Below are 144,179 nucleotides of genomic sequence, written 5' to 3'. Positions count from 1 at the left end.
GCATTGAACTATAACACAGTTCTTGTTAGTAACACAATGCTTGAAAAGGGCTCACACAGCCCTTTTAAAATTATAATCTCATTAGAAAATGAACTTATAATACTCAGATTTTTAGTAGTGAATTAAAAATATAAATACATTGACGACCTTTAAGGGAACAATTAAAGAAACAACTAAGAGGAGAAGTCAGCAAAGGTAATACAATGGAAAAAGAGAAAAAAGTAAAAGTAGTTCAATTTGTCTATTGCTTCCACCTCCACCTACTCTCCATTTTCTTCCTACCTCTATTTCTCCCTCTTCACTTGATCACTGAAAGTAAAGGCAGTTTGCTGTTGGTGCCTCTGACATACCAGCTGAGAAATAAATGACAGTTTGAACTGAGAGAAACAAACTATCAGCTCACCTAAATGTACTATATGTTCATTAAATTTTTTTGCTTATCTCAGAATAATTATTGGATGATTCAAGTTTAGCCACTAGGGAAAAGAAGAAAGAAAAGAACTAGCAGCCTGTTTAAAAGACCCAGCATTACAACCATTCCTGCTAGTAACCTTACAAAAGGTATTGAACAGAATTAGATGTAATTAAGGATTGTACAGTGATTTTTATTTGGTAAGATCTTAAGATAATTTTAAACATTAACACATATATGAAAGTCTTAGACTTCCAGAGATTTTAGGCACTTACAAATCAAAGTACTAGAAAACAAAATTCTGTCACACCAGAATATTGCAGATACTTTCAGGCTTGATGGATATATTAGTCATTTTTGATATGGTTAATTTTGGGGAACTGCTTTCTCTTTCCCTTCCTGCTTCTTCTCTTTCCTTTGTATGCTTTATTATGAGATATGGTTTTCTGGCCAAGGGATGAAAGAATGAAGGTGATGAAAAAATAAAACATATTGATAAAACTTTTGAAAGATGTTATCATATGATACTAATGGGAAAAATGGGAAATATATTGGAGATACTAGTTGAAGTTGGTGTTATGAAGAGATAAAGCATTATTATACTTGTTATAGAATAATTATAATTATAGTATAGTTATAGGAATTACTAAGTTTTAAGCTTTTTAGTTGAGGAAGAAAGAGAAAGCTATTGATTTAGGTGCACATTCCTGAAGCTCACAGGCCATTACTTGGTTGGAGAAGAAGCCACTAACTTGTTTGGATTTCTTAATGAAAAGGTATGACCTTTTGTATTGTCTCTCTTTCTTTTTTTAAAGATAAGTAAATATACTTTTCTACCATAAAGTAAATATAGTCACAAAAGAAACTTTTACATTCCAAGACAAATAATCAGTGAATAAAGTCATGGAATTTACATTCTAATGTTAGGGTTGTATATAAAATTGAATTTTGACTTTAGGTACGGTTAAGGTAAGCAAAAGAGAACTGATTCAATCAGTTTAAATATTTTATAGCAAACAAAATCTCCTCTTTAAGATATTGCAATATATAAAAAAGAAAAAAAAATTGATGTTATTTGGGAGGAAAAAAAAGTTGTTTTAAACCCCAGCTTCTCAAACTGTTGTTCTCATAGCTGAATTTAGGAGTGGCAAAATTATCATTTCTTATCATTAAATGTTTGATATGTATATCTATTTTATATACCTATATACCTGGGGTCATGTAAGATTTCTTGGGTGAAAAGTGGTCACAAATGGAAAAAGTTTAAGAAGCCTTAGGCCACATTTAAGAGTACTTCCAAGTTTAAAATTCTATCAATGGAGAAGATGATGAGAATACAGATTTATAGAAACCCCCAACATTTTTCTTGGTGATTGTGATTTGTCTCACATTCTCTATTTCATTTTTATGATAACATCATGAAATCACATCCTCTTGCTTTGGAGGTAAGCTAAAATCTTTCAAGAAAGCTCAGAAGTAGATGAGACATCATTAGATTAGGAGATCTACAATGAAATAAATATATGATATATATATATATATGTATATAATATATACCATAATTTGTTAGGGTATTTTTAGGCATAGATTAGGTCTTTATCCTTGGAAAAGCAGGAAAAATGGTGGTTTGCCAAAGACCATTAACTCTTTTAGGTATCTTGAGGAGGAAATAACTATTCAGCAGCCAAAGCTTTGTAGGTAAGAGAGATTAGGCTGCCTCTAGATCAAAATCTCTCCCTCTCCTTCTCTCTCCAGCTTCCCCCTTGCATTCATACTTATGAAGACCAAGACTGATAAGAAGACATTGTAGGTGGTCAAATGAAATCAAGATATTTACTTTACCTAAAGCAGCTAAGCCTCTTGAGATGGTGAAACATTGTGACAATATAGAGTTAGGAAGATGGGTTCACCTAGTAAATGTGTGGCCATGGGCAAATCATTTAACCCCTCCAAGCTTTAATTTACTCAGCTGTAAAATGGGGATAGAAACCTAGCCATGATGATGTAGACAGAAAGCTGGCCTTGGAATGGGAATAACCAGGGTTCATCTGTTTAGTGTTCCCTGGCAGTTTTTTGAGATCATAAAGTTTTAGAATCAGTGAAGATAAAAGTTTTAGAATCAGTGAAGATTTGTATTGGGAGAGGGAGTTTCCTTGTGGGAGTTCCATATATCAATGAAATCAGATGTCTGGTCCGAAAAGAAGAGAAAATGGGGATGATGTTAGAATTAAATGAATCAATATTTGTTTATTTATAAATCTCAAACCAAAGTGTAAATAATGCTATTATTATTATTATTATTATTATTATTGTTTACATAGTCCAGTAAAATCCAGATTTTAGGTAGTATCATGTACCATGTAGTGTTCATTCAGTTGAAATATCTGTCTATGTATATTTCCTAGTTAGAATATAATGAGAGTATGTAATGAAATGTAGAATGTAAATGAGAGCATAAATTTGTCTTGATTTAAAATTATATTTGTTTTGATTATCATAAAGGCAAAATTTTTTTAATTTAAAAAATATTGATTAAACAAACATTTTCATAACATATAATAAAAAAGATTATGAAACTGCAAACTTAATGTTTACAAGTTGCTATTTCTTTTAAATATCAAGCAAAATTATTGTGCAATTTTTTTTCTTCCTCTCAATTCACTCGAGATGGCTACTATTAAACACAAGGTGGTATACACATAAATAATATAGCTATATCTATATCTAACAGTACTATATATCTATTTATCATTTCTTTCTCATTGCAGATAGCAAGACAGGTATCTATTAAAGATGATGTATTGAATTTGTCTTTATTTAAAGATTCTTACAGTGTTTTCTTAGAGAATCCTGTGATTTAGGTATCAGTTATCTGAATCTTGAGATTACTAAAACAATGTTAGTGTTTAGATCTGGAAATTAGTATTAAGTAATAAATTAAGATTAACTAGTCTTAGTACCCCAGAAATAGATCTTTAATAATATGTAGGACTTTTGTAGACTTAACCCCAGAAATAGAGTCACAGACTATTAGAGCTGGAAGGGACTTAGAGGAAGTACAATCAAAAACTCTCATTCTATATATGGGAAAGCTGAGATCCAAGCCAATGAAAACTAGAACTCTGAAAGAATTTCAGACATCCAAGTCTGGTACTGTTGAGGCCCACAAAAATTTAGATAACTTAGTGAGAAGAACTTCTAAATGGGATCTAAATGTCTCCAAAGAATTAAGCATGATTGCAGATCTGAAGTAAACAATACTCATTGGAGAACATGGACTATGGTATCATGAAAGGGTCATTAGTACAATATATTGTGACACTGCACTAGATTTCAGTATGTGTAAAGCTTGAGAACCATTAAAACAAAGTTCATTGTCTCTTTCTCTTCCTGCCATATAACTAACTGAAGAGCTAACTATTCAGGAAGGCATTAAACATTTTAGCTTTAGTATGGCAACTACATACACTCAACAAAATCAAACCCAGTGTTATTTAGTGTGGATGACATTTTCTAGGGTCAAATATGGATTTGACAAGGATGCTTTTGTCTCTTTCCTATATTATTTATTTATCTATGAAGATAAAAGATTGTCACTTTATTGGGATTCTCATCACAGGGTAGGGGATATGGGGAAACCTTCCTATAATTACAGAAGCAACATAGAGAAAGGAACAATGGGTTTAGAGCCTGATTTGTTCTTCTCTATTTTACCTGTGTAAGGTAGAGCAAGTCTTTGATTCTTAGTTTTCTCATCTGTAAAGACAGAAGGTTGGATCCTTTAAAGCCATGATTCTATGATTGAATTACAAATGACATATTCTATGTGCATTTTCCCTTCTCCATCCCCCAATTCTTTGAGTATAATACAGTACAGACTTGTCATAACTCTACACATGGCAGAAATCCTAGGGAACCACAGAAGGAAGGTGATGGATATGAGCATATTTAGGGGTTCTGGTCAGGAGAATGTTAGAATTTAAACTTAAATTACTGTTCCATCCATGTTCGAGAAACAACTGCAGTTAATTTGTGTGTGTGTCAGAAGGAAAGTGATTATAGTTTGTATATGTTGGGATGATAGGTATGTTTGTGTGATTGTAGATACTATTGGAGGTGACAGCAGGGTGTTCCTATGTGGTGGTTGACTATAGCTTGTGTGTATGCATGTGTGTGTATGTGTATGTCTACACACTTTTTTTTAAATAGCTTTTTATTTTTAAAATATATGCAAAGATAATCAACATTCACCCTTGCAAAACCTTGTGTTGCAAATTTTTCTCCCTTGCTTTTCCCCACCTCCTCCACTAGATAGAAAGTAATTCAATATATGTTAAACATGTCATTTTTTTTTAAATGAAAAAGCCAGATGACTTTCTCTTTCTAAGAGTGGGAAAAAGCTATAATATTAAAAAAATGAGTAGTTGGATGATATCAATTGTGTAATTGGTTATTCTGAATATTCTGAATCCTTTCCCTGCTGTTGCTCAAAACTGTGCATATTTGCTTGCCAAAGATTATGTCTAAGTGTATGTGAGTGTGTGTGGTAGGAGGAGGCCAGGTGGTAGAAAAAGGACCTGTAAATCCTCTGGCATCTGAATACTCCTCAGAGATTCTATTGTAATCTCCTGTTTATATTACCTCCTTAGGTATTGACAGGTACAATCCATGCTCCATGATGCAGAGAAAAACCACCTTCCTAAGAAAAGGCAGTGAAAATGAATTTAAAAGAATCAGAATTTAACTCTTGTTTAATTCTTGTCTTCCTGTTTTGGATGTACAAAAATAGCATAATAGCAACAAGTACAAAATTGGTCATGAGGTTTAAATTCAATTTTAAGAGAGCAGAAATACTTTTTCGTCCTGCCTTTTTTATATAAAAAAGCCAACATTTTTATGGCTCCTTAAGAACTACAAAACATTTTCCTTACAACACTCCTGTGGGGTAGGTAGTGTTATGTTGGTTTTTACAGAAAAAAAAAAGCCTTCATTAAAACAAAGCCAGTCAATAGGTGTTAATGAGGATACTCATAGAATGTTTGAATAGAAAGGGCCCCCAGAAGTATAGCAACAACACAACTTAATTTTTCTCAGACACTCTGAATCAAGAAAAGAAAGTCTATTTTTAATGAGGCTTTATGGGAGAAAAATATTTTTTCAGACTGGATCTAACCCAGGTTTTGGTTTGGAAAATGTGGTTACATCCTTAAAGGTCTGTCGGTGCACTGCATCTAATAACTATGTTTGGCAAGTTGTCAAAACTTAAGACTGCCCTAAGATTTTTGGGACATATTGCATAAGAAGGTAATATGTATTTCATATCTTTGAGGAATGTACAATCTATGTGGAAAACCAGGGCATATACACTTGAAATTGTTTAAGACAATGTAAAGTGCAAAATATTCAAAAAAGTTTTTAAAATGTCTCTGACTTCCCATAAAATGCTATTTGCATTATCTCTCTCCCTACCAACTAATACTCTTTTTTATAAAATAAAAGTTTTATAGGCAAAGAAAATACATTTTGAGACCAAGAAATAACAAAACAGATTACAAAGAATGAGAAAATAGAACAGAATGTGAAACATCTTATAAGAAATACTACAGATCTGGAGAACAGATCAAGAAGAGAAAATATAAGAATAATTAAACTGTTAGAAAGTTGTGATCAAAAAAGAACCTTGACTCAATAATGCAGGAAATAATCCAAGAAAATTGTCCTGGAATGATAAAACATGAGGGGAAAGTAGAAATAGAAAAAAATCCACCAATCATCACCTCAAAGAGATCCTTTGTGGAAAACACACAGGAATATTAATGCCAAATTTGAAACAGCCAGATCAAAGTGAAAATTTTGCAAGAAATAAGAAAAAAACAATTCAAATACTCTGGAGCTACAATTAGAATTGTACATGACTTATCAGCAGCCAATAAAAGGACCATAGGTCCTGGAATCATAGCTACCAACAGTCAAAAGAACTAGCAAAAATTATCATATCCTAAAAAATTATCTATAATTTTTGAATGAGAAAAAATGGATGTTCAACAAACTTGCAGATTTTCAGGACTTTCTATCAAGCAAATCTGAACTTAATAGAAAATTTAACATATAGGAGCCAATATCAAAGATTAATTTTAAGGAACTCAACATGGACAAGCTGTTTAAATATGGACAAATTATTTATTTATTTATTTTTACATATGTTTACTATATGTTTGAGATTCACATCAACAATAGGGCAGCTCAAAAGAAAGAGTGGCAAAGTTTTTTTTTTAATTTTTATTTTTTATTTAATGATTACTTTATAGTGACAACATTATTCCTTGCACTCCTTTCTTTTCCGATTTTTCCCCCCCTCCCTCCCTCCACCCCCTCCCCTAGATGGCAAGCAGTCCTTTATATGTTGGATATGTTGCAGTATATCCTAGATACAATATATGTTTGCAGAACCGAACAGTTCTCTTGTTGCATAGGGAGAATTGGATTCAGAAGGTATAAATAACCCGGGAAGAAAAACTAAAATGCAGATAGTTCACATTCAAGAGTGGCAAAGTTAAGGTAGAAATAGTAATGTTATACAAATGAGTGCAGAGGAAGGATAGACACAGAAGCATTCAAAGGAAGAGGAGAGTTCGTAGTTCTGAAAACCTACTCACATCAGGAATGGATTAAAAAGGCAACACTACATATATGCCATGAATGTGTAGCACCCTCCAAAATTTATAAAGTAATAAGGGGGGAGGAATGGGCAGTTGGAGCAACAAAGGATGAGGGAAGAAGACAAGGGAGGGATCCTTGGATGGGGGGAGGTTAAGTAATAGCAAGGCAAGTTATAGAGCAGAATTTAAAGAGGCAGCAGGGATAGGGAAGACATGTGTTTATGTGTGGTGTAGGTGTGTGTGAGTGAATGTATGTATGTATCTACATATGTATACATAAATATATTTTTTCTTACCTGTAGCTTGCTTTGAGGTGATGATGGGGGATCAGAGGGGAAAAAAGAATAAAATAAATAAGGTGCAAATTAGAGAACCAAAGAACAATATACAAAGAAGTAAAGAAAAAATGTACACTCATGAATATAAGTTCTCCTATTTATATATAAATAAATAAATAAAACATATTCATTCTCATATATAAATATATGAATAGGAGAACTTATATTCATGAGTGTACATGCTTTCTTGATCTGGTAATATGTTATATATTTTGAATCTTCCCTCATGTTCTGCTGAACACATGACAATGTTCTCTATCATTTTGTTTTATTTTGTTTTGTATTCCTTTTCTGTTTCTGCACTTGTTCACCAATTCTCTACAAAGAGAAGCATGGTGTAGTGATGCAATTTCTGAAATTCATTGGTCATCACATTGATCTGAGTTCTGATGTTTTGGTGTATTCTTCCTTCACATCCCATTGGTCATTGTATAAAACTTGCCTTGATTCTGCCTCAAACCTTCAATTGGTCAAGAAACATTAAGTGCCTGCAGTGTGCTAGAGGGAAGACACTGAAAGGTTTTTCTAATAATGTAATACAATTCCATTTCATTCTTATGAGACAATTTGTTTAGCCATTTTACAATCAGTGGACACTCACTTTATTCTTAGTTTTTTGTTATCACAAAAGTGCTGCTATATATATTTTGATCTCTCTTAAGAATTCTGATCAACACAATGATCAATCATGATTTCATACTTATTTCTCTTTTTTTACATAAAGTTTTTTATTTTCAAAACATATGCATAGATAATTTTCAACATTCACCCTTGAAAAATCTTGTGTTACAATTTTTTCCCTCCCTTCCCTACCTCCTCCACTAGATGACAAGCAATCCAAGATATGTTAAACATGTACAATTCTTCTATACATATTTATACAATTATCATATTGCACAAGAAAAGTCAGATTAAAAAGGAAAAAAATGAGAAAGAAAACAAAACACAAGCAAATAACAATAAAAAAAGTGAAAATGCTATGTTGTGATCCATATTCAATTACCACTGTCCTCTCTTTGGATGTAGATGGCTTCTCTCCATCACAAAATAATTGGAACTGATCTGAATCACCTCGCTGTTGAGAAGAGCCATGTCTATCAGAATTGATCATCATATAATCTGTTGCTGCATACAATGATCTCCTGGTTCTGAAGTCACTAAGTGAAGTCACTTAGCATCGGTTCATGGAAGTCTCTCCAGGCCTCTCTGAAATCATCCTGCTGATCATTTCTTCTAGAACAATAATATTTCATCACATTCATATACCATAACTTATTCAGCCATTCTCTAATTAACAGGCATCCACTCACTTTCCAGTTCCTTGCCACTACAAAAAAGGCTGCTACAAACATTTTTTGCACATACAAGTGATCTCTTTTTTATGATATAGACCCAGTAGAAACACTGCTGTATCAAAGGGTATGTACAGTTTGATAACCCTTTGGACGTAGTTCCAAATTGCTCTACAGAATGATTGGATCAGTTCACCAGTCCACCAACAATGTATCAGTGTCTCATTTTTCCCACATCTCCTTTAATATTTATTACTAACTTTTCCTGTCATCTTAGCCAAACTAAGAAGTGTTATAGTGGTATCTCAGTTATATTTAACTTGCATTTCTCTGACCAATAATGATTTAGAACATTTTTTCCAAATAACTAGAAATAGTTTTAATTTGTTTATCTGAAAATTATCTGTTCAAATCCTTTGACAATTTATCATTTGGAGAATAACTTGTCATACTTATTTCTTGACAGAAAGATGATGAACTAACATGTAGAACAAGACACATCTTTTGGGCAATTGTCAATATAGGAATTTGTTTTCTTTGATATATTTATTACTGGGGTTTTGTTTTTCTCCTTCCCTCTCCTCTTCCCCCATGTGTGTGTGGTGGGAGGAAAAAAAATTGACAGTTGAAAAAATAATTGAGAAGTGTATACATATATGTACATATATGTATACGTTTCCATATTATTTTGATTGGTACTAAACTGTTTAATAGAGCTTGGTATTCTCCAAGGAAATATGATGGCAATATGAGGTACAATAAGAGACTTATCTAAATAAATTCATCATCAATAAATAAAAACTTATTACGCCTTCATGAAGTTCACAATCTAATGGGATTGAATGTGTTCAAAGTAGTAGGAAATAAAATAGGGAAAAAGGTTCAGGGCTTCAGGGATTGGTAGGATATAAAGAAGCTTAATATTCCACCAGTCTTTCTTTTCATTAGCAGTAAGCTAAAGTTTGATGAACTACACTATCATAGGACATTTCAATTTGTAGAAATAAGGAAGACACTCTTCTTCCAACAATATGACTTAAAAATTGACTCTCAGATAGATCATTAATTTTTGTGTAATAGTGCTTAGATGATATCCTACCAGTGTATCAGGTACCTTTCCAATACTTCTATGAAGACTTATTTATTTTTGGACTTGGGATTTCATTGAACTACCCTCTCTCCTTACCATAAATGCCTAGTTCAGTACATCCTGGATACATTAAATGAATACCAGGTAGCATTTGCTGTTGCTATAAATTGGTATCGAATGCTAGAAAACAACCTACAATTTGAATATTCCTGGAAAGTATATTGCCAAGATAAATGAACTCATCACAGTATTCAAAATTTCCCCATGTGCTATAACTGATGGTTTTATACATGGATGGTGTGGTACTGTCTGATGACGTACCTGGGTTTTCTTGATATTAATTGTCAGATCAAAATTAGCACAAACTGCAGATAATCTATCCACACTTTGTTGCTGGAGGCTGCATTGAGTGTACAAACATCTCCAAACAAAAAATCATGCACCAAAACTCTCTTCCACTTTAATTTTGGATTGTAGCCTTTGCTTTTTATGAGATATCTTTATCCCAGCCTTACCAATTGTTAAACTCTCTGCTTACTTCTGACCTGTCCTATTCCTGATCCATTCTAAAAAGAGAGACTGTGAAGTATATAGAGTACAGTTTTGACTTCAAGGACTTGTAGAATTGTGAGCTGGTACTTTAGTGATAGTTTATATTTTTTAGCACCTGGTTTCATGTAGGCTTTGCTGATTTTCTTTTGGATCTTAGTAAACAAAAAATATACATTTATAAGTTATGTCCTTTCATTTAACAAGCCGCCATTACCAGAAAGGTCAATTTCTGACCTAATATTGTCGTATGAACTTCACTTTTCTGTACCTCAGGCACGTCTGTAAGACTGTTAATCATAGAGGAGGTACTGGTGTGGACCTGCAAGATTGGCCACCCTGATATTGTTTTGTGCCATTGTCATGTTTCATATCTTTGTGTACCATCTAACCTGGAAATATTTGTCTTGTTGGTTGTGCAATTGTATACACAATGCTACAACCTTTGGGGAAATGGGACTATGTGAAGTATCAGATTGTAGGATGATGGTGCTATTTTTTTTCAATAAGCAATGAATCTTTAAAAGTTTATCTGACTCTTATCTTTATAGCAATATAATTAGTCTTTGGAGAGTCATTGGTCTTTTTTTTCTTTTTTCTTTTCTTTTCTTTTCTTTTTGGAATACTCCATCCATTCTTTTAAAAAAAAGTTATTTTATTAAAAAACAGAATTAAAGAAAGAAAAACAGAAAAGGAAAATGAAACTGAAACAAAAAGGAACATTGTCATGTGCCTACTAGAACAGCAGGGAGGGTTCAAAATATATAACAATAAATTACTAGTTCAAGAAAAGATATATAATAGAAGAAATTATATTCATGAGTGTCCATCTTTATTTCCTTATTTTTTTTCTTCTCTGCTGTGCACTTTCCCCCCCCCTTTCAGATATATTTATGTATACATATGCATATACACACACACTCCCTGTATCTTCACACATATATTCATCTTTCTTATCCCTTGGAACACTTTGCTTTAATTCTGCTTCTTAACTTGCCTTGCTATTACTTAATCTCCCTCCATCCATGAATCCCTCCTTTATTTTCTCCCACCTGTTGCTTCGCCCTGTAACCATCCCTCCCTCTATTTCTTTATAGATTTTGGAGATGGATTTTTTCTAATAGAAGACAAATATAATTGTATTTCAAAATAATTTGAAATTTACCATTGAACTAAATGCTATATAGAATCAAGCCAATGAGTTTATGCATTAACATATTTGATAAATTTATACTTTAAAGTATTTTAAAAGAACTTTAATGCAGACAGCTAAACTGTATGTTTTACAGAAAAAAATCCACATTTCTGTATTTCCTCAGGTAACTACATAGTTCCACTACCTCATAGGTGGACTTTAATATAACTAATGTTTCTTTGATTGAAAGGAGATTGGGAGTCAAGATTTATAAATCTTCATCCAAATTATGTTTATCTTTATATTTAAATGTTTTCTATTCTATTTATTAAACATGAAATTTAGATAGAAAGTACTAAAATATTTGAATATCAGATTGGTTTGGAATTTTAGTTTATTTTGATAAATTCTCATCCTGAAAAAATTGTGGAAAATTATTTTGTTTGTACTATCTTATTTAATTTCTTCATATACAAACTTATGTTTAAAGAATGGGATAAAGTTTGAATACATTCAAACTTAAAATATGTGCAAAGCATTGGTGTAAATGGGTATCCCAATAACTTAATTGAGCATAAGGAAAGCAGTTTTTCAGTTGAAGAGTTAGAGTTGGAGGACAATAGACACTGCAACCACTAAGCCTTTAACATCTTTTGTGTAATAAAAGAAACACTTGAAATAATCCCAGTAGAGAGAAATGAGATTATAGATCTTTTTGACTTTCATTTGGAAGTTTAAATTTCTTATGTTTTGTGTTGCTGTGCAATTTTTGTACTCTTGGTGGCTAGTTTTTTGTCAAAATCTTTTTGAAAGATTGTTTAATTTTTGATTTTACAATAATGAAGCTTTTATTCAGTGTTTTGCCGCTTGTAATAAAAGCAAAAGAAAAAGCTCACAAAAAAAGAAAAATATCACTCTTTTTACACAACAGCAATGTAATTTCTTCAAATATGATACAATGGCTACCTCAGGATGTGATGAACAGGTTCCTCAAGTCCTCTCCATCCTTGACTCTAAATGACCAGCACCAAAAGGGAATTGAATTCATTAAAACAGGCAAAGCTTTTGATTAAATATAATCCAATTCTACCACCTAAGAAACTCTCAACTAACAAATAACTATGCCACTGGGGTTGGAATGTAACACTCTTCTCATCAAGAGAAAAATAGTTGCCAAATGAGATTTTTTACAATTTAGGACTTGGAGTGTTGCCAAGTCTGTTTACTACATGTCACAGTAAAAAAAAAAAATGAAAAGTGGGTGCATTTATAAAACTTAAACATGCTTATTTCAATAATAGATCTAATGCAATGCCTTATGAAGGTGAGGCTAATCTAGAATTATGAAATGGTATTGCCTTCTAGCACTCATTATAGTACAAATAAAATGGCTGATAAAATCCTTGCTCAAATATTTTTCAATCCTTCCAATCCATCTGATGCCTCCTTGGTGACATAGAAGTGACCATGGGCTCCAAAAGATGATTCAATAAAAAAGTGAACAAGCTCTGTCAGGTCCTATCAAGCTGAAAGAGCTCCAACTACATCCTGATGATGAAATAAGGTTTGGTGATTAACCTACCTTAGTTCAGAGAAATTCATTTGGACATTGGCTATAAACTGGTAAAGGAAGAATTCATAGCTGTGAAATTACAAAGGGAAAACTTAGAATAGACTATATTTATTTATTTAAATAAAGAGAACTGCCTACAAAGAAAATGTCTGATTGTTAGAAGATGCCTAAATTTCTTCAGAAAACTAACTTCATTAAAATATCATAGGATCATAGGTTTAGAATGATAGGGATTTTTGAGGGCATCTAGTCCAACTTTCTACCTTTACATTTGAAGAAACTGAGGACTCAGTTAAGTGACATAATTCCTTTGGATTAGTGAGTCCTTGGTCAATGATTTTGGCTGTTAAGAAAAGATGAAAAAAAGACAGAATAGCTATGGAAAAGGCAGCATGATTATGGAAAGTTATGAAAAACATAATGGAGGGATATTAATATAAATCATTTTGCTTGTGATCTGTAAAAGGAGGGGGAACATTTCAAAATTGCTTTCTGGTTCTAAAGTTCTCTGAGCATTTATTTACATTGCCTATTCTCCAAGGTTTTCTGATTTTTGTGACAATATATTTGCAGACCACCTTTTCTCACACACCCACTTATCTTCATTTGTCTGTCTCTTTTGTCTGTCTTGTCCAAATTTTTCTCCTTCCCTTCCCCTCTTCTGAAGAAGGTAGGCAGTTTGATATAATTTATGTATATGCTACAGAGATAGTCTTTTGCCTTTCTTCATATCTTCAATTTTTAGCACAATGCCTCATGCAAAATAGGTTCTTAATAAATACACATTGACTGACATAGTATATAAGTATTGAAACCAAACTCTGGTCTTTGGCTTATGGAAAATTTATATTCCAAGGAATTACAAATAAATATTTCATTCAACATAAATTCAAATTATCTTTCGTGTGGGTATTTGGTCATATTAGGTCAAACACTGGAGTAAGTCATTGCCTTTTTAATTCCTGGAAATGAAGTGTTTAGAAACAAAGTTTTGCCAATAGGAAAATAGAGGCTTTGCTTGCCAATAGAAAACATGAGCAAGTACAAATTAATGTTGTTCTTTTCTTCCTTGCTCTTCTTCCTTTTCTTGTTTCTTTGCTGCTATAAAGCCTAAATGGTGAATAGAATCATAATCCAGGTTGATGTCATTTCCATTTCTTCCTTTTATCTTAGACTTGACAAACAAGATATAGAAATAAACATAAATTGTCAATAGACAATTGAATTAAAGGATTAAGGAAATTTGAGATCTTGGAAAGATAAGGAAAACTGGTGAATTAAATGTTTGATTCATGACCAAAGGAAGGGATACAGCCTGATTCAGAGAAGAAGTTATTTTAATTATATGGAATAACTTGGGCCAAATGTAAATAGGTAGATTGATTAGAGTGGAAAGAGGTGAAATGAGAAAAGCTAACACTCATGTAAGGTGACTTCATGTGTAGGGAATTGTAATCATAGTTGTTTGTCCTTCATTTTCTAAGAGAACTATGACTTCAGAGAAGGGATGCTATGACATACAAGTGAATTGGAGGGCTGTGCAAGGTCACTTGTCTCACTTTCCCCTCTAGAGTGATCTCGGTCCATTAGCAAGATATAGATCAAGATGACTGGAGATGGCCTTGGATGAAATGGGAGACCTTGGACTTTTTAAGTCAAGATCTTCAAAAGGTCTCATTTTGACTAAAGCTGTACGCATTAGGTGATTAATGCTAGGTAGCAATTGAGTCAAAGAACCTCCTCTTTCACCTAGTCCAAAAAAACTAAGTAAGTAAATAAATAAATGAATGAATGAATCTGGGAGGGAAAGACCCTCAGAGTTTCTGGTCAAAGCAGAAATGACTGTTATTTACATTCAATTTGAGTCAATCAGAAACCAAAAATTGGTCTAGGACCTATTGGTGGCCAATTAGAATCAGATAGGTTCTGGTCCTTAAGAAAGAAATCTAGTCAGTAAATCCCAAGAGATCTTGGGAGGGTTCAGAGGTGCAAAAGAGAAAAAAGAATGTTTTTAAGATCATCTGTAGGTAAGAGTATGATACTCCATGTAGACAGAGGGAGGGAGCACCATTGCTGCTACTTGGTCTCCCTTTCCCCAACTGGAAAAATGTCACGTTTTTCCTACCTATCGCTTCAGTACCTGAGAAGAGTGGGCTAACATGTAAATGGAAATTTATGTAGCAAGTTCATATAGCACTTAATATGTGTCAGGGGCTGTGCTAAGGACTTTACAATTATTACCTCATTTGGATCTTACAACCACCTTGAGCAGGCACTATAAGAATTCCCATTTTACATATGAAGAAACTGAGATAAACAGTTAAGGGAACTGCTTAGGGTCACAGAGATATTGTGTCTGAGATAAAATTTGAACTCAGATCTTCTTGACTCCAGGTTTTGTTCTCTATCCATGGTGCTATCTTTTCACAACTACCAAACAGAATGGAAGCCAATTACAGAATTGTTTATATGTGCTCCTAATTGGGGAGCAGGTCCCTTGTTTTATCTCTGTTATCACACTTTTCCAGAAACAGGTTTTCCAGGCTCTTCTACTGAGGCAGAAACAAGCAGAACTTCTGTGCTTTCTCTGAGAATGGCGCTTCCTTGACTAGACCCCCATTACACAAATGTTTATTGAAGATCTATTATGCATTCAGCCTTGTTCTAATGCTGGCAACAATACTAATGTACTATAGAACTGCAAAGGACGAGATCGTGCAGTCTAATTCTTTAGGTTTCTGATAGGTGAGGAAATTAGAGCTCAGAGAAATTGTGACTTTCCACTAGTATTTGAATTTGGAATACTTAAAAAAAAAACAAATCCAGATTATTTTCACAGGAATCACTGTCTAGTCAGTTTCCTTTTGATCTGTGCAATTGACTCTTTAAATTAAAGGTCAGTTTCATGCTTGGGTTAAAAAAAAAAAATCAGCCTCTAACCTGAGAAGTGTTAATTAGTGGAGAGAGTAACAAAGTTAAGTGAGTGAGAAATAAAATATAGGAAGCTTTAGTGGAAGAATTCTGGTGAAATAAGGGGGGTAATTTAGAAGTTTAGTAGTTAGGAGGATTCAAACTAGAAGAACCTGAAGAGACAATTTCTTCTCTCCCAATTTCTCTAATTCCATTCCACCTCTTATATACATTGAGGTAATGATCTTGATTAATGAGAAAAGTCCCATAGCAATGGAGTTAAGGTTTGGATCACATTTATATTTTTTGAATTGCCTGCAATCACATTTCCTTTTAGATATTTAGATATCCTTTAGATAGTGACAGCAATGTGGAAGACCAGATTCTAATCTTGCCTATGACCTGTGTTGTCTCTAATTTGTGGAAAAGGAAGCTTTTGTCAAAGTGACATTTTATATCTTCAGTTCATGAAACATGTAATGTCTGTTTGAAATTAAAGCAGACAGTCAACAGGCTCTTTCCCTTTTTTTCCTCTAGATTCTGAGGGGAATATATTAATAGTTGTGTGTGTATTGATGGCGATGTTTGACATTTCAATTTATTAAGAACTGGGAACTAAGTTCTGCTCTGGAATTATTTTTACTTTTTTAAGAATTCTGCCTACTTAAAATTTCTACTTGGAAACTTGGTCACTATAATGATTTTTTTTCCTGTGTTAATTGAAAGAAGGGGACAGATGTGAGAGGTGTAGATAAACAGATGGTAATATTTGGCAACTGTGTGGTAAGGAAAAGTGAGGAGTCGAAGAAAATATTGAGGTTATAGACATAGGTCACTAGAAGATGGTGGTGCCTTCAGCAGAAATAGAGAAGCTTGGAAATGGGGAGGAATCAGAAGGGATTCTGTTTTGAACATGTTGAATATGAGACAATTTTTGGAATAACCTGTTGGAAATTTCCATTAGCCAGTTGGGACTAAAACGGAGGAGAGCAGGCGCTTGTCAAAAAAAGCCTAAGAATGACAGCATCTGGGATAGTGTGACTAACCATGTCAAATATAGAAGAATGAAAACTGAGAAAAGAGTATCAAATTTGACAACTAAGAAATCATTAAATAACTTTGGAAAGAACAGTTATAGTTAAGTAATGATATTAGAAGCCAGATAGCAAAGGGTTGATTGGTGAATGAGGAGAAAAAAGAGGCACCAAGTATAAATGTAATTTTTTTTCTAAGAGTTGAGGTGAGATTATGAGGAGATCCATATGCTTGAGCATGTAGGCAGTAACGATAGCATGTAGAGAGTAAATTTTAATAAGATAGATCATTTAATTATTTTTATTACAATTGCTAATAATATCTTATTCTTGTGTTTTTCAGTAGAGTTCAGTTGGACATGTTCTAGACCCAAGTCATTGTTTTGCTACTCTTTAATGTTGGATATTCTGAAGACTATTGTATAGACAAACTAACTCTTTTTTTTGGATTAAAAAAAATCTTATCCAAACCTTTTATTTGGATAAAAATATTAAGATGTAAAGTTAACTGTTGTGGAATCACTGAAAGGATCCTCAGTACAGGACCATTAATGGACAGGATGATGGAAAATCATTTTTTCACATCCTTGTCTTACATGATTTTGATTTGATTCAGGTTTGTATAATTACATTTTTTCTCTCTCTTGTAACTTAGAGATGATAATTATTGATACTGTGGAATCTATTTAAAATATTGTTTGTAAGTTTCAATTGCTAAATGTTATGTTTGAGTGATAATGAAAAGCAAGGTCTTTTTTAAATTGTCATGTATCATTTAGCTTATTGGTTATCTAGTATATTTAGAGATCTGTGTAGGATTGAAATTTGTTGATGGTCAAGTCATGAAATGCAGTGAATTTCTGTAATAGAGGTCTAGCCACCTGGTTGTGTCTTAATAGCCCTTAGATAAGTGCTAAACATTGACAGTCTGCAGTGATGCATTATATGGTCTCCACTGATCTTGTATTATCTACATCAGTCACTGAGTTTAACAATAAGGGGCCCCTCTGCTCTGGACTCAGGGCATGCAGGTGGGCTGGGTTCACACTCTGAGGATCATGGGCTTCAATGACAGTTTTTAGGCTTCTTTTTCTTGTCTCTAACTTTTTACATCCTGACTCCAGAGTGCGAAGTTAAATCTAGGGTTTTGGCTTATATCTAGAAAGGGACTTTGTATACAACATCCACACATAACTAAATATATGAAAAAAGTATATATATTAAACATATTACACATAATATGTATATATACAATATACTAAGAAATATATTCATAACACTATTTATTGTTATTTTAATATTAATACAAGTATTATTAAATATTATCAATATTATATTAATATTTAAGATACTAGACAGCTATTTATTTCTTCTATACTAAAGAAATGCTTAGCCCACAAAAGGGCCTACAAGTGTGTTTCACAAAACTTGAACAAGCAGTATCAATAATCTAATTATATTTTTATCCTCTCCAAGGATGTTGATATATAAAACATCAAGACTCAATGCAATGTGTGAGATAACTGAATAGATACATTATTTCTTTATTTCTTTTTTTGGATATATTATTTATTTCATCTCAGCTCTGTTCTGTCCACACTATTACCTCCAGGTCCATATCTTCTGAATAGTCCGTCAATGCTTGGACTCATCTTTCCATCACAGGTCAAGAAATGCCATGGTGGATGTTTTGATGACTATATTTCAATATAATTGGCTTCTTTTGTAATCCTGTGTATTTGATAATAGCATTATTCTAAGAGGGAGTTCATAAACTTTAGTAGATGGTCAAAGGGGTCTATGATGCAAAAACAGTTAAGAACATCCTATTTAATGGTTTATTCCCTAAGGGCCTATGGGCTTCAACTTTTGCTACGATATTATTATTGTTGTTATACAGTGGAGGAGAGCACTGGGAATGATGGTGGAGCTATGACAAAATTGAGAAAAGATGTTGTACCCTTTCTCTTTTAGGTATAAATTCATTCATACTTTGTAAAATACCTTTTCAAATTTTGCTTGTTTTATCAATAAAATTATAAGTTATATATTTGCATCCTGGAAAGTAGCTATAACATGTGAGCCTTTTTAATTTGGTTGAGGGTGCAATGCAAAATTTAAAAGAATTCCTGAGTTAATACCTTTATTTTTTCCCCTAGAAATCTGTAAGCATCACATAGGAAACACTTAATATTGTAAATATGCTCTGTCACAGCTAGTTAGCAGAAGTAGCTCCTAAAGAGCAAATTGAAATGGAATGACTTTCAACAGAAATACCTAGACACTGAAGCTCAGCTGCAGAATGATTTTGAAGGTCTGTGAACAGCAGGGAAACAACAGAAGTAGGCAGTCCAATTTGGCACTCAAAACAGCAAAAATAGCTTATTATTTTTTATTTATTTGGTTTTTTTGAAGAGGAATAGCATAAAAAATCTTAAGGAACTAAAGCAAAAAGGCAAAGCCGCAAATAGCAGCTCTGAAAAATGGACTTAATAAAAGAGTAATCTTTTACATATTTCAGTGTAAAAGGGGTAGATTTAGTATTTCAATTATAAACATGGATAGCTTCATTGGAAATAGGATTTTCTTTCTTTTAAAAATGAACATTTCTTCTTATATAATATTTTGGATATCTTAGATTTTTAGAACACCATAATTTCTAGATAGCACCCTTTCTTCTTAATGAACTCTTTCTTGGAGTTGGTACCTGAGGTTGAATACAGACCAATTCTTAGTTTGATTGGAAGTGACTGTCAACCATTTAATCTCTCTATTTTTTAGCATTACCGGAGAAAATGATGTTAGAGGTATTCTTTGTGTTTTAAATTTAAGTTCTTACAATTTCTTTCTTTCTTTCATTTTTAATATCACAGTCATTTTCAGACATCTCTCTACCTACCCAATGAATAACAGAATATCAGGTAAGCAGATTTTGGTATGGTGCCATATGTGACAGTATATTCAGCATTCCATACTATAGTTTTCCTCCTCTCCAAGGAAAGGAAAAGAAAAGAATACATTGCACATCTATTTTTTCACTATTGTAAATGAGGATGCAATAATTCTAATTGCTTTTCTCTCTGTACTATTATTGACATTGGTGCTATTTCATACTGTACCCACTGATAAGAGAGTATTTTTATGTCTCTATTTGTCTAATAATGAGCTTTCTATTGGTTATTTTCCATCTTCATTTGGTGTTAAATGCTACATCTCAGGGCTTCAGTGTAATACTCCAATAAATCTTATCTTTACAGCTTTTTTGTTTTTTGATAAAAAGCATAAAATATAATTATCACCATTGATTCTAAAAACCTACTTCAAAGCCTAATCATGGCATGGAGGTTATCTTAGGTTCTTAAAGCGTGTTTCAGTGGAGTAACAGTTCTGGTAGGTTCCACAAGGGTATCAAAGACAAGCTAAAAATGTATGATGTATTTTTTCTCTCTAGTTAAAGTTGATAAATTCAGAGACTGATCAACAAGAGGATGTTTATGAGGTGATTAATTTTTCAGCTATAACAACTCTTGAAATCAGTACACAAGGTTAGAGGTATTATAAAATGGATTGTAGGAAATGGTACTATCCTGATAAAATCATGACATATTTATGTGAGTAACCCTTGTTTTAAATGGAGAGTAGAACACATCAATGTATAGACGAAACATCAAAATAAAGAACTCTTAAGTTGAAGAAAAACAGAAATTTCCACTGAAAATAAGAAAAGCAGCATGGCATAGTTGATATATGTTTAGCTTTGGAGTCAGAAAGGCCCCAGTTCCAGTCCTGTTCCTGACATGTACTGGCTGCTCAATTGTGGGTTTCTCAAGTAACCTCCCATTACCTCAGTGCTCCATTTTGTTTATTTCTCCTCTAATTTTCAAGATTTCATCTTTTTGCTTAATTTAGGTATATGTATTCAGTGATTCTCTAATTTAAAAAATTACATATTAAATTTATTAATCTTTTCTTCTTTAAAAAATAAAATTTTTCCTTTGAGAAATGTTTTAGATGCTTCTTAGAAGTATTGATTTTTTGTCTCATCATCATAATATGAAGCACCTAATTCCCTTTCATACAGTTGTTAATTTTTCCTAAGTTATGCTTTTTTGATCCATTTATTACTTAGAATATCATTATTAATGTCTCCTTTTTAGTGTTGTATTTTTTGCTTGTGTTTCATTTATTACTTAGTTACTTTTATTCATAATCTCTTGATTCCCAGACAACTTTCTAAAACTACATTTCAGATGTGTTGTGGATCCACGGAGGAAGTTTCCATATCAGTAGTACTCTGCTATGGAAGTCACAGATCTAAACACCAATCCAATTTTTCCTAACAAAACAAAGGCAAAGATCTTTGAGAGTTCAGGATTAAAAATTTCAAGAAACCATTCTTAGTTTCTCCCAATAATTCCTCCTTTTATTAAAATATTGTATACCCAAAAATCAAACAAACAAGCAATTCCCCCCCCCCCCAAAAAAAACACAAAAAACTAAAAAATAAATCCCACCACATTTCATAGTGATATAAAAGAACACTGGATTTAAAAGTCTGGATTGAGATCCCATCTCTGCTTATTTGTGTGACTCTGGGTAACTGATTTTTACCTTTCTGCATCTCAGTTGTCTTCTCTGGAAAATGGGAATGATCATAAATATCTATAGTACCTAAATCACAAGGTAATTGTGAGGTACAAATAAAATAATTTGTACTTTGTAAACTTTAAAGCTCAATATCTAAGACTTTTGGACACCCTGCATAACTGTCAGCTGTTGCTATTATTATTGTTATCCCACCTTTCAAAGCTCTTCTTTTCTGCAATACTATTTTATCCCTCTGTACTTAAGTCATTATGCTTTCAAAGAAGCAATATAACCATCTCTCATTGCCACCTAAACCAATTAGTGTGAAGCCAAGCTTGATTATTGTTTGAAACATTCCTTTAGACAGATCACAAATTACTATTTAACAGCCCCCAAACAATCCACAAGTTAAGCTTATATTGAGCTCAACAGATGCCTCAAAACAGTAATTGCAAAATCACTAAGGATAGATTTAGAACTTCGCCAGATGTACATTCCAAGACCTTTTACCTCTTCTTGAAGAGAGACACTAAAACAATGATAGGTTTATCTAACCACTTCCCCTGATCATTACCTAACAGAGACAGGCACACAGCGATAAGACTTCAGAAGATCTCTTACTAACTTATCTTAACTGGGGGGGGGGGAACCCTCCAAACCAACCCCCTAAACTCACATCTTCCATTCTTGGTGGTTAGGCTAGAAGAAGAAGGAAAGAACACACCTTTTTCTTTATATTCATGCACACCTGTCTTTCAAGGCTCTGGTTAATTGTAGGCTACGCTTCTTCAAATATACCCTCAATTGAAGAGGTCATAGAGTGTTAACTCTGTTTCCTAATGAGGGCCAATTTATCCAAGGAAGGGGAGGGCAGGGAGAGAAAGACACACAAAGAGACACACACACACACACATACACACACAGGGAGACAGAGAGACAGGAAGACAGAGGAAGAAAGCGATAGAGACAGAGAGAAAGAAACAGACACACAGAGCTAGAGATGGAGACAGATACACAGAGAGAGAGAGAGAGAGAGAGAGAGAGAGACAGAGGAAAACAGGCAGAGACACAGAGAGAGACACAGAGAAAGAAACAGAAAGATATAGCTAGAGATGGAGACAGAGAGAGAGACAGAAAGAACCAGAGACACATAGAGCTAGAGAGAGAGAGATACACACATAAAGAGAGACAGAGGAAGACAGGCAGAGACACAGAGAGACAAAGAAACAGAAAGACAGAGCTAGAGATGGAGACAGAGAGAGAGACACAGTGAAAGAAACAAACACATAGAGCTAGAGAGAGAGAGCTACACACACACACACACACAAGGAGACAGAGAGACAGGAAGACAGGAAGAGACAGAGAGAAAGAAACACACACAGGGCTAGAGATGGAGACAGAGAGATACACACACAGATAGAGAGAGACAGAGGAAGACAGGCAGAGACACTCAGAGAGACACACAGAGAAAAAACCAGAAAGAGCTAGAGATGGAAACAGAGAGAGATATACAGAGCAAAAACAGAGACACACAGCTAGAGACATAGAGAGAGATACACACACACAAGGAGACAGAGAGACAGGAAGACAGGAAGAGACAGAGAGACAGAGAGAAAGAAACACACACAGTGCTAGAGACACAGAGATACACAGATAGAGAGAAACAGAGGAAGACAAGCAGAAACACAGAGAGACATAGAAAAAGAGACAGAGACACACAGAGCTAGAGACATAGAGAGAGTTACACACACACACAGGAAGAGACAGAGAGACACACACAGAGAGAAAGAAACAGACACAGAGCTAGAGACAGAGAGATACACACACAGAGACAGAGGAAAATAGGCAGAAAGAGCTGTAGAGACAAAGAGATACATATACACACTTATTCACCACCCAGAAAGAGTCAGAAAAACAGAGGGATGCAGAGATTTTTTTGGGGGGAAAAGATTGGTCTCAGATAAATTTGAAAAAGTTGACTAGCTCATTATCCCCATTTTGTGAATCCAGGAAATCAAGCTGTTTGACTTCTCCCCTGAGGCTTTCACTTTGTCAGCATTTCCAATTCCAACTAACATTAAAAAGTGCAAGATTTTTTTCAGGTATATAACAAGATGGAAAAACTGGCCCTAGGTTCCCTCTTTAATTTTTATCTCAACCCTCTTCTTTGCCTCCAAGGACAGAACCAATATGATTGCTTTGAATTTAGCCGTTATTTCACATCTGCTTTGTATAGAACACTATCTTAGAAATAGTATATAGTTACTTGTAATTTCAGCACTGAATGAAATATATCTTGGGGCTGATATTCAAGCAGGTTCTGGGCTATTGACTAATATAGTTGTTGACAGGTCAATTACCACCCGTCTGAGTGATGGAGGCGATGTCCTGCTGAATGTTGTAATAGATTCTCATTCCAGGTCTAAGTAGTCGGGAGCCTGGAATCAGGGTCCCCTCCTCCTTTCTCCCTTAAATATCTTTTTCACTTTTTTGCATTGGTTTTCCTTAAACATACATGATTCCAAACTGAGGCCATTTAATCATATTTTTGTTAAGTATTCAGAGAAAAATTAGCTCTTAGTTTACCAGGGAAGACAGCAAGATATGATAGAAAAGTCATTGTCTCTGGTGTTAGAGGGCCTGAGTTCAAACTTCACCTTTGATCTTCTTTTCTTTTTTATTACCTCAGTCAACTTCACTATGTCTCAGTTTCCCTATATTTAAGACAAAGGGATTGGACTAGATGACCTTTACAATCTCCTACTGTTTCAGATTTAGGTTCAGGGCCAGCTCTCCATCCACTAGGTGGGGGTGTCAAACTCAAAAATAGAGCCACTACTGCATACTGAAAGAAAGAAACTCTGCTGGCTACATGTTGACTTAATTTTGAAATGTAATGTTATCTATGTTTTATTGTCATCTGTATTTATTTTGTGAAATATTTCTCAATTATATTTAAATCTGGTTTGGGTAAATGCACTGGGAAATGGTTGGGCTAGCTTGTAGAGTCAGATGTTATACTTGTGTTTCTCTGTGTGTTTGTGAGCCTACAGTGATTATCAACGTATTATGATTTCAACAAGCAACAGCAAATTAAAAAAATAAAATCAACAGATAATCAAATGTTACAAGTAGAAAATAAAAATATATTGAGTTATCATTGAAAACTTAAAAATTCTAATTTTGAGTAATAGGCTAAAAGACAGTACTGAAGAATCAAAATACAGTTTTGTAAAATGATGATGACTATTTAAAAAGGGAAAGAGAGAAGGAAGAAGCAATAGTTTAATTAAGGGTCTCCTTTCATGAGATAGCACACATGAACCCTATATGCGCTCAGATATCCAAAATAAATATTTATATATATTTACCATATTAGAAATAAAATTTCTAAGGATTTCTAAGGATAAGGAGGGCCTGAATTCCAATGTGATCTCAGAGACTTAACACTTCCTAGTTATGTTCTCTATCTACTGATTCTTTCCACTCCATTGCTTTTTAATTTCTTATGCCAACTCAGACTATTGAAATCCAGATGGGGAAAGTTACGATGTGAAGACATAACTGTAATTTACTTAATTAATACAAAATTTCTGGGTGATTTCAGTCCAACAAATCTTTAAAGCACTTGTCAGGTACTTCTAGGTGGGTGGGTGGGAATATAAAGATATCTAAGACATTGCCTTTAAGTAGTTGTTAGAGTTACTATTTATGGAAGAGACTTAATCCTTTAATTGAGCTGAGAAAAACTCAATCTATCCCACTATGTCAAGCTTCCCCGTTAAAAAAATAGATACAAATATACAGAAATGCTCTAGTTAAAGCATTAATTTTTTCCACTGAATTTCAGAGTACTTCTCATATCATTGAGTAAGGAATAGCACAAGAGACTGAAAACAGATTAATTTGAGTCTGTGATTTCACTGGGGTAGAAAACTCTCATTAGGAAATTCATTCCAATGCATCAAATGACTTTGCTTTGCAATCAGACATAGTTGTCTAAGGCACTGGGAGGGTTAGACTAGTCTCTGGTCACATAGCCAGTGTGTTTAAGGCCAGCCTTTCTCTCTCTCTCTCTCTCTCTTCTCTCTCTCTCTCTCTCTCTCTCTCTCTCTCTCTCTCCTATCTATCCATCCATCTATCATCTATGTATCTCTCATCTCTTTCCTATCATCATCTTTCTCCTCTCACTTTCCTATTTATCATCTCTTTCCCCTATCATCTAATCATCATCTCCTTCCTCCCTCCCTCCTTCTATCTCTCCCTTCTTTCCTCCCTCCCTTTTTCCTCCTTTTCTTCTTCCTCCCTCCCTTCTTCCCTTCCTCCTTTCTTCCTCCCTCCTTTCCTCCCTCCCTCCTTCCTTTTTTTTCTTTCTTCCTCCCTCCCTCCTTCCTTTTTTTTCTTTCTTCTCTTTCTTCTTCCTCCCTCCCTCCCTTCTTCCCTTCCTCCTTTCTTCCTCCCTCCTTCCTTTTTTTTCTTTCTTTTTTCTTTCTTCTCTTTCTCTCCCTCCTTCCCTTTTTCTTCTCTTTCTCTCCCTCCTTCCCTTTTTCTTCTCTTTCTTCTCTTTCTCTCCCTCCTTCCCTCCCTTCCTTCCCCCCCCCCCCCCCCCCCCCCCCATCTTGCTGTCTCTGTCTCATTGTCTTTGTCTCTTTCTATCTTTGTCCTTCTGTTTCCGTCTTTCTATCTCTCTGTCTCTTTGTCTCTTGTCTCTTTCAGATGAAATTCTTGGCTTATCTCCTATCTACTGGATACTCTAGTCACCTTTTTCTACTGCATTAGGATTCATTCTAATCAGGACATAATGGAATCTAACAAAGAAACTTGGTTTAAATGAATACTTAGCCTTTTCTTATAGCCTTAGAAGCAAAAGGCAAACACCATGCCTTATAGACCAACTGCCATCTGAGTTTCATGTCTGTAGGTCCTTTCAGACCCAGGGAGTCCCAAGCTAGTCTAAAAGCCTTTCTCATACTCAGGTGATCCCAAATATCATCCAGGACTCCATGTCAGCAGCTCTTCTTATCAAGAGCTAGTGATAACCCCATATACTTTTCTCCCATAGCTTAAGCATTCTTCACCTAATTTATTTCTTTAAAAAATTTAATTTTTTTAGATCTTTAATTTTTTTCTGAACTTAACATACTGAAAATGGATATATAGAAATTAGAAAACAGGATTATATGTGATGCTACGAATTTCTCTAATTTGAAAGTATATGATAAATTCAGCATGCTATTTTCAAAGTCTAAAAAAATGCTTCAGCTATCCTCTTTTTTCTTTTTTGTAATAGCATCAGCTCCCCTCTCATTCATCTAATAAAAACATTGTAACAAATTTTTAGTCAAATCAAATAAATATATATTTACCATATCATTGTCATAATTATGAAATTATTACATTCCTCCTTTGAACCTGTCCTTACTTTGAACCTTACCTGAACCTGAACATTACTCTAAATGTAGTCAAAGAAGAAAATTCAACACATTGATAATGCGTGAAAATAGATAACTTATTCTATATCTGTAATATAGGATCTCTTAGTTTAGAGGGATTCTGAAGTTATGATTGGATAATACATGAATCAGAAGTCAAAAATTTTTTGATAGAATTTTCCTTTACATGATAATGGTCATCATATAAATTGTTCTCCTAGTTCTGAAAATTCTACTTTGTATCAATTTATATAAGTTTATTAAATTTCTCTGAATTTGTCAATTTATTTCTTAAGGCAGAAGTGTCAAATTCTGCTTTCATTGCTCCAAATCCCTTCTAAAACTCCTGAAAGCAGCCTGAACCAGATTGAAATGTAATTGTGAATTAGTTTTTGAAAATAAATGAAAATATATAACGCATATGTTAATTTGTGCTTTCTTAGTTTAATATGGCTGCAGAGATTTATTTCTAAGTATGATACCATAATCTTAAAGCATCATAATATTTTATTTTCATGTACCACAAATTGTCTACCCATTCCTCGATCATTGGGCACTTTCTTTTGTTTCTACTTCTCCGTTACCACAAAAAGTCTCCTATAAATATCTTTGTTCATATGGGAACTCTACTTTTGTTTGGACTTTTCCTGGCTTAGTAGCCCCATCATCAAGGCCTAGAAAACATTCAGTTGAGTGACTTTTCCTGTGTAATTCTTATGTATTTTCTTGGAATAGTTGAGATCATTCATAGTTCTACCAACAGTTTTGTAGTAACTTTGTGTTCTGCTAACTCCTCCAATATTTGCTGTTTTCATATTTTTTTTCCCCTTATAGGCTGGGTGTGGGCTTGTTTTACTTTTTTCTCTTAATGTGGATGATTTGGAATGTTCTTTCATATGGCTCTTGATACTTGTCTTTCATCTTTTGAAAACTTCCTTTTCATCCTTTTTCTATAACTTAAACCTTACTTATGGGGCCTATAAGATTTTTCAGTCACAAATTCCCACACAGTTCAAGTCTAGTCCATTGGATAACTTGGAAGCCCAGGTCAGATTTCTATGCACTGTTTTTGTCACGGCTATTCTGTCGCTGTCTAGGACTATCCATCTTGCCCTTAACTACTTCTCAGAATATTTACTCATGTACCAGGAAGGTTTCATGGAGGTCTCTGAAATGAAATCAGGGTCAGATCCAATCTGACCCAGAAGACAGATTTCTCTGGCTGTTTTTTCTCTTTAGCCCATTGCTCAAATGTTCACCTAATTTCATCTGACACTTTCTGTGCAAACACAATATTCTCCTTGTATATTGACTAGGCTTTATAGGTAGCCTCTATAGTTCATAAACTACTAAGGAGGCTCTTCTTTACTGATTGGAATTTCCTGATTTCATTTTAGGAAGGACTCTAACCATATTTCACTACACTCAGTCCTGGACTCATTTTTGATACTCCTCCACTTCTTTTTTCTCACCTCTTTCCTTACCTTTGAGAGTACCTTTCACTTCGCATCCTAGCTCAATTTCCACTTCATTTTTAGTTCCATTAGAATATAAATTCCTTGAAGATGGGGACTGTTTTGTTTGCTGTTATTTGCATTTTTAGCTTCTGGCACATAGCAAGTATCTGATAAATGCCTTATTTATATGTAAGCTGGCCATAGATATAATCTCTGTAACTTGCCTGTTGTATAATAAAGAAAAAAATGGCTGTGAAATAGCTTCAAAGAGGAATCCTCTTTCTGTTAGGCTTCTAGGAACAAGATTCTCTCATTTGTCCCACAGCTTTCAAACAGTATCTTGCTTTATTTCTGTGAACAATGCTGGTAGTAAACGTTAGTCTTATGGAAGCAAGACAAATAGGAATCTTTCATGGAAATAGCTACTTCTTCGATCACTCAGCATTTAATTACATGCTTTGGATGCATTTGCTTAATACAGAATTGGCATTTAAAAAAAACCTTAGTAACTTCATTATCCTTTGTCAGTTTGGGCCATATACTGTCAGCTTTGTGAAGTGCTGATTGTTAAATAGTAAATGTCTTTGTAGTTTTGTCGTCTTTGGGGGAAAATACATTATTGAATGTAAGGAAAAAAAAGAGTTTAGTTTGTAGTAAATTAAAGAAAGGTTGGAACAAACAGATCAGAAAAGGCTACAAGTTCAACTTTGAAACGGGGGTAAATTGACAAATTGAAAAAATCCATAGTGGTCCTTGCAGAAGAATGAAAACTTGGGGAAGCTTCCCAGGGAACAGTCAATCTACTGATCTGCTTATCCCTGTTCATAGCAGAAGTTCTACTTTTCTTTTGTATAATTTCCCTAGGTTTTTTTTTTTTATGTTTATTTAAAAAATTTCTCTAGTTTTGAAAGAAGCAGAAAGTTTCATTGCTCAACAAATATTGTACCATCAATTTTGGGTGTTTGAACAATAATAATACTCGATGTTTATATACTCTTGTTCTCCTTTTAGGTACTACAGGTATCATTACTCCCGTGGAATCCTCTTGGCTTGTAGGAATCTCTCCTAATGCATAGAATGCCAGCTTCAGAGATTGGGAAGACCTACATTCAATGTCTACTTCTGATATCTACTATCTGTATAATCCCAGTGGGCAAGTTAACTTCTTGGTGCTTTAGGCAAGATAACAAATTACAAAAGAATAAGATGATACAAAAAAAGACAATAAATTATAGATGCTTTAATTTGGTAGATGGAGTCCTTCATATCTATGGAAGCCTAAGTCTAGATCTAAGGTTCATAAACTGGGGTTCATGGACTCAAAAAATCATGAATAAGTTTCAGATCTGTGAACTTGGATGGGAAAAAGATATCCACAATTCTAAGCTGCTGCTTCATATTAGCCTGGAAGAGACCCTGAGTTGTTGAAGATTATGCCAAGAAGAAGGCAAAATATAATAGGTCTGATGGAACTGAAAAGCCTTTTAGTATTCTTTCTTTCTTTTTTGTTGTCAATAGTGTTTTATTTTTCCAGATATATGTAAAGATAATTTTCCACATTCATTTTTGGAAAACTTTATGTTCCAAAATTTTCTCCCTCCCTCACCTTCCTCCTTTCAAGAATAGCAAGCAATCTTATATAGGTTAAGTATGTGAATTCTTTTAAATATATTTCCATATTTGTCATTTTGTGTAAGAAAAATCAAACCAAAAGGGGAAAAAAACCATTAGAAACAAACAAATAAAACAAAAAAGGTGAAAATACAATGTTTCAATCCACATTCAATCTCCTTAGTTCTCTCTCTGGATGTGGATAGCACTTTCTATCTTAAGTTTATTGAAATTGCCTTGAATCACAGCATTGTTGAGAACAGCTAAGTCCATCACAGTTGATCATCACATAATCTTGCTATTATTGTATCCAATGCTCTCTTTATTCTGCTTACTTAATTTAGCATCAATACATGTAAATCTTACAAGGCTTTTCTGAAATCAGCCTACTCATTATTTCTTATAGGAAAATAATATTCCATAACATTCATATACCATAACTTATTCAGGCATTCTCCAATTGATGGGTGTATACACCCAGTTTTCTGTTCCTTGCCACTATATAAAGGGTTACTACAAACATTTTTGCATATGTGTGTCCTTTTCCCTCTTTTAAATCTCTTTGGATTAGTACTATTTCTGTAAGTGATTTTACACCTATTGTCTGACCATCAGCCTGGCTAAGTTTGGAGGAGCACATCACCAGGGTGTAAATGAAGAAGAGATTAATTTCTTCAGCTAGAGGAACACATGAATTCATATGAACATGACTAAACATACACATTTAAACAAATAAAATGGATGCAGGGTACTTGGGAAGGAGGGAGATTAGCAACTGGAAGAATCAAGAAAAGCTTAATACTGAACTCTTTGTGGAAGGACATCAGAAATTCCAAGAAGTAAAGTGAGGGGATGCTCATTCAGCCAAAGAGTGAAGAGATGAATGGGGGCAAAATTATTTAAGTGCATGGAATGAATAATAAGTAGCCCAATTGTTGTTTGTCCATCCTGATGGGGTTAAAGAGTATGTGTACAGGAATAATGTGAAAGATGACTAGAGAAGTAGGAAGAAGCTTAATTATAAAGAGATTTTTAAATCTCTTTTGGGTCCTATGTTGGTGGACAGTATATCTACACCAATTAATTCATGGATCTTTGACTTGGAATTGAGGTAGTTGAATGTATTGAAAGAAACTCTGGATTGGAATAAAGGGAATTGGGTTTGAATCATAGCTCTGCTTCCTATTTCTACTATGATCCCCTGGTCATTTTAGTATTCTTGGACTTAAATTCTTTATCTGTAAAATGAAATTCCATTAGATAAGGATTTCTTAACATTTTCTTTATCATGAACCCCTTTGAGAGTCTGGAGGTATTGGCTCCTCACAATAATGCTTTTAATTGCGTATAATAAAATGCATAGGTTTATAGAAACCAATTATTTTGAAACACAGTCATCAAAGTAAGAAAAAAAAATCATGGACCTTAAGTAGATAATCTCTATAGTTCCTGCTAGTCCATGATCCAGTCAGTGTTTCCAGGCAATATAGATAGTGATTTGTTGCTCTTTATTTTCTCTACCCATTTGATTTATTTTTGCTTTTGGTCCTTAAGGCAAGAATGACCCCACTTAGATGGATGAATTGAAGAGTAGCATCTTGAACCCAGCTGCTCACCTCATCTCTAGCCATAACCCATGTTAGCAGAAAGGTTTTTATTAGGAAGAGTGACCTCAGATTCCTCTCTTTGGCCTTTCTTCCTAGTCAGACCAAAAGGAAAATAAAGCACTTCAGACTTTAATCAGTGTGCTGATAGTTGGAAAAATAACAAACATTGGATTCCTTCCTTGCCCATTGTGAAGCAAAGCAAGATGTTTACCTGTTGGGAATACTATACCTTTGAGACTCTCCCCCTCCTCTTCTGTCTTTCCTTCTTATTTTCCTTGATGGAATCCTTGTCTTATCTGAGCAAACATTGTTCTTTGTTTGAATCCCATCCTCTGGGTAGACATGAAGGGAGCCTCTTAACCTCATCATGAGCACTGACAGCTAGAGGAGAAATTCTCATTCATTGTGTGCTTCCCATTTCTCCTCGTTTTTGTTTCCCTTTCCTAAATGGAAAACCTGTTTCAACTCAAGAGAAAAAAACAGTCACAGTATTTAATGCATGGAGAAAAGAAACTAAAAGAAATGGCAGGTATTCTCCTTTAAAAAATAGCTGCCATTAAATGGAGAGACATATTATCATCAGCTCTGATCATTGCTCAAAGAAAATGTCCTATTTCTAACACTCCTGTAAGGGCAAGTGCACAAAGTGTGTATATATTTAGCAACTTTCAGAATACAAACATCTGTTTAAACCTGTATTAATTACACACATCAAAGACAGACAGGATGTATTAGTGATGGGTGAACTTCAAAAGGTATAGTGGTTGGAACAGACTCTCTAAACTTCAGATACTCATCCAAACATCCTTGATCAAGAAATTAGGATGGGAATCTCATGAGAACAGGATTTCTTGGGCAGCTTCCAATACCTCCCAGTCTCAAGCTACAGAGAAAACTTGAGTCTCATTTCTCCATGCTTATAGTAGCTTCAAATCAGAAATGACAGAAACCCCTAAGATTCATGAGTGATGAAAAAGTACCTTAAAATATTGAAAAAAAATTTCATGCTTGATGTTGATGGAGAGTAAGATCTGATGTTTTTCTAAGCAGGTCTGTCCATTCCAAATATGGATATAATGATTTCATTGTGGTAGGGAACCTACCAATGAGGAAACTCACTTTTCCAATGCAAGTTTATTCCTTCTTTGCAACTTTTAGTCTTAGTAAATTCTGGGATAAGGGAGTGGAGGAAACTGAAGGGTTAAGTGATTTGACCAAGGTCATAGAGCCAGTTTATATCAAAGGTTGAGTTTAAAGCAAGTGTTTCTGGCTCTAAGAACAACTCTCAATTTACTACAACATGATGCTCCTTATTTTTAATCTTGTCTATAGATAAAAAATTGAGATTTATAGTTAATATCCTGCTACTTTTGTATAAAACAGGAAACTCCAGTGGCATAGATGTTTGAAAGGATGATGGTAAATTTAGTAGCTGGATTGCACTCTACATAACATAAGGATACATTGTTTCTCCATATATATGTTTTTATATATGACTTGTATGGGAATATATATATATATATATATATATATATATATATATATATATACACACACACCATGTTTCCCCGATAATAAGACACTGTCTTATTAATTTTTTGGACAGAAAAACACCAGAGGGCTTATTTTCAGGGGAGGGCTTATTTTAATGAACATTGACAGCAATTTTAATAAACAGGTAAATGTGAACAAAAAAAAGTACCTTTATTCAATAATGATCATGTCATCTTCTTCAACAACATTGTCATAAGTGTCCATATCTTGCGCCTCTATTTCCTTCAGAAGAAGTGGACCCAATCTGTCATGTCCAGCAATATAGCTCTCTTTAAATGAACATGTCTTGTCCAGGTAACCTGCTCATAGTGCCTTGGCGACACAGCTGTCAGTAATTTTATCCCATGACTTCTTCACCCAAGTCACGACTTCTTGCAGACAGGGTTTCACAAAGTTTCCACGCTGATTTCTTTCCATTCTATTTTCAATGTAGTCATTGACTTCCATGCGCAAATGGTCCTTGAATGGCTTGTTTATTGCAATATCAAGGGTCTAGAGATAGGCAGTCATTCCTGCAGGAATCATTACTTGATCTATTCTCCTCTCTTCAAGGAAGTTCTTTATTTCTTTAGCGCGGTGAGTGCTGGCTGAGTTCTTCTTTTATCCTCCATCGTGCCCCCTGAGTTCTTCTTTTATCCTCCATCATGCTCCCTGAGTTCTTCTTTTATCCTCCATCATGCCCCTTTTATCCTCCATCATGCCCCCTCACTCCCGCTTACATACCGGGTTTTTATGTTGTCCTGCCTCAGCTCTCCTCCGCGGCACTGCTCTCAATGGTGCCAGCAAGCAAATCACTGGGGAAGAACAGGATGATGCGCTCACTGCTGCAGCTCTGATTGGATGCAGCTCGGAGCACGGTGTGCGTTTCACCTGGCGGGGGAGGAACGGGGGGAGGGGATGATGCATACAGAGGGTACTGTAATGTAGCGTGTAGTGCAGGGGATCACCTTCATTACAGTAGCAATCTCAATAGGGCTTATTTTCGGGGGAGGGCTTATTTTAGAGGAATCTTAGACAGTAAGGGGAGGGCTTATTTTCGGGATAGGTCTTATTATCGGGGAAACACGGTAAAGAAAACACATATATGTGTGTGTGTATGTGTGTGTGAGATAGAGATATGGGGAAAACATTGTATTCTTATGTTCCTTAATTTTTGTTTTCCTTCTTAATTCTATCTTTAGTTCATGTTTGTGTATGTGTATGTGTGTATTTAGGATTTCCAGAGGTTTTATAGATTTCTCCTGTTTTTCTCAAAAAATCTGTGAAGTGCAGGTATTTCATGCTCTTTTTATAGATAAAGAAACTGAATCTAAGAGAATTTAAGTAACTTGCCTAGGCTTATACAACTAGGAAATATTTAAGGAGGATTCAAACTCAGGTCTTTAAGACTCCAAGTCCAGAACTCTCTGACTAAGCCTCAGAACTTCCTCAGGAAAGAAAGTTTTCACAAGTGTTTGACTTATTAACAGTGTAATGATTCGAGGCAATTCCAATAGACTTGAAATGGAAAATGCCATCTATATCCAGAGAGAGAACTATGGAGACTGAATGTGGATTGAAGCATAGAGTGTTCACCTTTTTTTCTTGTTTGCTTGTTTTTTTCTTGTGTTTTTCCTCCTTTGATCTGATTTTTCTTGTATAACATGACAAATATAGAAACATATTTAAAAGAATTGCACATATTTTAACCTATATCAAGTTGCTTGCTGTGTTGGAGAGGAGAGAGGTAAAGGAGGGGGAAAGAAAATTTGGATCACACAGTATTACAAAAATGTTGAAAACTATCTTTAGATGTTTTTGGAAAAATAAAATACTATTAAAAAGTTTTCACAAGATTTGCATATGTTAATTGCTAAAATATTGAAAAACAATTGAATGTTTGATGTTGATGAAAATTAAGACTTGGTATTTGTCTGTAGGAAAAAACCAAATCATTGAATATTGGGACTGGTAATTTTCACCTTCTTTACTTTCTGGTATCTTGGGAGGTTCAAATGAGGCAACTGATGTAAAACATTTTATAACTCCAAAGTTCTATAGTAAAAATATAAGCTATTTTTGGATTTCTTATTGTTTTAGATTAAGGATTTTAACCTAGGAAACATCTGTGGGAGTTTCTAGACCTATATGGGGAAAAGACTATATCCTTATGTTCCTTAACTTTTGTTTTCCTTTATAATTCTCTGTGTTCATTTTATGCATTTAAAATATTCTGAGAAGAGGATCATAAGACTTCATTCACATGACCACCAAAAGGGTCTATGACACAGAAAAGGTTACAAATCTTTGGTTCTATAGGAAAACTTTTTGCTGGTTTGGGCAAATTTTTTCTAGAAGATTGATGAGAGGGTATGCATGAGAATCACAAAGAAAAAGATATCAATGTTGATAGCTAAGAGGAAACAAAATAAATTCCCATCAATTTGAGGATGGCTAAAGACATTGTGGTACATGAATATAATGGAATATTATTTTGTTGTAAGAAATGATGTGTGATATAAGATATAAGGATGTAAGATCTAAGGATATATGAAATATGGAAGGATTTATTTGAACTGATGCTGAGTAAAGTAGAGGCAAGAAAATAATACATGTAATAACTACAATAATATAAATGGAAAGAATAATATAACCAAAAGAAATAAAAAAATAAGAATAAAATAATAAACATAAAGCAGCTTGAATGAAGAGGTATGAGAATTCACTCCTAACTTACTTTATAGTATTGAGAGGTCTACAGGTGTTACACATTGCATATGTTTTAGGACTTTTAAAATATATCAATCAGTTGTGATAACTTTTTTTTTTTTCTTTAAAAAAGACTGTGATATGAGATGGTTTTCTGAGAGGGAGATCATTGCATGGACTAACTATGGTGATATAAGGAACAGAAAATATCAATTAAAGGTTTATTTAAAAATGAAAAATAGAAGGTATGAAGTTGTATCCATAAATGGATCTATGTTTCACGAATGTGGGTCAGTGCATAGTATTTTCACCTTTTGTTCTTTTTTGTTTGCTTTTTTCTCTCTTTTTCCCCTTTGATCTGATTTTTATTGTGCAGCATGACAAATGTGGAAATATGTCTAGAAGACACACATATTTAAGCTATATTGGATTACTTTGGATATATTGGAAGGGAGGGGGAAAATTTGAAACACAAGGTTTTACAAAGATGAATGCTGAAAACTATCTTTGCTTGTATTTCAAAAGTAAAACGTTATTAATCATGTGATTACATGATTAAAAATAAACATTTATATATTGCCTACTATATACTTGTTTGCACTTCTCAGTGAGATAAAACCAAGGGGACCCAATCATTGTCCAAAAGAATGTTTTTGTTCTTTACCACATACTAAATTGTTAAGGCTTTCACTTGTCAGCCCTTTATATTTATGTACTTATTCACATATGTGTGTAGGTAGGTAGGTTTGATTGAGACATCCCTAATTAGTTTGATCAGTTTTTCTAATAAAACTGTTGATGAGGGCATTGTCTTTAGGGAGACATCTGAGGGACACTTCACAGTGGAATGAAGGTTTTTTCTGAGAAGACGCAGATTCCTTGGTTAGTTAGTTGACTTAGATCCAGCAGCATAGACCTTTGTCATACCCCTTTTTTAACCTGTAAAAATGGGGTGACAGACCATCACATTCTCTTGAAAAGATTCTCACTGAAAAGACAGACCAGCACACAAAAGTGTGCATCTCTTTTTGAGGGGAGAGAACAGATGAGAAACCTCTATCTACACATTTTTTTCCCTACCAATCAATTGGAATGGCATATACAAGTTAGTTATGTTTTTCAGAGTTTCTGAGGTCAGGTCAAAAGCCAGAGTCTCTGAAAGTGAAATTTCCTAGCTATTTAGGTGACAGGCTCTCAGCTCAAGAAATGGTAATTGAGAAATTTTCTGTAGAAACCCACAGCAAAGAATAGATTTCTTTGTGTCCATTTCCCCTTTCAACAGAAGGCACTAATACCTGCGGGGACTGGTAAAGACCTTTAGAAAGTAGCATATAAACTTAAAGAAAGCAGGAGATTTTAAGAAGCACAGGTGAGAAGGGAGTTCCTTCCAGGCATGGAGAACAACCAGTATAAAGATGTGACAGGATGTGAAAAAGCAAAAGAAACAAGTGGGGAAGTATTTCTGGATTATAGAATGCTTGGAAGGAGAATATGGAGGGAATAAGCATTTATATATTGCCTACTATATGCCGGGCACTCTGCTAAATCCTTTACATATAATATCTCCTTTGATCCTCAGGGTTATTTGATTTTTGCAACATTGCTGCAAGGTTTACTGTTGTTCAGCCATTTCAGTTGTGTCCCACTCTTCAGGATCCATTTTGGGTTTTCTTGGTAAAGATACTGAAGTGATTTGCCATTTCCTATTCCAACTCATTTTACTGATGAGGAAGCAAATAGGATTAAGTGACTTGTCAGAATCACACAGCTAGTAAGTGTCTGAGGCTAAATTTGAACTCAATAATTGAGTTACACTAGTTGTTCTGAGTAAATGTAGGCAGACTTAAAGGGGTCAGGTTAAGAAGAAATTTATTTTTTATGTGGGGATCGTGATTTATTGTATGGAAAATAAGTGAAAAATAAAATAGAATGCTCTTCTATGGTGACAACATCACTATATCTTTCATTACACTCCTTCCTTCCTTCCCACTTCTTCCCTTCAGTTTTCTCCCAAATCTTCTATCCAGAAAGGGAATCCTTAAACTCTGACTTATTTAAAAAATGGAATAGAGGTGGAGTGGGTCATTCACACTCCTGTCTCAAGATTGTGAATAAAGAAATGCAGGGAGATGAGGTTTATCCTTAGTTCACTTGCTCATGAGGGAAGATTGAAAGTATAATAGAATTCTTATCAAATTCTTCAAAGCCCTACTGTATCCTTTTATTCATTAAAAAAAAAATTTAAGTGTGAATCAATGAATATCTATCTTCTCTCCCTCCTATCCCCCTCCTTGAGAAAGAAGGGAAAGCAAAATTCTTGTTATAAATATATATTGCCAGTCAAATAAAAGCCCACATTGATCACATTCAAGATAATATCTCATTCTGCATTGAGTCCATCAACTGTTTATCAGAAGGGGAGTAGAATGTTTCATCATGAGCCCTTTAAAATCATTCTGGTCAGTGCAGTTATCAGAATTTCTGTATCTTTCAAAATTGTCTTTATAATATTTTTGTCATTGCATAAATTGTCCTCTTGCATAAAAAGCATAAAAAGTCTGCTCACACTTTGCAATAGTATGTACAAATCTTCCTTCAGCATTTTTTACAGCACATTTACAGCAGTGACTAACATTGAGCCATAAACGAAAGTTTGACTAAATCATAATAAAAAGGGTTGGTAAATCTCGTGCCAGCCATTACAGTCATATAATTAACCCAAATTAACAGAAGAATGGCATAAAGTGTGTTTAAGCAAAACATTCACCCAATAGTATTCCATCACATTAATATTCATAACTTGTTTAGTCATTTCTAAAAGATAAGTGCTCACTTTGATTTCAATTTCTTTGCCCCACAGAAAGAGTTGCTATAATAATTTTTACATATCCTTAGAGTTTGTTTTGTTTAGAATTAATCCCTGCTTTATCCCACCTCTTTTGAGTATCTCCCTTTTCTCCTTTTCCCTTCTGTTCCCTAATAATTGAAAGATCTACCTATACCTGTGTGTATTTGTGTGTGTGTGTGTGTGTGTGTGTGTGGTATGTTTTTATGACACGAAGAGCTTCAAATACCCTTAAGATGACTTAATTTTTTGATCCTAGTGGCAACAGAGCATATTAGAGTTTATAAAATAAAGGAAAAGTGGTCAGACCTACACTTTAGGAAAATCGCTTTGATAGCTGAGTGGAGGATGGAATGGAATCAAGAAGATGTTGAGGTAGGGAAACCAAGTAGCTACAACTGTAATTGTTCAGATGAGAACTGATGAGAGTTCATACTAACAAACATTTGTGGGAAAGGAGAAGAGACCTGTGCAGGAAATGTGAAGATAGAAACGTCAATATTTGGCAACTGATAGGTGTGTTGAGGGAGAGTGAGGAGTCTGGCTGATTGAAAGTTGGTATAGCCCTTGATAGGAACAAGGAAGTCTGAAAGAGGAGAGAGTTTTTAGGGAAAGATAATGAGGCTTATTTTGGGCTTGTTGAGTTTGACATGCTTTTAAAAAAATTTCTGAGAGACAATTGGTGATGCTGGATTGGATCTCAGGAGAGAGACTAGGGTTAGATGTATGCAATAGAGACATCTAGTATATAATATTACATATATATCAGTTAGATATATAAGATGTATGTTATGTAGAACACAAATGTATAGTTATAAAGATGGGAGTTGAGATCACCAAATGAGTATAGTAGAAAAAAAAGAGGGTCTCAAGCAAAACCTTGGAGCATATGTCCAGTTAGTGGCTATGCCATTAATATAGTTAAAGCAAAGGAGATTGAGAAGCAGTCAGACATGGGAGGAGAACTGAGAGAAGCATGATGAAAACTCAGAGATGAGAATCCAGGAGAAGAGGTTGATTGGCAATGTCAAAAGCTTAAGAAGGATTGGGAACGAGGAAAGAACATTAGATTTTTAAATTAAGAGATCACTGGTCACTTTGGAGAAAATAATTTCAGTAAAAAAGACAGTGAAATGAGAGGAAGTGGAGACATCAAATATAGTAGTCAGCACCTTCCAAAGTATGTTTAACTTTTTTGGGGAAGGGAGTATAAAATTGTCACTTATGACAATGACAAAATGACCCCACAGGTTATAGGGAGAATGTGTAAACCTCTGTAGGAAAGAGGAGTTCTCTGGAATGTTGAAAAGTTGCTTTGATAGCAACCCCAGATCAGTTCCCTTTCAGAAGGTGATGAGTTATGTAAGTCCTTTGTATGTTTCTATGATTGTTTTAAGCTCTTTTGAGTCCTTTGAATATTCTATATTTGATGTAAAATATTGTCCCAGAGCTGACTTGCTTGTGTTACCTTTAATGATCATAGAGGAGTTCAGAATTCCAATTACCCACATTTTTGGGAAAACTAGACATAAATTATATCAGATACATGCACACACACATATTTGTACATACATTTGTATGTATGGTACATCTTTGTGTGCATAAATATATAATTTGGTTTATTTCTATTTCTATTAGAATTTTTTAGTTTTCAAATTTACTTTTATAAGATTTTGATTTCCATTTTTTTCTTCTTCCCTCTCCATCCCCCCCAAGACAGCAAGCAATTTGACATAGTATATACATGTACAATCATATTAAGCATATTTCCATTAGTTGTAAAGAAAAATTAGAACAAAAAGGAAAAAAAGCACGAGAAAGAAAAAAGTATCAAAAAAATGAAAATAGTATGCTTTGATCTATATTCAGATTCCATAGTTCTTTTTCTGGATGTAGATAAAATTTTTTCATCATGGGTCCTTTGGAATTGTCTTAGATCATTATATTATTGAGAAGAGCAAAGTCTATCAAAGTGGATCATCATACAGGGCTGCTATTATATACAATGTTTTCCTAATTCTCTGAGATATATATATATATGTATATATCTTGTTCCAAATATTTTTCTCCCTGCCTCCCTAGATAGCCCCCTTTCTCCTAGATATCAAGTAATCCAATACATGTTAAAAATGTGCAATTCTTCTATATATATTTCCACAGTTATCATGCTGCACAAGAAAACTCAGACCAAAAAGGAAAAAAAAATAACAAAATGCAAGCAAGCAACAACAAAAAATAAAAATACCATGTTGTGATCCACACTCAGTCCTTACAATATCTCTCTAGGTATAGATGAGAGCTATATTTTTAGTATCTCCTAATATAATTCCAGGTAAGGGCAATTAGAGATAATGGTGTTCTAGGGGAATGCCTTCTATGATTGTATCTGATTTGTGTAAGTTTAGCTTGTTAGGTGAGTCTGCACCATCGATAACATTTTTATTTTATTAGAACTACCTTCATTAAATTTGCCTTGATTCTTTTTATGGTGACAAAGAATTGGAAATCAAGAGTATGACCACCGATGGAATTACTGGGGTTAAGTAACTTCCCCAGGGTCACACAGCTAGTAAGTGTTAAGTGTCTGAAGTTGGATTTGAACTCAGGTTCTGCTGAATTCAGGTATCCGCTGTGCCATCTAGCTGCCCCTACTATATATTTTCACTTTTTTTTTTGGGGGGGGTGTCATTTTTTCTTTCTTTTTTTCTGCTGCTTCTTTCAGAACATGACTAATGTGGAAATATGTTTAATATGATTGTACATGTATAACCTATTTCAGATTGCTTGATGTATGAAGAGGGAGAATAGGGCAGAAAAATTGAAATGATTAAACAAATTATGTTATATGACTCTAATGGAATACAATGGACCATAAGAAATGATGAGCAGATAGATTTCATGAAAACATGGAAATATTTACATGCACTGATGCAAAATGAAGTGAGCAGCACCAGGAAAACATTGTATACAGTATCAGCAATGTTGTGTGATGATCAGTTATAAATGATTTAGCTCTTCTCTGCAATATGATAAGCTGAAACAAGTCCAAAAAACTCATGATAGAAACTACTATTCACATTCAGATAAAGAATTGGGAGTCTGAATGCAGCCTGAATCATATTATTTTTACTTTCTTTGCTTTTTTCTTTTTTTTTTTTCTATTGCTTCTTTTCAACAAGACTAATATGGAATATTTTACATAAGGTCACATATATAATTGTTTACTGTCTTGGGGGGAGTGAGAAAATTTAGAACTCAAAATTTCATATTAAAAAATGTTAAAATTGTCTTCACATGGAAATTGGAAAAAAGTAAAATAGTATTAAAAAACTAACTTGATGGTTAAGTAAGTATAGTGTGGGGATGATGTAGGCAATAAAACATATATCAGGTTAGCACTCAGTGGATGGATCTTTCCTTGTGCCTTATCTTACTATTTTGGGCCACTTCTTTCAGATCCTTAAATACCCTTCAGTTAGAAGCAAAAAGAAGTCTGAAAATCATGTGAATTAAGTACTTATAATTTATCAAGTTGAGATCATGTTATGTCTACGGAATTGTATTAGAGAAGTTACATTAAATTTTCTTTCCAGAGGCCAGGACTAGGAATAATGAGTGAAAGTTACAAGGGGCCAATTTTGACTTGATATCAGGAAAAAAGCCTCTTAATCTTAGGACTGGCTGAAAGTAGAATGGGCTTCCTTCAGAAATAGTGGGTAGCCTTCATTGGAGGTCTTTAAATAGAGTCTTGGATAACTACTTGTTAAATCTGTAATGGTAGGAATTCCTTTTGGATACTGGCTGCTGATAGCTTTTTTGAGAAAGAGGCGGGGGGAGGACACAATATGATACACTTTTCTGATTGCTTATATAATGCTGATTAATAGTCATAGCACAGATAGAGATCAACATTTTCACTGTGATTTTTCACTATGTAACTAAATTTATCAAATCATTTTATCAATTTTTATATAATTTTGATCTTTTAAGCCATCTGACATCAGAGAGTGAAAAGTTCAGATTCCCCATCTCACTCATATATAATAACATTGAAATTTTGTGATTTCTGAGTTTGATGGTAGATGTCTGCAATCCTAGTTATTACTAGGTAGGGCTGAACCTAGTGGATCCCTTGAGGATTTCTAAGTTGTAGTAGGTCTAAATTCACAAAAATTTCAGTAGCAATATAGTGAAACTCTCCTTCCTTCCACTTAGTAAGTGATTGAGCAAGGTTTTCTAAGGATAGGCAAATCAGTGCCCAGAATAGAAATAGAGCAAGTCAAGGCTTCTGTGTCAACCAGTAGTGGGATCAGGCCCATGAATTTTCATATAACTATAATACCTCAACAGCCAATACTCAAAAAGAAATTCCTACCATAATGGATCTAAATAGTAACTATTCAGTCTCCATTTAAAGGCCTCCTAATGAAAGCTGTCTACTTACTCATAAGGCAGTCCATTCTACTTTCAGACAACCTAATATTAGGAAACTTTTTTCTTAACATCAAGTCAAGATGGACAGATAATTCTTAAAAAAGGAAATATCATGATTTAATGGTCACAATTCCTTCTTCAAAGTTCATTTTAATTGAATTATAAAGTTCCACTAAATAAATTGAATTCATTTTTTTCATTTCCTTTTCAGATGTTAAACAAATAAGCCATCATTTCCTTTAGTCCTTAATGAAATTGATAAGGAAAATCAAATGAAAAAAAAAAGTGAATGAAGATTTTCCTTTCTCTATTCTTTGAAAATGGCAATTCATGTGATTTGGATCCTTTATTTCTGGTCATAATCTTATTACTATGAATACTACCATTTTTCAGACTATAAAATGGAATAATCAAAAAGGTGCCATGATCACTTCCAGGATGCAGTTTGTTAATGGTTATTATAGATATTTCTGATTCAGTGTATAGCTTCTTCCATCCTCATGGATATCCCTTCATTTTTCTGACTCCAGATGGAAACTTTGGAGTCCATCCTCCCTAGAATGGAGAATATTTCCATCTTTAAGATCTTAGGACAGAAAGTTTAATTCTAAATTTCTTCAATGAATCTCTGACCTTCTGGACTGCTTTTCTTTTTCTTGGACTTCTTATGTCTTCTTTTTTCCTCCCATTGACATTCTTTCTCTGCAACAAGGTTGTAGAAGAGGGAACAGAAATTAGCAATAAGAAAAAGCAAATACCAATTTTGGCTATAAATGGGGAATGGGTCCTGAAGCAGTTCTTCCTGTTTGGAAAGCTTTTATGGCTTAATAAAGGAATGATATTACATGGAAAGAAGGCAGGGTAAAGAGAAGCAGAGAGCTAAGTTTTGTGGACATAAAGTGGTTGAAAGTTTACTGCTTCCAAGGTAATGTTTTTATTCGATGCCACAAAGCCTAATGACATCCTTTATAACAGATCAGCTGCCTCTGAACTTTACAAGCTCTTTGCTTGATGTTAAAATTAACAATGTGTGAGAAACATGTCATCTCTGAAAGTAAAAGGAAAGTAACTGTAGGGAGCTGAATGGATAGAAGGAGAGGTAATAATAGATCTCTGAGAATGGCACTAAGATGACTCTTGGTCAATAGTAACAAAATCATTAGTGTTGCTTGGAAATCTGAGATAGGGTCTACAAGTTGCAGTGTATAGACCTCCAAAGAACTTATCACTTTAGGCATAAATGGGTGCTTCCTGAGGAAGGTTCAGCTATGGGACTAATAACTACTAGCTCATTAAATATGATAGGAATTATGGTATAGTAGATAGAAAGCTTACCTCTAAGTCAAGAAAATCTACTTTTGACAGTGTGGCTTTTTAACCTTCAGCAAGAGACAGTTTTCAGATTTCCAAGCAATTTTCTAAGACTATAAGTTGCCAAGAAGGTATCAACCTGATTTATTTAATAGATGGAGTTTCTTTGCCTGGGAATTCTTTATAGCAATGAAATCACAAGTCCCTATCATTCTGATGTACTCTTCATCACAGAGTTTGATGTTGAGTGGAAGTATTTTTAGTACAAAGGATGTAGCTTGACATAATACTGGTACAGTAATGAAGAGTATTGAATTGGGAGGTAGGAGGAACTAGCTAGCTTTTAGTTAAAGTTTAGTTTGTGTGATGTTGGCTAAATCACTTTCTCTAGGTGGGCTTCATATTTTTCATATATAATTTTTGAGATTTGGCTAGATAATTGCTAGACTCCCTTTCTGGTCTTAACATTTTATAATCATATGAAATTGCAGATTTCTGATAGGGACAATTGTTCAATCAATTGTAAATGCTCCTGACTAAATTATCATTCTACATCTCTCCATTTTGTCCATAAGGATGTCATAAGTGACATGAAGAAGTGATATTACTGAAATTACATATGCATGTGTTTTTCATTTCTTAATTTATCATTCTAATTTTTGGTTTGGACCTGCAATTTCATCAGTGTAGGTAGGGTAAGGACTCCTGTTAAGGAATCTCCTACCAATGAATATTGTCAATATTGCATTTTGGAGTCTTGAGAGTTGCCTGGAATACTGAAAATTTAATACCTTGCCTAGAATGATAGAGTTAGAATGTCAGAGGTAAGATTTGAATCCAAATACTTTTTATTTTTTATTCTTTTTGGGGCCAATCAGAGTTAAGTGGCTTACCCAAAGTCACACAGCTAGTGACTGTCTTGTGATGGTTGTCTAGGGCTCTGAAATGTTAAGGGACTTGCCCTATGTCCATTAGCTATTCTGTATTGGACCTGGAACTTGACTCTAGGTCTTCCTGACTTCTAATTTAATTATATCCTCATGATGCCTTGTTCCTTTTTCCATGGCCCAGGGATTGAGGCAATAATTTATCTCAACACACACACACATACACATACACGTGTGTGTGTGTGTGTGTGTGTGTATAAAACTCAGTGCCCAAAATGATGAATTCTTTTTTTTTTTTTAACAAATCTGTAACTTTTTAATTTAACATCATTGAACATTTTAATGTCACAAAAGTATTTGTCTATTTAATATAATAGGATGGTTTGGAAGTAGGGCATTAGAAGTCAACATTAAAAGTAAAAATGTATAAATCAAATGTGGGAAGTGAATCATTTATAAGATTAAGATAATAATATATAGGGTTTATGATATTTGCTCATTTTACAAGGTCATGTGTTGATGTGACTTTCTTTAACTCGTTATGGTATTTTGTGGGTTGCTGGGATCTTATTATATTTTATCTTCCAGAAGTCAAACTGACAATATTTTTTTTCCCTCACAGTAAAATATAAATGAATGAAATATCATCTGAGTAAAAACAACTTAAAATTTATCTAATCTTAATTCTTCTCTTGCACAGTAAAATTTGGGAATAAGAGTAGCTCAGAGATATATAAGGCTAAAAAAATGAACGTTTTCTAAGGTAAAAACATTTGTTACTTGACTTAATAGGCTTAAGATTTCAATCAAAAATATTCTAAGTATTTGGGAAAGGAGTGAGGAGAAAGATATTTAAAAGGCATCAATGTGAAAAGGAATAAGAAAAATAGATAAAGATTCATCACTCCCAAGTTCTATTATCTAGCATAGTGCCTATCATACACTAAGCACTTCATAAATCCATATTGTTTGGTTGTTATTTTAAGATTTTTCCCTCTATCTTTCCATCATTTCATATCATGTGTCTTTCTATCTAATATATCAGGCTAGCAAGGTCTCTGGGCTTGGTCTGGCTACTTTGTGTTGATCCCTAAAACTTCTGTCATCAAATGTCTTCATTTCTTTAAATTTTATTATTAGATTATTCCAGTCCAGACATAAGATTCCCAGGATAGACACCTCCTCCACTGATGCAGGTGGCAATTCATTGTGGTTTATAGTCTTAGAAATGAGAAGTTAAATAACCTGCTCTGTCATATGAGTCCTTTGTGTTAGAGCAGGACCAGAACCTGGCCCCCAAGAACATCCATCTTTTTACTTTGGCAAAACTATAAAGGACAACCTTTTGGTAAATAGGTAATGATACTCTTAACTAAATATGGGCAATGCGAACGGATCCTGGGAGGGTATGGGGTTAGGAAGGAATTTAGAAGTCAATTAAGTCCAAACTCCTCATTTTACAGATGAGAAAACAGACCTCTCCAGAGAAGTCAATTGACTGTGCAAACTGTTATGAAGCATGGTTCAGACTAAGCTATTCGTGACCTCAGTGCTCTCTCCATTGTAACTTTCTGCTTCTGAGAAAAATTGGGATGGTTGCCCACACGAATAGGGTGATCCATCATCTTTGTGCATGCTTTCATCATGGACCGCCCTTCATAACCCCCATGAATTTGTCTGTTACTGGTCCAAGAGAGAATTTAGATATTTTACCCGTCCACAGTAGGAGATGTTATAGCTTTGTTGATAGGACAGCTGACCTTGGCATTTAGGTTCAAGGATGTCAATGTTTCAGTGCTCAAGCAAATTCTACAAGATTACAAATTACAGATGAATTTAACCCATTTCAGTGGGAAAAATGCTTTTGGACTTTCTTAAAATTTCCTAAAATTATTGGTCCAGAGAAGAATATTCTGTAATATGTTTTGAGTGGTCAAATACTGCTCTTTGCTCCTAAACCCGATAACATGTTTGCCTCTATATACAGCTAGTTTTACTCCCTCTTCCCTTCATTAATGTGTGAAGGTTATTTACAATCACATTTGCCCTATTCCTTACACTTGGAATGTCTTCCTTCTCCAGTTTTTTGATTTGTTGAAATCTATCACAATAGATATCACCTCCTACTTTACTTTATCCCTGCAGTTAGTTAGGAATGATCTCTTTCCTTTGGTGGACCTCATGCAGTACTATTTCTGTACTAATCATGTTGTGTTTTAATTATAATTATTTGTGTATTTTATCTTTCTAGTAGCTCTGTGAGGTTAGGTGCCATGTCTTTTTTTTTTTTTAATGGCCTCAATAATTTTATGGTTAATGAGAAAACTTCTGGATATTCTAAAAGAATTCAATAGATAATACTAATAATATAAAAATAATAATTATAAGGCTGAGATATAGATAATAAGACATGGCATGTTATCTACAATTAAAAGTTTACAAAACACTTCACAAACATATATATCACTCATTTATGCCTTAAAACAACCCTTTGACACTAGTACTATAGATATCATGATCCTTATATTGCAGATAAGGAAATTGAGGCTCAATGTCCTTGAATAATAACTTGAACCATGGTCACTAAGTTAATAAGTGTCAGAAGTGTTATTGAAACTCTGTCTTCCTTTCTCCCTTCCTCCCTTTTCCCCTTTCTTTTTCCCTCCCTCTCTCCCTTCCTCCTTTCATTCCTCCTTTCTTCCATCTTTCTTTTCTTCCTTCTATATTTTTATTCTAAATTTAATAAATTCCATATAAAGTCCATTTCCATATATATGTAGTAGAATAGAAAACGAAGATTGTTTATGCACATCTTTATTATGTATAGTTTGCTTTTCTTAGATACATAGTAAGGTCAGCCTATAGCTTTTCAAGGTGTCCTGCTTGTTTATGCTTCTTTCTGGCCTCCCATTTGTTCTCTTATCCTCTAAAAAATAAAGATACCTTTTTATGATATTTCTCCAAGGAATATTGTACTAAATTTCAGAATTATTTGGATCAAGATAAAAATATTGCAAGCATCCAGAAAGAAACAATTCAAATATCGAGGAACAACAATCAGGATTACCCAGGACCTAGTAGCTTTCACCTTAAAGGATAGAAGGACCTGGAATCTGATATTCTGAAAGGCAAAGGAACTTAGATTGCAGCCAAGAATCAACTCTCTAGCTAAACTGAGCATTATCTTTCAGGGAAGAAGAAGGACTTTCAATGATACAGATGAATTTCACTTATTTCTGGTGAAAAGACCAGAGCTGAACAAAAAAAACTGATCTTCAAATAGAGAACTCAAGAGAAGCATAAAAGGTAAAAAGGAAGATACTTTTGAGAACTAGATCTCTGTTATGATCATACTTAGAGAGTGCAGGCATAATTTGATTTTACTGTGATAATATAAAAAAGAAACTAGAGGTGGAAAGGGGATTGTGCTGGAAAAAGAAGAAATTGGAGGTAAAATGAAGGACATTACATGGCACAAAGATGCAAAGAAAACCTATTATAATTGAGGGAAAGAAGGGAGGAGCATGAACATTGTGAGAATCTTACTGTCATCAGATTTGGCTCAAAGAGAGAATATCAAACATATTTGACTTCATGGAGAAACTTGTCTCACCATATAGGAAAGTGGGAGGGGAAAGGGTAAAGAAAAATGAGAAGCTGATAGAAGGGAAAACAGAAGTAGTAGGGGAAAGGTGTAAGAAAGGGGAAGGGGCTCTAAAAGAGGAGGGCTATTTGAGAGAGGTGGTGGCAGAAGCAAAATACTGGGGAAGAGGAAAAGGGAAAAGGAAAGAGAAAAGTATAACTTGCAGTAAATAAGATGGCAGGAAATACAGAATTAATCATTTTAATTGTGAATGTGAATGAGATTAAAAGCCAGAATTCTACAATATGTTATTTACAACACATTTAAAGAAGAATGATAAGAGAATAAAGGTAAAAAGGCTGGAAGGCTGGAGCATAATGTATTATACTTCAGGTGAAGTAAAAAAAACAAAACAAAACAAAACAGGGGTAGCGATCCTGATCTCAGATCAAGCAAAAGCAAAAATAGATTAAAAGAGATAAGGAAACTATATCTTGCTAAAAGGTACTATAGATAATGAAGCAATATCAGTATTAAACATATATGCACCAAGTATAGCATCCAAATTTCTAGAGGAGAAATTAAGAGACTGGAAGAAGAAATAGACAGCAAAACTATAGTAGTGGGGGATCTCAACCTTGCTCTCTCAGTATTAGATAAATTGAATCACAAAGTAAATAAGAAAGATGTTAAGAAGGTAAATAGACTTTTAAATATGATAGATTTTTGGAGAAAATTGAATGGAGACAGAAAGGAGTATACTTTTTTTCTTAGTGGTTCATGGAATCTATAAAAAAATTGACCATAAATTAGGGAATAAAAACTTCAAAATCAAATTCAAAAAGGCAGAAATAGTAAATGCATCCCTTTCAAATCATGATTCAATAAGAATCACATTAAAAAAAAAAAGATCCAGGGAAAAAATAGACCAAAAATTGGACACTAAATAATCTGATCCTAAAGAATGAGTAGGTGAAACAAGAAATCATAGACATAGGTGATAACATACAAAAATTTATGGGATGCAGCCAAAACAGTTCTTAGGAGAAGTTTTATATCTTTAGATTTTACTTGCAAAAAATAGAGAAAGAGAAGATCAATGAAGTGGGCATCCAACTAAAAAAACCCCTTTCCCCAAGTAAATACCAAATTTGAAATTCTGAAAATAAAAGGGGAGATTAATAAAATTGAAAGTAAAAAAAAAAACAACTATTGAACTAATAAAGACAACTAAGAGCTGGTTTTGTGAAAAAAAAAAAAAAGATAAACCTTGTAATTAATTCAATCAAAAAAAGGAAAGAAAGTCAAATTGTTAGTCTCTAAAATGAAAAGGTTACATTTTCTATCAATGAAAAGGAAATTGATGCAATAATTAAGAATTATTTTGCCTAACTGTATGCCAATAAATATGATAATCTAAGTGAAATGGATGAATATTTACAAAAATATTGATTGCCCAGATTAACACAGGCGGAAACAAATTACTTAAGTAGTCCCATTTTAGAAAAAGAAATTGAACCAGCTATTAATCAACTCCTTAAAAAAAATCTCCAGGGCCACATAGATGGATTTACATGTGAATTCTACCAAACATTTAAAGAACAATTCCAATATTATGCAAACTCTTTAGAAAAATAGGGAAAGAAGGAATCCTACCAAATTCTTTTTATGACACAGACATGGCACTGATACCTAAACCATGTAGGGTCAAAACAGAGAAAGAAAATTACAGACCAATTTCCCTAATTAATATTGATGCAAAAATCCAATCAAAATAGTAGCAAAGATTACAGTAAGTTATCCCCAGGATAATTATATCTTGCAAAAAAGGGTACTATAGATAATGAATCAATAGTATTAAACATATATGTAGTACCAAGTGGTATAGCATCCAAATTCCTAGAGGAGAAATTAAGAAACTGGAAGAAGAAATAGATAGCAAAACTATAGTAGAGGGGGATCTCAACCTCAAAAATATAGAAGATAAATATAGACACCATGACCAAATAGGATTATACCAGGAATGCAGAATTGGTTTGAGATTAGGAAAACCATTAGCATAATTGACTGTATCAATAACCAAACTAACAAAAATCATATGATTATCTCCACACATGCGGAAAAAGTATTTGATAAAATCTAATACCCATTTATATTAAAACCACTAGAGAGTATAAGACTAAACAGTGTTTTCCTTAAAATTATCCATAGCATCTGTTTAAAGCCATCTGTAAGCATATTATATAATGGGGATAAACTAGAATCATTCCCAGTAATATCAGGAGTGAAATAAGTTTGTCCACTATCACCATTACTATTCAAAATTGTATTAGAAATGTTAGCTTTGGCAATAAGAGAAGAAAAACAAATTAAAGGAATTAGAATAGGTAAGAAGGAAACCAAATTATCACTCTTTGCAGATGAGATGAAAAAACTATTAGAAACAATTAACAACTTTCTGAATTAATCTACTTATTCAGTGCCATACCAAACAAACTACCAAGAAATTACTTCTCAGAGCTAGAAAAAAAAAATAAAATTCATCTGGAAGAAAAAGTCAAGAATTTCAAGGGAACTAATGAAAAAAAATGCAAATGAAGGTGGCTTAGTCCTGCCAGACCTAAAACTGTATTATAAAGCAATGGTCATCAAAACCATTTGGTAATGGCTAAGAAATAAAGTAGTCAATCAGTGGAATAGGTTAGGTTCACAGGACAAAATAGTCATTCTAGTGTTTGACAAACCCAAAGACCCCAGTTTTTGGGATAAGAACTCACTATTCGACAAAAACTGCTGGGAAAATTGGAAATTAGTGGAACAGAAACTATCCCCATCTAACACCCTCTACCAAGATAAGATCAAAATAGGTTCATAATTTAGCCATAAAGAGTGATATTATAAGCAAAGGATAGTTTACCTCTCAGATCTGTGGAGAAAGAAGGAATTTGTGTCCAAAGAAGAACTTGAGTTCTGAATATTACTGAATGCAAAATGGATAATTTTGATAATATTAAGTTAGAAAGGTTTTATGCTAACAAAACTAATGAAGACAAAATTAGAAAAGAAGCAATTAAACTGGGGAAAAAATTTTGCATTCAAGAATTCTGATAAAGGCCTCATTTCTAAAATTTATAGACAATTGATTCAAATTTATAAGAATTCAAGCCATTCTCAATTGATAAATGGTCGCAGGATATGAACAAGTACCTTTCAGATGAAGAAATTTTCAGATGAAGCCCATCAGTTGGAGAATGGCTGAATAAGTTATGGTATATGAATGTTATGGGATATTATTGTTCTATAAGAAATGATCAGCAGAACGATTTCAGAGAGACCTAGAGAGGCTTATACAAACTGATGCTTAGAGAAATGAGCAGGACCAGGAGATGATTATACTCAACAATAGCAAGATTATATGATGATCAATTCTGATGGACATGGCTGTCATCAACAATGATATGATTCAGACAAGTTCCAATGATCTTGTGATGAAGAAAGCCATCTGTCCCCAGAAAGAGGACAGTGGGAACCAAATGTGGACCACAATATAGTATTTTCACTCTTTTTGTTATTGTTTGCATGCATTTTATTTTCTTTCTCATTTTTGCCCTTTTTGATCTTATTTATTTAGTTATTTGTGCAGCATGATAAGTATGTATAGAGGAATTGCCCATATTTAACAAGTATTGAATCAATTGCCAACTGGGGTAAGGAGTTGGGGGGAAGAGGGAAAAAATTAAGACACAGTTTATTTTATTCCCGCTGAGGCAGTTGGGATTAAGTGCCCAGGGTCACACAGCTAGGAAGAGTTAAATGTCTGAGGACAACTAGATTTGAACTCAGGTCCTCCTGACTTCAGGGCTGGTGCTCTATCCACTGAGCTACCTAGCTAGCCACCTAGCAAGCCCCAAACACAGGTTTTTGTAGGGGTGAATGTTGAAAATTTTCCATGTATATATTTTGAAAATAAAAAAACTTTAATTAAAAAAAAGGTACCTTGATGACTCTTGGTACTCCATCCATATGAATTCCCATGGGAGGCAAAAAGCTAAAAGCTCTTGTAACAAATATTCATAGTTATAGTAAATATCTGTATTGAATGGATCCAAAAATATTTTACATCTTGAATGTTAGAGAGGAAGTAATTAATATGCTCTATCATGAGTCCTCTGAAATTACATTGATTGATCTTCTCAAGTCTTTCAAAGATTTTTTTATTTATAGTTTTTTTTTTAAATAATGTCATGAATATTTCTCCTGGTTCTGCTCACTTTACTCAATATTAGTTCATACAAATCTTTCCTAGTTTCTTTGAAACTGGGTTATTCATCAATTCTTATGGCACAACAATATTCCAGTGTATTGATATGCCATATTTTCTTTAGCCATTATTCATGGAACTGGAATTTTTCTGAATTCAAAGCTTTCTTTGCTAGGTCATGCTATCTCTCCTGTACTTTTTAGGTGCCCAGGTAATGTTGACGGAAATGAATGACAGACATGCTATCTATACTGTATTATTACAAACAAGAATAATCTCATGTGTATTTTATTTTGTAAGACCTTATTTATGTGCTTTCATGTCATTTAAAGTGAAACACTTCTCTGCTGGAATTTATTGTAGTTCAACATTGGGAAATATGACTGTTCTATGTAATGGGCAAAGGATTCAGTTTATAATGATTGTGTTAAAGCTTTGGAAAATTATCCTTCCATTTGGAAGCATTCTTTGATAGGTTTCTCAGAAGAACGAGTGACTCTGTGTGGGAGTTAGTGCTTCCAGGTTTATTTATCTAATTCCACTTCAAGTACTTTGTGAAGTTGCTAAGCTTGAGATGATAGTTTAAGCAGAGAATTCTATTTTGTCCTGAGATTAACACAAGACTAATGCTTGCTGCATTCTCTTGCCATTGTTAGGGGGAGTTCTTTGGTAGAAGGAGTGCTTATGTATGATCCATGAGCTTGTGTGCTAGTGGTTTAGATTGTGGTGATTGTTAGGGTCTTAACTCAGCAACCATGAAGTTGACTTAAATTGATTTGTGTTAATTTTTAAAAGAGTACTTTCCTTGCTTAGCCAAGTGTGGTTAGAGCCTCTGCTATAGGTAGGATGTAGAGACACTGGGGAGCAGTGTTTGACTGAATCTTTTTTTCTTGTAATAGATACATTTACATCTTGTTCAGCCTCAGAATAATGCTTACAAAGAGTTTAGATTTAGACTCTAGATGAATAAATATTCAGGCTTGTCAGTCAAGTTCTCTTCTCTGGCTAAGTTTTACTAGAAAGCCCTTCCCTATTTCCTGTGACAATTCCATGCCATGCTGCCTATTTTCCCACCTTTGATCCTGTCTGGAATTGTAGGTCTCAATGATGACCTTGGTCTCTAGAGAGAATTGCCCTTATCTTATTTTGTCTTAGGCCCACCATACAGAAGAGGGGACCCCAAAACTCTGAAAATCCTTGAAAGAGAAAATCTCCTTCAACTCTGCCTCAGTGAGGGACTTTGCCCCAGGGACAAACAGTTTTCTTGTTATCTGGGTGGGGTGGGCTCAGTACTGAGATGAAAGGGAAATTCTAAGGAAAAAATCCAGAATCGTGTTGATTGTTTTATCCTCTTGTTTAAGTTGCTCTGCTTTGACTCCAAGTGAGGAAGATGAGTTGTAGCTGGACATTTATTCTCTGGTAGTATCCATGGAGTAAAATTTTCTCTGCTTTCATTCATTGAAAGTTAATGTTTCCAAATACGTGTGTGTGTGTGTGTGTGTGTGTATGTGCCTGCAGCTCTCATCCACATGTAAAAGACCTTGAGACTTTTGCTGATATTCTGACCATTTTCATAACTGATACTGAAAGTCCAAGAAGAAAGGGAGTGAATAAAATGAACCTGTTAAGTCACCCAATTTTGCCATGATTTCTCAACTTCTTAAGCAACATTCCAACCATTAACATGATCTTGCTTTATTAAAACACTATTAAAACTAGGCTACATGTTTAGTTATAAACAAACCTTGGCTCCACTTTAATTGCTCCTTGTGACACAAGGCTGTGATTTCCAGGAAAGAAAATATTAGTGCGGCTCTTTTTTGGAGAGGACCGGATTTGGAGTCAGAAAACTAAAGTTGGAACTCTGCCTTTTCTACTCACTAGTCGACTAGTCTGACATAGGGGAAGATGAGAGATCCTTCCAGTTTTTATGGTGTTTGATTGATTCTGGTGCTTGTTCATGGTTCATCTAGTATTTTTTTTTTTTTTGCAATTAAAAATTATTTATACAAGCATTTATTATCTCTTCCTTTCACTGCCTCTCATTAAACCACTTAAAAAAAACAAAAGAAAAATAAAATCCTTATAAAATATTCATAATTCAGCAAAACAAATGTCCACATTGTCCCTGTCCAAAAATATGTGTTTTATTCCTCATTTGAAGCCTCTCACCTCTTTGGCAGAAGGTGGAATGTATATTTCATCTTCATTTGTCTGGACTTGAGGTTTGTCACAGAATTCATGTGAATTCTAAGGTGTTTCAAGACTTTTTCTAGATAAGGGTCTTGTGATGGTATAAATTATCCTTATAATTCTTCTCACTCTGTACTTAGAGAATTTCCTAGTTTTCTTTATCTATTTTGTCATTTCTTATCACACAATAACATTGAATTATTATATTCATGTTCCATAATTTTTAGCAATTTTCCTAATAGGTGGCTATCCTTTTATTTTTCAGTTTTTGGACAAAACAAAAATATAAGTATTTTTGTACATATAGGATCTTTTCTTCATTCACTGATATCTTTGGAATATAGACATGGCTCATTGGCTTTTATCCAAGCATATCTAGCACCTCACTTGAACTTTGGCATAACTATGTTTATGGAACACTGGTTTAGCTATGAGGTAAGCCATCAAGGTTGTTCTGAATATCTTCAATGAGCAACTGCATTCGTTTCTCCACCTTCCTTCCTTTTCTCTTTTGGCTGATTGGATCGAGCAGTTTAGTGCCTGTTATTTTAAATGTTTGACTCTCCTGTCTTTGGTACCTGAAAATACTTTAAGGACAGATACGAAATAATCAGAAAACTTCTAACATTCCCGTATCTTTGCTTAGAAAACCCCAAATGGGGTCATGAAGAGGTGGACATAACAGAAATGATTGAACAATAATCAATTAGAATTGAAAATGCAAACGAACTCAATTAACTAGATTAACTTTTCTAAGAATTAAAGTACTTGAAAATTACCAGCAATGCAATGGAGAGGTGGCAACACATTATGAAAAATGAATTCTAAGGGATCAATAAACTGTGTGATCATCTGTATCCTTGCTGAAAAATAAAGCAAAAGGAAAGTCACTAGCATATTGTGCCTCCTCCTACAAAAAATTAATTGGATGACATGGATGAGAATTACAGGGGATGGTTTCCTGCTTCATCACTGGAGGGAATTCTCATAGCAATCAAAACCATGACTCCATTGGAATAGTTTCCTAAGATGATTATTACAAGATGACCACTTTCTATGTTTTTATTTTTACTTTTGTGGTATGGACATTCTAATATGATTTGTGGCTCACCCAGCTCTGATAGTGCTTTGGGATGTGGTGAAAGTTTTTATGTGAGAATAAAACATTTTAAAGGAAAAGGAATCATTTATAATAGACACAAAGAAAGCCCACAAGTGAATAATCATGTTAAGCCCTCAAATGGCTTGTAGTAAGTTTAAATATCTAGTAGAAATGGAGAAATCTGCCAATCAGCTCGAAGGCTATCCATTCTGGGAATTCATTATGGTTGTATTTCTTCTCAAAAGAACAGAGAACTGAACAGATGGAGGATCTCCTTCTCAAATGTATTTCTGTAATCGTAGGTAGTTCAAACAACTTCAGAGTGTGGCTGATGGGCTGAGATTTTTTGAAGAACTAGGAGTTGAACAATTGAAGGCAGTAAGATACTTAGAACAGTACTGGCATAGAAACTACAGAGACTTGAAAACTGACATTAATATATGCCCTGAGGTGGTTTCACTAAGGTTGCATAAGAGTATTGCCATAGTTCTTAGAGCAAGTATATATCTCAGCCAGAGAACTTGGTGTTAAGTTCAAAGACTTAATTTTAAAAGACTGACTTTGTACCTGGTGAGACGATCTCTAACTACCAGTGATAGGATAAAGAACAGACTTACATCTTTCTGATAATGTACATATGTTTATATACAATAGTTGTTGTTTTTTTTTTTTTTTTTTTAAGGTATAGGGATTTTGAAGGTCATTTGGAGTAGCAGGATTAAGAGATCTGGAATTTCTATTTTCTAAGCATAGTGATTTCTGTTCAGTGACTTCAGAGATAACATTGTCAAGGGAAAAATAGCTCAGGGAATGTTGAGGGCAAATACCAGAGTGACCCCATTCAATAGTCATAGTTGGAAGGAGTCCAGAACTCATTTTTCTCTATGTAACTAACAAACAAAACCTGCTCAGAATCATGTCTTTAACATATTGCATACATTCTTGAAAATTATTCAAGTACTGTTTTCAAAATCTTTTTTTAAATGTTTAAGAAAATTTCAAGTTTTGTTGTTGATCAAATTATTATCTTTTTAGTGAATAAAAAAGGAATTTACTAAGCTTACTATAGTCCAAGCTCTCACTGAAGAACTTTGGAATTGATTGTATGACACTGTCAGCATGGTATGTCTGAATCAAAGAAAGTACTATGTTGTGGAAGTAAAGCAGAATTACAGTAGCTCAAAAGAAATGTGAGATGTCCCAATTCAGATGTCCCATCTTCACCCACAGATGTTTATATAGATATTTTGTACCTAACCTATAGAGCATTCCAAGCTCATATTGAGTTGATCAGCCCCAGTCAGACCCAACTGTAACTTGACTCTAACATAGTGATGTCATTTGGCATCCAATACGCTTGGGGTTCATGTAGAAAAAGGAGATGGTTCCTCATCTCAGGAACCCCCTTCTATTTAGGGGAAACAACACATTTGTAGGAAAGTTCTCCTACAATGCTTGTGGGAAGGCCTGGATGACCTGCTTAAGGTACCCCATTTCCTTTATTCTAAAACTTTGGATTTCTATACCATAAAGAGTCTTTGGTCACTGCCTAGGAATAACATGTATACTTGGAAAAAAGAATGAATGTTGTTGTTATGCATTTTAATGCGATTTTGAGATTACAGTAAATATTTACCCACTTTATGCTTGTTTTTGTTCTACTGGAAATTTTAAGACAATTTTCTGAATATCCACAATTTTTACAAATTCAAACTTCTAAAAAGAGGCTGTTCACTGGTGGGACTGTTCCTTGGACCCAGATGCTTTTTTTCTTAGCATTCATCTAGAGTTAACAGCTCGATGGCACAGTGGATGGAGTGTCTGGATTATCAACAAGAAGACCTAAATTCAAATGGTGTTTCAGATACTAGCTGTGTGACTCTGGACAGGTGACTTAATCCTATTTGTCTCAGTTTCCTCATCTGTAAAATGAGTTGGAATAGGAAATAGAAAATCGCTCCAGTATCTTTTCTAAGAAAACATTCAAAAGGGGTCACAAAGAGTTGGACATGATTAACAAAAAGGATGTTAGGCCTGGTGTCAGAAAGCAAGGGAACTTATTTGAAGACAATGTTTTCTTTAAGACTAGAAGGTCCAAGCGTGTCACTTGACATAAAAATATTATGTTTTACTTGGAAAGAAAACATTTCATCCTACTATCTCTATTTTCTTTTCCTTGGGAATAGAAATAAAAATGCATTGTATCAATTGTCACAACTCATTCCTTTTAGTTATCCTTAAATTTCAGTCTTAGTATTAAGTCTGTTATAAAAAAAAGTCAAAATAAAGCTGTGTTCTTCTTACAATTAAGGAAAAAATGAGAAGTAAATGTATGAAATCTTGGATGATGAAAACTCTGACAGTTATACTTGTCCTTTCTCCTCTAGAGCAAGGTCAGTTGTCAAGATTTTGGGGAGTATATTTCAGTTTGAATCTTTTTTTTAAAGCACACTAAAGGCCTGGAGGATGTGCCAGGGCCATGAACAACCAGAATATTAATTAGACTATAGAAAGCACTTGAAAGTTCAAGTCAATAAGAAATTACTTTCAGCTGTAGAATCATTGAAAACATTGTAGAGGAAGTGAAGAATGAAAAACTTCCAAAAAAGTATAAGTATAATAAGCAGGAACTGGGAGGGAGTGCATTTTATTTTAATGATACTTTTTACTGAAGTACCTTAAGGTTTTTTAAATACTTACAAATATTTCATTTTATCCTCACACCAATTCTGAGAAGTCAGTGCTATCATTATTCCTGTTTTACAGATGAGTAAACTGAAATAAGTGATTTGCCCAGTGTTAAACAGCTAGTTGATGTGTAAATCTGTATTTAAACTCAGGTCTTCTTGATTTCTAGTTCAACATGAGCAAAGACAGGGAGAGAGGAAAAGAGCAAGATAAGTCTTGGGAATAGTAAGTTAGTTGGATTTAAGTGGACCAAAGTACTTGGAGAGGAATAGTAAGAGATAAGCCTGGAAAAGGTAGTTTGGAAGAACTTGAATTGTCAAGTTAAGGAGTTTGGATTTCTGATAGGATTTTGATAGACCTCAATAGTGTACCTCTCACAAAATGGGCACTTAAATCCTATTTGTTTTAAAGTGATGGATGATACTACCAAAGCAGTTTATTAGGAAAATTACTTTGGCAGCACTGTGAAAGTTTCAGGTTTTGTAAAAAAAAAAAATGATATGTGTTTTCCCCAAGGTTGCCAAGTTAGTAAATAGTGAAGCAGGTTATTTTGAATTCTAGTCTAGAGCTTTGAAGGATAAAGAGAAATATTAATTAAATGATTGATAAGGAAAATTATTTTGCTGCAATATACCTCAGTTCTCTCATCTGCAAAATTAGAGAATTGTTAATGAGGAGGTAAACTAAATAAAATTCAAATTTAAATATCACTTTAAAGTAAGAGTCAGTGTGGCATAATGTATAGAATTAGGTTTGGAAGCAGGAAGTAATTGTTCAGTTGTTCAGTTATATCTGATTCTACATGACCCCATTTGGAATTTCCTTGGTGAAGATGAAGTGGTTTACTATATTCTCTTTTACAGCTCATTTTACAGATGAGGAAACTGAGATAAACAGGGTTAAATGACTTGCTCACATAGCTAGTAAGTGTCTAAGGCTAAATTTGAATGTCTGATTCCAGGTTTGGCACTCTTTCTATTGCATCACCTAACTGAATTAAAAGCAGAAAAAGCTGGTTTAAATTCTGCTTCTCATGTATACAGCACTGGTTATGTGACCAAAGGCAAATTTCTTAACTTCTTAACTTCTCAGTGTTGTGGTTTATTTCATATTTAAAAGAAATAGGAAGTTGTACTTAATAATTTTGCAGTTTTATGTGTAATCATCTTTTAAAAATTATACTCTATTATGGAAATGCTTGTTTTATTCCATAAATTAAAAAAAGAAGAAAGGTATATAAAATGGGATGAACTCCTATCTTGTTGTGTTATTGACAAAAAGCAGCCACCTGGTGAAACCTGTCTTTATGAGAAGACTCTTAGTTTAAATTTGTAGTTTTAGGTGACTTTTAAGACTATAAGTTGCAAAGATATAGCTGACCTGCATTGAGAGAAGGGGTTTTCTCTTCTGGGAGTTTCTATACCATGAAATCACAGGTTAAATTCCTAGTCCTTCGAGGCATATACAAAATGCTTTCTTTATAGAATACTTGGGAAGTAGATAACACAAATATTATCCTCATTAAATATGAGAAAACATATGTAGAGAAATTAAGGGGTGTGGTCATGATCACCAGTTTATTTAATTGTAGCCAGTACTAGATCTTAACTCAAGCCTCCTAAATTCTGAATCTCTTGAGCTTTCCATCATTCCATCCTTATTAGAGGGTCATTAAGCTTTAAAATCATGTATTCCCAGGCCTAGACAATCTCCATGATCATTTGCAGTTCTCAGTTCTTACATGTTAAAAATTCCTTATAGAATATTCCTTGAGAGTTATTTTAACTGATGTTATTTCCAGGAAATTTTGCTTTCCTCATTCAGACTTAGGGACCATTTGGATTTCAGTCAGTGTCTTAGGGCTGCTGGAAATGAACAAGGAACATTGGATTTTTGTATCATTAACATCCTCCCCTTGTATAAACCAACAGCTAATTTCATATGTAACTACAACACTTTCTCTCATAGTCCATCTCCCTAACTTCCCTTTCCTTTTAACCAATCTATGAATGTCTAACTGCAGTGCATCCATTTTAGCTGCTACCCTCCGTGTGATTTGGATGACTCCCAGCTCCATGAAGAGAACGCCTTTAGATTGAAGAAGCCTTCCTTAATTTTCATTCAGGTCTCATGGAAGTGAACTTTGGTAACTCTTACTCTTTGTAAACTTTTTTCTTCCCTTTAATATAAGCAAACAGAATCAAAGGGACTTGGGACAATGAAGGGCACAACGGATGAAGTTCTGGACTTGAAATCAAGAAAATTTCATTTCAAATCCCACCTCAGAGATATTTAATACTTGTGAATTATTATTCACCCTGGACAAATACATACTTTCTCTCAACCACAGTTTCCTCATCTGTAAAATAGGGATAATAATAGCACCTACTACAAAAATATTGTTGTGAGGATCTAAGGAAAGAACATATAGAAAACATTTTGCAAATCTTAAAGTGCCTTTTGTATGTTAGCTATGAAAAGAACCATGCTTTAGTTGAATTGTTTATTGCTGGATTTTCATTTATATAAATCCATAAGTAGAATAAAATTTTTCTGTGGGTGAATGTTTTAAAATTCTAATAGAATCCTTTCCTAGTAGAATAAAATTTTTCTGTGAGTGAATGTTTTATAATTCTAATAGAATACTTTCTATTAATGCTTTCTGCATAAAAATAAAACTACCTAGAAAAATTGCATTGCCAAGAAACAAACAAAAAAAGTGTATTAAGAAATATCTTATTTGCCAGCTACAAATTCTTAAAGTCTAGTTTGCTATTCGGTTCTGGAAGGGAGCCATCCTAGCTTGGGTTATTAGTCTATAACTCAAGCAGTTCAAGGAGCTCAGTTTGGAATGTCTTTTGTCCTAATCATATATTTTATATCTCTCTAGGGGGTGGTGAGAAAATCTTGATGCTCAGTTTTAACTCCCACACTGTTAAGCTGAACCTTCTATTGTGCTTTCCCCCTTCCATAAACCTTCCACTATATTCATAGAGAGTTGTACTTTTTAAAGAACACTCATCTTTACTTTGGTTGTCACTAAAAGGAGCAAAGGTGCTTGAAATGATCTGTTGAGAAGGAATGATAGTTGGAAGTTGAGTGGTTTCTAGGATTATGAAACTAGAAATTTTGATATCTATTTTTCCTCCCTTTTCTGAACTAGAGAGGCAATGAAGTGGACCGAGGGCTGGTCTTGAAATCAGGAAAATAGACCTATACCTGGTTGATTATGGCAAGATTCCTCACAATCACACAATTAATTGACTGAGAGATAGATGGTGGATACCGGTTCTCATTTTGCTTTTTACCTGTTGACTGTTAAAAAGCATTAATTCTATTTCCCCCTCTATTATATTGACCTGAATTTATGTTTTCTTGACTTCCAGGATCACATTAGGATGCTGTATTAGATTGATCAGCTCTCAATCTAATTTTCCTCCCAAGTCAGAAAAAAAGTAGTGAAAAATTTAAACAGAATTAGTTGATTTGATAGAGCAAAATCCTACCTAAAAGTTTCTTCCTTCCTATGTTATCATAAATTATGTCTTTGAAAAGTGCATTACCAGAGAGAACTTTGATGGCACTCTAGTTATTATTATCAGGTAAGTTATAAGACAAGTAGAACATAAGTTTCTTAAAGCCATTGACATGGAATTTTTAAGCCCTAAGTCCTGATGGAAAAAATCCATTGACCACTATCTTTAAGATATTCCTTTTGTGGATGACATTGTGCTATTACATTGAACCCATGAATGTCACAGGGTCTCTAAAATTAGGTTTATATTCACTCTAAAGGATTTTGCTACACATAGAGGAAAACCAATTGATAAAAAATTTATTTTTTCAGACCATGTTATCAAAACCAATAGGCAAAAAAATTCCTTTGTCCAGACTATGTTATCAATTTAGGACAGGGCAAAAAGCTTGTTTACCTGTGTTGATCTCTTTCTATCTGTTGGGAGATATGAGTTCAAGAAGGAATGTGGCACCTCTGAATGTGAAGGCTTACCAAGCCTTTTTCAGGACTGTTTATTCACTTTTGGTATTCACTTATAACTTAGCTTTCACCTGAAGCTATAGCATGTGCAGCTGCCACACACCTTGGAGGGGCTAAAACAGGTTGAAAAAAAAACGGACAAACTTCAAAACCCATAGGTGAGTTAGAGGGATGTCTACTCCAAGTCTGTAAAGACTTTCCCCTAGTGGAATGGGCAGATGAGAGCAGTATGTTTCAAAACTATAAAGGCGACTGAAGTTGGTTCTATGGAGTTCTTAGATTTTGCATATATGTTGAAGGAACTAAGGTCATCCACTGCGTCTCAGATAATTGCCAATAATTCTGACTTTTGTCCTGCCATTAGACTTTGATGACTCAAGAGTGAGTCTTTGTTCAACTCTGCTTCATTTAAATCCAATTTATGCACAAGTCAAGTTCTTACCCCAGTCCATCCTCCTCCACTCAGCTATCAAAAACTGGTCTTCCTAAAGGGAAGATCTGATTATGTGACATTCTATTCAGGAAACTTCTTTTGTCTCCCAATCATCTGTGGTATCAAATGTGAAATCCTTTGTTTGGCAATTAAAGCCCTTTGCAACCAGGGCCTCTCCTTTCTTTTCAATCTTCTTACCACATAATCTTTGATCCAATGATATAGGCTACTTTGCTCATCCTCCCACTAGACATTTTATTTCAGACTGGGGATCTTCACTGGTTATTCCCTGTGCTTAGAATTTTTCCCCTCCTCATCTCCATATCCTGGCTTTTTTTTATTCCTTCAAATCCCAGCCAGAACTTTTTTTTTTTTTTACAAGAAATCTTTCCCAGTCCTGTAATATTAGTACCTTTTCTTTAGGATTATCTCCAAGTTGAATCATATATTTTTTTCTATATATATCCTTGTGAACAAGGACTATTTTTTTTTTTTTTTTTTTGCTGAGGTATATGGGGTTCAGTGACTTGCCCAGGGTCACACAGCTAGGAAATGCCATTTGAACTCAAGTCCTCCTACTTCAGGGCTGGTACTCTATCCACTATACCAACTAGCTGCCCCCAGGGACTATTTTTTAATCAAGATGCTTATAATCACATGGGGAAGGGGAGACCAAATGAAGATAGCCATGTATATAAATATATAAAGGATAATTTGGAGTTGACCAACAGAAAGAAGACACTAGAATATGGATCAGGAAATATTTCTCCTGGAAGACAGAATTTTAGTTCATCTATGTTAATGTTGGTCCTGAACAGTTGCCTTGCTTAATACCATTCAAGTAAGACACCATCATTTGGCTCTATATTACTGTTATGCCAGTCCTTGACATTGTGAAAGGTGTTTGTGTTTGTGTATGTTTAGTCTTAGTAATCAGCCATGAGACACGTAATGCATCTTGAAAGTAGGGAAGTAGTTGGGTACATTCAGGGGTCAGGACAGACATCCAATCAAAAAAAAAAAACCTCATGGGGTATTTTTGACAATTTAGTTCCTTCAGTGGATTTCGAGCAAAGGGCATTTGTCAGGAGGTGTGAAATTAGAACAGGAGAAAAAAAAGTTTATTCTGGGAGCTGATCCTATGGTGAGAACAACATGAGTCTTGGACTCAAATGAGGGTAACAGAGATTTCTCTCCAAGGTCCTTAGCCATTTGATTTCCAGAAAAAAATTTATTTGGATATCTGTTTAGGACAATTAAGTATTAAGAGACAATGTCACCATCAGAGGAAGTCTCATCGTAGACCTTAGAAGTGTCCTTGGAGATAGGTCATTAATTACCTGCCCAGGTGCCCAGGCTCTGGACTTCTAGACTGAAGCTATAGTTACAGAAAGAAGCAGATTAATGGCTTCCTCGACTTACAATAGAAAGAAGCCTAGAACTGAACCAACAACTAGTTCAGGGAAGAATAAGTGATGACTCCAGACGAAGGATGGGAAAACATTTCAGAAAGAGTGTACAAGGGAACTTAAAAAAAAAAAAACAAAAGAAAACCTTAATTCCCCCTTGCATTATGTTACAGGACTAGAATAAGTTAGCAAGATTTTTTTTTACACTTGAAGAATTTACATTTTGTTTATTTTAAGTTAGGTGGTAGGAACTTCCCTAGAGCAGGGAAGGTAGTGACAAAGAGAAACCAAGAGGGGGGCCCTAATGAACTCTTTCTCTCAGCTTGCTGATTACAGAAAATAGTATTTACTGGAAACCATATTATATTTCTTAATTTTTAGATTTGAAGAAGTTCAATATTGGTTTTCACTAGTGTTCACTAAAGGACAAACTAATATTTTCTGTTTGTAGTTATGGTACCATTCAAATCACAAGCCATTGTTCCAAATCATAGAGTTTGAGGAAACAGCAGTTATAGGAGTAAAGTGAGTTGGCTAAGGTGATGAAGGTAACAACAGAGCTAGGATTAAAATCTAAATTCAGTACATTTTCCTGTTTCACATGACTTTTTTAAAAAAAATTTTAATAGCTTTTTATTTACAAGTTATATGCATGGGTAATTTTACAGCATTGACAATTGCCAAACCTTTTGTTCCAATTTTTCCCCTCCTTCCTCCCACCCTCTCCCCTTGATGGCAGGATGATCAATACATGTTAAATATCACATGACTTTTTACAGTATTTTCTTGTAAATACTAAAAAATTTTAATTAGTAAATAGTAAAAAAATAAATTGTTTAGATTATTATAGAAAGGTTAAAAAAAAAATGAAATTTTGAGTTCTTTTGTATTCTAAATGCAGCATAGCACAATGGAAGAATGTCTGACTTTGAGCTTAAAGTTCAAATCTTAACTTTGCAACTTCCTGTCTTGGGTAACACTGGGTAAGTAACTTCTCTTATTTTGATTTCCTTGGTAAAATGGAGGAATTGGACTAGGTAATCTGAGCTCTCTTCTGCTACAAATCTTTTTTTTTTTTTTTAAACATATGTGAACATTCTGTTTTTAATTTTCCTTTTAGAATTTTTTTGGATTTTTTGAAATTCCAAAAGTAGTAATTCAATTTAACTTTTTAATAATGACTAGCAGAAATTTAAGTGAATTTAGTTGTCTCAGATCACATGAATATTTTATGCCATAGTGCCTAATCCTTTAAAGGAAGAATTGGTCTAAATAGCTGCTCCAAGTCATTTAATCTTGACTCCTTAACTAAAATTTTGGGTTTCAATGAAAAATTACTGTGATATTCCTTGTTAAACTAATGTGCATTTATAAGTAAATGTCCATGTAAGCTCTTTGCTGGATCAAATTAATTGTTCCTTACAAGTTTTACTTAAGTTGAATTTGTGTTTCCTTGGTAGTTCTTTGTGTGTGAAGCATTGCCCTCTACTGGATAACTGCTGCAATCTATAAGACTTTGAAGGAAGAGTCTTTGTTTAATGTGCTTTTTATTCAGTTCAATTTCTCTAAATTTGTTAAGAATGGACTACTTGCAAACTGATTTGCTAAGTTATGGGGATAAAAAGATACGATATAGTCCCTGCTTTCAAAGATCTTGAAGGATCATCTACTTAGAACTGGAACAGATTTTAGAGATTTTAAAATCCAATCTCTTAATTTTATCTAGTGAGGAAACCAGATATGCATAGAAGTTCAAGGGCATTGTTTAGGATTACAAAGGTGGTATTCACCTATTTTCCTGACTGCAAGTCCAGAACTGTATATTTTATACCCCAGTACATCTTAAGATATTATACTTTCTGTATCCTCAAAATTCTTTTTTTCTTTTTTTCTTTATCCAAGGTGTAAGTGGTTATGTGGGAAAGTATAAATTCCCCACTCCATTTATTCTTTCACTTTCTCTAAAGGAGTTCTATCCATGGGGAGAGTGTAGTGGAAGTTGGAAGTGACTTCATTGTAGTGATATCTTCCTAATTAGAATGCTGCTTTGGTAGTGATATATATGCTTGGATCTGGAGAGCCAAGAGTTAAAATTTTAATGCAAGCATTTACTTGGAAATGGCAGACACTATAAATCAGGGTTTGACTTATTGTTTTGTTGTTTATTTAGTCTTAGCAAAGTGATGGAGATGTTAATAATGCAAATAATACTTTAATATGTATGGAAAGCTATTTGTTAAAATTTGCCACAACATTCCCTAGTAGTCTCCAGACACATAGAATAGTTTGAAGCAGTAATTGACTCTATTGCTTTTTTGGGTGAGGAGCCTTTCCCTCTGTATCCTGGGAATTAAGAACCCGAGTTCCTTTGATCTTAAGATCAGACTTAGAGAAGGAAGATACTTCTGAGGTCTCGGAGTTCAACATCTTTATTTTACATAGAAGGAAATCAAAGCCGAAGAGGTCAAGTTAAGTTATTTATCTTGCTTCTCATAGCTAATAAACGATAGGGCCAGGATTTAAATCCAGATCTTCTGATTCCAAATTCATGATTTTTCTACTCTATTGCTTTCCTTTAAGGGGAAAGCTTCTCTATGTATGAATAACTGATTTATGAAGAAAAAAATGGTTCTTTTTCCTTAAAGGGGAGCTATCAAGAAGATGTAAAAACTAGATGAACTCTGGAGCCCCAAAATAGAAAAACCACAAATAATAGTCAACTGGTTTCAAGTCATCTCATAGTAATAGGGAAATTTCTCTTCTCTTAGTTGGAACCTCTGCTTCGAGACTTTTGTATTTTGGTATTTTATTCCCACAGTATTGCTGGGAAGCTTGGTGCCTGTGGCCTTTGGGTACCCACTTAACTATGAGGCATAATATCAGTTCACTCTGACCATGAACCAACCCACACAGCAGAGAAATAGTCTATTGTGCCCTCAAATGAAATTCAAGATTTACTGGAGAATGGGAAATGAATGCCGGTGTTCTTCACATGGCTTATAGCCACCCTAGATTAATCATGGACATTCTGACACTGTATTCCTCTAAAAAAAGAAATAGATATTTAAATTATATTCCCAAATGGAATCACTAAAGCAAGATTTTGAAGAAAGCTCAAGGAGTCCCTTTAAGGAAAATGAAGCACTGGGCCTTTCTCATCACTGTCTACTTTAGAGTTTTCTCTAGGGTACAGAACCAATTCTTGCTCCCATGAAACCCACTGACATTTGTTACATGTAATCTTTTATCCCTCCAGGGAGTTTTCAGTGGGGCAAGTTATTATTATTTCAAAGGTGACTAGGTTTAGACCTCGGAAATTAGAGTTGGAAAAAGTTTGGGATGGAAGGGGCATGAGAATGAATTCTCCCTGATTTTTTTTCTCTTTCCTTGTTTAATATTTATTTTATTTTTATACTGTCTCACCTCTTCCCAATCTCTGGTTTGCTAGAAGAAGTTATAATGCTTTTTAAATCAGTCTCAGTAAGTCCACGGTCATTTACCAGTCTTGTACTAAGAAAGCAGTGTGATATAACAGATAGAGAGCTAGCCTTGAGGAATCTGAGTTCAAGATCTGCCTCCAAAATATCCTAGTTATGTTTCCCTCGGGCAAGTCACTTAATTTCTTAGAAAATGTGCCCTAATGGGCGTTGGTAGAGAAAGTTTTTTTTTTTTTTTTTACTGGTTTCCTACAATGAAGAAATCATAGATCATGTCCAAGACCACAAAAGTATTGAAGTTAACCTGTATTTTACTCTCAAAAAAGAACAAGTCAGAGTCTTTGTTGCCTCTAAGGAGACTCCAAATGTGGATATTCTGGGATCTTTGAATGATCTCTGGTCCTGAATTATGAAGCTCCTTTACTTTGAAAAAGACTTAAGTGGAATAAAATATTGGCTTTAGAGCAAAGAATAGGGTGTGTACGGCCTTTCTGATTCAGTCCTATTGAGCTTTCATAGGTCTATGTTAGGTTATGTTCCAATTAAATTCTTTTCTTGGATTTATTTTTGATTCCATCGCCAAAATCCAAAAATTTTCACCTGGGAAAAATATTTTAGGAGGGTATGTCATGGGTACAGTTGTGTCCAGTGTTATAGACCAAAGGGCAGGACATTCAAGACAAAAGTGCTTTGGCTATGGGACTGAGTTGGCTATATTTGAAGGGGTATCTGGGGAGATAGGGACTGTGAGCATCAATGACTGTCAGCCCCTGATCACATAGTGAGTAAATATTTAAAAAACAGGAATTTGAACCTAGTTTTGCTTATTTTCAAGTTCAGGGCTCTTTCTAGCACACCACACTATTGTTCTTTAAAAACAAAACCAAAACATCTCTCAGTACAGTAACTGATATTCCAATAAACAGATGAAACACTGAACCAAAAAATTTAATCAATCTTCTAGGGCAAAGTTTCTTAAACTATGGATTGTGACCCTAATACAGGGTCACATAATTGAATGTGGGCATCATGAAATTAGGATTTATTATCAATAAATGTTTGATATGTACACCTATTTTATATACTTATATACCTGGAGTTGTGTAAAATTTTCTTGGGCAAAAAGGGGTTGTGAGTTAAGATGCCCTGATCTAGGGTGAGTGAATATATATTAAAAATGAGAATGCTATAAAAACCTAGCAATTGGGAAAAAAACAAAACAAAAACAAAATATTGTTTGATTAAAAAAAAACTGATTAAAAATTTACTCAGCAGTATGGGAGAAATTAATTTAGAGGGAAACCTTATATCATAAACCAAGATAAGTTTCAAATAAAATATTGCCGAAGTATTAAAGATCACATCAGTAAACACATTAAAAAAACACGGAAAAGCATACTTTTCATATTTGTGAATAGAAAAGAGAAGGACATGATCAAACAAGTGGTAGAAAAGATGATGATTAGATGGATAATTTTGATGACATAAAATCAAAAAGTTTTTGCACACACACCTCCAATTAAAACAAAAATCAAATGGGAAATGATTGGGAAACAATCATTTTTTTGATAAAAAAGTTTTATTTCCAAGACATAAAAGGAAATGGTTCAATGAATAAATGATCTAGGAATATGCTAATTTTCACCTGAAGAAACCAGGTTATAACCATATTAAAAATGTTCCAGATCCATACTAATTAGGAAAATGTAAATTAAAGAAATTCTGAGGTTCCACTTCAGACCTATTAAATTGTTAAATATGACCAAAAATATGATAAATGTTTTGGGGACTTCAGGAAAAGAGGCACATTGATGCACTTCTGGTATTTTTCATTCTGAAAAACAATTTGGAATGATGCCCTCAGGTATGCTAAATTATGTATAGCTTTTAGCCAAAAGATACCACATATTCAAAAAAACAAAAATTTTGTGCATACAAAATTATTTTTAGTAATTCTTTTTTATGTTGACTGAACAAATTGTGGTATATGAATGTGATGAGATATTTTGCTGTGAAAAATGAAATGAAATGATTTTGAAGAGATATAGAAAGATCTGATCATAGTAATCATAGTAAAGTGAGTAGAATCAAAAGGTTTTATACTATAGCAACAATACATATATATATATATATTTGGCTTTCAGGTAAGTTCAATAACTTTAAAATTCTTTCTCCTGGATTTCAGATCAGTTTTTCCAGTGAGATATTTTGCATTGTCTTGTTTTCATTGTTTTGGTTTTGTTTGTTTCTTGATTTCTCGTAAAGTTATTATTAATTTTTATTTGTTCAATACTAAGTTTTAAGGAATTAATTTCTTCAGTGAATTTTTGTACCTCCTTTTCCATTTGGTCAATTGTACTTTTTAAGGAGTTTTTTTCCTTCTGGATTTTTGTATCTCTCTTTTCATACAGCCAATTCTGTTTTTTTTATAGTATTCTTTTCCACTTTGAGTTTTTGAATCTTCTTTACCATTTGACCTAGTTTGTTTTTTAAGGTATTAATTTCTTCAGTAATTTTTGTGTGTCTCTTTAACAAGCTTTTGACTTGTTTTTATAGTTTTCCTGCGTGATATCACGCTCATTTCTCTTTCCAATTTTCCCCCTACCTCTCTTGATTTTCAAAATCCTTTGAGTTCTTCCATGGCCTGAGACCACTTCATACTTTTCTTGGAGGCTTTGGATATAGGAACTTTGACTTTGTTATAACAGAGTCTATTTTTTGATTTTCATTATCATCATAGTAACTTTATATAATCAGAATCTTTTTCTTTTGTTTGCTAATTTCCCCACTCTATTTCTTGACTTTTAAGTCTTTGTTAAAGTAGGACTCTGCTCCCAGGTGGAGGGTGCACTGTTCCAAGCTTCAGGGATTTTGTGCAGCTGTTTTCAGAGATAGTTCTAGGGACCTGTAAGTTTTCAGTTCTCCCAAGGTGGTATGATCTAAGAAAAAATATTTACTACTGTCCTGGCCTGTGCGTTTGTCTGTGAGTAACCACAGTTTTTTTTTTTTTTTTTTCTTCCCTAGAACTGTGACAAGAGTCCCCCCTCTACTTTGGCTGCTAGGGGTCTGGTATGCTAATGCTCTTTTTCACTGTGGGATTGTCACCCAGACTTGGATCTGAGTATGGACAAAACAACAGAGTTCTGCCTCAGTGCTAGCAAGGAGATCCCTGTAATATCCTTCTGACCAATTGTTCCATCTCCTTACCATTGTGTGGACTAAGACCTCTGGCTCCCAAGGCCTGCTCCTGCTTTGCTGCAGCTGTGAAGATATGGCCTGTCTTGGACTGCGCTCCACTCGCACTCTGGTGCGATTGACCTTTCCTGCCAACCTTCTAAGTTGTGTTGGGCTGGAAGATTGCTCCACATCATCTTTTTTTGTCAGTTCTGTCACTCTAGAATTTGTTTAGAGTCATTACTTAAAGATATTTGGAGAGGTTTGGGGGAGACCTCAGATAAGTCCCTGCCTTTAGGCCACTATTTTGCTCTGCCTCTATATAGGATGAATATATTTAAAATGAATACTTTGAAGAATTTTGTAAACTGATGAAGAAGGAAATGAGCAGAAGTAGAACAATCTATTCTTTAACAGCGGTATTATAAGGACAAATAGATTTGAAAGCTGTCTGTAAGAGCTATGACCATATTACCCGCCTCCTGAGAGAAAAGGGATAGATTCAAGGGCAGAATGAAATGTAGATATTTTTGATTATCATCATGAAAAAATGTATTTTTTTTGTTTGTTTTCTTCTTTTCTAGTGGGGTTGGGGTGTGAGGAAAAGAAAAAAGATTTCTGTTAATTTGAAAAATAAAATAAATACAAAAAATAAAGTTGAGGGCATTAGTTCTGATCTTTCACCTTTTTCTATCCAGCCCCAAATGCTTTTTCTTCATTTGTCTTTTTCTCTCCAGTTTCAGGGAAAGATGTGAAATTGGCAAATATCACTATTTTTGTCATTTATTTCATCATCTTTAGTATTTTTCCATACCTTATCCTAAAGATCTTTTCTATGTTGTATCATTTCTCATTATGTAAGAAATCGCTCATATTTCACCTATTCTGGAAAAAACAAAACAAAACAAAAAACTCTTGATCTTACTACACTCTCAAGCTATCATTGGACTATCTTCCCTTTTCTGTTTAACTCCTAAGAAGTTAAACAGTTAAGTCTACACCTAATTCTTCTTCTAGAGACAATTAGATGGTAGTATAATGATTAGAGCTGGTCCTTGGATGTCCCAAGTTCAATTCCAGCCTAAGATACTTAGTAGCTATGTGACCCTGGGCAAATATCAAATGATGTCTCTTTAGTACATCCTACTTAAAGCATCCTATACTTTCTTTCACTTGGCATGAAACAGCAGCCTTGTGTTTTTCTTCTTTCCAAATCTATCAGAATTATACTAAAGGACCATAATTTTCCTTTGAGGCAAAGTCAATGAACCATGTATGAACAGCCTCAACAACTAGTGGGACCCCAACCAGGCAAAAGGCCATCCTCATTGGAGGTAGGGTAGAAAGGACCATTGGCCACAAATAGTAGCAATTTCATTCCCCTTAACTAATGATGTCATCTTTCAATACAAAGACAACGATATAGGGATATAATTGAGATTGAAAGTGTGATATTCAGCAGATACAGTGTTTAGTGAGCTTAAATTAACAGATGACATTCTTCAAGTATAACTTCATAAACTGAAATTAATACATCCCCTACATTCACTTGTGTATTCATGAGGCTGGGTTTAATTTCTATTATGAAATTATTGTGAATTTCTGTTATGAAGTTTTATGAAATATGAAAAGTGAATCTAAATTCACTTACTGTGTATCCTGGGCTAGGTTTCAGTGGTTCCTGCAATAGTTATAAGCAACTAACCCCAAACATGGGAATCTTGAAGGACTAGCATCTTAGAGGAGGTCTGAAATACCTTGATAAAAGGTTTACCAACATCCTTACTATCTACTGATGAGTCTCTTACATTTTATCACTTCCTACTAATGGCTAGGCAGTTTTCAGAGATATGGTCTGGTGCCTTGCTCTATTTTAAATGACATTGGATGGAAATCTCTGCTCCTTCTGCATCACAAAGTGTCAGACTCCAAGACACAAAAGAAACCCTCAACCTGTTCAGTAAGCTTATCAACTGGTACTTCAGCTTTGAGGGGAAGCAACATAATAACACACCCCTCTCCCCCCACTCTTTCCCTCAACTAACACAGATTTTCCATTGTTTCCCATACAGGTGTTAACAGTGGTGCTTTTTAAACTTGTTGACAAATGCACAAATGTCTTTTAAACAGGAATTATAATTAGAAATCTTATGAGATTTCCGTTGTAGGATTTTTTTTAGAGTGCCTCTGAGGTGAAGGAACTAGGAAATGAGAGGGAGTTTCTTATTATTTCTATTAATAAAATAAGATAAATGTATCTGTAACCCTCTAGTAGAAATAAGGAAAGCAAGATTCTTTTTTTTTTTTTTTTTTTTTTTAAAGATTCAGGCAAGGTAACAAGTGATTTAGTAATTTTATAATAACTGTAATATGTTATTTGATCTTCACAAAAACCCTTTTGAGGTACAGGGAACTCTTGGCAAGGAAATTTCTTTTAACTATATAGAACAGCATCTGCTCTGCAGTCCGAGATTCAGGGTTACTGGGGATAAATCCCCTATTGAAGGTCACAGTAAGTCACAGAAGTAGGATTTGAATCTTGGTCTCCATGACTTTTAAGACTAGCTCTCTAGGTATACATAGGATACATAAGACAATCCAGGAATATGCTTGGATATTTTTGTCATAATAAATTTCAGTACAGTTCTCATTAACTCAGAGTTAATTAATTAAAAATCTTTCATAATAGTATTTGTATTTCTTTCTATATTAAGTATGAGAGTCTATAGCTTAGTTTAATCGATTAACTATTAAAGTTATTGAAGATGTAATTTATTTATCAACAATGAAATCATTAATAAACAAAAACATAGCTAATTATTTATGATATTTTAGTTGTGAGAAAGATCAAAACGATGAATGATCATTAGTGGGTGACTTTTCCTTATTTCTGAAAATAAAATTGTATCTTTTTTTTGTTCAAGTTATCAAACAACAGTCTCTTAAGAATTCTCTTTACTCTCTTGCTAAGGTATAGGTTAAAACAATATCATCAAGAAAAAGATTCCTTTTCATCTTCTTTGTCTCTGTCTTTTCTTGCTACAACAGAACAGTATCTTTAACTGCTCTCAAGCTATCAGTCTCTCCTAACTGACTCTAGGAGACCTTCCAAACCTTCTAAAATGAAGACTAAACTACAATTTCTATAACATTCCATTTGGTTCTTAAAGATACACTCACAACATTTATAGTCTCTGAAGATGAGCTATTATATGTATATTTACACATGTTGTCTCTCTCAGTGGAATATGAGCTCCTTGAAAACAAGAATTGATTATCTTTGTATTTCTAGTCCGTAAGCTCATAGAAGTTGCTTAATAAATGATTGTTGATTGAATTAATAAACATAGCCCCAAATGATGAGTGAGGTACAATGAGTTGAGCCAAGAAGACCTGAGTTCAATTACTATCTCTGACGCATATTAACAGTTGAACTCTTGGCAAGTCACTTTTTCTCTCATTACCCTCTCAGACTAAAGCATGCATAAACGTGCTACTTTGGACTAGTAGAACTAGTTTTTCCCTAAGATCTTCCTTTATGGAATAAATCACAGGTCTAGGGAAAGAAAGAACAACAAAAAAATATGGCCTAACCTTTTTGGCTTCCATTTCACAATACCCATTAATCCAAACTTGTCTCAGAGTTTATGTACTAACAGTGACAAATAAATTCTTCACTATGTTGTATCACACAGAAGTTTGGGAAGAAGATGGTTTTTTCTTTCTCAGTTTCACTGTTCAGATGCTATAAACTTTTTTATGTTTTGATACATATGAATGAATTAATGAATGAATAACATATGTTCTTGATCTTTCTTGTCACCATAGTAGTTTATTTTCAGGTTCTTTTTAAAAAAATTAATTTTTTATTGCTTGCTCTTTTTCACAGTCTATTTCTTGGCTTTGAAATTGTTATTGAAGATGGTTCCTGAGGTAGGGTATTATCTCAAGTTTTAGACTTTTTTTTGCAGTCATGTTTTCAGAGCTATTTCTGGGGTTTGGAAGTTTTTGGTGCTTTTAAGGGGGTGTAATCTGGGAAGAGGGACCGCCATTGATGTTCTGGTTTATGCTCAGGTCCTTACTCAAGAAGGGTCTCTGATTCCTTGGGTTCATAATTAAGAATGCTTTTCAGAATCCCTGATCTTTTGGAACTGGAAATGATATTGCTCAGGGTCCAACTCCCTTGGGATTGCAACTGAGAAAGCTCCTTACAATCCCTGCTTCCTTAGACAGAAAGTGATACTGCTCCTGCTCCTCTTTACCTTTGAACTATGATCTGCTAGCAAAGAGGTCCCTTGTAATCTTACTCTGAACAGTTGTCTCATTCTCTTATACCCTTAAGAGTCCTAAAGCTGCTGTTGCCACCATCAAATCTCACTAATGATGCTGCATTTTACATGAGCCCCACAGGGTCACATATCTGTCTTTCCAGTCTCTTAAGTTGGGCTGGAAGAATATCGCTTTTTGACATTTTGTCAGTTCTGCTGTTCCAGAATTTGATCTGAGGCATTATTTTAAAGTTGTTTGGATCAATTCTGATGGATAGGACTTTTTCCAACAAAGAGATGATCCAGGCCAGTTCCAATGATCTTGTGATGAAGAGAGCCATCTACATTCAGAGAGAGGACTGTGGTAACGGAGTGTGGATCACAACATGGCATTTCACTCTTTTTGTTTGCTTGTATTTTGTTTTCTTTCCCTTTTTTCCCCTTTTTGATCTGATTTTTCTTATGCACCAAGATAATTATATAAATATGTATACATATATTAGATTTAACATAAAAAAAAGTTGTTTGGAGGGGAATGTTGAGAGAGATTGGTTGAGCATTCTTCAGTACACCACTGTGGTTCTGCCTTCAGAAGTCTTTCAGAGGACCTTGTCTTAATCTGAGGTTGCCAACTCAATTATTTGTAGAATAAAGCATTTATTAAGCCCTTACTACATACAAAGTTCTGTGCTAAGCACCAGATATACAAATAAAAAATTAAGAAATCTCTTCTCAAGGAGCTCACCTTTTAATGGAAGGAACACCTATGGAAAGTTTTACTTGCAAAGCAAATGGAAAGATCCTGTGATTCCCTAGGGCAGGGCTTCTTAAAATTTTTCCACTCATGATCCATTTTTGCCTGAAAAATTTTTATTTGACTCCGGGTACATAGATATATAAAATAGGTATATAAATCAAACATTTAAGAAGCTTTGTCCTAGGGATACCAGCAAAGATATAAATGCCTTTTTTAAAATGGCATTTCCACTGATAAAATTATGTCAGTTTTTGATGTTGCCAAGGCCTTTGGTGGCAAGACTGTTTTCTTGTTCTCCCAAGAAAATTTGCTCACGAGAATACTTGCCAGGCCATATTTGTAAGGATGGCTTCCCAGGATAATGGCTGACTTTTTCAGGTTCTTGGGTTCAAGGAGTCCTGGGGGACCTCCATCAGGGTCTGATGGGAGATACTATGGTGATGGTTTGACTTGCCTGGCTGTCTCCTATCTCTCTCTCTCCAGGATCTCTGCTGCTTCATCTAGGCTGTAGGTGGCATTTGCTTAGCACTTGATGGAGATGTCTCACCCTTCCTGTAACTGATAGCTTCTCATACTTGGTTTATGAGACTTAAGCTGGAAGCAGGATGCAGGCTCTGTTACCAGTCCTAGAGCTCTTATTCCTATATTGCCTGTTGGTCACAATTGTCAGTGCTGATAATGACAAAAGTGGACTCCTTCTCTACAATGATTTCTTCATCCGTTGATGGCTTTAGGGGCTGGTGACTTAGGGGACACTGCTATTTCCAAATCTTTTGAGTTCAAGGTCCTGGACTATTTCCATGAGGGTCTAAGAGGAGATAGTTGCCAAGGTGATGTTGGCAGTTTGGCTTGCCTGGTACATGTGGCCAGGTATCTTCTTGGCAGGGTATCCCGCTGCTTCAGGCAGACTGGCTTGCCTAACCCATATGTAAATATATGAATAAAGGAAAGAGCTATCCTTTTCTTCCTTTACTAGCATATGCATGTAAATTTTTAGGACCTTGTTTGAAAAAGTGCCATCTAAATTAATCAGCCAAATCACCCATCTGTGTATGGTGCTGAGCTGAAATGTATGTTAAATAGATTATGAGGCTATGGTTCAAGTCCACGAGGAAGACAAAAAACCAACAAAGTAGGTAAACACATATCCCAGAGGGAAACAATGTTGTTCTGGTGATTAATTTTAGGTAATTGTGCAGTGCTGTAATTTATTCCTTATAGTGTACTGCAATTTATTTCTGTAATTCTGATTGTACAATTGGGCAAAAAAGGAGGTGGACAGGTTTTACTGTAGTGATAAATATTGGGCGTGTGGGCAACATTTTTAGAAGTTGGTATTAAGGCCCCTCTGGCCTTATGTTATTTTTTTAAAAAACATTTTTATTATAAGGGTCAAGGTTAGTCTATAACTGCTCCTTCATTTCTTTATAAAAAATAGACCTCAGTGCTTAACTGGTCCTTTTACAACATGGTTTATAGTGTAGAACAAATCAAAGGACCATTTGTGCTGATTATGCGATGACTTCTATGGTGATAGCATCCTGTATCCTGATGGTGAAAGGACTCCCTCCAGTGGAAGACTTCATTTATGTGAGCTCTCTTTGAAAAGGCGTCTTCCTCAGTGGTTCCTTATGTGGCAATGAGCAAAAATGTTCATTGTGCATCACTTTCCGAAAAAGTCATTTAATCCGGTCCCAATTCCTGGGCCTTTCTCTTTGTTCCTATAAGAAAGTAGGCATTTGTTTTGTCATCATCTCAAATTTAACATCAAGGCTTGGGAAAAATGTTCTTTGAAAATGTGCTATCCAGCCTATGGTTTCTAGAGCTATTATAAACCTTTTAACTTTCTGATTTTAAAAATAATGGAAGCAGTAAGGGGTGGTGGAATGCACTAGCTGTGAGGAGACTTCTTGGCTTATAACTTTGTAACTTCAATTTGGAGAATTTGGACAGGCTAATTTTTAAGTAACTTCATGTCTCTGGGTCTCAATTTTCTCATCTATAAAATGAAGGGGTTGAACTATGTGATCTCTAAAGTACTTTACATGTCTAAAATTCATGAAATTGTCCCAAATGAATGCTATAGTAACAGTGTTGTTGTGTGAAGTTAGATATTATAACTCTCACTTCAAAAAGCAGGTAGGACTCTATAGAAGACAATGCTAATGCCTGTGTTCCCAGCTATTATTGAGAGAGAGAGAGGGAGAGAGAAAAAGAGGGAGAGGAAGAGGGGGAGGGAGAGAGAGAACGAAAGAGGAAGAGAAAGAAAAAAAGAGAGAGAGAGGAGAGGGAGAGAGGGAGAGAGAGAGAGAGAGAGAGAGAGAGAGAGAGAGAGAGAGAGAGAGAGAAAGAAGGAGAGAGAGAAAAAGAGAAAGAGGAGAGAGAGAGAAAGGAGAGAGAGAAAGAAAGAAGAAGAGAGAGAGAAAGGAGAGAAAGAGAGAAGAAAAAGAGAGAGAGGGAGAGAGAGAGAGAAAGAGAGAGAGAGAGAGAGAGAAGGAGAGGGAAGGAGGGAAGGAGAGGGTGAAGGAGAGGGCAAGAGAGAAGGAAAGAGAGGGGAAGAGAGAAGAGGGAGAGGGAGAAAGAAAGGAAGAGGGAGAGGAAAAGGCAGAAGGAAAAGAAGAAGGAGAGGGAGAGGGAAAGGCAGAAGGAAAGGAAGAAGAAGAGAGAGAGGGAAAGGGAAAGGGAGAAGGAGAGGGAGAGGTAAAAGTAAAGGGAGAGGGAGAGGGAGGGAGTGGAAGGGGCAAAAAGAGAGAATATCAGGAACCCAGTGAAAGAGAGACACAGACAGAGGAAGACAGAAAAACAGGTAGAGAGAATGATAGAGATTCAAAAGACACACACAGGGAGAAAGAGACAGAGTGACACACAGATAAAGACAAACAAAGACAGAAACATACAGAGACACACAGAGAGACAGAAATAAAGGCAGATAAAGACAGAGACAGAGAGACACAGAGAGACAGAAATAAAGGCAGATAAAGACAGAGACAGAGAGACACAGATACAAAGATACACACACACATAAAAACCCAGAGACAGACACACAGAGAGACAGAGACAGTGAGAAAGTCAGAGAGAAAGACACACACACACACACACACACACACACACACACTAGACAATACTATATAGTCCTTAAAGCATTTTTAAATTGATGGATCCCTTTTCTTTTTCCTTGGCCTCTGGAATGAGATGGAGGGGGGAGTGGCATTTAGAGCAAGGGATAATTCTTCCTCGGTTTCTGTATATTTCAAAATTATAGCTGCAGTGGTCTGAATCATTTTGGCATTTAATTCACTATCTAATTCCCTGATTCCCTGCTCTGATTCACAACCAATGGTGGAGAAAAAGAAATAAATTGTTTCTATTCCACTAATTTATTGCATGCCTACTATGTGCCTCAATTTTCTTATCTACAGAATGGTGGTGCCATTTTCTAATATTTTCTTAGTCTATAATAGCACTCTCATAGAGCTATTGTGAGGCTAAGTGAGATAATGCGTGTTAAATACTTTAAAAATGTAAAATGCTACATTCATATAGCCATCATTTTTCTTGTTACTAATATGCAGATTGTTCCTTCTCTCTTCTCAAGTTCAGTTCACAACTTCCTTTTTACTATAACCCTTAAATACTAAAGACTTAAATATTGAAGTTGACAACATTTATTACCTTTTGGTCTCCAGGCTTAATCACCTTCTTTGACCCTCTTCACCTCCATCCCCACTCCACCTCAGCTACCAGAAAGAGTGTTTATGCATAGATCCCACCACCACTCAAACTGCTCTAGTTCCAAAGTATTGAATTATGAGATTTTCCTCTCTGATCATAACATTTTGTCCTCTCATTTCTCCTATTTCCTTGCTCCTTTCTTGCTTGTTCTTCATTATTGAATTGATAGAATTCCTGATTTCATGTTTAATACACTAAAATACATACATATGATCTCATTTGATGTTTTTTTTGCTGTTATTGCTATTATAATAATATAACTATAACAAGGTGCTATTATCATCCCCATTTTACACATGGGGAAACTGAGGCTGAGGTAGAAAGTTCATGGTCACACAGTATATATGAAAGGGCATTTGAATCTAGAGGATCTGACTCTAAAACTGAAGTTTAATTCACTCTGTCATGTTGCAACACACATATTCATACATACACATGTATATTATGTATGTTGTATATATGTATGTGTAAACTGGGTAAATTCTAAGTACCCTTCCAGCCCCAAATCTATTAGTATAAATATGATGTGGTGCCCAATTCCTGTCTCTTATGCAAACTGATTGTGTGATTCTGGTCAAAAGTCATTAATTTCTCAGTGACCTTAGGCAACACTCCAAGATGATAAGTTGCCATAGAGTCATTAAACTATGTTGGCAGAAGATGTTTCTACACCAAGTATTTCCTTTACCGGTAAAATCATCACTTGAACCAAAAATGAACAAATGAATGTTGTTATAGTCAGCTTCTATTAAAGCATTCCAGTCACTTTTTATTCCCCGCCTGGATCATTGCCTTATCATGACAGAGGGGCTTGCATAGCTAAATGAAACTTTCTGCAATACTGTGAAGGATTACCCAAGGCAGACAGGTCATGGTGGAGAGGTCGACTGCAGAAGGAAATGGCAAACCTCTCCAGTACTTTTGCCAAGAAAACTACTGGACGGTATTAAAATGATCAAAGATATGACACTGGTAGACGAGCCCCTCAGGTCAGAAGATGTCCAACATACTATTGGGGAGAGTAGGGAACAAGTACAAGTAGTTTTAGTATTAATGAAGCAGATGGATCAAAAGAAAAGGAAGATCAGTTATTGATGTGTCTGATGATGGAAGGAAAAAGTTCAGTATCAAAAAGATCAATATTGCATAAGAACCTGGAGTATAATATCTATAAACCAAGATAAGCTGCATGTCATCATACTGGAGATGGAAAAATTAAACATTGACACTGAAGGTATCAGTGAAGTAAAATGGATAGGAATAGGTGAATTTTATTCAAGCGGTCATTATAGATACACTATGGGCAAGAAACCCTTTGAAGAAATGGAGTAGTCCTTATAGTCAATTAAAAAGAGTGAGAAAAGCAGTACTGGGGTAACATCTCAAAAATGACAGAATGATATCTGTTTAAATCTAAGACAAACTGTTAAACATCACATTAGTACAAGTCTATTCTTTAACTACTGACACCAGAGACCACAGTTGCTCAATTCTATGGAAACTTACATCTTCTTGAAATAACACCCCCCCAAAATGTCATATTCATCATAGAGAATTGGAATGCTAAATTAGGAAATCCAAAAATAATCGAAATAACAGATATGTTTGCTCTTGGAGTGCAAAATTAAGCAGAGCAGAAACTAATGCAGTCTTATCAATTATTATTAATTGTAATAATTCTTTGGTCATAGAAAACATTCTTTTTCAGCAATCCAAAAGGCAAGTGTATGTGTGGACATCATCAGGTCATCAATATTGAAATCAGATTGATTATATACTTTGCAACCCAAAGTAAAGTTCTATGCGGTTAGTTAAAATAAGACCTGAAGCTAACTGTGCTTCAGATCATAAGCTTCTTATTACAAAATACATATTGAAATTAAAGGAAGTAGGGGAGATCATCAGACTGTATAGATATGAATTAATTCACACTCCTTATGAATGTTAAGTAGAAATAAGAAATAGATTTAAAGGATTAAGATTTGATAAGTAGAGTGCCTAAAGAAATATAAATAGAGGTTCACAATATTGTAATGGCAACAAAAAACATTCCAAAGGAAAAAAAAAAGAGCAAGGAAACAAAATGACTGACAAAATTTTAGAAATAAGCGAGGAAAGAAGGAAAGGTAAAGGAGAAAGGGGAAGATATATTCAACTGGATGTAGAATTTCAGAGAATAGCAAGGAGAGATAAGGTTTTTCTTAAATGAGCTATGCAAAGAAATACAAGAAAATAATAGAATAGGAAAGACAAGCGGTCTCTTCAAGAAAATTAGAGAAATCAAGGGAAAGTTTCTGCAAAAAATGGTCATGATAAAAAATAAAAAAGGTAGGAACTAAAGAGAAGTAAAAGATTAAGAAGAGGTGGTAAGAATATACAGAAGAACGTTACAAGAACCACAATGATGTGGTTATTGACCTAGAGCTAGATATCTTGGAGAGAGAAATCAAGTGGGCTTTAGGAAGCATTGCTAATAAACAATAAGGCTAGTGGAGGGGATGCCCCAGATGATCATTTTAAAATCTTAAAAGATGATTCTGTAAAAGTGCTGTCCTCAGGATGCCAGCAAATTTAGAAAGCTCAACAGTAGCTTTGAATTGGAAAAATATCAGTTTATGTCCTAATTTTAAAGAATAACAATGCCAAAATTGTTCAAATTATGGAGCAATTGTGCTCATTTAACATGCCAACAAGTTTATGCTTAATATTCTACAAGCTAGGCTTCAGCAATGTGTGAAGCAAGAATTATCAGAAGAGTAGGCTGGCTTTCGAAGAGGCAGATTAAATTGCCAACATTTGCTGGATTATGGGGAAAGCAAGAGAATTCCAGAAAAAACAAAAAATGAAACCAAAACATCTACTTCTGCTTCACTGACTTCACACTAAATAAAGCCTTTGACTATGTAGATCACAACAAAAAGTGCCAAGTCTTTAAAGAAATGGGAATATATCATCTCACTTGTCTCCTGAGGAAACCGTATGTGGGCTAAGAAGTAGCAGTTAGATCTGAACATGGAACAACTAATTACTTTAGATCTGAAAAAGAATATGAGGCTATGTGTTGTCACTTTATTAAATTTATATGCAAAGTCTGCATGAATCAACAGCTAGAATTAAAGTGGCTGGGAGAAATATCAGCCATCTCAAATATGCAGATGATATCATTTGGAAGGCAGAAAGTGAAGAAGAATTAAGAAACTTTGTAATGAGGGTGAAAGAGAAGAATATAAAAGCTCATTTGTAAGAAATTGACAGAAATTGGACATAGACTAATATCTTACACAATTTATCTAGATAAGATCAAAATGGACACATGACCTAAATATAAAGAGAGATATTACAAGAAACATTGAAGAACATGGGCTATACTATCTTTTAGGCTTATGGATAGGTGAATGATTTTTGAATAAATAAGAGATAGAAAGCAATTATGAGGTATAAAATAGATAATTTCAATTACATTAAATTAAAAAGGTTTTTACAAATAAATACAAATGTAGCCAATATTAAAATGAAAGCAGAAAATTTGGGGAAAATTGTTATAGATAAATTCTCAGATAAAGTCTCATATATCAAATATATAAAGAATTCTGTCAAATCTATAAGAAGACAAGTCATTCCCCAACTGATAAATTGTAGAAGGATATGAACAAGCAGTTTTCTGAGGAAGATATTAAGACAATTTAGAGTCATGAAAAAATGCTCTTAATCATTATTGATTAGAAAAATGCAAATTAAAATGACGTTGACATATCATTTTTTATCTGTCATATTGGCTAAAAGGACTGAAGAAAAAACAACAAATATTGGAGGGGATGGAAAAATTGGGACATTAATTCATTGTGAACTGATTCCATCATTTTGGAGAGCTATCTGGAATTATGCCCAAAGAACTATTAAACTGCCTTTGACCCAGCAATATCCAAGTCAGTTTCCTAAAGATGATTAGGGAAAAGGGGAAAGAACATTTATATTTTAAAATATTTATAACAGCTCTCTTTGTGGTTGTCAAAGACAAGGAAATTGCAGGAATACCTATCAATTGGGGAATGGCTGAACAAGATGTGGTATGTGATTGTGATAAAATACTATTATGCTGTAAGAAATGCTGAACTCGGTACTCTTAGAAAACTATGGATAGACTTGCACAAAATGAGGAAAAGTAAAATGAACAGAACCAAGAGAACCCTGTACACAGTAATAGTAATATTGTTTTAAAAATGACTTTGACTAAGTCCCTCTACTATAAATGTTCAAATTAACCATCAAAAGAAATGATAAATAGAAATATGTCTAGAATGGTTTTACGTGTGTGTGTGTGTATGTGTGTGTGTGTGTGTGAATGTGTATTTGTGTTTAATGGGTGAGTGGTGGGGGGAGAAGGGAAGGAATAAAAGAGAAAGAAAAGAAAAAAATAAGTTACAATATAACTTTATTATATATTTTAAAAAAATAGCAAGTCAAAAAATTTGCAGTTTCATGTACAATCATCATTTTTTTCTTTTCAACTATGTTTTGGAAATGCTTGTTTTATTTCTTAAGTTCGATTGATGCTTTACATATATAAATATATATATTTTTACACAGTTACATATACATATATACGTATGTGTATATATATAAATATATATGTTTATACAGCTATATATACATATATGTGTGTATATATATAAATATATATATTTTTATACAGCTATATATATATGTATATATATATATATATATATATACATATATATATATATAAACAAACCCTAAAATCTTGGCAACTGGTCCCATTACTTCCTGGCAAAAAAAAAAAAAAAAGAAGTCAAGGCAGTTTATATTCTTGGGCTCAAAGATCACTGCAGATGGTAACTGCAATCCTGAAATTAAAAGACATTTGTTCTTTGGAAAGAAAGCTTTGGGAAATATGGATAGCACACTAAAAAGCAGAGACATTACCCTGCCAACAAAGCTCTGTTTAGTCAAATCAATGGTTTTTCCAGTGGCAATATATGACTGTGAGAGTTGGATTATAAAGTTGAGTGCCACAAAACTGACACTTTCAAATTGTGAAGACTTTTGAGAGAGCTTTAGACACAAATCAATCAATACTTAAAAGAAGTTCATTGAGGATATTCACAGAAAGGCCAAATGCTGAAGCTAAAGCTTTAAATACTTTGGACACATGATAAGAAGACAGAATTCATTGGAAAAGAACCTGATGTTGGAAAAGATTGAAAGCAAAAGGAAAAGGGGATGGCAGAGAATGACATTAACAAATATGAACTCGGTCAGATTTCAGGAGATAGTGGAGGATAGAAGAACCTGAGATGATATAGTCCACGAGGTCACAAAGAGTCAAAATGATTGAATGATTAAATATCAATATTTTTTATTAATCATTGACCTTGCGTTTTTTTTTTTTTTTTTGGCTGAGGCAATTGGGGTTAAGTGACTTGCCCAAGGTCACACAGCTAGGCAGTATTAAGTGTCTGAGGTCAGATTTGAACTCAGATCCTCCTGATTTCAGGGCTGGTGCTCCATCCACCACACCACCTAGCTAGCCCAACCTTTCATTCTTAAAATAGAACAGGAATTCTGATTGTTTTCCAAAGAAATGAATCCCTAAGGTGGCTTTTTAGTCCACATTGTCTTAGGCTAGTGGGAAGGTGAAAAAACCTATTTGAAGAGAATCCCAATGTTGATAAAAACAAAGAATTATTTTAAAATTAAATTTAATTTTGACCTCTAAAAGCTGAGTCTCACATAGGACAGATCTTGGGAGTGGGGAAAACTGCTAAAAATGTTATAATCCGCATAAGAAGTCAAAACTACTATATATGATAAAGCTTCCACTCTTGGACTGCTGCTTTCTTCCTGGGCTTCTTACCAACTATTTATGCTTATGTTAGTGTGATTAGCAGCAGGACTAAGAACTGCTTCATGCTTGGAGGAACACGCTCCACACTGAAAGTTCCCAGGAGCTTTAGCAGTTAAGTTTTCTATACTTCTGTGAGAACAACTGACTGTAATACTTTTCTAATAAATTTGTCTTCTGAGTTATAAGGTTAATGTATGGGCCATCATTTGTTTCCTGCTACGGTTACTGATTTACCACAAAATTAGCTATTTAGAAAGCAATTTCATACTCAGGAGAGTTTGATCATTATCTTTCTTCTTCCATCTCTGTCCATCTTCCTCCCTTGATTAATCTCCCAAACTATACTTGAATGCCTTTTGTATTATACAAATATGTGTTTAAGCTATACTCCAAGATAGAATATAAGTTCTGTGCAGACAAGTACTGCTTTTTAAAAAAATTCATAACTAGAAATATAAAATTTATAAAATTAGTGCTGTAACTAGCAGCACCTAGTACATAGTAAGTACTTAATGAATATTTGGTGAATTATTGAATTCAATTATCTATCTAGAAAGTCAGGTTTTAACACAGAAAATTATCAAAATCTATAGAACAAAGCCTGAAAAAAACCCAAAACAAAACAAGAAACTAGATATAAATAAGGTAAATTGAATAAGATTGAAAAGCATGCCTTTCTAGGTTTTGGTGCTTGTCATTCTAATTTACAATTAGAGAAGCAATGGGGTAGTAGAAGGAAAAGAAGAGTGAGGAGATTAAGTTGTAATTCCTATCTGACCTTTAGCTAATCACTTACCCATCTGATCCTTGGCCAGTAATTTCACTTTTCTAGAACTGAGATTCTTCATTTGTGAATGAAAGGGCTGACTAGATGATCTCTTAAGGAACTAATTAGTTCTAAAAATTCATAATATTATGACTATTCTCTCCATGATGAATGCAATCTTAAAAGAAATGTCAAACTTTTGGGATCAATAAAAACAACTTTTCTGATCTTAGATTATGTGGACCTATCTACAAGACTCTCTCTCTTTCTCTCTGACATTTGTCTGCTATACCAAGGTCAAAGCAAAATCTATATTTACTGGTGCTTTTAGTTTTGTTTCTGGGATCTTTTAGGATTGTAATATCTGTCTCGAGAGGGCAGTTCTCTTTTGGTCAGGGGGGAAAACGAGGGCCCTTTCTGAAAGACTGAGTCTTGATGTTGAATCATAAGATTATAGGACTTAAAAATGGAAGTTACTCTAGATATGATTTAGTCCAAAACCCTCATTTTACAGATGAAGAAACTGGGGCTCATTAAAGCTCACTGAGGAAAATAATTCCTTAAAAAATAGAATTGAACAAATGGAAGCTAATGACTTTATGAGTAATCAAGATACAATAAAAAAAAAAAAAACCAAAAAAAAAAAAGTGGAAAAAAATGTGAAATATCTCATTGGAAAAGCAATTGACCTGGAAAACAGATCCAGGAGAGATAATTTAAAAATCATTGGCCTACCTAAAAGTCATGATCAAAAAGAGAGCCTATATATTATCTTTCAAGAAATTTTCAGAGAAAACTTTTAATATTCTAGAACCAGAGGATAAAATAAAAATTGAAATAATCCACCAATCACTTCCTGAAAAGGTATCTCAAAATATTTTATAAAAGTTTCTGAACCCTAAATTATACGAAGGGATATAGAATGAATTATGTAAAAATGACATTTTTATATTGCTAACAAATTTCTTTCATTGATATCAAGAAAAACTAGTTGTGTACAGGTTGATAAAACAGCTTTAAATATTTTTCAAGTAGTTTGAGTTTTACTCAATCCAAAATTGATTTAGTTCAACCTTCCTTCTTTTTTTGTGAATGTTACATAAACTTGATGAGTTTTAAAAAATTTATTTGCATTAATTTGGCAAAATATTTTCTCCTTTTCTCCCTTCCTCTCTTTCTCTCCCTCCTTTCCTTCCTTCCTTCCTTCCTTCTTTCCTTCCCCAATCAATAAACTACAGGGTCTCCCTATTACTTCCAGCATCAAATATGATATCTTCTAATTGGCTTTTAATCACCCCTTCCCAACCTAATTCTTTTTTCCTATTTTTCCTTAGACATTACTCCCTTCCATGTATTTTGTGATCTGTGACATTGGGTTCCTTAATATTCCTTGAACAGCACACTCTCTTCTGATTCTATACCACTGCATTGGCCATGCTTGGAATGCTTTCTCCACTGACTTATGATTCTTGGCTTCCTTCAAAATTCAGCTAATGCTCTACCTTCTGTAGGAAGATTTTTCCTATTACTATTTCCTCCCCAGTTCTCATTGTCATGCACTACTAGTATCTTCTTGCTTAGACTCTTTTTCATTGCTGCTATAGATATCTTGTTATACAGTTTTGATTTTCTTTTTTTTTGGCATGTTATCTCCCCCATTAGAATGTGAATTTTTTTTTGAAGAAACTGTTTTTTTAAAAAAATTTTCTTTGAATCCTCAGCACTTAGCCCTGTGCCTGGCGCAGTCAAGCTTATGAACTATTGCAGATGAGCTCCTCAGTAAAAAAAAAAAAAAAAAGTGATTGAAAGGGTGAGTAAGTAGGGATCAGGAGAGGTATTATGTAGTTCGATTTTTACTTCACCATTGTCCCATTTACCTGCATTTCTCTCCTCAGGATCACTGTAGATGGAAGCCAGACTGAATAGGGAGAAGACAACAAAAGCCAGCAAGATGAAGGCCAATTCCAGGTTGGTGAATGGCAACTCCATGAACCACAATAATTACTTTGCCTACAATGGAAAGCAATTTATCAACTAAAAAGCAGTCATTGAGCGCTTATTATGTGCCAACACTGTGCTAAGCACTGGAAGAAGTAAACATGAGCTAGACATATGATCATCTAGAGTGAGTTTGCAAACAATTGTTTATTTTGGTGCATAGGGGGATATAAGATCCAGATCTGACTTTTCAAATGACTTATGTATATTAGGAAACAATCTGTTGGCGTAAACAGAAATAGAGGGTATCCTCACTTCTGGAAATTCAGTATTTATACCAATTCTATACGGTTAGATATTTTATTTTTATTCAGTTAATGCTTCAAATGCACAACAGATATTTTTGCCCTATAATAGTTCTACACAGTTAGCAGTCAAATACCTGGTAATGTTAAGACATGTGAATCAATATAAAAGTAAAAATACATATAGATGGGTTGTCTCCCATGTATAATGGGGGTGCTCTTCTATAGATTGAAGAAAGACAAAAAAGGCATTGTTAACCTGTTCTTTCCCAACCTTTCACTAAGAGAGACTTTATTTTTTATCAAGAGGAGAAGCAGGAGATTGGGGCCAGAAGCTTGGCCATTTTGTGGTCCTCAGAGAGAGGATTACAAGGCTAGAATTATATCTAGCTTGTTCTCATCTAGGGGATGTGGGTTTCAGATTCAAGCTAACCTTCTGATCACTATCTGTTACTTACTCTCTTAGTGGAGTTGAGTTGAGAAAGGAACCCTAAGCTTTAAATTCAAGACTTGATTCCTTTTCACTAATACCAGTTTCACAATGTATTACATTGTGTACAAGTATCAATTTGAAAAGAAACCAATTTAACCACTTGGATAGCAAAGTAGAAATCAGAAGAAGTATACATAGGAAAAATCTTAAGAGCTATGTAAAATATCAAATTAAATGTTTAAATGCTATAAGTTATATGTAAATGTCTCACCCTTCCAATAAACTCTTTCAGTTGCTATGAAAAAATAAAAAAGGAGTATGCATAATATATATGCATATATATATATACCTATATAACCTCTTCCTGCCTTTCTCTCTTAATACATACATACATATATATACATATATAAGTATCCTTCCCCCCTTTCCCCTCCCGTCCCCCCCCCCCCCCACAGCAGACAGTATAAAATGAAAGAACTGTCCAATTAGGAGCTCGATAACTCAGTTGAACTAAGAGAGAGTCCTAGATCTCATCCAAGAGGAAATATGCTGAAGTTTCTTGTGTAGCAAGCTGGGGATAGAGACATTAAAGAGATTGTTAACTCTTTTCATATCATCTCCTTTTTAGAGTCATATTCTTCCTCTAATTCTCCCTTTAAAGCCCTGAAATAGGGCTGGCACTATCCATTTTCTCTCTCGAGGTTGCAAGAAGCTGCCAAGTCACAGTAGAACCCCCAAAGCCTGAAGAGTCTTTAAAAGATTGTAAAGACTTTCCTCTCTCCTATTCTCATATTCTATCCTATTCCTTATGTAGTAGGGGACATTGATCTCCATCAATGAGGAGAAAGTCCTTACTAATGGCTTTTGGGATTTGGATTACACTTATACAGTATATTAAATTAATAAATAAATAATCAAGAGAAAACAAAACATTGAATGTTAACATCCTATTATAAGAAAATATTGCCATCACTTCTCTATAAATCTCCTTTTCTAAAAATTCAGTGTTTGATCAGCTGCATGGGCAGCTAGGAGATGCAATAGACAGAACCAAGGAAGTTGGAGTTGAGTTGAGAAAGGAACCCTAAGCTTTAAATTTCCTGGGTTCAAATTTAACTTAACTAGGTTCTTACTGGTTGTGTGACCCATACCAAGTCACTCAATTCTGTTTAATCTCAGTTTCCTCATCTGTAAAACAAGTTGGAGAAGAAAATAGCAAACCATTCCAATACCTTTGCCAAGAAAATCCCAAGTGATGCCATGAAGAGTAGGACATGATTGAAACTATAGAACTGCCTTATTTTGATTTATCTGATGAGTCCTTTTTACCATCAGTTTCTTCATTCTGCACATTTAGAACTCACTTAGTTTTAACAATACCATGTCATTCACTGGATCCCATCTTGATAAGAGTCCTTTTACCATCAGTTTCTTCATTCTGCATATTTAGAATTCACTTTTAGTTTTAACAATACCATGTCATTCACTGGATCCCAACTTCCCAGAGTTCTTGGTATTATTACTCTATAGCCTTCTTAAGCCAAATGCTGAAAAAGTGTCTAATATTTTCAAATTTTGTCAGCTTTGACTAATTAAAAGGCAGAAGTATCTATTTTCTCCTTTGTTATTTATTTTTTAACAAATTCTGAATTCTAAATTCTCCCTCTCTCCGTAGGATCTTTCCACCCACTGAGAAGGCAAGCAATATAATATCAACATTCATGTGAAGTTATGCAAGACAATCACATTTTAACTATGCTACAAAAATTAAAAAAAACAAGAAAAATAAAGAAAGTGAAAAAGTTAAATTTCAGTTTGTACTCAAAATTCATCAATTCTCTATCCGGAGGAGACAAGTATGTTTTTATCATGAGTCCTTTGGAATTGTCTTGGATCATTTTATTGATCAAAGTAGCTAAATCTTTCATAGTTGATCATTTTTATGATTTTGTGTTCTTGGGTACAATGATCTACTTATGCTTATTTTATTTTGCTTGAGTTCACATTTTCCCAAATTTTTCTGAAATTGCATCCCTTTTCATTATTTCTTATAGCACAATAGTATTCTATCATAATCATATACCATAACTTCTTCAACAGTTACTTAATTGAAGGACATTCCCTGAGTTTTTAATTCTTTGCCACCACAAAAAGAGAAGCTATAAATATTTTTGAATATATATAATTTTTCCTTTTTCTTTGATTTCTTTGGGGTATAGAACTAGTAATGGTATTGGGCTAAGTCAAAGGGTATAAACATTATATTTATTTATTTATATATATTAAATATTTATTTATATTATAGCATGGTTTCAAATTCTTCTTTAGAATGGTTGGACCAGTTCACAATTCCATTAACATTGCTTTAGTGTTCCAATTTTCCATACCCTCTCCAACATTTGTCATGTTCTTTTTCTGTCATATTAATCAATTTGATAGATTTGAGATGGTAGTACCTCAGAATTGTTTTAATTTGGATTTCTTTGATCAATAGTGATTTACAGCATTTTTTCATATGATTATAGGTAGAAATATACCTATATGGAGATGTATTTGATTTCTCCTCTTGAACACATTCTCTTTCTGACCATTTATCTATCAACTGACGAATAGCTTTCTTTTAAAAATAAATTTGACTCAGTTCCTTCTGCATTTGGTAAATGAGGCTCTTGTCCAGTTTCCTGCTTTCCTTTTAATTTTGACTGCATTGATTTTATTTGTGCAAAACCTTTTTAATTTCATGTAATCAAAATTACCCATTTTTTTTCCTGTGATCTTTTCTATTTCTCATTTAGCCATAAACTTTTCCATTAATTATAGACATGACAGATAAATTTTCTATGTTCTCCTAATCCACTTATGAAATCCCCCTTTATATCTTTGTCTGAGATCATGATGGGTCCCCCAGATTTGCTTGTTTGTTTTTCTTAGCTGAAGCTTAATAAATTCTGTTCCAGTCACTTGTTTTAACTTTGGATATGCCTCTCTTTTTCAAGTGTGTTTCTTGTAAACAATATATTGTTGGTGATGCTGAGTGAAATGAGCAGGGCCAGGAGATCATTATATACTTCAATAACAAAACTATATGATGATCAATTCTAATGGAACTAGCCATCTTCAGCAATGAGATAAACCAAATCAGTTCCAATGGAGCAGGAATGAACTGAACCAGCTATACCCAGTGAAAACTCTGGGAGATGACTAAGAACCTTTACATTGTATTCCCAATCCCTATATTTTTGCCTGCCTGGATTTTGGATTTCCTTCACAGGCTAATTGTACAATATTTCAGGGTCCAATTCTTTTTGTACAGCAAAATAACGGTTTGGTCATGTATACTTATTGTGTATCTACTGGTCATCCTACCATCTAGGGGAGGGGGTGGAGGGAAGGAGGGGAAAAATTAGAACAAAAGGTTTGGCCATTGTCAATGCTGTAAAATTACCCATGCATATATCCTGTAAATAAAAAGCTATTAAAAAAACCCCAAAAATATATTGTTGGATTCTGGTCTCTAATCCATTCTGTTATCTGCTTCCATTTTATGGATGAGTTCATCTCATTCACATTAATAGTTATGATTATTGTATTTTCCCTTCCATCTTTTTTTTTTTTTTTTTTTTTTTTTGGTCCTTTTCTCTCTCTTTTTATCCTGTCCTTTCTCAAAGGTCTATTTTACTTCTAACCATTGGCTCCCTTAATCCGCCCACCTTTTTATCATTCCCTATGTCCTTTCTTTTTATTCTCTTCCCCTTCTACTTTCTTGTTGAGTAAGACAGAGTTCTATATTCATCTGAGTGAGTGTGTACATACACATACATATATATGTGTATATGTACATATATACATATACTTTTTTTTTGTATATGCACACACATATGTTCTTTTCTCTGAACCAATAATGACAGTGAGGTTCAAGTGTTGCTCAATCTCCATTTCTCCCTACACTGAAAAAGCTTTTCCTTACATGCTTTTTTATGTGAGATAATTTTCCCCATTCTTTTTCTTTTTTTTCCCTCCTGTCAGCACATCCCTCTTTTTCACCTCTCTATTCATCCCAACCTAATCAACTCACATCTGTGTCCTATGTCTAGGTAGAGTTCTTCTGACTTCCCAAATAATGAAAATGATTTTAGGACTTGAATGTATTGCTTTGCAAATAGGAATGAAATCCTATTTTTTGAATCCTTATGATTTCTTTTTCATGTTTGACTTTTAATACTTCTCTTGACTCTTGTGTTTGAATGTCAAATTTTCTAATCGACCCTCATCTTTTCATCTAGAATGCTTGAAGCTCCTTTATTTCATTAAATGATGGTTCTTTCTCCTCCCTTCTCTCTCCTCTCCCTCAATAATTATACTTGATGTTTCTGGTTAAGCTGGTTATTTATTCTTGGTTGTATTCTTGGCTTCTTTGCCTTCCAGAATATATTACAAGTCCTTAACTCCTTTAACATGAAAGCTGCTAAATCTTGTGGTTCCTAGATATTTGAATGATTTCTTTCTAGCTGCTTGCACTATATTCTCCTTGACCTGGGAGCTTTGGAATTTGGCTGTAATATTTCTGGAAGTTTTCATTTTAGCATCTTTTCCCAAAGGGAATTGGTAAATTCTTTCAGTTTCTTTTTTGCCCTTTAGTTCTGAGACATCTGAACAATTTTCTTTTATTATTTTTTGAAAAATGAAGTCTAAGCTTCTTCTTTGCTTGTGCTTTTAAAATAGTCCAAGAATTCTTCAATTCTCTCTCATTAATCTATTTTTTTAGATCAGTTGATTTTCCCATAAGATGATTGACAGTTTCTTCTTATTTTTCATTTTTGATATCTTATATCTTATTAGCTTCCACTTGTCCAATTCTAATTTTTAAGAAATTATTTTCTTCAGGGAGTTTTTGTACTCTCCTTTCCATTTTACTATTTCTGCTTTTTAAATTGTTATTTTCGTCAGTACTTTTTGTGCCCTTAAAAAAGCCAAGCTATTAACTCTCTTTTCACAATTTTTTTTTGCATCATTCATTAATTTCCCTGATTTTTTTTCTATCACTCTCATTCTTTAACTCTTCCAAGAATTCCTGTCGGACTGGTGCTGAATTGTCACTTTCTCCCCTTTCAGAACTTGCTTGTAAGTATTTTCACATTGTCTTGTTTTGAGTTTGTGTCTTGATTTTCTCTATCACCATAGTAGCTTTTCAGTTTCCTTTTTTGTTGTTAGCTCATTTTTTTCAGCCTTTTTTTTTTACTTTGAAATTTATATTAAAATTGGACTTTATTTACCTGGTTGTGTAGGTGGTTGTGGTAGAATTGTCTCATGCTTCAAGTTTTTTTGTGTTACTATTTTCAGAGTTAGTTCTGGAGGTCTACCAGTTTTTGGTTTTTCCAAGATTATTATAGGATATGATCATTGCTTTCCTGCTCTGTGCTCTAGTCTTTATCCAGGAAGGGCTCCTGCTCCTCTGAAACAACTGCTACTTCTTTCTGCCCATGAACCATAATCAAGTTCCTTGTTATCCAGAAGCTATAAGTGTTGGTGTTCCTTTCTTCTCCAGAATTGTGACCAGGGCTCCTGCTTTCTTGTGCCTGACCTGATATGGTCCTATTTACCTTGGAACTGCAACCCATAACTCTATGGACAGTGGAATTGCCAAAACAGTTTCTAGTCCTACACTTAGTGACAGACATAGGGTCTGTTGTGGTTTCTTTCTGACCTGCTGCCTTGACTCCCTTATGGTCTCCTGGGCTGAGAACTTTTGAAGCTGTAGCTGATTTTCTCCCAACCACTTCCAATTCCCACAACTTGTATTATTGTCCTATGTCCCCAGGTAGACTAGAGTCTCTACCCTGATGTTTAGGACTTTTTCTTTTGCTGAAGTCCTAAGTTATCTTGATCTGGAAAAATCTCTCATCCTACCCCTTTGTTAGTATTGCTCCTCCAGGATTGGATTTGATATGTGATCTTAAAGCTGTTTCTAGGGGAATGTTTTGAGAGACTAGTTGAGTTGCTGAGTCTACTCTGCCATCTTGGTTTTGTACCTCCCTCCTTACAAAGTAACATCTATGATAATGTCACTCTAGTTTTTTTTTTTTGTTTAAAATTACTAAATTTGGAGGAAAGCCTCCCTAAGCTCTAGAATTGTCAAATTTATTTGAAGTTCAGGTATTTCTGGCACTTTAGGTGTTTTTAATCAATCTAATCATGATAGTTAGGACATGTGGGAGTGCTTTGCTTGATGCTCTACACTTCCTACAACATTTACTTTCAGAATTAAATCTCTTCTCCTTCAATGATGGTCCCAGTCTGACTCTGTGAAGAAAGTACAAATCTGCAAACTGGGTAAAGGATCCTTCCTTCATTAAAAAAAATTTGGAGATCCAATCCATAAAGGTGATCGAATAAACTATCCTGATCAGATTTTTAGACTAACTATTGTTTAAAATAGTGTCCTAGTACTTTACTGTAATTTCCTCTCCATTTCTCCTGGTACTAGGGGATTATTATCCAGTAATCAGAGGGGTAAGAGAATTAACTCCATTAGTTCTCCATTTTGTTGGGATTTTTATGGATAGTCAACAGGAGGCTACCTATAGTCAGGACCAAATGTTTAATGCTACTTTACTCTCCTTTCCAAACTCATCCTCTGCAAGCTATTTCGGCAAAAGACAAAATCTTCTAGCTAAGGATCACTCTTGATTCTATTCTTTACCCAATCATTAAGCGAATGGTCAGAAAGCTAGTCCAGATTGATTTGTGACAGAAGCCTTACTCAGTGAGGTTACTTGTCTAGTATTTGCTTCTGTAACTAATGGTAAAAAAAAAATCATCTCCATGTTTTATGAGCAAGGGTACAGACTTGATGGGGAAGGTAATTTTTGACATTCTTTTTGATTGTATTACTAATAATGATAGCTAACATTTATATAGTGCTTACTAACATGCCAGGTGCTATGCTAAGTGCTTTACAATTATCTCATTTGATTTTCACAACAACCTTAGACGGTAGGTGCTATGATTATCCCCCCTTAATGTGTGAAAACACATGAGGAAACTGAGGCAAAAAGAGATAAAGTTACTTCTTCTGGGTCACAGAGCTGGTAGGCTTCTGAGGCCACATTTGAATTCAGATCTTCCTAACTCTAGACACAATGCTCTCTCCATTGTACCACCCCACCTGCCTCAAATTCTATTCAAAAGCTTGAAGGTACTCTTGGTGACCACATTGTTTTTAAGATGAAATAAAATTCAGGGCAATGTAAAGTATTTACTGCATCTATTTTCTTCCAGAGAGTCAATTTATGCTTTAATTTGGTCATATTAGTTATCATTTCTCCAGCAGCAGTTACAGTATGATATTTCTTCAGGATTCCAGTTAAGTATTTTCCTCAGACATCACTAGAGTTCCCTGATTTTGCACCTGGAATTGAATAGAGAGTACCCTCTTTTTATTTATTAATTACTAAGTACACATATTTGATTTCTTGGAATATATGTCCAGGTGAATACATCATTCATGTTCTCTAGCATTTTACTCTGAGTGACTGGGATATGTGCCACTGGCTAACTCATTTCCATAAGCTAGGATATTGTAAAATTTAATACTGAAATGATATAACTGAGAGCATATATTTATAGCCAATTTAAGGAAGTTTTTCAAGTGCTATTTTATCCTTTTCAAAAATGTTCCTCCATGTCTGGATATACTTTTCCCTCTGTCTCTTAGAATCTCTAGTGTCCTTTAAAGCACAGCTTGAGACCATTTCCTCTCTGTGCCTCAATTTCCTTCATCTGAAAAAGATGGCATAAATTGGAGTCTTAAGTTCCCTTCCAGCTTTAGAACTACAATCTTATTATGTGAAAATTGTCTTTTCTGGTTTCCCCAGTTAACACTTTTTTTTTTTTTTCTGTTTGAAATTACCTTGTATTAATTAGCAGGTACTTTGCATTTTTTTTACTTTCTTCCTGATTCAGCTGAATGCTGAAAGCTTTTATATGAAACTTTTGCCTTTCCTCCCTCTCCTCAATCCCCTCAATTGCTATTGGCCTCTGGCCAGATTTATCTTGTATTTAACTAACTTTTACTTAATTAGCATTTAATTTGCACATATGTTTTGTCATAAGACTTCCCCTATAGAATATAAGCTCTTTGAGGGCACAAACATTTTTATTTTTGTATTCCCTAATACTTACATAGTTCCTGGCACATGGTAGGCACTTAATACTTGATAGATTATTTGTATATGTGTAATATCTTCCTGAAAGAATATAAGGTCTTTGAAAATAAGGATTATGTTTAAATCCCTTCAGATGATATACTTCAGGAAGAAAAAAACTAGAATCATCAAAATCTGTAAATCATACAGATTGATTAAAAATAATCTATTTTAAGAGTTGGGAATGAAGAAAGACAGAGTTCTTTTGGCTCATATACTAGAAAGTATATAACATCTCTTGCTAGCAGGGTGGTAAATTTACAGTTGAAACATATGTTAGACAAAAACCTCAGACCCCTGAATGGGAAAGCCAAATCTGGACCAAAGATAAATATTATGTTAGCAATTCAACCCTGAAAACTTCCATGTCTGGATCTAATTGAACAGCTCTTCTAAAGAATCATCATCAGGCATTTAGAAAGCATTTAAATGAAAATTTCGGATCATTTATTTGGGATTTCCAATGTACTTCTGTTGGATCCATTCTTTAGCCTGTACTATGCTTCATAAAATTTCCTGTTCTATCTGTCTAAGCTGATTTCCCATTACAACCTCTCAAGTGCTCTGATCAAGAAAAATTAGCTGATTTGATGTTTTCTGTATATAACATTCCATTTCTCATTTCTCTGCTTGTGCACAAGCTATGATCTGTACCTGGTGTGCTTTCTCTCCTTCTGTATCTTCACAAATTTGTATGTTGTTTTTCCAAACAAAATGTAAGGGGTTCTCAATTCAGTTTTTATACTTCAAGCATTTACTACAATACTCAGTATAGAGCAGCTACTTAATAAATTAGTCAGCAGCTATTAAGTACCTGCTAAACACTAGGGATACAAAGACAGAAATCCCTGCCCTTGAAAAGCTCACACCTAATGGATTAATAAAAAATTGTTAAATCACATGACTGCATTTAATTTTCTTCCTATCTTCTATATTTTGTTTGTAATGTTGGCAAGTGCCAATCAGCAATTGAATTAAAATTTATTTCAGATTTTCCACATAAGTAGAAAGCATACAGTCTCCTAACTTTCCTATTGGAGGTCTAATGGCCTTGTGATGGTTTCTAACTTATTAATGCCTTTTGATAGTCCTAAAATTGGTGCCCCTTACATCCATTCATCATTCCCTACAACCTCAGAATGCATGCAAAAAGCTACGCCAGTGAAAGAGAAATCAAAGGAAGCAGAGTCTAAAGACAAAAGGGAATGGATTTTTTTTTTTTTTTTGGATAATTTAGAGGAAGCAGTGTAAGGAAAATGTATTCTGGTGGTTTTCTCAGCAGCTATAAGACTGGACAAGGCCCGTTTATTTCTCAAAGCCTGGACAGATACTGATTTTTTCCCCCTGGTGTCGTGTTTCTGAAACCCAAGTTATGAGTCTGTGATCAGAGGCAGGATCTGTTAAATCATCCTGGCACTAATGGCCTGGGTGGATTGGTATTTAAAATCATTCTGGCAGTAATATTGGAAGTTAGCTGATATTTAAATCACCTTGGCATAAATAAGTGGGATTTAGCACCTTGTTCAAATGCATGAGTACAATGAAATGGGAAAAGGATTTGATAAAAGAATCTTTTGTTTTTGAGAGTAAGTCAGCTTGGCATTGGTTGTTGCTCAGACACCTTGAAGGGTATGTATGTATGCATACATGCATGCATGTATATACACACTATATAGATGCATAAATCTCCATATATATGATTTTTTAATAGAAGCATATTTTGTTGTAGGTTATTTTACCATGGCTTCAATGTGCTTCTTATTGTCTTCATACCTTTGCCCAAATTAAATTTCTTTAAGGGTGAATTGAGATTTTACAGCAGCCTGGGAGTTGTCTTTAATCAGAAATGTCTCCCCTACTCTTTGGGGAGCATCCCTGCAGTGTTTTGCTGGTGGAGGCTTAAAGCAACCATGAAAATCAGTACTGGCCCCAAGTGCCTCAGGCTGAAAGGAAAATCAGGCAAAAGATCATAAAAATTAGCTATAGGCTTGGCAAAATTCAATGTTTTACACTTTCCTAATCTGCTTTTGTTTAGTTTTCACGAGGAGCCATGTCATTTCACAGGCTCACTGTCTTTCAAGTTCTTGTTCAAATCGTATTTGTTTCCCTTGACCATAACAGATGACACTGATCTTCCAGTTAATTTCTATAGTTTTTATTAAATGTTCTATTAATGCCTTCTGTTTTTGTACCACACTCATTTATCCCATCCCATTCCTCTGTATTAAATCTTTCCTTGTGAAGCAGGAAAAATAGTTGAGCCAAGTAAATTGTTAAAGTGATCACACATGTGAAATTGTGTTCCTAATTCTATACCCATAATTTTTCACCTCTACTGAGAGGAGGAAAGTGTGCTGTTTCAATTTTTTTTATTTTGGAACCAACACTTCACAGTAGAGTTTAATCTCTTTTAGTAAAGGTTACATTCTGGCATTACTGAAATGATTAAATATGTTATTTAATGTAACATGTTACATTAATATTAGCACACTTAGTGTGTATAAAATATTTTATGTGTAAATATCTTAATTTTTTAATGATACTGTAAGGTACTGGAAGATAGAGGCTATTACTTAATTTTCTTTTGCAATTCTTAAATCATCTTGCATGTTGCTGGGCTTTAATTTTAAAACTAGAATATATTAGGTACAGGTAGATCTCTCAGTCTAATATTAATAATTCACATTTGCATATGCTTGAAAGTTTCAAAGCAATCCCCTTACAACTATTCCTAAGGCAAACTCAGAGAAATGACTCATCCAAGTACTGACTAGAGAACAGTTTTTTGTTAAAGGATAGGGAGAGGTAAAATTGAAAAAGTAAATTGAAGTTAATAGAGAGCCTTGACTTTCAAGTTGTGTTTGGATTACATCCAAAAAGCAATAGGAGTTAATCATATAATCTTTTAGTAAGCCTGGTGAAAGCCATGTTTTAGAAAGACTGACGGCGTTTCTGTGTGAATTGAAGAGTGGTCATGGAAGTGGAAAATAGATATTAGAAGGAGAGAGACCAAGAAAGAAGCTATAACATAATTCAAAAGTGAAGTAATGAGGTACTAGACTTATATATTGACAGTTGGGATAGATAGGAAGGGATGAAACTGTAAAACATTTTGAAGGAAAAGTGCACGGCTTGGTGATTGATTGGATATGTCAAAATGACACCTGGATATTGGAGAGAAGGAATATAATCAAAGTCATTAGAAAGAAGGATCTGCAAAGTGATGAGATGAATGAATGGTCTAGATACACATCTAAGATTCGGTCTGTTTTCACTATAGAGTATTATCTCATATTTCCTACGCCATCCAACTAAGCAGGCTCAGGTTGGAATGAGAAAATAATGGTGTCTTGATTAGGAGAAAGTCTTCAGTCATTAAGATCTGATATCTTTTGAACTTTTCTATCAATCAAAGGTACCACTATATTTCTATTTACACAGATTCACAACCATATTATCCTTAATTTTTTATTATTACTTTTACATATCTAATCGATTGTTAGCTCTTTAATCTTCACGACATCTTTTCCTTGTCTCCTTCTTTCATCTGCTCTAGTTCAGGCCTTTTTCATCTCTTGCTTGGATTATTGTGATACAGTTTAATTAATTCCCCTGTTTCAAGTCTTTCCCCACTATAATTCAACTATCAAAATGATCTCCCTAAAGCACATCTTTCTTCCCTCAACAAATTTCAGTAGCTTCCTGTTGTTCCTCATATTAAATATTGTAAAACTCTTCTTTTTAGAATTTAAAACTCTTTACATCTTGGCCTTTTCTTGTCTTTCTAGTCTTCTTACACATTATCCTTTTTCACACATTCTGTGGCTCAGTGATAATATACTATTTGCTACTCATACACATGATACCTCTTCTCAAAACTTCATGTATTTGCATTGACTCTTGCCCTTACCTTCTTTACCTCTATTCTCTGGAATCCCTTGCATCCTGCAAACCTCAGCTCACATGCTACTTTCTGTAGAAACTATCTACTAGTTCCTTCCTCTTTAACTTTATTTAGAGATGCTTTGTATGGATCTTACTATGCATGTGCATATTCTCTTCTCCATTAGAATTAAGCTCTTTGAGGGCTGGATAGTTTTTGATTTTATTTTGTATCCCCATTACTAAGCATAGTATTTCATGCAGATTATATTCTTTATAATTGCTGATTGATATCTGAGATACAGTAAATTGGTATAAATATATGAAACAAAGAGTTACATCTTCGTAAATGTTATCAAGTAACATAAACAGTTTTTAGAAAGTAAAATATAAATGATCAAAAACCATATGAAAAACTCCATATCATGAATGTAAATAGGAATAAAATTGAGATTTCACCAGATTCCTAACAAATGCAGAGACTGTGGGAAGCCAATACTAATAGACTATTTGTGGAATTGTGAATGGACTTGATGATTAGGAAAAAATGGAAATTTGAGAGGAAATAGTAACATTTTTATCATCCTACTCTGTGCCAAGTACTGTACTAAGGTACTTTACAATTATTGTTTCATTTGATCCTTACACCAACTCCGGTAAGTAGATGCTATTATTATTCTGATTTTATAGGTGGGAAAACTGAAGCAAGCAGAGGTTGAATGACTTGCTTATATCCTCCATCTATCTGAGATCAGATTTGAACTCACTTCTTCCTGGCTCTAGGTCCTCCTCTCTATATTCTGTGCTACCTAGCTGCTTTTAAATGGCTGTGCCTTTTCATTCAATGATACCACTAATAGGTATGTAGTATAAGAAGGTCAAAGGCAGAATTAAATTCTCATATATTTAAAAATATTTATAGGAGTAATTTTTAGGGTAGTGAGAAACTTGGCTTCTGTAGTTCAAATGAACCTAATAAGCTTATGCCATTCAGGATTATCCAAGTGGACAGATCAAAGTGGAGAGTTTAGATAAAAAGTAATCTACTGGAGAAAGAAAAGGCAAATAATTCCAGTAATTTTGTCAAGAAAATTCCAAGGGCAGTATTAAAATGATAAAAGATATGAAACTGGAAGATGAACCTTTCAGGTCAAAAAGTATCCAACATATCACTGGGGAAAATGCAGAGAACAACTACAAATAGCTCCAGTATTAAGGAAGTGACTGCACCAGAGCCAATGAAAACCCCTATGGATATGTCTGGTGATAGAAGGAAAGTCTAATGCTTAAAAACGAATAATATATAATGTATATTATACATTTATTTTATACCACACTCATTTATCCCATCCCATTCCTCTGTATTAAATCTTTCCTTGTGAAGCAGGAAAAATAGTTAAGCCAAGTAAATTGTTAAAATGATCACACATGTTGAAATTGTGTTCCTAATTCTATACCCATAGCTTTTCACCTCTACTGAGAGGAGGAAAGTGTGCTGTTTCATTTTTTTATTTTGGAACCAAGACCTCACAGAAGAGTTTAAATCTCTTTTAGTAAAGGTTACATTCTGGCATTACTGAAATGATTAAATATATTATTTAATGTAAGGTCTATGAACTAAGTTGCATGTGGTCAAACATAAATGAAAAGATTAAACACTGACCTTGTGGGAATCAGTAAAATTAAATGGATGGGAATGAGTGAATTTAGGTGAGCCTTACATATATTACTATGGGCAAGAATTCCTTAGAAGAAATGGAGTAATATGAACAGACAATTCTCAGATGAAGAAATTGAAACTATTTATAGACATATGAAAATATGCTCCAAGTCATTATTAATCAGAGAAATGCAAATTAAGACAACTCTGAGATACCACTACACACCTGTCAGATTGGCTAGAATGACAGGGAAAGATAATGGGGAATGTTGGAGGGGATGTGGGAAAACAGGGACACTGATACATTGTTGGTGGAATTGTGAACACATCCAGCCATTCTGGAGAGCAATTTGGAACTATGCTCAAAAAGTTATCAAACTGTACATACCCTTTGATCCAGCAGTGTTTCTATTGGGCTTATACCCCAAAGAGATCATAAAGAAGGGAAAGGGACCTGTATGTGCCAAAATGTTTGTGGCAGCCCTGTTTGTAGTGGCTAGAAGCTGGAAACTAAATGGATGCCCATCAATTGGAGAATGGCTGGGTAAATTGTGGTATATGAATGTTATGGAATATTATTGTTCTGTAAGGAATGACCAGCAGGATGAATACAGAGAGGACTGGCGAGACTTACATGAACTGATGCTAAGGGAAATGAGCAGAACCAGGAGATCATTATATACCTCAACAATGATACTGTTTGAGGATGTTTTCTGATGGAAGTGGATTTCTTTGATAAAGAGCTAATTCAGTCTCAATTGATCAAAGATGGACAGAAGCAGCTACACCCAAAGAAAGAACACTGGGAAATGAATGTAAACTGCTTGCATTTCTGTTTTTCTCCCAGGGTTATTTTTACCTTCTGAATCCAATTCTCCCTGTGCAATAAGAGAACTGTTCAGTTCTGCACACATATATTGTATCCAGGATATACTGTAACCCATTCAACATGTAAAGGACTCTTGCCATCTCGGGGAAGGGGTGGACGGAGCAAGGGGAAAAATTGGAACAGAAATGAGTGCAAGGGATAATGCTGTAAAAAAGCTGTAAAAAATTACCCTGGCATGGGTTCTGTCAATAAAAAGTTATTTAAAAAAATAAATAAAATAAAAATAAAAGTAAAAAATAAATAATAATAATAATAATAATAAATAGTGATTCATGAGGGAAAAAAAGAAGAAATGGAGTAGCCATTATAATAAATTAAAAAGTTGAGAAAATCTGTACTGGGATATAATCTCAAAAATAACAGAATGATATCTGTTTGAAAACAACACAAACTCCACACAATAATTTGCCTATGATTCAACTCTTATTGCCAAAGAGAACAAAAAGACCAAAGTTTCTCACCTCTATGGAGACCTATAATTATCTTCTAGAAATAAGACCAAAAGAAGATATTATATCATCATAGGGGAATGGAATTTGGAAGCAAGAAATTAAAAGATATTGGCATAAGAGATTGTCCTGGGAATACAAAATGGAACAGGGCAGAGACTAATACAGTTTTATCATAATAACTCAGTGGTCATAGAAAACACTTTTCCCTTCAACAACTCAAAAAGTAATCTTATACAAAGACATCCCTGAATATCAATATTGAAATCAGTTTGATTATTTATTTTACAACCAAAGGTAAAGGAGCTCTCTAACAGTCAGTTATAAAATAAGACCTGCATATGAGCTTTTTATTACAAAATTTAAATTTATATTGAAGAAAATAGGGGAAACCATCATACTGTATAGGTATGGTCTGAATAATATTCTGTATGACTGCTAAGTAGAAGTAATAAATGGATTTAAGGAATTAAGATCTGTTAGAGTGTATGAAGAACTATAGTCAGAGGTTCACAATTTTGTATGGGACGCAGAAAAAAAAAAGACATTTCAAAGAAAAAGAAAAGCAAAAAAGCAAAATGATTATCCAAGGAGGCTTTGGAAATAGGCAAGGAAAGAAAAGTGAAAGGTAAAAAAGAAAGGAAAGATATACCCAACTGAATGCAGAATTTCAGGGAATAGTAAGGGAAAGATAAGAAAAGTTTTCTTACGTGAGCAATGTAAAAAAATGAATGGAAAAAATGATATCTCTTCAAAAAAATTAGAGAAAGTTTCATGCAAAAATGGGCATGATAAAAGACAAATATAATAAGGATTTAGGAGAAGAAGAAGAGATGGCAAAAATATATAGAAAAACTACGTAAAAAAGATTTTATGACTGCTAACCATAATGGTGTGGTTATTGACCTAGAGCCAGACATCTTGAAGAGTGAAGTCAAATGGACCTTTGGAATCATTGCTAAAAATAAGGCTGTTGGAGAAAATATAATTCTAGCTGAGCTATTTAGGATCCTAAAAGATGATGCTGTTAAAAGTGTTACACTCAATATGGCAACAAATTTGGAAAGTTCAGCAATGGCCATTGAATTGGAAAAGATCAGCTTATCTCCTAATCCTAAAGAAAGGTAATGGCAAAGAACATTCAATTCCACATGCCAGCAAAGTTATGCTTAAGATTCTGAAAACTAGGCTTCAGCAATATATGAATTGAGAATTACCAGAAGAGCAGGCTTGATTTTGAAGAGGCAGAGGAACTAGAGATCAAATTGTCAACATTTTCTGGATTATGGAGAAAGCAAGGGAATTCCAAAAAAGCATTTATTTCTGCTTTATTGACTACACTAAAGCCTTTGACTGTGTGGATTACAACAAAATGTGGTAAATCCTCAAAGAGATGGGAGTACCATATTATCTTGCTTGTCTCTGGAGGAACCTATATGTGAGTCAAAAAAACAACAGATCTGATCATGGTACAACTGATTGGTTTAAGATGGGAAGTGGAGTATAATGAGGCTGTGTATTGCCACCTTATTTAGTTATGTTGTGAAATGCCAGGTTAAACAAAAAATAATTCTGGAATTAAGATTCCCAGGAGAACAATCTCAACAATAAAGTGATATTATTCTGATGGCAGAAAGTAAAGAATTAAAAAGTCTATTGATTTTTTCTGGTTATTATGTACATTCATTTTTTATACACATTTCTTTACGAATTATATTGGAAGAGAAAAATAAGAACAAAAGGGAAAAAATCACGAGAGAAAAAAATCAAAGAAAAAGAAAAAAAATGAACATAGCATGTGTTTATTTATATTCAGTCTCTATAGTTCTCTGAATGTAAATGGCATTTTCTATCCAAAGTTTATTGGATTTTTCTTGGATCATTGAATTGCTGAGAAGAAATAAGTCTTTCATAGTTAATCATTGCACAATCTTGCTATTATTGTGTGCAATGTATTCCTGATTCTACTTGTTTTGCTCTTCATCAGTTCATGTAAATTTTTTCAGAACTTTCCAAAATCAACTTGTACATCATTTTTTATAGAAGAATAATATTCCATTACTTTCAGATATCATAACTTATTCAGCTACTCCCCCATTGATGGGCATTTGCTCATTTTCCAATTCTTTACCATCACAAAAAGATCTGCTATGAACCTTTTTGCACATGTGGGTCCTTTTCTCTCCTTTATGATTTCCTTGGGATACAGACCTAGTAGATAGCACTGCTGGATTAAAGGGTATGCACAGTTTTATAGCCCTTTAGGCATAGTTTCAAATCACTCTTCAGAATGTTTGGACCATTTCACAACTCCACCAACAATGCATTAGTGTCCCAGTTTTCCCACATCTCCTTCAACATTTATCATTATCTTTTCCTATAATCTTGGCCACTTTGAGAAGTGGGAGGTGGTACTTCAGAATTGTTTTAATTTGCATCTCTCTAATCAATAAGGATTTAGAGCATTTTTTTTTTTTTAGAAACACTAATTCCCCCCCCCCCCAGCTTTGTACTTTTCTTTTAATCTTGTGTGTGCTGGTTTTGTTTGTGCAAAAGCTTTTAAATTTAATATAATCAAAATTGCCCATTTTGCATTTTATAATGTTCTTTAGTTCTTCTTTGGTCATAAATTCCTCTCTTCTGCAAAGATCTGATAGATAAATTATCCCTTGTTCTCCCAACTTGCTTATGGTCTCACTCTTTATCCTCAAATCATGTAGCTATTTTGACCTTATTTTGGTATGGAGTGTGAGATGTAGGTCTATGCTGAGTTTCTGACATATTATTTTCCAGTTTTTCCAGCAATTTTTGTAAAATAGTGAATTTTTATCCCAGAAATTGGAGTCGGTTCTTGTGTCATATGTATCTAACCTATTCCACTGATTCATCACTTTATTTCTTAGCTAGTACCAAATGGTTTTGATGACTGCTACTTTATAATATAATTTTAGGTCTGGTACTGCTAGGCTACCGTTCCTTGTTTTTTTCTATTAACTTCCTTGGTATTCTTGCACTTTTGTTTTTCCAGATGAATTTTGTTTTATTTTTTAAGAAGTGTATTGATGAGGGTGAATGAAAAGAGTGTGAAAACTAAGTTGAAGCTTGATATTAAAAGAAATTAAGATCATGACTATTGGTCCTATCATTTCCTGGCAAATAGAGGGACAAGAAAAAGAAGTAGTGTCAGATTTTATATTCTTGAGCTCAAAGATCATTGCAAACACAGCTGCAGCTATGAAATTAAAAGATGCTTGCTCTTTGGAAGGAAATATATGGAAATCTGGATAGCATACTAAAAAGCATCACCTTGCCAACAACAGTTCAATATAGTCAAAGCTATGCTTTTTCTTGTAATAATATATGGCTGTGAACTGAGTGCTGAAGAATCAACACTTTCAAGTTGTGGTGCTAGAGAAGATTTTTTAGAGAGTTTGGACAGCAAGAAGATCAGATGCTACTTAAGGAAATTAATTTAGGCTACTTATTGAAAGGACAAATACAGAAGATGAAACTTAAATATTTTGGTCACATAATAAGAAGACCTATCTCATTGGAAAAGGCTCTGGTGTTTGGAAATATTGAAGGCAAAAAGAAAAGAGAATGGTAGAAGATAAGATGAACATAATGTCATGGAAGCAATGAACAGATTTTGGGAGTAGTGGAGAATAGAAACCTAGTGTACTATGATCTATGGAGTCACAAAGAGTCATAAATTACAGTGACTGAACAAAAACAACAGGAAGAAACTGGAAATAAATTGGGGAGTGGTTGGACAAATTGTGGCATATGAATGTAATGGAAATTTTTTAAACTATAAGAAACAAGAAATAAGAATTTAGGGATATGTGGGGAAATTTATACGAATGGATGGAGAAGAAAATAGGAGAATAATATAAGCAATACTAATAAAGTATCAGAATTCAGATTATTGTAAAGACCAGTCTCAACTGCAGAGACCTGATGGTGAAATATACTGGCCCACAAATGAGGTATGGATTGCCAGACTTGGTTAATATATTGGTTTGCTTTGTTTAATTGTATTTCATTGTTTCTAAGAGTGTGTGTGTGTCCTTGTAGAGAGTGGACTGTGACAAGAGGGAAATGATAGAAATGCTTTGTGAAAAAAACATGACTCCAGATCCAGTGTTTTTTTTTTTTTTTTTACTGGATCCTTCCTTTGTATCCCTAGCATTTATCACAATACCTGGAATGTAGTAACTGCTTAATAAATACTTGGTGATTGACCATGATACCTCCCAAGCCAAGTCATTCTACTTTTGGACAGCTCTAACATGATGGATAGAGCGACAGGTCTGGAATCAGGAAGACTCTTCCTGAGATCAAATCTGGGCGCGGACACTTACTAGCTATGTGACCCTGGACAAATGACTTCCCCTGTTTACTTCAGTTTTCTCATTGTAAAATGAACTGGAGTTGGAGAGGAAAATGGCAAAAAAAAAAAAAAAAAATCCCAAAAGGCATTATAGTCGGACTTGACTGAAACAACTATGTTCAGTTTCCTTAAATTGATTTTCCTTATATTGAATAAAAAGTTGTCTCCCTATAAATTACTCACATTGTTTTTTGACATGAAGGAGAAGATGTATTTATCATGCTCAGGATGAAGTTAATGACCAGGTCCCAAATGGAGCCCATTTAGGTAAGCATGACCTGCCAGAGCTTGTGTCCCATTGGCAAATGTAGAACCAAGATTCCCTTCTGCATATAAGAAAGTGTTTAAGTTGGATGGTTATCAAAGCTGGGGAAATAGGATTCAGTTTTATCTCCAATATTGAGTATATACTTGCTTAGTTAAAAAAAAAAGATGAATGCTAAACAGAGCCATCTAGTGTTATCAGTGTGCAACAGGTTAAAATGGGAGAGAAAATAAATCAGATTTACTGATATTGTGAGCATAGCTCTTCACGTATTTATCTGTTCACAATATGATATTTTACCCATCTCACAAGGTTTATGCTTAATGAATAATAATTTAATTTAATCATGAAAATCAGACCTCTTCCATACCCCACAAAATAACAGAAAACACTAAAGGCAGAAGAAATGATTGAAAGAATCGCAAAGAAAAAACACAAAGAAAAAACCAACTACAATTTTAAAATGAACAAAGCAATGAGCCAATGCATTTTTAAAATGTAGAAAAACTGGATGGAAATGAAAAAAGAAATTGTACAAACTATCTTGAGAGACATCCTCAAATGAATAAATATGACATTCTAAGAAACAGAGCAACAAATAGCTATGTTATGGAAATCATAAGACCGAATAGAAAGTTGAAGAAATTTTAAAGATTAAAAAATTTGGGAAAAAATGCAGAAAAGAGCAAGAAGAAATAATGAAGAAAATGATCAATATGGGGAATGTGAAGGCCTCAAAAATTAACAGAAACAACAACACACTTATAAAAGTGGAAAGTGGAATAGTACACAGAATAGCTGAAAATAAAAACTCAAAAAAGAAATTAGAGAATTATCTACAATATTGAAAAACCTTTAATACAAAACAACAGATCCATAGCAGCCTTACAATTACTGAAATTGAAAATCATTGAAAATTTAGAAAAATGAAAGCATTCTGATACTACATTTCAGGAAATTATTAAAGAAAAGTACTCAAAATTCACTTACTTTCCCCCCGCCCCATGCATAAACACAAACTAAACCAAAGGGCAAACTACATGTAGAAAATATCCCTAAAGTCTAATAAAAAAGAATCTACATATTTACATACATAGGAAAAATATTACAAACTGCTAAAAGAAATGTAATCACAAAAATTTTTGGATCACAAAGGATTTTTCAAAGAATAAAAGTGAGGGCTACATAAATAGCTATTCAATATTAATTAGAATAAGAAGCATGATCCATGAACAGTCATGAACAGAGAATAATTATATAGAACAACTCAGTTTCTTCTATGTAAGCTGGAGATGGATATTTGAGAAGTAATTAGACTGCCGATTTTATATAGAGAAATATCTACTTCAGGGAAATTTTGGAAAAGTAAGTTGGAAATCCCAATCAGAAAAGATAAATATTTAAAACAACAAAGATAAAAGTTAATAATAAAATATGAAAACCCTCAGAATGTTATCATGTCTAAATTGCAAAGGTTTCAGAAGGGTGTTTTTTATAAGAGGAGGAGGAGGGAAGGAAATGCAATCAAGGTAAAAAGAATAGGAGGAATAGGGGTAATGCCCAAATTTAAAAAAAAAATTGAGATGAAAGTAATCTATGTAATTATAACATAAGAAAAGGGATCTTTGTTTATGGTGATTATATTGATTTTAGTTTAATCATAGGAAAAATAAGGCTAACAAAGTATATATTCCCTATTAATTAAAGTATATATTCCCTATTAAGTTGATCTTATTTGATTCTTGAATCACTGGAATACACTGAATAGGGGAAGTAACCTGTGATTTAGTAACATCCCTTTGATAGTTGTGTGGAAGATGGAGATTTGGAATGGAAATCACCCTGGTGAAGTGAGCTGATTTTCTAGACTCAACATTTTGCCTCTGGCCTCTATCCTTTTGTATATGTCCCAAACCTAGTATACTCTTCTGCCTTTTGGAATCTCCAAGCTTTCTTTAAAACTGGATTTATGTTCTACTTCTTACATGAAACCTTTCCCCATTTCCCCCATTTATTTGGCAATTTCTTCCCCTTGTAATTCCCTTATATTTACTTATCTGTGTTTATGCTGCAGAGAAGTAGGATATAAATAAGTGTGAGGACAAAAGGTATTTTGTCTTTGTGTTCTTAGAATCTCTACTAACTGGTACAATCTTTCCCTAATAGGTTATTTTTATTTTATTTTATTTTATTTTATGTTTTTGTTGAGGTAATTGGGGTTAAGTGACTTGCTCAAGGTCACACAGCTAAGAAGAAGTATTAAGTGTCTGAGGCCAGGTGTGAACTCAGGTCCTCCTGGCTTCAGGGCTGGTGCTCTATCCACTGTACCACCTTGTTGCCCCCCTCCCAATAGGTTCTTAAAGTTTGTGAAATTGAATTAAAAAAAGAGAAAACTAAATGCTAGTGGCAATAAAATGTGAAAAAAAAAATCGGGAAGAAAAAAAAAACCCTCACAACACAAAAAAGTGTTGCTGAAAGGGAAAAAAAAAGCATTTGATTTGTTAAAATCTAAATAAATTTAAAAATGAAATCTAGTCTAAAATTTATAGTGCTATTACCAAATCATAAAAGCAGAAACTATTAACATCAGCTAAAGCTGAATTCAAACCAGAAAATACTAAAAGAGATAAGAACATTATATTATACTAAAATGTTTTATGCAGAATGAGAGTAAATCATCTGTATGCAGCAAGATTCATAAAGTAAAACTTGCAAGAAAAAAGGAAAGCGTTCGACACCTTAATATAATAATAGCATTCACATAGTAATTTAGCACAAAGTGCTTTACAAATATTTCACTTTTTCCTTACAACTATCCAGGAAGTTGTATTATTATTATTATTGCAATTTTACAAATGAGAGAAAAATAAATTAGATAAAGGTTAAGTAAAATTTCTAGGATCATGCAGCTAGTAAGTATCTAAGGCAAAATTTGTACTCAGCACTTTTTAATTCCAAATTTATTGCTCTAACCATTGTACATCTATAGCTGTCTCTGTTAATATCAACTTGTCAATCTTATTAAGCACTTATCGTGTGCCAGGCACTTTGGCAACACATACACATTATCTATGTATGTATCTATGTATCTGTCTATCTATATATCTTTATAGATACATAAAGATAGATATATAACAGATACATGACAATTTTGGGGGAAACTTGAGAGAGCAACTTGAGAGGGGGAGGCAGGAAATGCTTCATGTTGAAAGGAGTGCTTTTATCTGAGACTTGATCGAAATTTAGTCTTTTATGAGATGGAGGTTATCAGGAAGTTGGATTCAGTATTAGGGACTGGAGCCATTACAAAGGCACAAATGAATAAGCTGGAACATTGTGTATAAAGGATAGTAATTAGATAAATTAATTTGACTCTCCTGTTTGTGAAGGAACAATTGATGGAGACTGACAAAAAATTCCCCCAAAGTTGATCTTATTTGATTCTTGAATCACTGGAATACACTGAATAGGGGATATAACCTGCGCTTTAGAAACATCCCTTTGATAGTTGTGTGGAAGATGGAGATTTGGAATGGAAAGAAACTTGACATAGGGAGATCATTTAGAAGGCCATTGGTGTGATTGATGAGGGACTGACTGAGGGCAGTGTCTGTGTAAATGAAAAGAAATAGATGTTGTGAAGGTAATCTGTACTGTTTGTACATGTAGATTGAATCAGTCAGTCAATAGTCATAAAACATTTAGTACCACCAGGCATAGTGTTAAGTACAATGAAAGGTAAAAATCAGTTCCTGCTCTTGAGGAGCTCATAATTTAATGAGGGAGGAAATAGGTAAATAATTATATTTAAAAAAAATCTCTATACAGGAGAAAATGGAAATATCCAACAGAGGGAAGGTTATAGAATTAAGAAGGATTAGGAGAAGCTTTCCTTAGAAAGTGGGGTTTTAGCTGAGACTTGAAAAGAAGCAAAGGTAGACCAGAGGGTATTATTGGCATGGGGAACATCTGGTAAAAATGCCTGGAGATGGGAAAGGGAGTCCCTTGTTTGTGGAACAACAAGGAGACCAGTTATCAGTGGATGAATTCCTGAGGATGAGGACAGGTGTAAGGTTTAAGAAGAACAAAAACGTATGGGATAGGGCAAACTATAAAGATCTTTGAATGCTAAACACAGGATTTTATATTTAGTTCTAGAAGTGATAGGGAGCCACTGGAGTTTATTGAGTAGGAGAGTGAAGAGTGAAGAGTCACAAGCTTGGATGTCTAGTATGCTTGTCAGAAATAGAGAAGTTTAGGAAGAAAGTAATGAGTTTTGCTTGAACCTGTTGGGTTCCCTGTTGGCCATGGGATATTGAAATGTCTAATTGAATCTGTGGGAATTGATTGGGTTACTGGAGACTGTAAAGAGAAAGAAGGAGAGAGCTTGGGGAAGTCTAGTATATGATAAATCCAAGCAAAGAAAAAATGAGAAATTGCAGCAATGAACAGAGCATTAAACAGGACATAACAGATGATTCAAAAGAACTCAGTGGTAAATAATTTTCTTCTCCCCCCCCCCCCACTGTATTTATGATGTCTATACAAAAATTGATTATACATTGGCAAAAAAACCCAGAGATTCATTCATAACATTTATGGATCATAGTGCAATAAAACTAGTAAAAATAATGACACAATGAATAAAAGGTGTAGTGAGTAAAAGTTCTTATTATATAAAGATTAGATGACATTGAAAATTCTAAAAACAATAATAGATTATATGTAAGATACAATGAAAACACTCCTTAGAAGCAAATTCTTAGCTCTGAATACCGTCAGGACAGAAAAAGTGAAAATTAGTTAATTAATTCTGTTTCTAGATGATATAAAAAAGGATCAAAGAAACAGAAAGCAAAAGAAAAATCGAGAAGGAGGATTTTGGGAAGATGATGGAATAGGTCAGAAAATTCCAAATTCTCCCACATACAGATCAATTTTGTGTCCCAAGGGTGAACATAGACTGGTGAAAAACAAAGAAGACCTGGGGCAAAACAAGAGTCTTGGGGAGAACCTGAGAAGAACTGAAGAAAGTCCCTAGTCTGGGGACTAACCAGTATGAAGTGTAAATGATTCCAGGAGTTGGTTTGAAAGGAACCTCAGCTTGAACCACAGGAACTTTTCACCTCCCTGACAGTTTGCAGAATTGGGGGTCTGAGTCAGGGAACATTGAGGGGATCTCTGCTGATTAGGAATGGTAGGCCCAACTGTGCTATAGAGACTGGGCTCTGGGCAAAACAGAACCAGCACGCAGGGAGTGCAGAAGCAGTGGAACAGGGATGCTGCTGGCTGTGGCACTTGCAGGAGTGGGGGTAGGTCTTGATTTGGGATTCCAGGTCAGAAAGGAGAGCTGATGTGAAGTCAGAGGCACCATTCCCTTCTCCTCTCCAAGATTAGAGGTACTTATACTAATAACTCTCAATTTTTAGTTCTTTCATATGAACAGGCAAAGAAGAAGGAACTCATTCCTCGCCCCCCTCCTCCTTCTCCCCCTCCCCCCCCGCCCAGTTTGGTCTTTGACTTAAGGTTAAATAAAATATTTGTAACTATGAATCTTCCTGACCGTAGGCCTAGAACTCTGCCCACAATGCTACTTAGCCACCCAATTAATTTGTGTTAAAATTTTAAACCATAAAAATAGAAGTATATTTCCATGATATGATAAAACTTATTTATTTGAGATAAGTTAATATTATATACAATGAATAAATACTATAAATATTCCCATTAAAAAGAGACAATAAATCAGTGACTATTCTTACTATGTATATTCACCAAACTTTTGAAATTTTTATGATAAGATCTGAAAAATCTTAGCAATAAAATCTGAAAAAGCAGTTAAAGGAATAAAAATTTTCAGTGAAGAAATTGAAGTATTTCTATTTGCAGATGGAATAACTGTATACCTAGAAACCCAAGAGAACCAATAAAAAATTAATGGAGATAACATGAAATTCAAACTAAATGGAGAAAATGATTTGCATTTCCACCTAATCCCTCAAACCAAGAGAAACTGATAATGTAATGATAAGCTAGATCAGCTGTTTGAGAATTAGCTCAAGAGTTCACACAAGGGATCTTTGTAAGGACAACTTCAAAATGATTTTGAAAGCATTCAAGGAAGAATTGACAAATTGAGAGCTACTCTTGATCATGGTTGCATTGAAAGATTATAGTAAAACTGGCATTACCTAACCTATAGGTTATATTATTGTTGATATATCGTAATATTTGTGACTATAGAATTCATTAACCAACAGGGTGTTAAAGTATTTGATGGAGGCATACAAAATTCATTTGGAAAAATGGATAACAAAATTAAAAAATTAAAAAAAATCAACAAGTAGAAGATTAGTACTACCACATATAGAAAGGTATTATAAAGCAATAATTATAAAAACTGGAATTAGAATGAGGAAAAAAAGATAGAGATTAGTGGAACAAAATTGAGAACTCAGAAATAGGATTCAAGGAAAGTTAAATACTAGTGTTTGATTAATCCATATTTAAAAAACACTGAAGAATGGAATATGTATTCAATCAAAACTTCTGGTAAGATTGGGAAGCAGAAAATGAATACCACAGTAAACTCTAATTGGATCAGTGATTTAATTTTTAAAAATAAATCATATCACAATTGGAAGAAAAATGAATAATTTAATTTCCTCTTCCATGAAGAGGATGGACGTTTTATCAATCATATGAAAGTAATTGTTGGGGACAAATTTAATGAATTTAAGTCTATAATGACAAAAGAATTTCACATAATTAACAGCAATATTTCTAAAAAAGTAAAAAATGAAACAGATGGGGGAAAATATTTGCAAAAACGTAAGAGAAACACTTGAAATCTAGAATCTATAAGGATTCCTGTCCCTTTCCTCTGTCTCCCCTTCTCCTTCCCTATACACACAGAGACACCCGGACATACATATGTACACACATACTCTAATGCTGAACAATGGAGCAGTGTTGAAAGGAAATGACATACAATAGGAAATAAAAAAATATTAATAAACATATACTCAATTTCCTCAGTAATCAGAGAATGAAAATCAAAACAGCATTAAAATATCAGGTTCTGCTTATCAGACTGGCAAAAAATAGAAAAATCCTATTTAGACAATATATTTGGGGGCTAGCAGACATTTTGGAAAATCTTATGAATTGAGTCACAAACATACTATTCAACAGCTATATTGCTGGAACTCTTTTAAAAACAACAAAATGAGAAAAAATGACCTATTTATTAGAAAATATGAAGTGGCAGCTTCATTTCTGACATCAAACAATTGAAATCAATCTGTTTTCCGGTACTTAGAGAATGACGAAAAAAATTTTTATTCAATCAAGTATTAATGGAATATTATTGTCCCATAAAAAGACAAATGAAGCATATGAGAGAAAATGGAAAGCCAAGGTGGTGCAGGGTGATATTAGTATGACCAAAATAAAATAGTCACTAACTACAATTATATTAAAACATGCACAAGAGAAAGAAGTAAAATAAAGGGAAAAAATAGGAAAGCAGAGTCAAAAGGTGGTGAATTTCTGGAAGATCTGAAAAGGAAGCAAACAAAAGCATTTCTTTCTTTCTTATATGTTAATTTGGATCTATGTTGTCAAGGTCTATCCTTTTTTGGATGTTAATTTGATTATATTTATTACTACTGATTACTAATAAAAATGTTTTAATACCTTGGTCTTTGATTTGACCATTGGGTAAATTTTTGGGCCTAGAATTAGTTTTAAACCTTAGTTTTCTGGACTCATATTTCCCAGTTATATGATTCTGGGCAAAATTATTTAACCTCCGAATGCCTTGGTTTTCTCAACTGCAAAATAGAGACAATAATAGCACAATGTCTCAGGGATGTTGTGAGAACCAAATGAAATGATAATTATATAGTTCACAATAGGTGTTTAATATATGCTTGTTATATATGTAATCTTCTTGCGTTTGGAGACTCATTTGTTTTCCTTTTTATGTCCCAAGAACAGAGCACACAATGCCATGTGCATTGATAGGTACTAAATATATGTTCATTGAGTTTGTCCAATTAAAGTGCAAGGGGTAATTTGAGAACCTCTGTAAGTTCATTTATATGGATACCACACTTGGAAATGATGTTGAACTTAGTTGAACTTTGAAGACAGATTCTGAAAGGCACAGATAAGAAAGCAGTGCATTCAAGGTATGGGGACTAGCTTGAATAAATGCAAGGAGACAGGAAATAAAATTAATAATCAACAAGCATTTATTAAGGGCCTACTGTATACCAGGCAAGGAGGTAGGTTCTGCTGGTGCAAACTCTAAAGTAAGATGGTCCTGCCTTCATGGGGCTTATATTCTAATGAGAGAGACTAGGCCCAGAGGGGAGTAGTGGCCAAAGCATGGATTTTGGGCCTCTGCAGTCATGGGAATAGCCACTGGCACTCTAGAATAGTCAACTGAGTCTCCCTTTCTAGAGACAAGAGTAGTTTTGATTGAATTAGGGCTTCTAAAAAAAGAGGGGGAAAAGTGAAGGAAAAATTGGCATTAATTCAGCAGGTCAGTTGGAAATGACTAGTAATCCAGTTTATTTAGATAATTCGAGAAAGAATATTTCTGACCCAGTTTTTAAACTTGCCAGAGAAATGATGCTTAATCACCTAATGATCCTCACCAACTGCTAGGAATAGTCTTCACATTCAAAATGTTCCTTCTGAAGATTTTCTTCTTCATCTTCTTCATCTTCATCATCATCATCATCATCATCATCATCTCCTCCTCCTCCTCCTCCTCCTCATTCTTTTCTTTTTCTGTCTCTCTTTCTCTTCTTCCCTTTCTTTTTCCTTTCCTCCCTCCTGCCTTTTCTCCCTCATTCTCTTCCTCTGTCTCTTTCCTCTCTCTGTCTCTGTCCTTCCCTTCCCCACTTCTCTCTCCTCTTCTCTCTCTCTCTCTTTCTCCTTCTCTCTCTCCCCCTTCTTCCCTCTCCCTTTCCTTCCCTCTCCTCCCTTCTCCCTCTCTCTCCCTCTTTCCCTCTCCATTCCTCTTTTTCTTTCTCTCCCTCCTGCTCTCCTCCCCCTCTCTTTCTCTCCTTCTCTTTCCCTCTCCTTCTTTCCCTCTCCCTTCCTGTCCTCTCTCTCTGTCTCTGTCCCTCCCTCCCCCTCTTTCCCTCTCTCCTTTCTCTTCTTTCTCTCTCTTCTTCTTCCTCCTTCTCCCTCTCTCTCTCTCCCTCTCCCTTCCTGTCTCTCTCTCTCTGTCTCTGTCCCTCCCTCCCCCTCTTTCCCTCTCTCCCTTTCTCTCCTTTCTCTCTCTCCTTCTTCCTCCTTCTCCCTCTCTCTCCCTCTCTCCCTCTCCCTTCCTTCCTCTCCCTTTCTCTCTTCCTCTCATTCCCCTCCCTTCCTTTCCCTTTCTCTCTCCCTTCCTTTCTCCTTCCTTCCCTCCAGACCTCTCTCCCTCCTTTCCTCCTCTCTCTTTCTCTCTCTATGTTGCTCTCTCTTCAAAAAACAACCAATTATCCACCTGATGAATTATTTGCATTTTCAAGTGCTTTGATTTTGGGATGTAAACTATGATGACCACAGTTTTCAAAACCTCTTATTGTTTATAATTCTTATATACTCCTCAGTTTGCATGGTGCTTGGAATGAAGTACTTCTCCCTGATTTGGATTGGCTGCCCTGTTGCTTAGCAGCATCCACACTGATACCTTTTTTTTCTCTTTTTGTTCATTCAGTATAATCTTTTTTCTAAAGTTTACGAAATAGACACTTGGCTAATGAATCAAATATAATTAATTGTAAAGTAATGTGCCATTTCCAATTGCTAAAGTATATTCATCTTGATTTTGTCATTCTTTTTCAGACCATCTAAACTGAATAGTAACAGTGGGATCTTTCAGACATAATAGTATCATCGAACTCAACACCTTCATTATCTCTCTTGTTTTCTTACACCCTTCCTACCTCTTTTCTTCTTTTTCTTTTTCCTTTCCCTTTCTTTGCTCTTTTACTTCTTTTCCTCTTTCCTTTTCTCCTCTCTTTTTTTCTTTTTCTTTTTCCTGCTATTTTCTGATTTCACCAACACTGAAAATGCATTGGCTATTTATGAGCCTACTCCCACTACTGATTGATCTACACTCACCTCTGACCTTCTCCAATTCTAGCTGGGCCAGTTTATCCTTTCTTAGGTAGCCTGATGCGTGAAGGTATCTGAGACCTGACTACTTCATTCCTAGAGACTCACCATATTGCTATGGGACTTAATAGGGATACCTAGTATTGACTTAGGCCATTGAGATCAGAGCTCCAGACTCCATGATCCACCAGCTTCAGCCTCCCTACTAGCAGGGATCACAAGGATATATCACCATGTTCAGTACTTGAGTAAGTAGATGTGGGTTTTCTTCCTTTGGAATATATCTTCACCTCATGTTTTCACCTCCTCCAGGTATCTTCTGCAGTCCTAATTTGTCCATACCCCACAGTAAACAAATGCCATGATACAAGTTAGGCCTTCCATTTCCTGATAATTCGTCTCATCCAATAGTATTTAATCTCATTGAGTCTCCTTGAGACTGTTTTTCTTTTTCTTATTATCCCCATATTATACTATGCTAAATATACCACTTAGCATAGTACCTGACACTTATTGAAGGCTTAATAAAATGCTTACTGATTGAGTAAATTCCACATGCATTTTTAGCATATTTACTTACTATGTGTCATACATTTTTCTAAGCATGGGGAATACAAAATCAAATATGATAACTTTTTTACATTTATTGTATTGGGTGATAAAAATAACCTGCTGCAAAAACATTTCTAACTTTACAAAAATAAATGCTTTGGAGTTAGTTTGGACTTAAAGCAAGTTCCTCTAAGCCAAATTACATTTTCCCATTGACTTGTAGTTTATAGTTGAAGATGGGTGATTTCCAAAGAAATTTTTTTTTTTAAAGATCTCAAAATGTCATAAAAAACTCATAAGAATGTTGCAGTCTTTTGAAGAATCACATATTAAAAGTAAAAAAAACATGTGAATTGTGTTATAAAATATTGATATAAAATCATACAAAAACTATACTCAAATAGAAGATGCAGAGACAAAATCTTTGAGGTTAGAGTCATGAGGAAAGAAGATAAATCCTCATGGATTTCCAAGGTTTTTAATTCAATCTATTTCTATCAGAATAAGCAGTTTAAAAAACAAATTCTTAGTTTTAGTGAGATGCTTGACATGAAAGTGTTTGTCTTCTTCCCTATTGGTGTCTGGAACTGTTTGCTCATTTAAAGTTCTATTTAGGTTACTATATTTCTTATCTTTTTTTTTTTTTTTATCTGTTTGATATCCTTTACAAGTTATTTAAGGCAAAGGCCTTTGGGGATCATTGATATCAGAAGAATTATTTACAAAATTAAAAAAATCTATTTCCCAATTTTTCCCTAAAGGTTAATAGAATTATAGATTTGGAGTAGAAAGGATCTTAGAGGGCTAATTTTTTACATAAGAGGGTCAAGGCCCCAAGTGGTCCAATGGCTTATTTCTTGTCACAGAGGTGATAAAGATTGGGTTCAGATTTGAATCTAGATCCTCTTCAGATCTACTACTTTCTATTTTGCTTGATAGATCCCTACTATATTATGGATATTTAACTTTGTAATCTTGATTTCCCCATACACACAGACATTTTCTTTCTCTTTCTCTGTGATTCTAACCCTCCTCCCAACACCTCTCTTCCCCATCTCTCTTACCCTCCCACCATTTCTTTTTCTCCCCAATTTCTCCCCCTTTCTATTTTTGTCTCTTCTCCCCCCTCTCTCCTATCTCTCCTTTTCTTTTTTCCTTCCCTTTTTTTCTGTTCCCCCATCTCTCTTTTTCTTCTTTCTTTCTCTCTCTGTCTCTCTGTCTCTTTCCATTTGTGTGTCTGTCTGCCTTTCTATGTCTGTTTCTCTTTGACTATTACTGTTTTTGTCTATCTCTGCCTTTGTCTCTATGTTTTTTCTATATGTGTGTCTTTGTTTTTCTAAGTCTCTGAATCTGTTTTTGTGTTTGTCTATCTTTATGTCTCTGTCTCTGTCTCTCTCTCTCTCCAAGTTCCAGTTGTTTATTTTTGAGTTTTAGTTGACTTTTTGTGTTTTTTTCCTCTCAGGCCAAAACCACATAAATTCCTCTTTAATTTCCTAAGTCACCAGTGCTCAAAAAGTACAAAATTTCTATAATTTTAGAGGCTTACTTGAGATAGGCATTTTATGTAAATGAAGTGTTTCATTGAGACTTAGGGCTGATTCATGTAAACTCTGAGGAATTAAAGGATGTTTTTGATTGGTAGATTGATCTTTTAAAGTCCATTTATCCAGGATGAAGTGGAAAGAACACAGAATTTGGAGAATTAGTGTTTGCATCTTAGTTCTGCTTACTATGTGACCATGGACAAGTCATCTAACTTCATCAAGGTTTAATTTTTTTCATGTCAAATCAGAATTTAGGCTAGATCATATCCAGGGACTCTTTTAGCTCTAAAAGTTGTGATCCTTTAGGTCCCCAGGACTTGTGAATAGGGATACATATGGTTCCATTTGACACATGTTTCCCAATTATTCATTTCAATAATTTAATTCAATTTCATTTGTCTAATGTACATAATGTGGAAGACACTATGTAAACACAAAGAATATAGAACTTGACCTTTAATGAAACATAGTAGATTATTTCTCTACAGTTGGCAAATTAGGTTTTTGGTCACCCAGCTGGACATTAGTGAAATCCTATTAAGGGCAGCTTTGTACACATGGTAGAGGGATATTAACAGTTAGACATAGGGCCTATTCAGATGCCAAGAACTCTTTATCAATAGAAGAACCACTAAATGCTGCCTTTGTTTTTTTTTTTTTTTTTTTTTTAATGGCGATTCAGTTTGGTTGAATATTCAATCCTTTTTAAAAAAAATTAAAATAATTTTCTTTTCAATTCCAGGAACAAAACAAGTATTTCTGTAACACAATACAGAAAAAGATGATTGCACATGAAACCAAATGTATAACTTGCTATTCCTTCCAAATATACAACAAAGTTATCATGTAAATTTCTTTTTTTCTTTTTTCCCCCAAAGATGATTACCATTGACACAAATAGGTGTGTATGTATATATGTGTATAAGTATATATATAATATGTATATATGTGTCTATCATACATGTTATATATATACTTCTACTTAGTAGTTCTTTTTCTGGGTGCAAATAGTATTTCTCTTCATATGTCTTTTATTTTTAATTAATTTTAAATAATTAAAATTAATTTTTAATTTAATTTAATTTTAATTATAAAATTGATTTATAATAGTCAAAATTTGTTCTTAAAACAATATTGATATAACTTTATACAGTTTATTCTTGGTTCTCCCTAGGGTGATATTCCTGGTCAAGTCTACTGTCTCATTCCTTGTTTAACTGGAACTGGATTATCAGGTCATGAAACAATAAGGAGGAAGATAAACTTCATTAATGACTCAATTTGATGTTTGTTTACATTATTTTTTGGCAGGATTTTTTAGTTTTGTTTGTTTTTAATTTCCTTGCATTACATAATTGTGTTCCAAAGATATATTAACTATCTTGGCATGGTCACTAGGATGGTACTGTAAGGGGATAATTTGTAAGTAATATTTGATTGTGTCCATATAACAGAAAAATGATTATGCACAGAATATAAATGAATTTTGAGTAAATACCCACTTAAACTATTACATAGAACTTGCTTAATATAGACTGTTAATTGACTTCTTCTCTTTTAAAATAAGTGCATCTTTTTTCCCTCTTTTTTTCAAAAGAATATTTAAGCTGATTTTATAAGAGTCAAGAATTGAATTGCACTATTTCACTGTGATATGGAGGTGAATTAGGAATTTTTAGTCTGAGGTCTTCAGATCTCTAAGAGTTCTTGTAGATAGATTTCAGGGATTTTGTTAACTTGGATAGAAAGAAATGATATCTTTAGTTTCACTGACTGAAACAGCATCTCCTTCAACTAGGAATTTGAGAAGAGATTCATGGGCTTCACTAGGCTGTGAAAGAGGTCCATCATACAAAAAGTGTTAACTCCTGTTATAAGATTTTAAAAAGGTGTTTCTAGTAGGATGTAGGCTCTGTGGACCTTACCAAGCTAGGAAAGACTTTGAGTAAAAGACCTGGTAATGGATTGTACTATCTTCTGAGGACTAGCTGTTTTTGAAGTTTAGAAAGATTCATTATCAGAGGGTTGGCCATTATCTGTTAGATTTTTTTCCCCCCTTGTTGCAAATTATAAGAATTGTCTATTAAAAAATAGAGGGGTATGTTTGGTATACCTAATCCACACTAGTAGGATTAAGAAACCATGCATTATTTAAGGATATGTATTATAGCATTTTGTCAAGACTTAGCTGTTTTTATGCCCTGTGATTTTTATTAGTTTAAGAGATCAAAATGTTATTTCTGAAAGTGTTTTTGCTCCCAAAATATGTAGAAAGATATTTCAAACTCTTACTGCTCATAATGGAATAACTATTTGTCTGTCAGAAATTTGACCTAGAAAAGAGGTGTTTTAAGAGAATATGATTGGTGTTATGTTCCAAAGACTTAAGCCATTGGGTGGGTAAAAATGTTATTAATCGTGTAACTGGCTAGGTAGTTTTGTTGTGTCACTGATATGTGTTATGATGGAAAAATTTTCTCATCAGTGGGCATTCATCATCTCATCAGTGAAATTGTCAGTTTCACAATGAAAAATATTTTCTTCATTTCTACCAGAAGATTGGGGCAGTTCTCACTGGATCAGCACTTTGTATTTGGGGAAGTATATGAATTGAAAGAGGAACCCCTAATGGCAATTATTTGGAAAGGAGATAGATAGATCTGGTCCCTATAATAAGGTTTTGCTGTTAAATTCTAAAAGATGGCTTTCTGGGTTTTGAGGTTCTGTTGAACAAGGAAATATGAATTATTTAATTTAGATTCATTAGAAATGTCATTTTAAAGAGTATTATTTATTTAATAGAGGTGACATAACTAGTAATTAAAGTACCAGGCTTGGAGTCAGGAAAACTTGGATTTAAATCCTGCTGTTGACATCTACTAGCTGTGGGATCCTCTCTTGAACTATGTGGGCTTCAAACAACACCATGGATTTTTCTACTAAGTATAGAGGAGGCGAACTTTGTTTTGGTGGAGGTGGTTTCCAAGTTAAGGAAAATCACAAATTTTTGTGTTTTGATTTATCAGGCAGAATTTCTATATGATTTTGTGTGTGTGTGTGTGTGTAACACATGTTATTTCAAAGCCCACACATATATACCCAAACATACATACACACATATCACAGTAGAGAATTCTTTATTCACTGAACTTAATTAGGGTATGGTAGAGAAAGCATTGAATTTGAAGTCACAGAGCTAAAGTTCAAATCTTATAAAAGTCACCCTCTTTGGCTTCAGCTTCCTACCTATGAAATGAGGGGTTTTGATTAGACCGAAGCTTTCTAACTTCGTTTTTCCAACTGTGTTTTTATGATTCTATAATCCATTCTGAGTTTCCAAAGAGCAGCCTCTGGCATTTAAATTAAGATTCATTGTTAGTGAATATTCCTTTAATTTCTTATTTTTCTTTCACTGTTATTGCTTAGATTTTCAGAACTGCTTGATAGGAGTTATGAGAGTGGACATTCATGTTTAATAGATATTTTTAATGTGATATTTCTAGCTTTTTTGTGTTATGTACAATCTTAGCTCAGTTTCAAATATAATCTTCTTATGTTATGGAAAAAGCTATTCTAATATATTTTAAATGTAGTTTAAACCCGATAACAGAATTTATATAGCTCTTTATAAGGTTTGTAAAGTACTTTTCAAATATTATCACATTTTATACCCACAGCAACTCTAGGAGTGAGGTGCTATAATTATTTCCGATTTTATAGGAATTTCCTCATGATGAATAAATGCATAATTGAGTGTTATGTTTTATGGAAAGACTTTTTTTTTGCGTCTAGAGATAAGATTACATAGTTTTAATGTTTTTCTCATGTTGGTGAGCTTGTCCCTTGTTGGGGAATATTATAGAGGGGAATTTTGGTGAGGTACTGATTATATTAGATAGCCCCTGGTGGTCCTTTCCAACTCATATGCTGGGATCCTGTGAAGACTTATAAAGTTGAATGAATAAGCCATGTCTATTGCAAGGCAGTGCTCATGTGGAAAGGCCACTAGATTTTTAGACCTGGGGTTTGAGTTATCTTTATTTTGAGCCAATGGGTTGGTATGGTTGTCATGAGAGTTAAATTAAGTTTAGTTTGATTTAAGTGTCCAGAAAGAATGAGATGATAACTCTTTTATATTCTGTTCTGGTCAGATCACATATATGAATTATTGTGTTCAGTTCTGGACACATTTTAGTGTTGTTATTCAGCCGTTATCCCATGGACCATAATATCTTGGGAGAGTTTTCTTGATAAAGATACTGAGTGATTTGGCATTTGCTTCTATAGTGGATCACATTTTATCAGAGCTATTATCTTTCTCTCTTGGGTAACCCTCCACAGTATAGCTCATGGTTTTGTTGAGCTACATAGACCCCTCCAGGACAAGGCAGTGATATTAGGAAGAACCATGGTAAATGGGAAATCCTTCAGAGAAGAACAACCAGAATGGTAAAGGACCTTGGTGGGATCATGTCCTGGGAAGATCATTTGAAGAAACCTGGGATTTGTTGCTTAAGGAAAAGAAAGCTTTGGAGGGATGTCATAACTGTTTTCAAGTATCAGAAAGGCTACTCGGTAGGAGAGTGATTAAATTATATCTTTTTCTGCTTAGTTCCAGAAGACAGGATAGGGAAATAATGGATGGAAGCTATAAAGTGGCATTTTTAAGCTTAATATAAAGAAAAGATTCCCAAATAATGAGAGCTGCCCCAAAGTGATGTAAGCACCGTCAGGCTTGCTCTCATTTGAGGTATTCAAACAAAGGGTGAGCTACTTGCTGGCTTATGTCATAGGGTAAATGCTTTTTTCAGGGAGCATTTTAGACTACATGACATTTGAAAAATAGTTTAAACTTTAAAATTTTTTGAGTCTATGATTTTGAAACCTAGACCTGTCATTTATAAATGGTTTGAATAGACCAAGTATTTCATCTATTAAAGTCTCAATTTTCTCATTTGGAAGATGGGATCATAACTCCAGCACTACTCATTTCAAATGGGTATTTATTCATAGATTCAAAGGAGATAACATATGTAAAACACTCGATAAACCTTATAGCATTATATAAATGCAAACTAACTATTAATAAATATTTTCATCATGGTCTCAGCATATAATATTTTTGCAATTTCTTTTTGAAAAAATACTCTTGATTTTTATTCTTAGTGGCAGAAAAAAAGATTCATCATTTAAAGACTCTTTTTCAACATTTATATCTAGCTGCCACCAAAATAAGAAAATAAAATACCACATTTTTAAAGTTAAAGGAAGAACAGAACTATCCTTATTCACTCTCTCTCTCCTACCCCACTTCTTTTTTTTTAGTTAAGTAAATTTTATTTTCAGCAAAAATCTGCTTGTTTTGTTTTGTTTGTTTAAAACTATTATATAGCTACGTGGAGTTTTTTTTTTTTTTTGATGGGGGGGAAGGGATTATTTTTGTATTTTTTGGTAAAGTGAAGCTAAAATAAAAATTAAATGTAAGTATATAAAATATCATTTGTATCCCACCTTTTATACAAAACACAATCATCCCACACTGCTATAAGGATTTTTGAATCAGATAATTAATAAGGTCCTTTACTCAAGTAAATAGTGCCTAACTTTTAAAAGTTCCTGCTGGCTAACTGAAGAAAAGTCCCCCCCCCCCCTTTTCCTTTCTACTGCCTAAGCAAACCGAAAGTTTAAAAATTACATTAAGACTCTGAAAGGAAAAGCAAAGTATGTGAATTTTTTTTTTTATATCAGAGTGGAAATTTCTGTTTTCTTATCATATCCAGCTCTCTCACAGAACTGGATCTCCCTCCTTCTCTGTACCCCGCTGCCCTCCCCAAAGAGAAATAAAAGCATTATAACTTCTTGGACACTAGAAGTATTGTATAAGGCAAAAAAAACAACAACAAAAGAAGGATTAGTAATACAGGGGATAGGGGAGAAGGGAGGGGAAGCTGTGATAAAATAAGCAAACAGACTATTAAAAAAAAAAAAAAAACTTACCAGAGGCACTCTTGTCTCTGTGAGAAGCTAGATGAAAGCTGGACTGTCCATTTTGAACAGTGTGTCCACTGTCTTGAAATCAGGATGGGAAAGTCTAAGGAGCCCGTTAATAAATATTTTCAGGGAAGTCTAAAAGTCCATTAATATATTGGCATTTCCTGACGTGCTATTTCATGAGCCAAAGTTCACAGGCCTTTCCTCTGCTGAGTGTGTTGCCTGTGGAGAGAACTCCGGCATGAAAAGCAAAACTCCTCACCTCCTCAAGAATGAAATGGGAAACTGAGTGAATAAACTCTAGTCATTTTTTTCTATCCCACGCCTATCTGTAAATAGCATACAGCAATGAGGAAGCCCAGAGCTTGTCCAAGGACTTCTAGTTCAATGAATTATACAGTTTAAGGTTCAGCAGGTGGCTTATAGAAATGACCAAATGACGTGTCTGCTTGTGAGCCAGTCACTGTAGTGTTCCTTTAGAGCAAGAGCCAGAAATGTCTTTGGAAAGATTAGCCCAAGCAAATAAGATTATGGTAGACAATTAACTTGTGAACCACTGTTTATCTTAGAACTTTATAACTGAAGACTGAGTTTGATTAGTTCCATCATTGACTGCTCCATTTCTATTTAACTGCTGCCTCCCACATTACTTGATTTCCTGTTTATTTTCTCTCTCCTATCTACATCAGAAGCATTCTGAGCATTAGTTCAATTTATTAACATAATGGAGAACATACGACAGCCAAATTGCAACAGTAGTAAACAATTATGTTCAGTTTTGGACTTCACAGTCAGTGTAAGAGGTCCAGTGCTTGACAAATTGGAAACCAAAGAAAATAGTGAGAGGTATCAAAACCCATCCTGTGGAGAAATCCTGAGGACACTTGGGAAAAGCTAAGCATGAACTGAAGAAGAAAAACATGATTATTATTTTTTTAATATTTGAAAGTGTATTGATTACTGCTCAGCAATATGATTTCTTTTAGATAATGACCATAGCTGATATTGACATGGTTCCTTTGAGGTTTGCAAAGTACTTTCTTCACATCACCTCCTTTGATCTTCAAAATAATTCTTCGAAGTAGGTGACATTATTAGTCTAATTTTGTGGATGAGGAAACAGCTTCAGAGAGATTATGTGATTTGACTTTGATTATATAGATAGCTAGTGAGTGTCAGATGGGAAGCAGATTTTGACTAATTATAAACAAGAAAGTTATTATTAATTTTGAATGCTAATTCAAGTATGGGACAGGCTTCTTCAGGCAGGAATGGGATCCCTGTCATTAGTCTTGTTCCAGTGAAGACTGAATGACCACTTGTCATCCTCTAAGTATGAGGTGAAAGAGATTCTAGATGGGAATTAGGCTAAATGATTGAATATTTTGTGACTTTACAGGTATTAAAATTTTTATATTATCCAAGGAAAAGTCAAAATTTTACTTATATACCTACAAAGCTTTTCAGAACTAGTCTCTTTGACTTTAGTCCTTAAAATTCTTTTAATTTTTATCTTTGTACTGATGGAGACACATTCATAATCAATAAGTTAACAGCTTCACAGACCCATGGTCTCATAAAAATCAGGAGCTCACCAGTTTTTAGTCTGGTGGATGTTGAAGGTTCATGAGTCCATGATTTGAAAGAAATTAGGTCCTCAGAATCCTTTTCTTCCATTAGAATATGAGCTTGTTGAGGGCAGGGACTGTTTTTTACTTATTTTGTTTCTTTGCAGTTAGCATAACGCCTGGCACTTCGTAAATATATAATAAATTTTTGTTTATTAATTGTAATTGTAACTGAAGGAGCAAAAAGATAAACAGACTTAGACTTTAGAAAAAATGTATTAATTTACGTTAACATTTACATTTGGACATTTTCCATTATTTCAGTTTTATGATTATTGCAAGGATCTTGTCAGCTTTTCATTTATAATTATCTTAGTTTTATGAATAGAGAAACCAGGATATAGTGACATAGTTTTGGGTTTTGCTCAAAACCAAAGAGGATTATTAGTATCTGGTTTTGTGTGTATGGAAAAAACCATGTAGTTAATTGATCATTCAATTAGATTATCAATAATAATATTCTTGCAGTCTTTTGTACATGAAAGTTGCTAGCCCGGGTTTTTAGTTGTTTCTCTGATAACAGTGATGAAGGTATGCAGATTTTTACCATACTTCTGCATAAAGATGTCAAGAATATGCATCTAGATATGAAGCAGCTGACCAGGAGAGCTGTAGTGTGTGGACATCTAATTAAATATTTATAAAATACTTGGTATAGACCATTTGCTGAGTAAAGAAGGAGATATGAAAACTTTGTTTTCATGGAGTATGCAGTCTAGTGGGAGAAGGAAGAATGTCAACACAGGTGGTTGTGATGACATATTAAATTACAGACTTACATAACAAAGTTTTACAAGCGGAACTGGGGTGGGGAAAGTGAAACTTTGCCTTCGGGCATGGAATTTATAGGTGCTGATAATACTTAACAATCTCTTAGAAGTTCAAGAATAACAGGGATTAGTACCTAGTCAACAAGAACAGTTACAATATTACATTGCATTGATATGAACTCAAAGTTGGTATGTATCTGATCAGCAATTTTTGAATGTACTATTGATGAATAATTTTTTGAAATTTATTACATGATCCTTATTAAGTATGCGTTGTGATATTTGTAAGTGTTGGGTTTCTACTTGTAGCCTATATGTTCACTATATGCAATTTTATTATAGTTTCATATGTTATACATTATATGAGACATATTTTGTAGTGCACATCTGAAACTATCTGCAAATATTTCTTTTGTTATATGAAATTCTTACAGCCTGCCACTGAATGAGGAAGTAAGCCATACCAGTTGAAGCAGCAGGGCACAGGAAGGAAAGACTTGAGGCAGCATGTGTCAGGGGAGTCAAACCTGAACCATAACCTTGACATCCATTTCCCCTCAGACTCTGATGGAGAGAGCCAGGACCTGAACCTAGAAGTAGAATCCTGCTTCTAGGGCTTCTAGGGGAGATGTGATTGCTTCTGCAAGTACTTCCCTTTCTTCCTTTCTCCTCCCCTCTCTTCCCTTGTCCATCCTTCCCCTTCTCTCTCTCCCTACTCCTTCCCTCTTTTCCCCTCTCCTCCCCTCCTCTTCTCTTCTTTTCTTCCTCCTTGAAAATTGTTAGTGCTCTTCATTGTAATTTCCCCCTTGTTTGATAGGGTTTTAAATTATTTCCGTAAGTTGATTTTGTCTGTGCAGAGGGGACAGTAGAATATCAAGTGTGACTGCTCAAAATGCAATTGGAGATATGGGACTAGACATGGGGAGGAAATGGAAAGTGTTAGAGTCTATTCAAGAGCATGGCTATCCTGTTCCTAAGGATCACCAGTGTCCTTCCCTTTTCTCTGTCTGACTTTGCTGGGCTCTGAACTATTTCATTGAGCCTCAGCTTCTGTTTTTCTTTCTTTTTTTTTTTTTTTTTTGATAGCCTCAAAGCTTAGCAGCTGATATTTAATATGGTGCCCTTATGATTCCCTTTTGTCTCATGCTACTCCTCACAAAATATATGGATTTCCTATTTAATGAATGAATTGGCCTGACCTGCACCATCAAGAAAGACATCTTAGGATGCCTTATTTCTATGACTTATTAATGATCTTATAATTCCTTACTGGTGGTAGTGAATCAGCTCTGTAAATTGTGAAAGGTTACAAATAACAAGAAGAAATAAATAACATATTCAGGGTGAGTAATTTTATCTTCCCCTGGCCAGCAGTTGCAGATTTTTAAAATAGGTGCTTTTTGTATCTCAGCAGAATGGGTATGGAATGCTGATCAGCTCACCCTAGGCCAGAAGGAGTAGAATTCCTGGGTTTTGTATCTCTCCACAGAGATACAAGCAACATTACTCTTTTCACTATGTTGTCCATCTCTGGGTTTCTTTGCTTTTATTATTTGCTTTTCTGAAAGATAAAAAGTGTTTTCCACTTTTGGTGAATAATTTAGGTAAACCTGACAGTCAAGTTCCTCTCTACTTGCATATTTATATATATATAAAAGAAAGAAACTTTTGGTCTTTTTTTCCTGTCCATCTTCTTTACATTTTATTTGTGTTATCTTAGTTTGATAGTTGTTAACATATTAAAATTTTCTACTGTGGGAGACTCTTTGTTTCTGGGAGTTAGAGACCATATCTATGTATCTTGCTTGCTTCTGGAGTTAGCCATGTGTGTCTACATGAGTATATTTCTAAAGATTCCTAATTGTGGAGTATAGCAGTCTTAGATGCTTTTTTCCTTTAATTTCTTCTCAATCTCATCCTTAGCTGTATACCTGAGAATCCAAGCAGTAACTCCAGGGGCAAGCACATCATTGGTTCATAGGTTTAGAACTACAAAGGATCTATCTAGATGAGAGACCACATAATGTCAAATGATTTTCTCAAGATTACACAAGTGAATAGTTAGAACAAAGATTTGACCCAAAGTTCTCTGATGCCAGATGCATGCCCTTTCTGTGTTGTGCTGCATCTACTTAGTCCAACTTTTTGCTTAAGGCAGGAATCTCTACCCTACTTTGTTTGATCCTCCAGTCACTCAGTTATTCAGTCTCTATTAGAATATTTCAAGTGACTCAGATTTTACTACTTTTCAAGGTCTGTTCTAATTGTTACAATACTCTTTTTATTGAGCTGAAATCCATTTTCTAATTATGCCCTCTGAGGTTATGCAAAATAAATCTAATTCTTTTTTTCCCCAAAAAGGCTTTTCAGATATTTGAAGAAAGTAATCACATTTCCTATGCTTTCTCTTCATCAGCATGAACATTCTCACTTTTCTGTAATGACCGCGTATTTAAAATCAGCCGGAGTCAGGAATTCAGGTTAAGGGGAAAATCTTCAATATTTATTAAAGTGAAGAGGTGAATAAAGATTGCGATAGCAATATGGGCAAGAAAGATTGCTATAACAATATGGGCAGCTGCAACAGGAAGCCAGCTAACAGAGAGCGATCTGCACTGAGCAAACCGTTGCAATAGCAATGCCAAAAGTCTCTCCTTCCCCTTCCTTTTCCACTCCCCTGCCTCCACCCACCAAAATCGTCATTTCCTATACAAAAACATGAGGACTTGCACAAAGAGTGGGCGGGGGCCATTCTTTCTCCAAGTTTATATATTAATAGATTATGGTCCAATTACTATTTAGCCTCATGTGCTTGGGACCTCAGTGCATCAACTCAAGCCTCAGCCCATTACACTTGTCTCAACCATTCCTCGAGTGAAATGGTTTTGAATCCTCATCTTCACTGTATTCTAAAAGAAAATAAAAAAACATTTCCTCTGGGAGAATAAGAACCATGAATACATGGTTCTCTCTATTCTCTCTTTTTATCTTCAGTATTGAGTAGAGTGCTCACTCAGTACATAATGGGTGTTCAGTAAATGCTTGATTATCATTGACTATCATTCTTAGCAGGGATAGGTTCCATTCTGTTGTTCAGTTGTTTTTTTTTTTTTTAACTCTTAATAATCCCATTTGGGGCTTGTTTGGCAAGGGTATTGAAATAGTTTGCCATTTCCTTCTTTAACTCATTTTACAGATGAGAAAACAGAAGCAAATAGGGCTAAATGACTTGCTCAGGGTCATATAGCTGGTGAACATCTGAGGCAAGATGTGAACTCAGGAAGATGAATCTTCTTGAATGTAGTCCTGACATTATCCACTGAATCACCTATCTAATTTTTAATCTAATTAAAATATTTAGTATTTTATTTTTCCCCAGTTATATGTAAATATATATTTTTTAACATTCGTTTTTAAAATGTTGAGTTCCAAATTTTGTCCCTTCCTACTACCTTTTATTGAAAAGGTATGCAATTCAATAGATGTTATATATGTATAATGATGCAAAATATTTCCATAATAGTCATGTTGTAAATGAAAGCATAGATAAAAACACCTTAAGAAAAATAAAATTTTAAAAGTATACTTCAATAAAGTAGAAAAAAAGGATATTTCAACATATATTCAGAAACCATTAGTTCTTTCTCTAGGGATAGATAGTATTTTTCATTGTTAAGTCCTTCAGAGTTGTCTTGGATCATTGAATTGCTGAGAAAAGCATTGACAGATGATCATCATATAATATTGCTGTTACTTTGTAAATAGTATATTTTACTTTGCATCAGTTCATGTAAGTCTTTCTGAGTTTTTCTGAGAACATCCTGTTCATCACTTCTAATTGTATAATAGTATTCTATCATAATCACATACCACAATTTGTTCAGCCATTCCCCAATTGATACTGCCATCTAATTTTTAACCATTTTCCAAATCTTAGTTCCAATCCCATTCTTCTTGGGAGATCTTTCATGGTTCCAATTAGTGATTGGTTTGTTTTTTCATTCAATTCCTATAATTCAGGTGTGATTAGATAGCATTTGTTACAAAGCATTTGTTCCATCATATTTTGACAGTTAATATAGAATTCCTGTCCAGCTATATATTGTAGTAGAAAGGAAGGGGTTCTTGACCTGGAATTTGTTAACTTAAAAATTGTAAGTATTTCAGTTTATATATATTTTATAATTCTATGTATCTAAACTATTCTTCCAAGAAGGGACTCCTAAGTTTCATCAGATTGTCAATGGGTTCCTTAATACAAAAAAGGCTAAACTAGATGATCTCTGAAGTTGTTACTAGAGATATAGTTAGGAGTCTACCAGAAACAAGATGGCTATTCCAGTGGGAAGTTTATAAAATATACTAGATAACAACAACTACTACTACTACCACTACCACCATCACTATCACCACTGCTACAATTACTATTATTACTACTACTATTACTAACTAGCATTTATATTGTCTACTATGTACCAGGTGCCATGCAAAGTACTTTTGCAAGTTTTATCACATTTGATTCTCACAATAACCTTAGGAGGAAGGTATTATTATTATTGCCTCGTATTTTACAGTTGAGGAAACCAAAATCACATAGCTAGTAAATAACTGAAGCTGACTTTGAATGCAAGAATTCTTGACTCTAGACTTAACCCTTTATGTACCACACCATTTAGCTGCTTAGAAAAGCATGTGCTCTTGAGGAAGATCAATATTAGTTAAAGCTAGATAGATGCTAACTGGGACAAAAGGAACTGAGGAAGGAGGGAGGGGAGGGATCTACTTTTCAGCTACAGTACAGTAGTAAAGGGAAATAAAAAGAACTATCCAGAGATTTCCACACTTAAAGATGGACATACATATAATGATAGGCAAACACAGAAAGGAAAAAAAAAAGAGTGCAAGGAAAGAGATCCATATATAGAAGGACAAATTCAGGTAGTTCTTGTATGAATGTTTGCTATTGATAGATGGGTAGGATAGATTGATAAATGCAAGCTTGGCCAAACATTAACCTCACAAAACATTCAATTAATCTGTGACTCCTAGGGATTGGGACATAGCCATGACTGCTGAGAGGGAGACAGAGATTAATGCCTTTTAAATGTGGGATACTATGTATGATTCACTATATTGGTTTCTATGTGTGTGTGTGTGTGTATTTGTGTATGTGTATTTACATGTGTGTGTACACATATATATACCCACCCCATATATGCAATTTCTACATTCAACACATCTATGCATATGTACATGCATACATAATTGTGTATATATACATATACACACATTTTTATATGTACATGCATCATCTCCCTACTTCTACTGTAAACTTGAGGACAGAGACAGTGTCTTATACTTTTGTGTATATGATCTCCCTTCCCCCTTCTAACTCATGGTACTTTGCACATAACAGGAACTTAATAAATATGTGTTGATAGTTTAGAAAATGAAGGGTGTTGCAGTCCACTATTTCTGTGGTTTCTTTAGCGCGGCCAGCCAAGAGATGGAGGAGCCATGTGGTTTTTCCTCCCAATCATTAAGCTCCATTCTATCATTCCTATGTGGTTACTACTTTGAATTTTTAAAATAAGAAACTCATTCCCAAACAAATTCCCTAACACTCTCCACCACAGAATCAGCCCAAATACGGACAAACTTAGAACTAGAGGACAGCTGTTGTAAAAGAGATCCTTTGTGTAAAATTCCCTGAGCCTGAATAAAGAATAAAAAGTTCTGCTATATGGCCCTTTGGGAATGGCACTTAGCCAGTAAGGAGGGAGAAGGTGAAAATGACACAGAAATAAGTGAAAATACCAATTGAGGTACCTTCAAATCATACTTAGTTCTACGAAAAAAGAAATTCCTTGGTACAAAAACAACAAAAACTCTCCCAACATTCATTCATAGTAGAGAGCCTAGGAGTCTGTTAGATAGACCATAAAATTTATTATTCATCAGTCTTGAACCTCATCCTCCCCTAAATTATAGAGAGGTTGCTTCAAATATGCTTTCTGATTTAGAGCTGTGGAAATGTGTTGATACCTCGAGGCATAGTTAGCCAGCTCTTAGCTGACCCACCAATTAAGATTACTTTGTCAGAGAGGAAATTTGTGGGTATATGTGTTAATAAATAACCATTTATTAAACACCTACCATGTGCCAGGCATTGTGCCAAGTCCTGGTGATAAAAAAGAAATTCTCACACACAAGGAGCTGATAGTCCAATGAAGAAGAAAACATGCATACAATTAAGATATAAACAGGATAAATTGAAGATAATCAATAGAGGAAAGGCACTAGCATTAAGGGGAAACAGGGAAAGATGAGATTTTAGTTGTGGTTTGAAGGAAGTCAAAAAATCCAGAGATAGAGATGAGGAGGGAGAATATTCAGGCCTTGGAAATAGCCAGTGAAAGTGCCTTGAGTGTGGAAATGGAGGATCTTTTGTTGGGAAAAAAACAAGACTGTACAGTAGAGTGAATGAAATATGTATGTGACATGGTCAGCTTGTGCTTTAGGAAACTTAATTTAACAAATGAATGGAAGAGAGACTTGAAGTGAGAGGAACACTCATCAGCCTATTGTAATAGTTCAGGTGTGGAGTCCTGAATTAGAGTTGTGATGCTATTAGAGAGAGAAGACGCATACATAAGAGATGCTATAAAGGTAAAATTGACAGAACTCAAGAGTTTGGATATGGGGGTGAAAGAGAATAGAGGAATTGAGGATGGTACTTGGATTGAGAATCTGGGTGACTTGGAAGAGGATAGTAGTTTGTTATTATTCAGTTGTGCCCAATTCTTCATGACCCTATTTGGAATTTTTCCTGACAAAGAGACGGTTTGCAATTTCCTTCTCCAACTCATTTTATAGATGAGAAAATTGAGGTAAACAGGATGAAGTGACTTACCCAGAGTCAAACAGATAATTAGTATTTGAGGTCAGATTTGAACTCAGTTCTTTCCTGACTTCTGGCAGTGGTCCCTTGCACCACCTATCTGACGCTAGGAAAGTGGTATCCTTGATGGTATTGGGAATTTTGGAATGGAAGGGGGAATTTTTGGAGAAAGATAAGTTCAGTTTTGGGCATGTTAAATTTTGGGTATCTATGGGAACCTCCAGTTTGAGATATTTTAAAGACAAGTGGAGATGCAAAGTCTGTATGCAAGGGAAAAAATAAATAGACTTGAGAATCATCAGTATAGAGATGATAAATAAAACTATAGGAGCTGCTATAATTTTCAAGTGAGATAGAGGGTAGAAAAAGAGAAGAAAATCTAGAGCAGAGCTCCATGGGAATCCCATCATTGTGATGTGCATGGATATCTAATAAAGGGAATTTAGAGCAGTCAGGTAGAAGAAGAAGGTGCATAATTTTTGTCTCAGAAGTAGATGTAAGAGGCCAGAAAGATGAGAACTGAAAAAAAGGCCTTAGATTTGGCAAATAGATCATTCATATCTTTGAAGAGAATAGTTTAGTTGAAAAATAAGATTGAAAGCCAGACTATAGAGTTAAGAGAATGAAAGCAAAGGAATCATGAGAATGATTTTTGTTTTGTTTTTGGGTTCTATTTTTTGGTGTGGAGATATGGGCATATTCATAGATAAGAGGTAAGGAAAAGAGAAATTGAAGATCAGTTTATGGATGTGAATAGAGTGTGTCCATCTCTTAGAGAAGATGGGATAGAAATGGATTACTTATGCATATAGAGGAGTTTACATTGTGAAGCTCAAGCAAAATTAGTATGCATGTAGCTTTAGACTTCCTTATCCAACCCTCACTCTTACAGATGACTAGTGTTCACAAACAAGGCTACATCTCCCACTTTGGTTTCTAATGGTACTCCTGAGGAGTTGGAGTATCTTTCTCTTAGGCCATCTGTTCAAGCCTCCTTTCTGGTTTGTTCTCCCCACTAGGAACCTTCAGTGACTAGGGCCCCAGTTTCATTTAACCACTTAATATCATTTATTTTTTACAAAAGAATACTTACTTTGAACATATAGCAAGAAAATAAGTTGTACAATATTTTCATCTGAGCTGGATGGTAGTAGTGGTAAGGGAAGAAGTGCTTCTATCCCCCCATCTATCACCTCAGTTCCTGGGAAGAATAGGCTTCTATAGCATTTGCTGCAATGCATTTGACCCAGTATAAATGTGTCATAGACTATGGATGAGTTTGCATCTCTTTTACTACAGGGATTGATCAAACAGGGCGTCCTTCAGAGATGTAGGATGTTTCCCCACTCATGCTCAGCCTTTTGCAAGTCCCAGGATGGATTCCAGCTTTTTAGACTTCTGGCACTTACTCTTCTGACCTTTTGAGGCTCACCAGGCTATCATCATTTTCATTGCTTTTTCATCTACAAGCAGGGAGACTACAGGAATATTTTGGAAATATTGTAGGTTTGGTTTTAGTGCAATGCAATAATTGAATATTATAATAAATATTACATGAATTTTTTGGTTTCCCAATACATCTAAAAGTTATATTATCCCACAGTCTATTAAGTGTATAGGACTATTATGTCAAAAACAATGTCATACCTTAATTAAAAACTTTACTGCTAAAAATTCTAAACATGATATGAGCCTTGTAATCTTTTTGCTGGTGGAGGGTTTTGCCTCAGTGTTGATGGTTGCTGACTAATGAAAGTGATGATTGCTGAAGGGGGTGGTGGCTGTGGCAGTTTCCTAAAATAAGGCAACAATAAAATTTGCTACATTGTTGCAAAGGAAGTTAACTCTTCCTTTTACTTGAACACTTACTTAAAGGCCATTGTTGGGTTATTAACTGGCCTAATTCCAATATTGCTGTGCCTCAGGGAACAGGGAGAAAAATGAGGAAGGATGGTCGGTAGAATAATCTTAACCCACATTTATTGATTAAATTTGCTACCTTATATGGATGTGGGTTGTAGAGCTCTAAAACAATCACTATAGTAACATCAGTGACCACTGGTCACAGATCACCATAACAGAAATAATAATCATGGAAAAGCTTGAAATAATATGAGAATGAATGAAATATGAAAGAGACATGATATAAACACATGCAGTTGGAGAAATGGTGTTACTAGACTTGCTTAGACAGGGTTGCTACAAACCAATTTGTAAAAAAAAAAAAAAGAAGCAATATTTGCAAAACACAATAAAGTGAAGCATAACAAAAAGAAGTTTGACTTATTTATAGCAGAAAGAGAAACAATCTATAGGCTACATGGTAGCAACCCCATTGGAGATATAAAGACTGGAAGCTTTCTCCTCCTCATTCTGTCCTTAGCAGTCTTTGCCTCTTCACCTAAATGCAGCCAGGCAGAAGCTGACCAAGAAATACCCTGGTCATTTAGTGCTTTTGTAAGCATTCTCAGTTCTAGCTCAGCAACCAATCCAAAATTTCTTCAAAGAGAAGACACAAGCATTTATTAGGAATATCTATCTATCTACCATCTATCTATCTATCTATCTATCTATCTATCTATCTATCTATCTATCTATCTATCATCTTATCTATCTATATATACTGTGTTAATAATCACTTTATAAATATTATCTTATTTCATCCTTTCAACCAACCTGGGAGGTAGGTGCTAATACAGTAGGGTGACTGGAACTATAATATTGGTGTTTGCTGCAAATTGTGGATAAGGTTCTTTCATCTGGTATGTGGATTGAAATGAGGATTAAATGAAAAGCACACTGTCTAGCCTTTCTCACAAGGGCTATCAGCAGATAGAAATAAGCTATATATGCCCCTAGGAAAGGGTTCCATTGGCTAGGATCCTGTTATACTTGTTAGAGTGATTTGCAGAATTAGTGCAAATACATATTATCTGCTATTACCTGTTTTCTCCAAATACTAATGTAGGAAAGAGCAAAAATTTATCATGTGAAATCAATCGGTTTGTAGGGTATTCTCAGATGTTTCATTTTGTTTCCTAGCTTCTAATGCCTGGAGCAAACCATAGTAGTCATCATGTTGATAATGGAATCTAGCTTTTAGAGAACCCTTTAAAACTTACAAAGTATTTTACATATGTTACCTTATTTGATCTTCACAGCAACCATATAAAGATGGATATTATAACAATTGCTCAAGGTTACATTGCTAAGGAAGAGGTAGAATTTGAACTCAAAATTGAACTATTTCTTCTGTGAAAGCACAAAAGCAGTTATAGTTAAAAAGGGATTACAGATTTCAGCACTAGAAAAGAATTTAGATATCATTTTATCTAATCCCTCATTTAATTTATTTTAAAAAATTTTTATTTTTTCAATTAATAAATATTTTTTTCTTCCATAATCTTCCCTTTTATGCCCCTCCCAACTCCCTTGAGAAAAAAAAAGTAAAAGAAAAATTGCCTTTATAGAAAATATGTCTAATCAAGCAAAATACATTCTCACATGCCTCATTTTGTTTCTTGAAACCATCATTTTTCTACCAAGAGGTGGGTAGCATCACTCACCTTTGGTGCTCTGGAATTGGAGTTAGTCATTGCATTAAGAATTCTTGTGTTTTACAAAATTGTTTGCCTTTATGATACCATTATTAATGTATAAATTATACACTTGTATTTGGTTACATCACATTTCTTCAATTCATCCAAACTTTCCTAGCTCATTTGCTACCATCCCTTCCATAATTTCTTATGATAGAATAGTATTCCATTCTATTCAAATATTACAATTTGTAAGGCCTATTTGATAGGCATATCTATTTCCCAATTCATTACTACCATAAAAACTTTCTTATATTTTTATACTTTTGGGTCCTTTTCCTATTTCTTTGAGCTCTTCAGAGTTTAGATTCATTGTTGTCATCAATATGTAAAAGGATAAAGTAGTGGTATCACTGGGTCAAGGTTTAATGACTTTTGGAGCATAGTACAATCCTTTCATTTTCTAGATGGAGAACTTGAGTCCTAGAGAGACATGAGCTGTCCAAGATGCCATCGATTATATATGTTGCAATTAGGATTTGGAGGCAATGTGATAATCAGTGAAAGGAACATCAAGGTCTCTGGTCTGAAGATTCAGGTTCAAATATCACCTTTGATAGCTTCTGTTTCTTTTGAGCAAATAGTTTAAATTTCGGAGCCTCAATTTCCTTTCATGGAAAATGAAGGGTTTAGACTAAGTGGATTCTGCGTATTCTTCCAGTTCGAATGCAGCAAATTCTCTGAACCTAGGACTTTTATTTCAGAGCTCTTTCTACTAATTATTCTGAATTATGGGATGAGAAGATGACCGAATACATTGCTTTAAAGTTAAAACAATACACTTGCAATGGTCCCATCTTCGGAGATTTCCCTCTTTTCAACTGTACCCCTCTCCCCAATATTTTTATCTTGAGAGAAGAACTAAAAGGGGTAAACTTTTGGCAAAGAGCAAAATTAAGTCTTTTTATTTATTAATAGCCAAGGGCCAGCATCTATATAGCTTTTACTATGTTCTAGGAAGTTTGCTAAACTCTTTTGCAAACATTATTTCATCTTATGTCAGCTCGGGAAGGTAGGGGCTATTAATAACCCCATTTTGTGGCGTGAAGAAAATAGTGATTTAGCTAAAATCACTCAGCTAGTAAATATTGAAGGCTCATTTGAACTCAGATCTTTCTGACTCTAAGCCCACTGCCCTATCAATATAGTGATATATATATAGTGATATGATGTAGTGGTATATCGGTAATTTAATGCAATGTTAAAAATAATGGTGTAGAATAAAATCCATTAATGCTGTAGTTTATGAAATAATATGCAGTATTTTATGTGGAAGCACATATACAAACAGCTGAATATTTTAACAAGTAGTACATGCATTACTCATCACAGTTTCTCTTTCACATTCCCTTCAACTAAAACCAACTTTTATCTGTTTGGCAGATTTCAAGTCAATCTTTGTTGTTTCAAGATTTGAGAAAATGGAGCTTTTCTGTATATCCTGCAGTAGCTACAGTGAGTTTTTTTCTTTTAAATTTAGTGGGAAATAAAAGTAACAAATGAATAGGAGGTGAGGATCAAGGAGGGGGCGGCTCTGTGTTGTTTGAATTGAACATAGTGCCAGGGCTTCTTTGGGAGCTTTAGGGAACTTAAAAACAAATATACTCATATCCTCCAGCATGCAGGCTTATCAACCATTCAGCAACACCCTCCAAGGACTATGTGGAATGGCATTTATCCCATAATCATATATTTTACCGCTCTCCATGGTGCTTCCCCCAAATATGTTACATACAACTCAATCTCTTGCTTTATTAGACCAATGCCCCAGATGACAAGAAAGCTTGAGCAAATCTTTCTCAGTCTTTATAGTATCTTTTAAGCTCCATATGACTTAAGAGGAATCTAGAAAGCTTCCATAACACAGAAAAAAGACATTTAAAAAGGTACTCATGTGAGAAAAAAGGACCCTATATTAATTTTTCACTGATAAGTGAACAAGAATTTTATAAGTACCTACTGTGTGCTAGATTTTGTGGATGCAAAGACAACAATGAAACAGTTCCTATTTCTCAAGGATCTTTATCAACTATGCCAAGAACTATTGATTTACAGAGAATTTTTTCCTCTTTCTTTCATACCCAGATTTTAAGTTCAGTGTTTAAAACAGAGCCTAGGGGGTTTTATATCTATTATATTTTCTCTCCCCAAAATATTTGTCTCCATTAGAAAAAAAGTTTCATTACCATTGGCCCACAAAACATACAACATACTTCCCTTCAGGACCCAAGACTGCATGGCTGATACCAGCTCAACAGTAAACACTCTGTGGTCATGCCAAGTGGATCTCACACTAGACTGAGACTCATACAATCTTTAACAGTCAATGGAAGCATTCATTTATCTGATGTGATCAGATTTGCTCTTGTTTGTTGCTAAATTGGCTTTACTTTAAACATCCTTCCATTCTCAGATTCAAGATAGTAAGACATAATTTCCCATCAGAATTGATTTAGCAGTTGGGCAATGCCACTGCATAAATAAGTTTTTCTTTTAAAAAAATTAATGGTATTTTATTTTTTCCAAATACATACAAAGATAGTTTTCAACATTCATTTTTGCAAAACCTTATGAATTTTTCTTTTAAATTTCTAAATATGGACTGTTTTCTCTTATATTAATAAAACAAAAGTCTTTCCCTACGATTCTGCAGACATCTTGAACTATCATCCCATTGCTCTATCCCTTTACTGACAAAATTCTTGAAAAGTTAGGGAGTTAGGTAGTCTGGTGGATAAAGTATTGGACTTGGAGTTAGGAAAATCTAAGTTTAGGTCTTGCCTCAGATATTTATTAGCTGAGTAACTCTGCTCAAGTCACGTAACATTGTGCCTCAAACATTCTCATCTATAAAATGGGGGTGATAATAGCACCTATCTCAGAAGATTATTGGGAATGCCAAATGAAATAACATGTACTTCACAAATTTTAAAATCTATATTAATACTATTACAATACCAGTCTGCTTCTACTTTCCCTCCATTCATTAACCCCTATGTCTAATATTTCAGTTTATCATCACTTACCACATTGCTGGAACTACTTTCTTTAACCTCATTAATGACCTCTTTATTATCCAATTCAGTGACCTTTTCTTGTCTGCAGCATTTGGAATTAATGACCACGCTTTTCTTGACATATTCTCTTCCTTTAGCTTTCTTGAACAGACATTCTTATGATTCTTTCACATTTCTGATCCCTTCTTTAGTGACTCTTTCTATTTCTTTCTGGTCACTAAACATTGACCGTTGACAAGGTTCTGTCCTGTCTTGTGTCCTTTTCTCTTTCCATGAGCCTCAGGCCCATTGATGACTTAGGGAGATGTCTAGCTCAAGCATGTGAAGACTTCCCCCAGGAGAATTGTCAGATGAAAACAGTCTAACAGCTGTGGAGTTGGCTGAAGAAGGCATTGTGGAGCACTTAGACTTGGCCAGACAGCACAGAAGCCAAGGTCATTCACTATACCATGGACAATCGCCAGTCATCCTTACTTTTGTCTTGCCACTGGATTTTGATGACTCTGGAAGACAGTGAGACTGATGATTTTGTGCAACTCTGCCTCACTTATATCCAATTTACTCCT

The 144,179-nt window shown here is 34.3% G+C and overlaps 1 long non-coding RNA gene across 2 annotated transcripts; it reads right to left on the bottom strand.

Moving 5' to 3' along the window:
* Positions 1 to 39,069: 39,069 nt before the first annotated feature.
* On the bottom strand, positions 39,070 to 128,039 carry LOC127542132 (uncharacterized). Of its 2 annotated transcripts, none has more exons than XR_007948550.1 (3): positions 127,705 to 128,039; positions 88,949 to 89,081; positions 39,070 to 43,909 (listed from the first exon to the last, which is right to left on the bottom strand). It is a non-coding gene; the product is annotated as an uncharacterized LOC127542132 (long non-coding RNA). The 2 variants fall into 2 exon arrangements; XR_007948551.1 differs by lacking the exon at positions 39,070 to 43,909 and adding an exon at positions 77,896 to 78,428.
* Positions 128,040 to 144,179: the final 16,140 nt, after the last annotated feature.

The sequence above is a fragment of the Antechinus flavipes genome, chromosome 6 (assembly GCF_016432865.1).
Source record: "Antechinus flavipes isolate AdamAnt ecotype Samford, QLD, Australia chromosome 6, AdamAnt_v2, whole genome shotgun sequence".
Lineage (NCBI taxonomy): Eukaryota > Metazoa > Chordata > Mammalia > Dasyuromorphia > Dasyuridae > Antechinus > Antechinus flavipes.
The sequence above is the reverse complement of the archived record's forward strand: the minus strand, read 5'-3'. Positions and strand labels throughout refer to the sequence as shown.